Raw genomic sequence first — 144,179 nt, 5'->3', positions numbered from 1 at the left:
ATATGTTGTTGTTTGAGTTGTTTCTCTCCAAAAAGTATCTGATACAGTAGCTTCGTCTGACATTGCTCATGCCATGTTTTGGACCAACCTATTTTTCCTCTCCACTACTCCATTTTGTTGTGGTGTTCTAGCTATGGAGTATTACCTTTTCATCCCATGCTATTCACAAAATTCATCAAATTATTTGGACATGAACTCACCTCCTCTATCAGATCTAAGACACTTTATCTTCAAATCAATATCATTTTCAACAAGCGCCTTAGAATATTTAAATTTGATGGAAGCTTCAAATTGTTCTTTCATAATCATAATCGAGGTGGCTATAGTGAAATCATCAACAAATAATATAAAATACTTCTCACCTCTTGCACTTTTCTTCCTTGTAGGATCACATACATCTATGTGCACTAGCTCCAATGGTCTCCTTGTAGTTAACTCATTGGATTTGAAATGCACTCTTGCTTGTTTCACAAATTGTCATGACTTGTATATTGTGCTTTCTAGTTTGGAAAATCTTGGTAAACCTCAAATGGATCCACTCTTACTCATTTTGATTCTCAATCTTCTATGCCATAGCAAACACTCTTCTGTTTTTGTCACTCAACAATTGTGTCTAGTGTCATAAAAAACATACATATTGTTGTCACTTCTAATAGCCTTTGCCACCAACTTTCCTGAATTTGCATTTATAATCTCACATTCTTTAGATATAAAAGTCACCTCATGCCCATTATCACACATATGACTCACACTGAGGATATTGTGCTTCAAACCATAAACATAAACAATATTTTGAGCTTTGGTCTTCTTATCCATCTAATTGTTCCTTTGGCTCCGATGGGAACTGCTGCATCATTTCTATAAATGACATTGCATTTTTCATACTCTTTTAGCTGCAAGAATTTTCTCTTATGACTTATCATGTGCTTGGAACAAGAACTATCAATCAACCATTTTTCATGCTCCTAATGAGTTATCAAAGCAAGCTCACAATTTTCAAACTTTTTCTGCCATCTTTTCTCAGGTTTCTGTTGATTATATTTCTCTTGAGTATGTTGCATGAAGGAATTTGGAAGGCTAGATCTACATTGACTAGATTTATGACCAAAGTTATTGCATATGAAACACTCGATCTCATTCATTAGTGGAGAAAAATAATTATTTCCATTCATATTCAAAATATTTTTCCCTTGATAAATTCTTCATCTATAAACATTTCTTCTAGGAAACATCTTCAACCTACAATTTATGGCTCTGTGTCCAAAATTATTACGTACAAAGCAATAACCATAAAATAATGTACGATACTTGAGTTTTTGTTTCCATGATGGCGGAGTGAAATTTGAGGACCTTGCTTGGTTGACTTGTTAATTTTCTTCTTATTTGGTTTCACCTTCATTCTTTGGCACATTCTTGCTAGTTGAGACAATATTTGTTTTATTTTTTCTTTTTCATTTCGAAGCATTTGCATAGTTGTTACTTGGTTGATATGTGGAATTTTGTAGAGGAGGTTTATATACCAAATAAATTTTGTCCTTTTGTGACCTTTTCTTGTTTAGAATATCATACAAGGTGTCAGATCCATGGAAAATTTTAGGGGCTAATGTTCGCCCAGTGGGCTAATTTTCCATGATTTTTCCACAAAAAAGATTCGCCAATTTCCAATTTTATAAAAGACGATTCGCCCAAATTTTAGAATATAAAATTATTTTACCTTAAAAATCGCCAACATTGTATAGAGGCTATATATAAAATCATTATAAATTTGAATAATTTTACAAATATATCAATAAAAATTTTATAGTTTGCATATTAGGGATTAGTGAGATTCGCCAATGTTTTTAAACTTCAAGAAATTTTTCCATCCTTAAAATTTTCCTTGGTCAGATCACTTGACAGATATTAGATTTAAACATGTTTTGCTTCATGTTTGTGAAATTTTTATTTCCATTTCCACCAGATTGATGAGAACTTTTTCTCTCATTTTTGCTTCTTCCACTTCACTCTTTAAGAAGATGATGTATTCTTCATGAGTGCACACAATATGAGCTCCTTCAATATTTTGCTTCAAAGATTCATTTCCTTTCTCCCACTTGGCCAAATTATTTTATTGAATCACAATTTGTTGTAGCAAATTTTATTTGAATTTCTCAAGCTCATGGAACTGAGTCTTCAAAGAATTATCATCCAAAGAAGATTTATTCTCCTTTAACTTGTGTATTTCCTCTCTCAGCAACTTATTTTTGTTTCTTTCTTTGCTTAGCTCATCAAGTGTAGTAATGATATCACATTCATAATCAATCTCTCCATGCTCAAGATCTGATTCATTTTTAGAATCAAAATCCAAAATAACGCATTCATTATGCTCTTCTTCTTCTGATGAATATTTTTCACTTCTTTCATCTAGAATATCACTTCCTTGTTTTGATTAGAAACTCCTCTTTTTGGCTTTAGCTTTTCAAAATTTATAATTTTTGTCTTTTCTCTTCATAACCTTCTTATTTCCTTCCTTTTCAGTTCGTTTGTGTGGAAATTTTGCAGAAAAATGCACAACTTCTCCACATTTGAAGCACTTGAAAGGAAGCTTCCCCTTATACTTTCCAGGATCTCTTTCCAATATATTGGAAAAATGAGCAAATTCATCATTAGGTTTACTACTAGAATACTCTTCCTCTTCCTTTATTTTCTTTGAAAGTTTCTTGACATTTTTGGTGACAACCTTGACCTTCCTAGAGGCTTTTAAAGTAGCTTCACTAGATTCAGATTTTTCTTCTACTATTTGCATCTCATAAGATGTAATAATTCCAAGAAATTGTTCCTTAGTAAGAGTTCTTAAATAAGATATCTCCTCAATAGCAGAAACCTTTGGATTACTTCTTGCTGGTAAATGCCTCAATATTTTCTCAATAATGATTTCATCTTGAAAAATTTTCATCTATGCTCTTGATCATATTTGTTACTGGTTAAACTCTTTGAAAATATTCTGCAATAGTTTCATCTTCCTTCATTTTCAAGCTCTCAAACCTCATACTATAGTTTTGGAGATTTTCTTTCTTCACCTTCTTATCACCTTCATAGTTATTCTCAATTTTTTCCCAAACTTGTTTGGATGATTTACAATGCATGAATTTTATCAGCTCACTCTCACTAAGTTCAACAATAATGACATTTCTCTCTTTTTTATTGTTTTGAAAAATCTTCTTTCCATATGGGTGTTAAGGAAGAACATCAGGAATAGTATAACCAATCACCCCTACAGAGAAAAGATCAACACCTAAACTCATCAGTTGCCCTTCCATTCTCATCTTCCAAAAGTTGTAGTTTTCACAATAAAAAATTGGGGATTTCACATCATGGCCAACCATTGTCCCTTCTTCAATTCTCCTTTTAGCAGTCTGATTGTAGCGAAGGAGCTAGGGATGATACTAATTGTTAGACAAAACTAACACTAAGAGGGGGGAGGGAGGGTTGAATTAGTGTTACAAGAATATTATAAAATTCATGTAATTAAAAACCTATATAGAAATTCACTTCAAAAAATATAACAATATCATACACATGAAACACATAAGAAATCATCACATGGAGAAACATAGATTTTAGGCAGAAAACCCCCCACTATGGAAAGAAACCATGAAAGTGTTTGTTTCTCCTTCTTATTATCTGTTCCTTCAAAAAAATGTCATTTGCATACATCAACTAGCACCCTATAGAAATGGAGCACCCAACCCTTAACAGAAATGAGAAATGTTGCCTACAACCAACTTGGAGAACCAACTCTTACAATAGAAAATTAACATGCACTTAGCTTGAAGACCCCACGCCAAGTACAAACAATTTTGCAATATGATACAGAAATTCTGAATCAAAGATACTACTGAATAAACAAGACTTGCAACAAATAAACACAGTCATTAAGCATCAAATCCACACTCCAAATGAGAGAATAATTCTCTCAACACACACTCTCCAATATAATCTTCAATCTCTACACAAAAATCTTAAAACGAAACTGAAAGATAATTTTTAAGCGCACACTGCAATTCTGAAACTTTGAACTCACTACTATAATCAGTGGTTTGTGCACTTCCTCTACATGCACACTCACTCACTCACAATGCTAGAGAACCAACAAAATGAACTTCCTTTCTTATCATATTTGTAGAAACTAGAGACGGTTAAGTTAATTAATTTTTCAGATGATTGAACCCACACAAAGCCTTTTCACACACTTAAAAAATGATTAAGATTGGTATCTTGACCATCTCAAACCACTATTTCCACCAGCCATTTGATAATTATTGGGAAAAATACTAAGCGGGGCGGGGGGAGGTTGAATGAGTATTTTCAATTCATTAAACTTTTCAATTTCATATGTTGATTTTTTTACGCGACTTTATTGAAATGAACTCGCATGTGTACGTGATTGTTATTCATATAACTAGTGTATCTTCAATAAAACATATTTATGAGTAAATTCATCTTTTATCTATCTTGGGTCAGTGCATCAGTACTTCATTAAGAATGAAATAAATAGTAACCATGTGTAGTAAGAACAAAATAAACCATCACAAATAATCATCACACATGAACACCAGAATTTAAGGTGGAAAACCAATGTGGGAAAAAACTATCACTACTGTCATCTCTGTCTTCTTTTAATATAAAGAAAAACTTCTTACCTTCTTGTATTGGCATAGACTCATAACAGTACCCAGGCACCCACTAGTAGAAGGCTACAACCTTTGCTCATTCTCCAACACCCACTGGAAGGGAGAACCAATCCCCTCATCATGTTTATCGAAACCAACCGTAACGGAGCTGAAACCTCATGACTTGATTTACTAGCTACTAGTCGAAGGAAGATTCAAATCCATCATTTAATGCTCCCAATTTCAACACCTTCTAGGACAATGTTTCATATATTTTTATACAAGATCCATGTGCTACAACACATCACAACTTGTAGGCCATGTTTCATCAAATTTTTAGACTAGACCCACTACCAACATTTAATCCCAAAATCAATAATCAAAACTGAAACTTATCACTATAACTCAACCATTGAACCAACCATTCATTGAACCAATAGAGCCAACCAATCACTGGAAAACAATCATTGAATCAAACCAACCAACTGAAACCAAAATCAATAAGTTTAATCAACCAGAACAGTCAGATCACTGTAACCAGAATACCAATCAACATACTTCATTTTACAAAAACCAGATTCTACTACTACAAACCCTCATCAATCATATACCAAAATATATACGTTAATTTACAGTATAAAACTCACATGTGTACGCACTTTCCATGAAGCATACCCATGTACAATGTTTAAATCGTTGAATCCTAAAAGTGAACCACTGTCATTCTGAAATAAGTACTAAATCATATACATATTCACTACATCATTCTAAAACAACATGAAACCTTCACTGATATTCATTCAAGAAAAAAAATTAACTTAAAAATTCTTCAACTAATCAATCCTGAATCAAAACATCATCGTTTAAGCCCAAATCATCAAGAAGACTTCATTCATAGATATGAGAAACAAAATAAGACTAAATAAACTAATTAGATGTCCTTCTCATCAAAACCCTTCTTTCTGTATGCACTTTTCATAAATCATATCTACGTGTATACTATCTTTTTAGGAAACAAACCCGCGTTTACATGCCTTGCAAGCTATAAAGCCCATGTACATATCTGCAATTTCTGATTCAGACCTTCATTGTAACACATTACTTCAGACATACCCAGATCTCGGCATACATAGAAAAATCATGCCTCAAGACACTATCAACATAGATCAAATCATCTCATAATGAATATTGTCATCTCAAATCTATTGGATCTGATCCATCTTCAAATTCTCGGGTGCGTACTTATTTTTAGATCAAGAAAAAAAATCAATAGCCCATTATATGCATATTTTCTTCAGGTCTAACTATTCATAAGATTTTCATCACTTTCTCACCTGTACCACTATGATCTTCATCTCCTTATATAGCTTAGCCATTATACAATACCACAGGTCAAAACCATACTCAAACTAATGGTTTTCTTAGATGAGATAAAAACATATGTTACTGGGCTCAATACCACAGGGCAATACCATGGTGAGTACCCTTGGTATTATATTACCATAGTGTGAAAATTGTATGCATCTTTGTTTCTTCATACTCGCTCGTGTACATGGATTTTCTTAATAGAACTCGTGTATACTTCTTGAAATTTCAACTTTGTCATTCATTTGACTTTGAACTCCTATGCCTTTGATCAGATTCTCTATCACATGTAGACACATCCTGTTTACATCTTCATCAAGTAGGTTTTAATAAAAGGACAACTCATCAAGTAGGTTGCCATCAAGGACAACACGTCAAGTAGGTTTCCATCAAGGATAACACATAATTCATAATGACGACAATCTCCCCCTTTGGACATGATGGCAACAACTTTGGTCTCTGGTCACCACAACCTGTAAATACCTGTAAAACACATCAAGCCAGGCACAAAGCTTTTCAAACACCAAGTTACTCTCCCCCTTTGGACATGATGGCAACAACTTTGGTCTCTGGTCACCGCAACCTGTAAATACCTATAAAACACATCAAGCTAGGAACGAAGCTTTTCAAACACCAAGTTACTCTCCCCCTTTGAAATCAAGGGCAAAGTGTTGACCAATGTTGAATGAAGGCTTCTCTCTTGAGCATTGTAGATCTGAACTATTGAGTATGAACAATGAATATTGATGATGGTGCCCCTAAGCACATGCTAAAAATTTTGAAGGATGTATAATGAAATACATTACTCTATGATTCATATGGCGTGTCCTATCACCATGGACAAAAAATTACATCAATCTCCCAATCACAATAGGTTTACACATTTGACTTCATGATTACATCAACTTCCCAAGCACAATCATGTTACACATTACATCACATGCCCAAAAGGACTTAACCATGGTCCATAATAGTCCATACATGACTAAAATAATGAGTACATCATAGGTCTTTACATGACCTTTACATCAAATGGTAGATATGAAATTTATAACCAAGACATAGAATACCTCAATAAGACCATGATAGTCATCAACAACTATACAACATATATGATCTACACCATTTTCATTTGTCAGCAGCACCAAGAACAACAACTTGTATATTTCCATCATCAATTTGCAAGATAAGACAATGTAGCTTCAATATAATCAAGCTATGCCCAAGTATGAAACATGATATTTTCCATAGATATCTGCTATGAACTCGTCCTATTGACCTCATCAAGGCCAACTTAGTATTTTCCCTTAGTAGAAAAATCATTAATCCATGTTCATCAAAGAATAGGTTTTCATGCATCAACTAAGCATATGCCATAACCATATCTTCTCGAAAGCATTCGTGTTATATCATGTACATGTGTAAGAACCATAGTCATCATCCATGACAACAACATCATCAAATAATCATAGCAATAATTGCATGTTATTTCCACAACAACCCTCAACATATCAAACATGTATTATTACTAGGGATTTTCCTAACATCCCACATCTCGTAAGCATACACCATGATTTAGCAACTGATGCATCAATCAACATATGTGAGAACCAAGCATGTCATCATAATGTAAGATAGGGAGAAGTATCATCATTCCTTAACATCATCAATATGAGACTAAGTTTACCATGTCTTCATGAAACATTTAGTAACACCATTCTCTTGGCCCATTTTCTTCATGCAAGAAGAACTATTGCACCAACATGCAACTTAAGTAATCAATCATATGATCCTTATCTATAATTCCTCCATCTTAGGGATACCAGTATGTATCTAGATTCTCATCAATGAGAAAATAAATCCATGAGCTCACCATCATTTTTCAAACTTTGTTAGTAACTCATCTCCTTGATATCATAAAAAGCAACAATTCTCAAAAAATATAGCATTTGAGAGCCAAGCACTATAGTAATCATCATCCATAATTGCATCATATGAACATCATGCATGTTAGTAGCATAACATTATGCATCATCTAAATACTTCAACAACATAAGAATCATCATCATTCATAAGCATCTAAAGCAAATATAATGAAAATAATGCATTATAGAAAATGCTCCCCCTGAACCTGTGCCAATTGATCACTATTAGATATGATCACATCATCTCATCCATCAGTTAGGACATCAAAGTATCTTCATCAACCAGACATCCATCAAGGTATTAACAACTTATAAATACCAAAAGGACTTCTAAATAGCATCAATAGACTGTAATCATTAACCATCATAATAGAAAATCCAAACAATAATTCACTGAAGCATATCAAACCCTTTTCCTGAGTTTGTCCTATTGTTTTTCATCAAACCAAGATATATGTGATTGTTCAGTTTAGAAGTCACGTATACACGTGAATAGTCTTGATAGTATCCGCGTAGAGAGAGTTAAATACTGAAATTTCACACCTTCGGTTCCCCCTGAGTTTGTTCAGTCTATACCTATCTACTATTACTACACTAGAAGCACTATTAGTAGTATAAGCAACATGAAAAAAAACCATGGGAATCATCATCAAGATAAAACATGCATTACTCCCCCTAAGATTACACGTCACTGATCATGAGGACTTGATAATCGTATTCTTTTTTCATGAGATCAAGTACCTCTCACCACTTCTGCAGTCATTGTTAGAAGTAATCATTTAAGAATAATGGACTACAATAGGCACCATCTTATTTTACTCTAATTCTGAATATTTTTTATATCTATGAGAATTATGTTCTTCAAACACATATAATTTTTCTAGATTCTATATCCTCTTGCTATGACTTTTCCAGATACTTCATTCATAACCTTAAACTTGGTTGATGTAAGCACAATTATATTTCCCTTACCGTCGATTTGACCTACACTTAGAATATTCTTCTTTAGCCCTTGAACTAATATATCATGAGCTGATGCTCTAGTTTTATTAATTTTGTCTTTACCTTGTCCTTGTAGTTTTGTTGTAACATTAGTGCCAAGAATAACATTACCATGTTGCTTTTTCCTAAGAGACTCCATTTTACTTTTATCTCTAGTCATGTGATGAGAGTATCCACTATCTATGTACCATTCATCTTTATGTTCAAATGAGAAAAGAGAAACACCACAACTTATATGTGCTTCTTCTTCCTTCTTATTGTGAGAAATATTGGTGGATCTAACTTTTTCAAGTCTTCTAAAATTAATGTTCTTATATGGTTGCTTACCATGTTGTCTGCAGCGATCCATAGAATTATTCCTACATTATTTTTCTACATGCCCAAACTTGTTACAAGCATAACATATTATATGTTTCATATTCCTATTACAATGAATGGATTTGTGAAGAAATCTATTAAAAGAAAAGCAATATCCCTTAAAGTAACTAGAAGTTGATGATCTTTCTGTGAGGCAGTTATTAGTTTGAAACAATCTACTTCTAGAATTAGCTCCAACATGTCCATAATTATGACATATTAAACATTCAACATTATTGATCAAAGGAGAAAATCAATTAACAATTCTATAGTTGGGAGTAAATGATTTTCTTTGAATATTTTATTTCCTTAGTTGTTAATGAGCTTGAATTCTTATTTCTTTGTTGAGCATTTCAGATTTTACATTAGAATTAATTGCCTCAGCTTGTGAACTAGATTCTCCTTCAACAATTTCATGAAAATGAAGACCATATTTTATGGTTGGAGACCTTTGACGACTAACAATATTATCAAAAATCTTACTACTACCTTGAAACCACAAATGTTTATCTTTTTCTTATCATTTACCTTTTAGGATGCTTACCTCAATGTCATACCGCTTCTTCGTAAGTTCTTCAAACTTTCTTCCTTCCTCCATTTGCTTCTTTAATTTGAAAATCTCTTATTTTCGCCCATTTTCTTATTCTTCAAATGATTTAAGTAGTTATTCATTCCTCTTATCTTGTTTTTCAAGATCTACTTTTAGAGATATGACCTCAGATTCAATAACTTCACAATATTGGTTAGATACCATACCCGCATGATCCTCGTTATGATAAGCCTGTAACTTATTGTTAAGATGAACAATCTTTTTCCAAGCAAGATGAATTTTTGTTCTAAGATCAAAAATTTCTTCTAACCTGTCTTCTTTTGAATCAAAAACTCGATCGGTTATTTTGAACACAATGTTAGATATAGGATTACCTGATAAATATTCCTTTGGGACGTCTTCATATATTTATTCTAGCTTAGCCCACACTTGCTTTGCAGTAGTATAATTTATAACCTTATTGAATATTGAATAAGATATGCTACAAAAGATGTTACTCAAATCCTTAGTGTTCTTTTGCACCTCCCTGTCTCATGAAGGAAGATTGCTGTAACCATTGCACACTAGATATCGAGATTCACAAGATTATACTTCATATTTTCTTTCCATTGTTGATAATTATCTTTGCTTAGCATAGAAACATCTATATTTTCCATCGATCTAACCTGCCTTGATCTGTTTATTTTAGAGGCATCATTTTAAAATTTGTTTTCTCTTTAGTGTGCTTACTTCCAATTTTACCCGTAAGTGCGAGCTAAGCGGTTCCACTATCATCAACACTGTCATTGTTGCATTGTTAGGTCCCTATAATACTAGTGTATTCCCTTATTATTATTGTAATTGTAGCCCCTTATTGTTATTCTTGTGCCCATCTTGTCCCCATATTGTTATTATTGTTCCCCATAGAAGCCCGCTATTGTTTTTTTTGTGCCCTTACACTATCAATGTTATGTCAGATCTGATTATATTTTGACCCCTTAGGCTCCTATATATAGAAATGAGGTATTTTCGTTTGTATCATACAAGAATTGTTCATTGGTGTAATGTAAAGGATATTTTCCCCTCGAAGAGGCTGATTTTGAAGTATTTGATCTATCTTTTCTTCTATTTTTTGAGTTGGTTGCATAACATTTGGTATGACAGCTTTGGATTCTAGGGTTTCACTGCTTCATATAGGTCATCATCGAATTTTCACTATAAATTTTTTTCTACAACATTTCAGAAGCTGAAAGTAAAAACCATTTGCGCCGAAATCATGATGAACCTTGGGTACAAATTTAAAATATTGTCTCGCTATATGTTTGAATATATGATCCAAGGAAGTTAGGGTTTTTGTAGGCTCCACAATTATATCTCAAACAGGTGACCTGGGGAAAATCATCATAACCTTCTATATGAGCATTAGATTGAAATTTCGTCAAAAATTATAGCAAGAAGATGGATAGTAGTATTCAGTGTATCATTTCCAGGTATGAACGTTGAAACAATGATGTGTGGCACTTTGTACAAGTTCACTCTACTAAAATAGTCTATAATCCAAACATCATGGGAGATTTATAATAACTCTTTCTTGCAGAGTCAAATATTGATCATACTTGTGGTGTTTGAAAGAGAATCATAGGGCTACGTCAGGATGAAATTTCAGATCTTGGAGATCCTAAATTACAGAGATACGACATATTCAATATCGAGCTCCTGCAGAGCAAAAAAAGGTGTGTAGTTTCTTTAAATTTTTTAATAAGTTTGGTTTGAAAAAATAGTTTGAAGGAATTAAAAGGGCATAGTGAAGCATAATTATCATTAATTGATGCCCCAAATAAAGAAAATGGAAACACCTAGTGAACAAACTGAAATCTATAGCATGACTCATGAAGAAGAGGAAGAAATGCAACATGATATATCAAAATTACAAGACCAAGTGAAACAAATTTCACTCTAACAAAAAGTAACATAAGCTAATATGGATGGTTTAAAGAAAGACATGGAAGGTAAGATGAATGGTGTGGATGGTAAGATGAATGGCATTGTAGCTAAGATGGATGGTGTGGAAGCTAATATGGATGGTTTAGAAGTAAACATTGAATATTTGAAGAAAGACATGGAAGGTTTGAAAGGAGGTTTGGAAACATTGCTACAATAAATGTTTTCTAATGGAAAAAAGGTAGTAGAGGAAACTCATAATGAGATCAAAATAAATGTTAGTCATGATTTCATAGACTCTAATGTTGGATTGAAGACCCATCATGCTCCAAAGGTCAATATGAGTAAGTTTGATTTCAAGGATCTCGTAACATGAATACTACATATGGAGAAATATTTCGATCTCCATAATGTGCAAAAAAAACAAAAGGTACGTAGAGGCTTTATATTTCGAACATAATCAGTTTGTTTGGTATCAATGGATTTTATCTCATAAACAAATTGTCACTTGGGAAATTTTTATGGAAGAAATGATAGCACATTATGAGGATACAAAAGCCAACACATTTTTTAGCCAATTGATAAATATCAAACAAAAAGGTTCAATGGTGGAGCACATTGAGGACTTACAAAAATTGAATATAATGGTAAAATATATCCTAGAGGAGCACAGGATTGATTTTTTCAAAGGGACTTTAAAGGATAGCATCCAACATGAGGTTCTCCTTTGGGAACTTGATTCATTGGAGAAGGCATTCAGGTTGGCAAGAAAAATTGAAATAAAAATTATGGAAACAAGGAAGCCTACCAACCACAACTATAGAGATGGAAGTGTTGTTGCCCCCAACCTTCCACAACCTACAATATTAGCAGCATAGTAATCAGAAGAAGAAAGAGAAAAAGGGCTTTGTTACAGTTGTGATTACAAATACATTAAAGGTCATAATTTTGGTCAGAAGAATTTATTTTACATAGATTGTGAAGAGGAAGAAGTAAAGAAAGAATAAACATCAAAATAGGAGGATACACACCAAGCACAAACCCTAGAGAAAGAAGAAATTAATTCGACCATATCTTCTAATGCATTTGCCAGAATTAACACTCCTCAAACTATCAAGATAGAAGGACATATCAGGAAGAAAAATCTAATAGTATTGATTGATTTGAGAAATACCGATAATTTTATTCATTGTAAGATAGCGAAGGAATCGAATTTCTTCCTATATCCAACACCATAGTTTCAAGTGATGGTTGCAAATGGAGGGAACATAAATTGTTCTAGAAAGTTCCATAATATGAAGCTATCCATGGGATAATATGTGTTGAATAGTCCAATTCTTTCGATTCCAATGGGTGGTTTTGATGTTGCACTAGGAGTCCAATGGCTACAATATTTGTGTATGATAACTTTTAATTTTCAAGAAGTTTTCTTGAATTTTTTTTAGAAGGAAAGGAAGTTGAATTAAGGGGTGTCACAAGGAAACCGTGAAAGATAATAATCTCTAACAACATGAAAAGGCTTCTAAAGAAAGAAAAACATGGTGTAATTACACAATTATGTTTGCTACAGGATCCCACATTGAAATCATATATTTCTCGAGATCTCCAAAAAATGTTTGACAAACATTCCAAAGTATTTAAGGCTCCCAAATGCCTCCCAGTTATTCGTGATCATGATAATTCTATTAATTTTATTCCAGGAAGAGTTCCTCCAAACATTAGGCCTTAGAGATATCCTTATGCCCAAAAGCGTGAAATTGAATGTATTGTTGTAGAAATGCTAGAGGATGGTATAATTCAACCTATTAAAAATTCTTTCTTTGCTTGAGTAGTATTGGAGCACAAGAAGGATGGATAATGGTGCACGTGTCCAAATTATAGGGAGCTCAACAAGCTCACTATTAAAGATAAATTCCACATTCCTGTCATTGATGAATTATTGGATGAATTGAATGGATCAAATTACTTCACCAAGTTGGAACTTGGTTAAGGATATCATCAAATTAGAATGAAGACTAAAGACATTTTGAAAATAGAATTTAGAACTCTTGAGGGTCATTATGAATTTTTGGTCATGCCTTTTGGCCTTACCAATGAACCTTCTACATTTCAAGGTTTGATGAATTCCATTTTCAAACCCACCCTTAGAAAATTTGCGTTAGTATTTTTTGATGACATAGAAATCTACAACAAGTCTTGGAAGAATTGGGTTCAACATGTTGATAGAGTGCTCAAACTATTGGAGGAGAAACAATTATATGTCAAAAACTCCAAGTGTTTCTTTGGAGTACATGAGGTGGAATATTTGGGTCATATTATATCTCATAAAGGTGTTAACGTAGACCCTAGAAAAATTAAAGCCATTAAGGAATGGAAAATCCCCACATCCATAAAGCATCAACGAGGATTTCTCAAGTTGAAAGGGTATTATCACAATTTTGTTAATAATTATGGGAGAATAGCAAAACCTCTAGCAACATTACTAAAGAAAGATGCATTTTATTGGACTCTAGAAGCAACGAAATCCTTTAAAGATCGTAAAGAGGCAATGTGCCAAGCACCTGTCTTAGCTATGCCATACTTCACAAAAACGTTTATTGTGGACTGTGATGCCCCAGGAAATGGAATTTGCATTGTTTTAATGCAAGAAGAAAGAACCATTTCTTTTGAAAGTTGTCCAATCAAAAGAAAGTATTTAGAAAAATCTATTTATGAAAAGAAAATGTTGGAAATACTACATGCACTTAAGAAATGGTGACCTTACTTAATGGCAAGACACTTCAAGGTAAAAATGGATCATGATAGCCTTAAATGCTTTTTAGAACAAATATTATCTTTAGAGGAGCAGCAAAAATGGGTCACAAAGATGTTGGGTTATGACTTTGAAATCATCTACAAAAAAGGGAAGAACAATGTTGTTGTAGATGCACTCTCAAGAAAGGATGAGGATGTGGAAGAATTTCTTTGTGCCATTTCTATTATCCAACCATATTGGATAAACAAAGCAAGGGATGAATGAAAGAATGATGAAGAAGTGTGGGAACTCATTCAAAAGTTGCAGCAAGATCTTAGTACATCTGATACATTTAGCAGGAAAAATGATTCGTTATTGTACAAATATCACTTATACATCTGCAATAATTCCCAACTCAAACAAAAGATTCCTATGGAATTTCACACCTGTCCCTTAGGGGGGAGTTCAGGATTTTTAAAAACTTACCAAATGGTTAAGAAGGAATTTTTTTGGGATGGACTTAACTCTGATATTTAAAACATTATGGCAGAATGTTTGGTTTGCCAACAAAATAAAGTTGAGAAAATTAAGACTCCATATCTATTACGACCTTTATCCATTCCAAGTCAATGTTGGGAGAAGGTTTCAATGGTTTTTGTGATAGGTTTACCCAAGTCTGAAGGAAAGAGTGTCATCATGCTGGTAGTTGATAGACTTACTAAGTATGCACACTTATGTGCAATATCTCATCCATTTAAAGCCATTACAGTTGCTAGTGCATTTATGGAAACAATTGAAAAGTTAAGGTACATGGAAACCCAAAGATTATTGTAAGTGACAAAGATCCTATTTTCACTCACAATTTTTGGACAATAATTATTTTCTCGTCTCGTTACTTAGTTAGCTCATAGCTCATCTTGTCATCCTCAATCTGACGATAAAATTGAGATAATGAACAAACATTTTGAAGGATATATTCGTTGCTTTGTGTCTAATAAATAAGCACAATGGGTCAAACGGTTGACTACGGCTGAATGGTGGTATAACACTTCCTTCAATACTTCAGCAAAAATGACCCCATTTATGGCACTTTATGGATATCATCCACCATCCATCACATCATATTTAAGAGAAAGTTCTAAGGTTCAAGCAGTGGAATACCACATCAAGCATCAACAAAAATTTCTCCAACTCTTAAAGGATGACCTGACTTTTGTATAGAATAGAATGAAACAACATGCAGATAGACATCGTAGCAAAAGAATTTTTGTTGTAGGTGAATGGATGTTTCTACGACTACAACCATACAAATAAATGTCACTCAAGCAAGCTAAGAAGGGTAATAAACTATCACCAAAGTATTATGGTCCATAGAAGGTGTTGCAAAAGATTGTTACTACGGAATACAAATTGGAACTTTCTGCATCTTCTCGAGTGCACCCAATTTTCCATGTTTCATGCTTAAGGAAGGTTATAGGTCACAAACTCCCAGTTCAAACAATATTGCCAGAACTTGATGAGAAAGGAAAAATCATATTGTAACCTGAAGTAATCAATGAAACAAGAACTCGACAGCTACTAAATTGATAAATTTCAGAGTCTCTCATCAAGTGAAAGAACTTACCCACTGAAGATTCCACATGGGAGGATGAGACTTTTATAGAGAAACATCTAGACCGACTCAAGTGTTGAGGACAACACATTTTTGAAGCGTCCCTGTAATACTAGTGTATTCGCTTATTATTATTGTTATTATTGTTATTATCGTCCATTATTGTTATTGTTGTGCCCATGTTGTCCCCATATTGTTATTATTATGCCCCATAGAGGACCACTATTGTTATTGTTGTGCCTTACATTATTATTGTTATGTCAGCTCTAATTATATTGTGACACCTTAGACTCCAATATATAGAATGGATGTCTCGTCATTTGTATCATCCAAGAATTTTTAATTTGTGTAATTTAAAGGAGGTTTCCCCCTCCAAGAGGCTGATTTTGAATTCATTGATCTATCCTTTCTTCTATTTTGTGAACCAGTTGCATAACATGCATAGACAAGAAAATGGATCACATTTTGAACAAAAAACCATGCGTGATGATTCTTCATTTTCTTCATTCTTGATCAATAGAAAGTGGGGTGCTCCAAAACTTTAATATTTGCTGACATCTATCATTATCATTGTATCTAATATATCCCTATCAATTTTTTTGAATCTCTTCTTCGAGCAATATTATTCTTTCTCATCATCTTTACATATCTTCTTCAAGCAATCATGTTTCTTCTGAAGTACCTGCTCTAAAACCAATTGTCAGGAAAAATACTAAGGGGGGGTGAATCATTATTTTCATTTCATTAAACTTTTCAATTTCATATCCTGATTTATGTATGTGATTTTACTAAAAGGAACCCGCATGTGTATGCGACTATTATTAATACAACTAGCATATATTCAGTAAAACATATTTATCAGTTAATTCATCTTCTGTTTGTCTTGAGTCAGTGCATCAGTACTTCATATAACATGGAATAAATAGTAACCATGTGTAGTAAGAAAAAAATAAACCATCACACATGAACACCAAGATTTAAGGTGGAAACCTAATGTGGGAAAAAACCACTGTTGTTTTCGTCTCTGTCTCATTTTAATATAAATAAAAACTTCTTACAATATTGTAATGGCACAGACTCATACTAGTAAGCAGGAGAAACCTACAGAAGGCTAGAACATTCACTCGTTCTCTAGCACCCATTAGAATGGAACACCAACCCCCTAATCTTGTTTATTGACACCCATCAGAAGGGATCTCCAAACCCCTAGTCTAATTTACTAGCTACCACTGTAAGGAAGATTCAACTCCCTCATTGAAGGCTCCAACCTTCAACACCTTCTAGGACCATGTTTCATAAATTTTCATATTTGATCCACCTACTACAACACATCACAACTTGTAGGCCACATTTAATCAAATTTTTAGACTGGATTCACTACCAAAATTTAAGCCCAAAACCAATCATCAAACTAAAACTTATCACTGTAACTAAACCATTGAACCAAACAATCACTAAACTGATAGAGCCAAAAACTCATTGAAACCCAATTACTGAATCAACCGAATTGATTGAAACTCAAATAAATCAGTTTAAACAACTAGAACAATCAGATCACTGTAACGAGAATACTAATCAACATACTGTACATTACAAAAAATAGATTATGTTACTGCAAACCTTGATCAATCATATATCAAAATATATATGCTACTCTATAGTAGCAAACCCACATGCCTACGTGCTTTCCATGAAGCATACCCATATATAAAATTGAAATCAATGAATCCTAAAAGTGAACCAATGTCATTTAGAAATAAGTACTGAATTGTATACAGATTCACTACATCATTCTAAAACAACCACACAACCTTCATTGATATTCATTCACAAAAAGAAGTAACTTCAACATTCTTCAATCAATCAATCCTTAATCAAAACTTAATTGTTTAAGCTGAGACCATTAAGAAGACTTCACTGACAAATACCAGAAACACAGTAAGACTAAATAAACTAATCATACATCCTTCTCATCAAAACCCTAATTTATGTACGTGCTTTGTGTAAAGCATATCCACCTGTATGCACACTTTTCAGGAAACAAACCCGCGTGTATGCATGTTGCATGCTATAAAACTTGCGTACAACTCTACAGTTTCTGATTCAAACCTTTGCTACAACACAAAACTTTAGACGTACCCAGATCTCAAAATACACAAAAAAATCATGCGTCAAGACACTGTCAACACAGATCAAATCACCTCATAATCAATATTTTCATCTCATATCTATTGGATCTAATCCATCGTAAAATTCTCTAGTGCATACATAGTTTTACATCAAGAAAAACATCAATAGCCCATTACATGCATATTTTTTTTAGATCTAACTATTCTTAATATTTTCATCACTTGCACACCTCTACCACTTTGATCTTCATCTCCTTATATATCTTAGCCCTTATCTAATACCACAGATCAAAATCATACTCCAGCTGATGATTTTCTTAAACTAAATCAAAACATCCATTTCTGGGCTCAATACCAAAGGGCAATACCATGGTAAGTACCCTTGGTATTAGAATACCATGGCGTAGAAACTATACATGCCTTTGCTTCTTCATACTCATGTGTGTACATGAATTTTGTTAATAGAACTCGCATATACTTCTTGAAATTTCAACTTCGTCATTCCTCTGAATGTGAACATCTATGCCTTTGATCAAATTCTTTGTCACATGCAGAGACATCCTGTTTACATCTTCATCAAATAGGTTCCATAAAAGGACAACTCATCAAGCAGGTTTCCATCCAGGATAACACATTAGGTAGGTTCCCATTAAGGAAAACACATAATTCATGATGCCAACAATAATTTCAAGCTTTCCCAATTTCTATAGGCCCCACAACACTCCCGACCTTATTCTGGAAAAAATTTTCAATAAACTTTGCCAAAAATAATTTGATTCCATAGAAGCACGATAAATCCAGAGAAAATCTCATAAAACCTCCCAGTTGGATGCATAATCCTAAATAGATTTGATTGGAAGGCTAGTCTCTCACACGAGCATGTCATCCATGCGACTAGGTTGTTCTAGTCGCTTTGATGAGCCTCCTTCGATGTGACCGGGGAAGAGCATGGTTTAAAATAATGTTACAACCCTCAAACTTGCCACAGAGCTTCAGGGGAGTGAAACGACCTATAAAAAATCCTTCCAAACTCATATTGACATCAGGAACTCAGCTTCATAACTTCAACAATACATCATGTTCAACATCAACTAGACCTCTAGAACACGTGGAGCTCAGCTTGAGGTGAGGCCTTGTTACCTCATGAAACCTCTCCTAGAAACCTTTTGACACTTCTTACAATAAGTCACATCAGAATGACACCTTCAACAACTATATAATACACTCAAGACTTGACATATAGACTTATGAGTTCATGACTTCAACAGGTGACATCAATGGCAACAAAAATAGGCCAACATCATTCACTAAATCTTGGTAGTTATGTCAGCTTTTAGGAATGCCTAGAAGAGCTAGGATTATAAAGTCATCCTCTGCAATGTTAAGACCAACCCCACCAAGTTCATCATGAAATTATGTAAATAAGATTAGATACTATGGAATAGTGTCATTCTTCTGCATATTGATATTTTTAATTTTATCCTTGAGTGTCGATTTCCTATGGTCATTTCTATTCTCAAAAAATGTTGTGAGTCCTTTCCACATTGAGAAAGGAGTTTCTTTCCCATGGATATTTGAGACAATGTGGTCTCACACTCCTTCCAAGGTTATTCTCCTCACCTTGGCTACATCTTTCTACCATTGAGCTAGGTTTTGTGCATCAGATGCTTGTTGTTTTGCAATATATATCGTAACATATTCTATCAATCCATTTTCATTCAATACCACCTCCATGTGATTCTTCCATGCAATGAAATTAGATCTTCCTTCCAAGGCATAGTCTAGTATTATCCCATTAAATTTAATCTTCCTAACTCTGAAGAGATCCTGCTACAATGACTTGCAAATTTGATCCTCTTGAGAAACAACTTTGAAATTCTTGTTCTAATGTGAATAATTCTATGGTAACATGTAGATATTATGGTGTATAATTGAAAATTCTCATGAAATTTTAATCTAAATCACAAAACACAATCATACTCTACTACTTCATGGAATTCAATTCATAATTTTGAACGTCAATCACAAAAATTCAATGAGAAAAAACACACATGCGCACAATATTTTTTGAGAGGAAAGCAATCTGCTAAAAACCCCTTTGGTTTCTTGCATTAATCTGGTGATAGAGATGTATTACAATTGCTCGCTCAATCTTGTCTCAACCTACAAGTGAATAACCTATATCTATGCTCATTGAGAAGCTCTAACCCAAGCTTAATAAATTTATTCCTCTGCTTGAGCCCCTATTTCCTTGCTCAATTATAGGGAAATTAGGCCCCTATTATTTAGTAATTTCCTCCAAAATTCTTTCACAATTATAAAGGTTGATCATCTAACTGCATGCAACACTTGTACACTCAAGACTAGTCTACAATTGATGTTACATTTCCTTGGAATCTCCACCGTGACTGGGAAACTTGAATTCATTGCATGGAATAACTATTTTTGGCTAAATTATAAGTTAACTAGATCATCACTAAGTTGGACTAAAGTCTCACTGCAGAACTGACCTTCCAGTAGTTCCTCCAACAACTAGAACTAGTTTCACTGAAAACAACTTGAAATAACTCACCCTGATTGCTACAAATTAGCAATCACACATGATTAATTGAACTTCAACTACTCTAGCTCTAATTCACTAAATTAAATGAGTGAAAAGATCCATTTCACACAAGTTAACTACATCCAAGTTGTCTAGTGATGTGGAAATTCAAATTTTCTCAATTTGACCAAGGAAAAATCCAATTGACACATTCTTTCTACATTTTCAATAAGGCATTGGAGGTGGCATTCGTGGTGTTAGAGTGGAGTTCTTCGTGGTTCATATGGATAATAGATAATCACAATTATTTTTTGATGGGTAGGTTGAGTACAATCTAGACCAAACATATGCTAATGTGGATGGGAATATGCATAAGAGTTACTTATACCCCTTTTGTTGTAATGTGATAAGGATCCAAGGGTGGATAAGTGAAAGAAGTACTAGGTCCCTGTTGGGGCTAGCCATATCCCATGTGTCCTTTTAGATGTGGGGAAGGATGATGATATGTGACAAAGACAATCATAATGTTAGTGCCATGAGATACTCCTAGTGTATAAGGCTCACTAGGTAGGGTAGGAGGAGCATTAGGGATAATGGTGCATAAATAACCTCACTTGGCATACATCAAGTCATATTGCATGGCCTTCTAAATGGCCTCTTCCTCATTTCAAGGGAATGCCAAAGCAACATCCTTGAAGATGAGAGGAAGTAAGGATTTCCAAAAAATAGTCCAAAAAGAAATAATCATTGAGTTTTGGAGCTTTTCATAAGCTTTTTCACCTTTGTAATTCCTGAATGTGATCAATAATGTGAATGGTGGTTGAATGGAGACAGCTACTAAAAATTTTAATGTCAATATCATGGACATTGAGTAATTGATAATATGAGAGGAAAGTGTTATCTATACTAGAAATCACTTGGTGAGAGCCATGGCACTGGTCAATATATAATTTCATTACAACACCTATGAGTGTGAATTGAAATAGTCAAATATCAATAGGGTCTTCTCTAATGTAGTTAGATCAACACCACATATTTAAATATAGCATATGGTTACTTAGATATTCTCCAAATTCCCTTTACACTTGGAAATGTCTTAGGGAATTTCAGTAGGCACAAGAGGCCAAGTCAGATTGTGAATGAGAGGATTGTTCATTAGTTTTCTTAGTAAATTTGAGTTCAAGCTAGCCGTAAAGGGGAGAAATGGTTGAGTAACAATGTTCACAAGAGAATATCTTATATTACATCCAGGAATAGGACCCGTGTTATTACCAATATTAGTACCAACATTACCTCTTTTATTTTCTCTTGAAGTGTGACTAATGTTACTTCCATATTTTACACTAGCTATGTTAGTTGCCTAGGGTTCAAAGGATTCAAAATATAAGGAAGAACTAGACAACTCAGAGGAGGTAGAGTCTGAAGGTGGACTAGGGGAAGAAAAAATGTCTCGTTGAGTGGGTATAATACGATGCACTAAAGAAAACCAAGGGTTAATACCTCATAATATCCATGACTGACGCAATATGAGCGTAATAGTGTCAGGAAAATAATGGATATAGTATGATAGAAGTATAAGAAAGGAAATTTAAAGTAACAAACATCAAGTAGAAAATTGTATGAAGTGGCGCAATGTGTCTTCTAACTATGGGCTAATGCCTTGATCAAAATGAAGCGATATATTTATATAAAATAAGAAATGACTCTAGCTGGAAAGATGGATTACAGCTAAATAAAGCCCCAAGTTCCGTTGTTGATGGAATTCTAAACAACTAAGCCCTTGAATGGTTAGGGCTACAAGAAAGGCTAAATGAAGGTATGAGGAGGTATGGTTTCTTCCCACAACCACCACCTATATGGTTTTTTCACCTACAAATATTGACCATTAGGGTTACCTTAATCTGGTTTGGGTGAGAAAAACTTAGCTTCTAGGTGTCAATGTTGGAACTAGTTCCCCTACCAAGAGTTGGGAGCATTAAGGGAAACAACAAGTATCCTTGGTCTAAGCCTTACCCCTTTCATGGGTTTCTGTTGCACATAGATTTCGGCTAGCGGATTGGGAAGGATTTTAATATCCTTAAAATGTCACCCAATTATGTTTCTATGTATAGTGATCGAAGGGAATTATTTGGATTCCTACGCCATCGATCCTAATCTAACCAACATATTTTTTTAGGTTCCCAAGTGGTATTAACAAATATTGGTTAAGTTAACAATTAATTTTAGGGTCTTGGAATGGGGTCTTTAAGTAAAAATTATTCACTTAATGGTGTGTAGGTGTGTGAATATGAGTATGATGACACTACTTGAATTTAAAAAATGATTTGGCATTAAAGAAAAATGGAAGGAAATTACCAAATATTGTAAAACGATTTTTTTAAATGAACATAAAGTAAAATCATACTAACAACAACCTACTTCCCACTAATATAAAGGCTTCAATTCCAAAAAGAAAAGGCTCTAAAGAAGGAAAGAGGAGGCTTTCAATAGAGACAAGTGGATCAAGAATATAGTAAAATTAGATCTACTCCAATTTAGCCAACCAACTCTAGAGATGACAACAGAGAAACAATGGTTTCAAAGCTATGAAAAAATGAAAGAAAACCTACCACAAAGAGGCCTTAAAAGATATGAATGGTGAGGAAGTAAAGTATGGCCACAGAGAGGATTAAATTTGATCTCAACATTTACAACTGTACAATACAATGGTGAAACAAAGGTTTTTCCAATCAAGTACACCATACTCCCAATTAAGAATTCCAACCTTTCTTCAATGAAGATTTACTCAAAACAATGGAAGGGATTGTTTCTTTCCTAACAATGTTAGGATAATAAAAATATAACAATCTATTATAGATTCTATATATGGGGGTGCTCAAAACCTTAAAAATGGAAAAAAAACTAAGAATTTGTAAAAGCTAAGAAAGTCGAATTCTTTTTAGTTGCTGCAGAAACATGGACATGGAAACATGTTCCTCTTGAAACTTTTTGGTAATTCTTGCATTGTCTAACACTAGTATAAGAGTAGAAAGTGCGTTGGTCAACTCACTTTATCCCCAAAAGCGTGTGTTTTACTCCTAGGATTTTTGGTTTGAGAGTTTGTTTGGATTTTTCTTGTCTTTTGGATGGCTCAGACATGTGACTCGTAGGAAATGAACATGAACAAAAAAATATAAGCTTTCTCAAGGAAATAACCACTAAACGAAAACTTTCCAAAAAATAGGAAAATAAAAATACCTTATAGAAAAATCCATAAGAGATGAATGTGTTCATGTCGTGAGTATGGCTTCCATTTATTAGCTAGAATTAAACACAAGAATTAGTAGAAAACCTTTCTACACTAGTTTAAAGTTTTGTACCAACAAAATGGGGGTTTAAAACCTAAAAAGGTAATGTTGAATATGTTAATATGATATGTATAGAATAATAAAATAATAGAAATCATGTGATATTCCATAGAAACATAAACAATATTAGAAGACCATATCAGATGAAAAGGTCTTTTTATTGAGAATATGGAAATATTACATCTACAGAGAAAAAGTGGAAGAAAGAGTCAACATGTTCTCCTTCGTGAGAGGGTTATTTTCTTCCCTTTATGCGGTTGTAGATGGATTTCCCTCTCCTTGTAATGTGATAAGGGTAAAATAAAATGATAGAGCTCCAATGGAGTGTTTGGAAGGAAAAACATCAAAATGTTGACAATGAAGTGGTCATGGTAAAGAGAGTGGAGAAAGCCCTTCTATTTATAGAAAAATGCTAGGTCATACTTAATATGGTCAAATAATAAAATATTTGTTGGTCCAAATCATGATCTAAATGCCATCCTTATTTTACTATTATTTGTGAGAGGAAAAGATCAACGAAATGGTATATAACCTTTATTTTGTTAGCTAACTCAAAAAATAATCATTGCTTTTTGAGTCGAATAATAAAAATGGGAGAAATAATAACAAATATTTAATAAACTTAATAGGCTTATTAAATTATTTGTATTCCTAGATAAATGATTTAACAAGTTAGAAATGATTATTATGTGATGATTTTCCCATGGGGCTTTGGATTGACAATGAATAGGTGCACTGTTAAGGCACCCCTTGTGATAGGTCACTGGTTCAAATCCCCTGTGGGTGCTTACCTACCAAAAAAAAAAGATTATTATGCAATGATTTAATAAATTATTACTATGAGAATGTTGTGAAAATTAAGGAATAAAAAATAAATAATGACTTATTTAATTATTCCCATTGAAATGGGAAAATAAATTTAATTATTTTCACATTATTGGGTAAAATTATGAGAATAACTTAAAATTAATGAATTTATGGGTTATTCTTATGCAGATAAAATAATTAAATGGAAATACCTAAGGAAAAGTTATTTTCTACAGTCTTTCCTAAGGTGAAGACATGTTTTAATGTATAAATCTCATACTACATGACATTTTTTATCATCATAGTGAATTATAGCTAGGTGGACAATTTTTATATGATAACATTAGCAATCGGGACCTTATATTAAAAGTCAAAAGGTCATGCTAGCTATAACCTCCTACTACTTCTTTGTGTAACATTTTTTTAATATACATATGTTTAAATACAAGTTTATAATATCTCATAGATTAAACTGCATTGCTCCATTTAAGGAGTAGAATGAGGCTCCCACTCACAATATAAGTAAAAAATTTGATCTAGAAGGAAAAAGAAAACGCAATTAGGAATTGATCTTAACACCCAAAGGAATCCCAAATGAGAAGGTTGAGCTACTAAATGGGAAGAAATGATAAAGAAAAGAAATGACCAAAATACACACTCTACATACAATGTTGGAAAAATACCTCTATTTATAAATGTTCTTCACATATTTTTTATAATTGTCTCCTCATCTTTTTGGAATTGACTTATGGTTAGGTTTTTTGCCTCTAGGATTTAATTAAATAAATCTCATTGGTAAATATGAACTTTAATCTTTCTTCCCCTTACGAGGCCCACTTCAAACATTCAACAATTTGGCTAAACCAACTATTTTTTAAAAGAAATTTGCTACCAAGTCATGGATAGTCATGATTATAATTTAAACAGTAAAGGAGGATGTCAGGATTGAAGAAAATACATTTTGGACATTGATATGATGGAACAAGTGGTGAATGGGTGCTTCATGCTGGTTGCACTCCATCATGAAAAACCTACTATTTTAGAGTTGTTGATGTGTACTATAAAACTAAGATTTCGATGGGTAGAGTATTACATGAAAGGTTTGAGGTATCAATTCTAGTTGGATGAGATTCAAAGATAATTTGGGAAGGTAGATGAGAAAATAAATATACTTGTAGATCAAATAGTGATCCAAACTTAAACATAAATGCAAAAAAATACATATATTACCATAAATATATAGAGGAATGAGAAATAACACCTCATTTCATTAATATTAAATATTGAAATATGCTTATAAGCACAATGGAAATATGACTAGATCGGGCAATGGTAGCTTATATTTGAGAAGAGACGTGGCAGCTACATGCCTCTAAATTATGTTACAATGAGCCTTGAAGGCCTATTTATTATTGAGAAATAATGGAAAACCCTAAACATCCAAAAACCTAACCCTAGGAGATGAAGTGTGAAAACTATGGACCTTGTTTAGGTAAATTGGTACATCAACTTCCCGTGGTCATAACTTTGGTATACGATCTATGTTTTATGTGCAAAATACCTTTTTAGAAAGATCTATTCGAGGAATAAAACTTTCGAGTGGAAAACAAAAAATTATGCTCCATGTTTGCCTGAGTTTTTTCAAAAGAATCGTATAAGGTCTCAAAATGGCTCTCAAAGTTGAGGACTCAAAAAACTGCCAAAAAATAGTAAATGATGCTACAACTAAGGAAACTGAAATACTAAAAGAAAGAGTGGTGGGGTCCAAGTGGAATAGGTGGGTGGCCACCAACATCCACCCGGATCAAATAGCGAGCACTGAGTTCAATGAATTAAGGAATGAAGCTAGCCACCCTAAAACTCTTTAGATGTACTCTTCCATCAATTAGCCATGGTGTTGCAAGATTCATTGGCAATTTCTAGTTTATATGTTCGTGTAGTTATTATCATCTTATACTTAAGCGTTGTTCATCCCTTGTCCATCACATATGGGCTAGTAAGGAACGATGCCCGATATTGGTATGTAATAGAATTTTTCATAGATAGTGAATATTATTATCTCATAAAATTGTTAATGTTTTTCTACAAGTTTACTTTCCCCAGTGGCACGCCAACAATAGAAACAAAAAAAATATTGGATGTAATTTTTTGATCTCACCTTAATATAAGCCTACCTAGCTTACAAAAAAATTATTATTTTTTGAATATTTAATTTAATTGCATTAGTCCATTTGGGGTAAATCAATTCACAATGGTCGTGGAAATGACGTCTCACTGAATCACAAGTCATGGGTTCAAATCTTGTGATATCCCTCGATTGGGGTGAGAAGCTTTGTAGAATTTTATCTATAAATCAGCTAGCTCTCATACCATGTAGAAATTTCACCTGTAGAACAAACTGATATATGCAATGTCCTAAAGCATAATACTTGTTCAACTTCTACAAAGCATTAAGCAAAAGCATAATTGAATTCATGAGCAAAATCAAGTAGAAACATGCATAATTGATCAAGAGAAATAATCACACATAACACAAGATATATCGAGGGGAAAGCACCAGCATAAAGCCCCAACCATGTATTATCAATCAAGTGGAAATCCTCTTCACAATACAAAAGAATCAGCTCTCAAGCTATCCAGTTCTAAATGAGCTATGAAGATATGTCTCATGAACCAACCAAGCCCTATATATAAATGCTTTACCTATGGTCCAATCCCTACTTCCTTGTGCATTTTTCTTAGGAAACAATAGCAAAAGCATATGCAATTAATTCCAAACATACCAAGTCAACCTATGGTCCAACTACGCAATCTTTGAGGACACTAGTTCCTTAATCATGCAAAAAACTACTTACTATAAATAGTCAAGCATTTGATAGTACATTGTCCTACATCTTATCTCAACTGGGTCTCTGACAGAACTGACTTGCACTGGTTATCCATGAGAGAATACTCAGTTAACTGAAAATAATAGTTGTCACATGCATGCAAACAATAACAAACTATTTCTTCTTAATCTAACAACATGTTAAATTAATCTAACTGGACTTGACTAGTTTAAACTAAGTCAACTGATTCTATCATTATATAACTCATACTTATTCCCTCAATCACTGGAGGAAATTCAGGATAAATCCCTCAATCAGTGGGACAACTCATGTGCATGCTCACAAAGACTTCAAATTCGAATTTCCTTATCTAATTAACTCAACTGAATTAATTAATTAATATTTCCAACTGCTGTTAAGACCAAAACTAATTTTACTTCCTATAGATAGACTAAGGACTGCTATAAATAGGAAGTGACCCAGAAATGCTACTTTTAGAACTTTCTATTTTTAGCAGTTTCACCTCTCACCCAATGTGGCCAATGAGCTCACTGGCCAAACTGCTATTTTTAGACATGCTATTTTTAGCACGTCTATTTTTAACAGATTCTAAATTTAGCATTTCTTGTTGCACACTTTTCAACACTCCCTCTCAACAAGAAAGGGATTATCAGCAACCCCGATCCTATCTCTATGGAACTCAAACTTGCCCTTTGACAATGCCTTTGTCAAAATATCTGCATCCTGTTCCTCGGTCAAAATATACTACAACATCATGATCCTCTTGACCACACAATCCCGTAGATGATGATAGCAGATATCTATATGCTTGGACCTGTCATGAAACACTGGATTCTTAGAGAGTTTAATGCAACTCTAATTATCACAATATATCACCATCGGATCCATCATCTGACTAAACAATCCCACTAGGATCTTCCACATCCAGATGGCCTCATATGCAACCTGAATCGCTGCCATGTACTCTACCTCTACTGAGCTAAGTGCAACCGATCTTTGTTTATGGCTATACCAAGAAACCAAAGTTGACCCAATGTTGAAGATCCCTCCAGAAGTGCTCTTCCTGTCTGATGGACTACCTACCGAATTTGAATTTGTGAAGCCTTGGAGCTTCACTCCCTGTATCTACCTATACCATAATCCATACTCTCTAGTGCCTCTGAGATATCTTAGCACATGCTTTGCCGCCTTCCAAAATAACTTGGTTGGTTGAACCATAGCTTGACTCATCTGGTTCACCGCAAAGAAAAAATCTAGTCGTGTGTTCACTAGATACATGATTGAACCCACAAGATGCCAATAAACCGTAGCAACTACTACCTCACCTAAAGTAGCATCTTCCTTCTTCTAGTTACCAGCTAGAGGAGTCTCCATGGGATTGCACATATCCATGTGGAAGCGGTTTAGTATCTCATTGGCATACTTCCAAACTGGTTGCTACACTACCTCCTCAAAAGAAGAAGGCTCGGTTGCTACACACTCCCCAACCAGGGCCATGTAGCCAGTGTATCTATCAGGATATATCCTCTATCTGCGTTGAGAGGATGGCTGCCCCACATTCTCTCTCGCATCCTACATTAATCTGTCAGCTTCCCGAGAGCATTTCCGCCCCTCTTTGGAAGACTCTCCAGTAGTGGTGATCTCCGCCACTGGAATCTCTGCATGTGGCTGCTCCGCATCATCAGGAGGCTCCTCCTCCTTAGGAACTAGTAGTTCCTCATCATCACCATGCAACTTGAGCTCCCTCTCAAGTAAATCTCGCATGGCTCGCTACTCATCGAACTTCATATCCCTGCGCACTACTGTTCTCTGACTGGAAAGCAAAAACACACGATAGTTGTGAGGTGTATCTATGTATCCCACAAGTATTCCCAACTCAACTATTGGGTCTAGCTTCTTTTGAGCATCTTTGGTCACATGACAGTAAATTTGTGATCCAAAGATACAGAAGTGACTCACATCTGGCCGCTTCCCTCAAAAAGCCTCTATAGGTGTCTTCATCCCCAAAATACGATGAGGACTTCTGTTTTGAAGATACATTGATGTATTGCATGCCTCAGCCCACAGATGAAGTGGTAAGCCTTGGTCATGCAGCATTGCTCAAGCTGCTCCCACAATAGATCTGTTCTTCTTTTCGGCCACCCCATTGTGTTGTCGGTTATGAGGTGTCCTGAGTTCCTATTTAATTCCTTATGAAGCACAAAAGTCCTTAAAATACTGGTAAACATACTCTCCACCATTATCACTCTGCAAGGCCTTTATCTTCCTCCCTAATTCTTTCTCTACCAAAGCTTTTAACTCACAAAGCTTCAAGAAGGTTTGATCCTTCTTTTGCATGAAGTAGATCCAACATCTATGAGAAAAGTCATCTATAAGAATAACAAAGTACCTTTGCTTCGTGGTGGAGGCTATAGAGAAGGGCCCACATACATCTAAATGAATTCGATCCAGAACTGCTCCTGCTCTACCATCTTGATCATGGAAGGAAGCCTTCGCATACTTACCCAAAGTACAACCTTTGCATGTGCTTGTCTGCTCCAGCTTGCACTTGCGTAATCCGGTAGAAATTTGTTGCATGATCTTCAAGGCCCCATGATGCAAGTGGCCCAGTCTCCTACGCCATAACTCGCGAATATCTTAGCCATGCACCACCTCTGCCTTGGAACATAGAGCAGCACAATCTTCTACCTGTAACTTGTAGAGATTCTTAATTCGAATCCTAATCTGTTTGGTCTGTCCAGTGCCGATATGACTTAGGAAAACCTTTCCCAAACTAAATACTACATCATAGCCTTTATCCTCAACCATAGTAATAGACACAAGATTTTTTTCCAGCACTAGTACATACATAACATTAGAAAGAGTGAGGCGAGAACCATGCTCCCTCTGAAACATAACCGTACCTCTACTTGAGACACAGTACTTTCCGTAATCGCCCATCTCAATCCGTATCTAGAGATCCTTCTCCTCCAAAGTGCTAAAAAGATTCTTGTCACCTGACATGTGGAAAGAAGATCCACTGTCCAAATACCAAACACATCCCATGCTGGATGAAACCATGCATGAAATAAGCGAGAAATCCATCTCAAACAGTGAAGCTAGTGCATCACCATCAGATTCTTTGGAGGAACCTTTCTTGGACTTCTTCTTTGGGCAATTATTAGCATAATGACCCAACTCATGACAATGAAAGCATCTCACCTTCGACTTGTCAAACTTCTTCCCTCCTTGAGAAGACTTGGATTGGGATGCCTTCCCTTTCCCTTTCTTAGCTTTAGAAGCTAAAGCCAAGTTCTCTTCATCATCATATTTTGATGAAGATCCATCCATAGTGCTCCATCTGATCTCCTCATCATCAAATTTGACCATAGTTGTTCCCAATCTCGCAGTTTGTCCCTTCCATTCACTGAGTCTTGTTAGCTAAGCCAGCTCTTAGGAAGGCCAAGGAGTGCTATACTCACCATATCCTCATCAACTGTAGTGACTCCTACTCTTGCAAGCTCATCTCTGTAGGTGGTGAGCTTGTTTAAGAATGTAAAAATCGAGTCACCCTTCTCACACTCGATCTTTCGAAGCTTGTCCTTTAGTGCCAACTTCCTTTGATCACTGCTATTCTGATATAAACCTTTCAATGTTTTCCACATTGCAAACGGAAACTCCTTCCCATGGAGGCTTCAAACTATGTGATCTCGAACACCCTCCAACATAATTCTCCTAGCTCTAGCCACACACTTACCCCATTCCACCAGCTCAGTCTTGTCAGTAGGCTGAGGGACTTCTTGATCAATGAAATCCTTAAGACCATTATCTTCCAAAACTGCCTCCATGAAATCTTTCCAAGCTATAGAGTTTGAGCTGCCATCAAGGGCATACTCAAGCCTCAAACCATTGAATGACATCGATGGAATAGATGTGATAAGAACTTGAGATCTATATCAAGAACAAAAAACTTTGAATTCCTCGTGCTAGTATACTGTTATTGCTTGATCACCTATGCTTCGATACCATGTAGAATTTTCTCTACAAATTAGGTAGCTTTGATACCATATAGAAATTTCACCTGTAGAACAAACTGATATATGCAATGTCTTAAAGCATAATACTTGTTCTACTTCTACAAAACATTAAGCGGAAGCATAATCGAATTCATGAGCAACATCAAGTAGAAACATGCATAACTGGTCAAGAGAAATAATCACACATAACACAAGATATATCCAGGGGAAAGCTCCAACATAAAACCACAACCATGTATTATCAATCACTTCGAAATCCTCTTCACAATACAAAATAATCAGCTCTCAAGCCATCCAGTTCTCAATGAAATATGAAGATATGTCTCATGAACCAACCAAGCCTTGTACATAAAGGTTTTACCTATGGTCCAATCGTTATTTCCTTGCACAGCTTGATTAGGAAATAATAGCAAAATCATATGCAATTAATTCCAAACATACCAAGTAAACCTATAGTCCAACTGTGCAATCTTTGACGACACTACTTCCTCAATCATGCAAAAAACTACTTACTAGAAATAGTCAAGCATCTAATAGTACATTGTCCCACATCTGATCTCAACTAGGTCTCTGATAGAACTGAAATGAACTCGTTATCCATGAGAGAATACTCAGTTAACTTAAAATAATAGTTGTCACATGCATGCAAGCACTGAAAAACTGTTTCTTCTTAATCTAACAACTTGTTAAATTAATCTAACTGGACTTGACTAGTTTAAACTAAGTCAACTGATTCTCTCATTATAGAACTAATACTTATTCCCTCAATCAGTGGAGGAAATTAAGGATAAATTGCTCAATCAGTGGGACAACCCATGTGCATGCTCACAAAGACTTCAAATTCGAATTTCCTTAACTAATTAACGCAACTGAATTAATTAATCAATATTTCCAACCACTGTTAAGACCAAAATTAATTTTACTTCCTATAGATAGACTAGGGACTACTATAAATAGGAAGGGCCTAAAAATGCTATTCTTGAACTTTATATTTTTAGCAGTTTCACCTCTCACCCAATGTGGCCAATGACCTCACTGGCCAAACTGTTATTTTTAGACATGCTATTTTTAGCAGGTATCTTTTTAGCACATTCTAAATTTAGCATTTCTTGTTGCACACTTTTCAACAAGATCGACATAATGAATATGTAGTCCTACAAAGCTTACAAAAAATAAAACTAATTGCATTAGAATTTTATACGGATATGATATAAAGTTAAAGGATAGACAAATATAGCCTTATAAAATTCACAATTAAACATTTTTAAGGAGAAATTCAGAATAGAAATGTGATTTTTTTTTAATGATTCTAAATTATAATCTCATTTTAATAAGCCAACATATATATTGAAGCGAAAGGATAGTTTCTTTTGGATATCACAACACACATCTCTTGTAATTTTAACAATAATTAAATGAGATATGATGGGATATTATGTATCTAGTGGATACATATTATTTCAAATTCGAAATTCCTTAACTAATTAACTCATCTGAATTAATTAATTAATATTTCCAACTGTTGTTAAGACCAAAATTAATTTTACTTCCGATAGATAGACTAGGGACTACTATAAATAGGAAGGGACCCAGAAATGGTATTTTTGGAACTTTCTATTTTTAGTTGTTTAACCTCTCACCCAATATGGCCAATGACTTCACTGGCCAAATTGTTATTTTTAGACATGCTATTTTAGCAAGTCTATTTTTAGCACATTCTAAATTTAGCATTTCTTGTTGCACACTTTTCAACAAGCTCGACATGATGTATGTGTAGTGCTACCAAGCTTACAAAAAAATAAAATTAATTGCATTAGAATTTTATACGAATATGATATAAAGTTAAAGGATGGATAAATATAGGCTTACAAAATTGACAATTAAACATTTTTAAGGAGAAATTCAAAATATAAATGCTGATTTTTTTAATGATTCTAATTTATAATCTCATTTTAATAAGCCAACTTATATATTGAAGCTAAAGGATAGTTTCTTTTGGATATCACAACACACATCTCTTGTGATTTTAACGACAATTAAATGAGATATGATGGGATATTATGTATCTAGTGGATACATATTACTTTAAATTCGAATTTCCTTAACTAATTAACTCAACTGAATTAATTAATTAATATTTCCAACTGTTGTTAAGACCAAAATTAATTTTACTTCCTATAGATAGACTAAGGACTACTATGAATAGGAAGGGACCCAGAAATGCTATTTTCGGAACTTTCTATTTTTAGCAATTTCACCGCTCACCCAATGTGGCCAATGACCTCACTGGATAAACTATTATTTTTAGACATGCTATTTTTAGATGGTATATTTTTAGCACATTCTAAATTTAGCATTTCTTGTTTCACACTTTTCAACAAGCTCAAGATGATGAATATGTAGTGCTACCAAGCTAACAAAAAAATAAAATTAATTGCCTTAGAGTTTTATACGAATATGATATAAAGTTAAAGGATAGATAAATATAGGCTTATAAAATTGACAAATAAACATTTTTAAGGAGAAATTTAAAATATAAATGTTGATTTTTTTTTAATGATTCTAAATTATAATCTCATTTTATAAGCCAACTTATATATTGAAGCTAAAGGATAGTTTCTTTTGGATGTCACAACACACATCTCTTGTAATTTTAACAACAATTAAATGAGATATGATGGGATATTATGTATTTAGTGGATACATATTACTTCAAATTCAAATTTCCTTAACTAATTTACTCAATTGAATTAAGTAATTAATATTTCCAGCTTCTGTTAAGACCAAAATTAATTTTACTTCCTATCGATAGACTAGGGACTACTATAAATAGGAAGGGACACAGAAATCCTATTTTTGGAACTTTCTACTTTTAGCAGTTTCACCTCTCACGCAATGTGGCCAATGACCTCACTGGCCAAACTGTTATTTTTAGACATGCTATTTTTAACAGTTTTATTGTTAGCACATTCTAAATTTAGCATTTCGTGTTGCATACTTTACAACAAGCTCGACATGATGAATATGTAGTCCTACCAAGCTTACAAAAAAAATAAAATTAATTGCATTAGAATTTTATACGAATATGATATAAAGTTAAACGATATATAAATATAGGCTTATAAAATTGACAATTAAAAATTTTTAAGGAGAAATTCAGAATATAAATGTAGATTTTTTTTTTTTTAATGATTCTAAATTACAATCTCATTTTAATAAGCCAACTTATATATTGAAGCTATAGGATAGTTTCTTTTGGATATCACAACACATATCTCTTGTAATTTTAACAATAATTAAATGAGATATGATGGGATATTATGTATCTAGTGGATACATATTACTTCAAATTCGAATTTTCTTAACTAATTAACTCAACTGAATTAATTAATTAATATTTCCAACTGCTGTTAAGACCAAAATTAATTTTACTTCCTATCAATAGACTAGGGACTTCTATAAAAAGGAAGGGACCCCAAAATGCGATTTTGGAACTTTATTTTTAGCAGTTTCGCCTCTCACCCAATGTGGCCAATGACCTCACTGGCCAAATTGTTATTTTTGGACATGCTATTTTTAGCTTACAAAAAAATAAAATTAATTGCATTAGAATTTTATACGAATATGATATAAAGTTAAAGGATAGATAAATATAGGCTTATAAAATTGACAATTAAACATTCTTAAGGAGAAATTCAGAATATAAATGTTGACTTTTTTTTTAATGATTCTAAATTACAATCTCATTTTAATAAGCCAACTTATATATTGAAGCTAAATGATAGTTTCTTTTGGATATCACAACACACATCTATTGTAATTTTAACAACAATTAAATGAGATATGATGGTATATTATGTATCTAGTGGATACATATTACTTCAAATTCGAATTTCCTTAACTAATTAACTCAACTGAATTAATTAATTATATTTCCAACTACTGTTAAGACCAAAATTAATTTTACTTCCTATAGATAGACTAGGGACTACTATAAATAGGAAGGGACCCAAAAATGCTATTTTTGGAACTTTCTATTTTTAGCAGTTTCACCTCTCACCCAATGTGGCCAATGACCTCACTCGCCAAACTGTTCTTTTTAGACATGTTATTTTTAATAGGTCTATTTTTATCACATTCTAAATTTAGCATTTCTTGTTGCACACTTTTCAACAAGCTCAACATGATGAATATGTATTCCTACCAAGCTTACAAAAAAATAGAATTAATTGCATTAGAATTTTATACGGATATGATATCAAGTTAAGGGATAGATAAATATAGGCTTATAAAATTGACAATAAACATTTTTAAGGAGAAATTCGGAATATAAATGTTGATTTTTTTTTAATGATTCTAAATTATAATCTCATTTTAATAAGCCAACTTATATATTGAAGCTAAAGGATAGTTTCTTTTGGATATCACAACACACATCTCTTCTAATTTTAACAATAATTAAATGAGATATGATGGGATATTATGTATCTAGTGGATACATATTTCTAGTTGAAAAATATTTTTGGTTTTGAAATAAGAGCTAAAATTGCTTTTTCTATTGGCTAAGAGTTTGTCTTCCTCACATGTATGGAAACGAACTAAGATTTTGGTAAGATTGGAGTGGAAATTGGCTATGTTTTGCCTAGACATAATGATGCTTATATGTGGTTAGGTCTTAAGATAGTGCCAACAAAGGCTGGGTTGGTAATCCAAAGTGTTGTCAACTTTTTCCTACTTATGAAAGAAAAAAATATTAACAATGTAAAATTGACAACATCATTATTAAGAGAAATCTGAAATATAAAATCAACCAATTTATCCAAGAAGAAATAAAATATTATAGTTTTTTTCAGCTTTGAAAGGGAAGAAACTCTCAACCGGAAAAAAATTGAACTAAGCACTAGCTAAATTTTTTATAAAATGTATTAAATCCCAATGAGTTTGGTAAAAAAGTTTAAATTAAGGATTAGTGAGCTGAAGTAGATGATATGCCTACCTATGTTACTAAAATAAAGGTTGTTTAACCATTTAGATCTAAGAAATCTACCTTTTCTTTTTTGGTTTTTTTGGGCATATTTTCCAATCATTTTATCTTGAAATTGGACAAGGATTTGTTATACATAAATTTGAATTGTAAAATTCACACAATTTGAGAATCCATTTATACTTAAAAAAAACTTAAATAATAAAAATTGCTATTTAACTCTAGATTACATGACCAAATTTAAAAAAAAAACGAAAACTTAAAATAAATAGACAAATAAACTTAAATAATAATTATATTGGTTTATGAGATAAGTTTTAGAAAAAAGTAGAGTTAAATATTAATTTTAAAGAAATAATGTTACACAGAAATTTTGAAATGATAATATCATTTTTAAAAATAAATAATTTTATATAAAATAAAATACTATTTTTAATTATAGTTTAGGATTTACTAAAATCTCAATAAATATTTGTTCTATATATTTTTAATAAACCCATAGAAAACATAATAATATATATTAAAAATTTAATTATACATCTACAAAATTTTAAAATAATTAAAAAAATAATATTTTTAAAAATAAATTTACATAATAAAATTATAATCAACAACACTATTTCACCACTCTGAGGAGCCATTTTTTGCTACGAAATCTGGTGTAGGTCCATCTTTGATTTTACAAGTTAAACTTTGTGAAGATATTGAATTTCTAACACACTTTTCAACATTATATCAAAATGTCTTTCTCTGCATTTAAATTGGAATCCACATGCTAAGTTGGTTATTTTACAAATATCAACAAAATAACCTTATGTGTTTTGGATTCATAGGATATGTTATTTTGATATTATAATATGAGTAACAATATAAACTAATAAAAGTAGTTGACACCATTTTGTAATCATTAAAATATTAGTGTATAATTTATAAAATTGAGAATTTGTAAGATAAAGATAAAAGTGGAAGTAAAGTAAAATAAAAAATATATTTATAAATACCGACATTAAAAATGAAGATTAGAAATTTAAAAAAATTTTTATGGATAATTTATATTAGTTAGTTCCAAATTAACTAAATCTTAATAATGTGATTAATCTGAAAACATTAATAATGTGATTAATCTCAAAATATTTATACAATTTGAAACTATTTAATTATTATATATATTAAAAAAAACATTTTCACACTAACCAATCTATATTATTCAATTTATTTTATTTTTTTAAAATCTAACATTCTAAGAGACTTATTCCTGAATAAGCCACAACTATTAGGGTAGTTAGTCTTTGACATTATTTTGTATTATCCTAAGACTGCCATTAGAACTATCGATAACTTCCTAAATAAACCACATACAGTGATATGGAGTTTAACGGTAAGTTTCGTTGGGTGAAACACACGAGATGAGGGTCCAAATCTCACTGAGTATATATATGACCTGTTGTGACTTGGCTAGAAGAGTAGGTGACCCCATAGTGGACGTCTTGGCTCTTGTTGGGGCATAAGTTTCCTGCTATTGTGCGGTTGACAGACAATTGCACGTATCCTAGGTTTATAGTGGCAGCCAGTTAGACTTGATCCTAGGTCTGTTTAGGATAACTCTCACCAATTACCTATTATCCTAGATTTTAAAAAAGACAAAAGATTGGTTATGTGATTTTGCTGAAGATTTTCTAAACAAGAAATTCTAAATAAACTACAACTATCAAGGTAATCTTTGACATTAATTACTGTCATTAAAACTACTGTTAACTTCGTAAATAAACCACACTTATGAAGGTAGTTAGTCTTTGACATTATTTTGTATTATCCTAAGACTGTCGTAACAAGGGACCATGTGATTTTATATTATCCTTAGACGGCCATTAAAACTATCGGTGACAAGGAACCATTATGATCTGTATTTGCAGACTGCTTCTTAATTCCCTGCACCTGCACACCATAAAAGTCTATTTGAGAATTCCCTGCACCTGCACCCTGCAAGTAGGAAGCATAATTGTCCCTCCATGAATATATAATTTACAAAAGACATAATTGTCCCTTTATGAATATATAATTAAAAAAAACGTATCCGTGAAGATTTCAGCATTAGTTTTTTAATCGAAGGGTCATCTAAGTCGATGCGTTGAAATTTTGCATTGGAAGAGAAAATACGTTGACATAAAAACTTTGCAGGTTATCCCTCGGCCCTTCTCGAGATCGACCTGCAGTCTCATCCTCTCTCAAAATAATGCTATTGCAGTGCTTACAAGATGAGTACCTTCATTAGAATAACATCGATTTTTTGTGTGCGTTTTCCTCGTAACCAATGATATTCATAAAAAGTATTATGGATAGTAATGTTATTGCGGTGCTTTTCTTTATTAAAAGGTCATTGAATTGCTTTTTTATTTATCCCTCATAACCAATGGGATAGACAGACATTTAATCATAGAACTTGGACATTTGATGGTAATAATTAAAAATATCATATTTGAAAGCAGTTGCATAACTCTCCCACCGGGCCAAATCATGACTGCCAAATCATGACTTTCTGATTTTAGTTGAGTAAAATATATTTTATTGCGTCTACTACTTTGATGCATATTCGATTTATAATCTAATGTGATCATTTATTTCACTGGGAATAAATTTCAAGACTATACTGCTCAAATTTGATTGGCTTAGACTTTTCTAGTGCTTCTTTTACTTGTTGCCCGCTTATATTTTCACGATGATTCTTATTTTTCTTAGACATCCATCATGGTTGTGGCTAATGTGGGGACAATTTGGTTCATCTTTGACATACTTGTTTTTAGAAGAAATATTTTAATAGATATTGGGCTATCTCAGTTTTTGGATTTGTAAGACATCTAATTTGCTATTGACTTGTGAGGTAGTTTAAGTTTTTTATTTTCATAGACATCATGGTTGTGGCTAAGGTGGAGATATTTTGGTTCATCTTTGACATGCTTGTCTTTACATGAAATATTTTAATAGATATTGGGCTATGTGAGCCTTTGGATTTTTAAGACATCTAATTTTCATTTTTTTAGACTATTTTTTTATCTGGGTAATTTTCAGATTGTGTTGACAGTGCTAGACTCATCAACATTCAAGGGGTCTCCCCGATATGTGGTCCCAATTAAAACTCAGGTCATTTGGGATAGGAGCCTCATTTCGAATATTTGGGATAGGAACCTGCTAATGGTGTTGGACCCACCAACATGGAAAGGGATCTCCCCGGTAAGAAGTCCCAGTTAGACCTCAGACCATTTGGTGTAAGAGTCCTAGCACTGGGCCGTACGATAATGCCTTGATCGTGATTTTCCACAAAGGCAAGTAAGATAACTCTGTTGGTAGCAAGGGTGCGAAAGCTGTAGCGAGCCAAGGAAGGTGCATGAAAGGTTCTAACACACGGGGGTTGAGATATGTGTGCCCCTTGGAAACCTATAGTAGTACTCGGCTTGGAAGGGAACACACAAGTGAAGATGCATCACAAGATGGAAAGAAAGTTAATGAGCAATCCAAAGTGATCACTAAATCAACAACACATTTTAGAAAGATTCATGCACACTTATATAGAATAGTCCATACATGCATGCGTAAGCAAACAATACATATATCATTTAGAGTAAACCAGATAGCATAGAATACGATACAAAATATGCATGAAATGTGTTGGATCTGTTATATTAAGAAGTGTAAGTTCCAGTCATACAATACATTCATTTCCAACCACTAGTTCCAATAGTGGAATGTTATAGCCACAACTGCCTACTCCTCTAAAGAGATGTACTAGCTCTGCAGAGTGGAGAAGCCAAAGCTCATTACAATATTGTCCAAGATTTCTCTAAGATACTCCTATCAAAGCTTGGCTGACCAAAAGCCTTTACAATGAGTTATGAGGTTCTATTTATAGCAAAGACTGGGGTGACCCTTGACATTCCCCTTTGTGACAGTATATCTACCCTCATGACTCGTCATCTACTCTATGACTGTTACATCCAACTATTGACACTTGAACTTCCACTTGACACGACATTACATTACAATGCACATGTGCTCATTTTAGACAAAATGGCTTGAGAAAACCATGCAAGACATCATTGACACTCAGTTTGTTGTGGTGAGACCAACTCTTTGACATTCTTGTGATGGCGAAGGTGGTGAGCTGATGCCAAGCTTGGTCATATGTGATGGTGTGCATGCACCCCATGGTAACATCTTGCTGAAGCGAACTCTTGCCTCCATTGCATCTGGTTGCATTGGTATGGCTCCTTCATCCAACTCGTCTGCTATCATGCGCATGGTATTCTTGGTTCAACTGAACCAGCAACACACTAATGCATAATGTCTGTGTTGATCTTCCAGTGTGTGCTCATGGTCATGCGCATAAGCTATCAATTACATGCTTAGCTCCAGTCAGACTTGCTTCTTGTCTTTGCCTTGGTGAGTGTGCTGAATGGGTTGGATCGCATGTGTGCGCATAATGACATGCATGCTGCTAAATCCCTTGCATGTGATCAACAACACTACTCGCTATGTCTGCTATGTGCCAGCTGTTGGGATGGATCTATAACTTTTATGGGCACAGTTTCATCTGTGAGTGCATGTTGCACCCCCTGTTGTTCATGTTCCTACTACAACTCATTCACTTTTCTATGCAACTCATGTTCTTCCTTGAGTTGTTGCTTTAGGACTTGAAACTCCTTCTTTGTTCCATTCTCTGTCTTCACGCGATGGTGTCGTCACCTCATAACCTGAGTCTCCAAAGTTGCTTTCATCATCAGTGGATCTACTTGACGTTGCAAAATTTTTGCGCCTCCGTGTTGTTAACAACAATCCTCTTGCATTTGTTGCATCTGGTATGCTGCCTTCAACTATTGTTCTTGATGCTGCTCGTTGCGATGTTGTTGTCGTGATGATGTCCTTGCCTATGAAAAAATTGATGTCTTCGTGAGTAGGAAACCTCATAGACACTTGATCGACTGCATCCCCAAGTGTGCTATGAATGGTGTCTTTGATTCTGCTCTCCTGGAACCATTGTATTTATGTTTCTGAGAGGCAGTTGAACACTTGTGATACCTGGAGACATGGAAACACTCATGGAAAGAAACCTATCAGTTAAAAACCAAAATGAACTTGAGTACTTACTCGCAACATACCTGTGTGACTGATCATGAAGGTTGTGCAATTTCCACTGGGAGGTTAGGAGACTCAATGCGAGGACTGCACAAGGCACAGTCTAGGCTATCAGTAGGCTGACTAGCCGCTGGAACTACGGAATTCACAGTCCATCCTGACTGCTGACTACTAGAATTATGCAATGCGCAATTTCAGCTCACAATGATTGTAGGCTCAGTGACTGCATTGCGTAATTTTTTGGGCCAATAATCACTGTCCCTTAGGATTTTGCAAAGTAGGCTTGGGGAACAGTTGCTAGGTATAAATGCACATTTCTGGAGAGGAAGGAAAATCCTTCCCTCTCAGGATTGTGCAATGCCATTTCGTGAGGCAAACTCTGGGCCAAGGCTGCCCAGACCCACCGATGGGCAACTAAAAGCAAAACTTAATGCAAATGCATGGCGATGATGAGTGTAAGCATAAGTGAATAATCATGCACGCAAATGGTGAATGACAGATTCAGAAAATAGAACAACATGCATGTGGGTGAGGTGAGTTGCTGAATCAGTGATCGTTCATGAAAAACAGTTTCATGCATGCGACAATAGTGAGATGTTCACGTAAACTGAAACAGTGCTAGTACAAGGTAGTATGTATCAAAAAGATAGCAAGAGCTCACTGAAATCAAGTAGATGGCCTTCAAACAAGGAGAAACACAAAAAGAGCCAGAAATGCAACATAAGACATGGAAAGTAGGTTTACCCCAAAACAAATAAGCTGAATGTGTCGATGCCTCGTAGATGCAATGTGGGATGTCAGAGCTGTAAGGTTGATGTGAGGAATGATATCTGTAGCATTCGGTTGATGATATTTGACAAAATCAAAGTTGTGACGTGCATGCCACAAATCTAGGGAAAGCGACACTTGGTGGGAGGTTTCTCAAATGATCCTTGCAAGTAACCTCCAACTGCCAAAAATAGATCCCTGAAACAAGGGATGCTTTGGCATGCTTCCTTGGGAGAAGTGGCCCATGCATGCAAGTCTGTTTTGCTCAGTCATAGAGGCAACCAATCAACTCAACTACACATGCAAGAGGCTGCTCAACTACTGGGAGAAAATGGACATTTCTGGATGGGAGGTGGGCTGGCTGCCCATAGGGTTTGCACAATTTTTGGGAAGATCAACTGACTACAGCCTAGATCTACGCAAATTCTGGGTTGAGCAGCCCATCTCGGAAGGATTGCGTAATTTTCTGGGTGAAGCTTGCTCAACAGAATTGTGCAATTCTAGGGCCCAGCAAACTACTAGTCACAATTGCACAATTTCTGGAGGGAAGGTTGGTTTCCCTCCATATTTGAGAAAATTCTTGAAGGAGTTGTTTAGCTTGCTACTGAACTAATTCCAGATGGACAACCTATGAGGGGAATGCATCAAGGTTTGATCGGCAGGCTGTCTTTCTACAAGGAAATCACTGGAGCTTGTGTACTTGATGAAGCAAGATATGATGTTGTGAAAGGTTGGTAGGGAGGCTTGGAAACGAAGCTAAGGAAAAATTTTGCAGGGTGGTTGTAGCCGCTACAACAGAGCCCCATCCGTAATATGGCTCAGTTGTTGGTTTCTCGCTCTAACTATTAGCAAGAGAGATGAATACAAATGTGCCTTTGAAAAGAAGGTGAGTGTACCTAGTGATTGTTTCAATGTAGGTGTGTCAAGGTTCTTCTGGTGTGGAGTGAAATAGAAGGTGAGCCTCTAAGAGAGAGGTAATAGTACCACCCTAGGAGAGATACACATGGACAGAAAGGGTTTTCCTAACATTTAGTGGAATAATCCATAAAGATGTGATGGTCATTGCAACCAATACAACACATTCTCAATATCATGGCACTAAAATAATCGAAATAGCTTAACTAAATTAGTACATGTGAAAATCAAATATGAATATAAACATTCACAAACAATCTTACAATCATTCATAATTCATGCATGAAGAACGTGGTGGCCATCAAACTTCATATATTAAGCAAAAGTCCCAAAACACATGTATACATCGAACACCACTAGATCGAATAGAGGAGCGTTGCGCCACCACTTGCTCCTCAAAAGAACTAGCTTGTCTCTCTAATGCCTTGTGGGAAGATCCAAGGTGAAAAGTAGATGATGTATATATAACCAATGGGGTGATTTTCCACCTCCCTTGTGACTCTTTGACTACCCTCATGACTATTTGACTTCTTATGAATTTTCAACTTTACATGACTCTTCATATTATGTACATGTCCTTTGGACTTCCACTTTACAATACATTTTCGAGTAGTAAATTACATAATCCATAAGAATGATGTGCCATATGACAACTCATAACATGACATGACATGACACTACTAACATGGAATTCTTGATCACATGGCATTGTTAAGCCACTTTTGATGCTCCTTCCTGTACATCTTTTTGAGAATGTTCTTCTATCCAATTCCATGTGGTTTAGAGGTAAGGAGTCTTCAGTGATGTCAATTCTTGAGCAGTGGTCACAAATTCTCATGATTTATCAACTCACATAATTATCTACAAAGATGTCTACTAGCATTTTTTCCTTCGTCGTCTCCTTCTTTATCATCTTGTCATGATATGATAGAGTACCTACATCTGCAATTTAATTGTGACTAGATGACATCATTCCGATAAACCCCTAGTCTAATATGATGCATGTTGATCCACTGACTTAGCCAGAGCGAGGGGGTAGGTTGAGGGAGAGGCTTAGTGACTATACAATTGTGTAGCTCAGGTAGTTAGGGGTGAAGCTTGAGCCTTGAAACTGTGCCAATGTGTAGTTCAGGCCGGACTAAGGAAGAAAATTGCGTAGATGGGGAGCTTAGAGAGCCAACTTGAAGGGTTGAGCATTCTTTTAGGCTACTACGTAGTTCTGGAAGGCAGAGAGGACATGGTGATTTCACAATTGTGTAGTTCATGAACTCAAGAGCCGGGCTTGAGCTGAGAGACTATGCAATGCACAGTTGGGGTGAGGTTGGAGGGATGAATTGTAAAAATTTGGAGGCCAAGGTCTCGACTTGAGCACTGAAACTGTGTAGTGCATAGTCCTGAGAGGGTGGAATTACGCATTGTGTATTGTCGAGAGGCAAGGTTACAGCTTGGTACTGTGCTATGCATAGTTTAGGAGGGTCTAATGAGGCTAAGTTTCTTAGTCAATGTTTTTTAGAATTTCACTAAATGTGGGATCGATGAAGCTGATGTGAACAATGATGAGACTTGACTGTGATCACAAACTTAGAACACTTCATGACATGACAACATTGATCATCTAGGACACATGAACAACATACTTCCCTCAATGCGACAACTTTGTGACAACCTACGGCAAGTGCGACACTAAATATACACTTTGTGAAGACTGTGCTGACACTTGTGTGACAATGCTTAAAACTTTGGGAATGAGTGTGATAGATGTTTACATGGTAATATCAACTCATTTTGACAATCATAATCCCTTGAAACCACCAAAACAAGATTATATACATCGTGTGACACTTACCATGCAAAAAGAAAACATTTTTCCTTTCTCGCAAGATGGACAAAAACACGTAGAGAAAACACATGGAATGGATTTCAATGTTCATACAAGACCTTTAGGCTCCAAAATTTAGTGCAGGAAATTTTTTTGGAGGGTGTTATAGAAGCAACAACACTTTGCGACACATTGGTAGAATTCGAGCTTCTCTGACTTGGTTTACTCTTATGTGAAAGGTCTTAGTTCTTTAGGGAGTATTGATTCCTTCTCGGTTGAACACAATCATAAGATTTTGTAATATTGCAATTATTTTTTTCTCTGGTGCTGCGTCGCTACCAGTAGGCCTAGACACTACCCCGGTGGATTCACTAAAGGAACACAAGCATTGCTCCACTACCAACGTGCCTCGAAAGCACCCCAATAAAGTTTCTTTCTTCACCTCTCTATGTAGGAAGCCTTTCTATTCGTAGCCTTTATTGATATATTTAAAGAGGAATGTGCATAGGAACTTATTCATTTTATGGGTGGAAGAGAGATCCCGACGTATTGAGAACAAGAGAGGTTGTTCCTTCAGAGAAGATAATATAGACCTCTCATTTAGGTTTTCCCCTTTTACTCCTCTAATAATTGGATAAGTGTGAAAACACTGAAACATAAATAACCGAGTGTGGGCATAAGGTTCTCTAAATAGACACAAGTATCATGGTTTGACCAAAAATCTCCTTACTGACGAATCATATTTTCCATTGGAACTTCATCTACTAAAATATGTAACCAAAACAAGGAAGGAGGACCGAAGGTTCATACAAAACACTTATTTACATAACAAAACACAAAACCAAACTAATAAACAAGGAAAGAAACTGTGTACATAGGTGAGGGCACAACCCTAGATCATCATTGAAAATAATGTTTCAAGTCTTGGCCATTAAGAAGAAGAGAGTCAATCTGCCCATCTAGTGATTAAAGATGATATGTGTGTTGGCCAAGATTTTTATGTATGGTGAAAGTTCCAATTCACAGGGATTGGAACTTAGTGTGTTTTCCTTTGTCCTCATGAGCTTTTTCCCACTTCATGACCAGGCCACCGACACCAAATTCATTTTCCCTATAAAATTATTGTCGAACCACCTCTTGATATGACTTTGGTGAAGAGAAAAAATTATTTTTCCTTTTGCCTTTCCTCCTATAGCTTGTGAACGGTGTTTATCCTACATTGAACTAGTAAGACTGGCTCGCCCTGAGATTCTTGTGAGAGATGGAGGGAATGAAATTAGATGTTCGAGGGTAGGATGGATTCTTTTCCATACATTGAGAAGTAAGGAGACATATTCAAAGAAGGTTTGGGCATGACTCGATCAGCACATAGGGCATTCACCAAAGTGGAGAGCTAGTTCCTCTATTAAGATAAAATAATATCCTTGATAATGCGGAAGAGTTTTTTATTTGTAGACCCAACAAGACCATTTCCCTACAGATAGTAACTAGCTTAATGTTTCAATACAATTCCATTTTCCAATGAAAAATTGTATAATCTTAATCATGAAAAATATTTTTCATCGTCAAAAACAAGTGAAGTCGGGGTGTCAAATCTGGAAATGATATTCTGCTTAAGGAAGCTGATGAATTCATGATAATTGACCCATTTGAGAGGAACTTATTTTTACCATTGCATGAAGTAGTATGTAGCAGCGAGAATATAGCAGTGCTTCTTTGATGAATGTGGAAAAATATCACCAATAACATCTAGGCCCCATTATTGAAATGGTTCTTCCATTACAATATCCTACAACAGGGTATCTAACTTCTTTCCTCTTTGAACATACTTTTGACAGACTAGACACTTGCAGGCATAGGCGTGAGCATCTTTGAACAACGTGGGCCAATAGAAACTGACCTGCATAAATTTATACATTATTGTGTCACCCATAAATTGTTCCCCAACTGGTCCATGGTGGAGATCACGCAGTACTCTCTATGATTCATTCGCTTCCAAGCACTTGAGAAGTTTTCCATTATGTTGCTTTCTGAAAATCACCCCATGCACCAACTAGTAAGATAATGTTATCAGTCTGAGTGCCCTCTTCTGCTATGCAGATAAGTGAGATGGTCAGGTGTCATGCTCAATATGTTGGCACATATCATCATACCAAAGGTTCATGATAATATTGGGGGGAAGCTACCTCAACATTATACATTTCTATTTCATACTCCCATTCGGATGGATTTTCTTCTTCTTTTGCATCTACCACTTCTGCTACTAACCCAAATTGACCATGTCCCTTAATCGTGTGAAATTGTTTGAACTCTAAATCATACTCTTATAGAAAATTCATCAAGTTTTCTCTTCTCTCACCCAACTCTTGTTGAGCAAGTAATGATCTCACTTTTGGGTGCGAAATAAAGATGATACAGTGATTCTTCAAGAGATAGTGTTGGAAGTGATTCACCTCCTTGTAATTTGCATACAATTGTTTATCAATGGTGAGATAGTTAAGTTCAAGTCCTTGTAGGCTATCACTCATGAATGAGATCAACTTCTCATTGTTCTGATCATCCTTTTGTGTGAGCACAGTGGCTATAGTAGTGTTAAAAGCGAAAGTGTAGAGAAATGAATATTTATTAAAATATTGGTTCTGTAAGGCTAGTTCTTCTACAATAACTTACTTGATACAGGTAAATACGTCCCTTTCCCTTTTATCCCACTTGTATAATGCATCCTTCTTTACCATCTCCTGCATAGGTTTGATGATCTTGGCTTAATCAGAGATGAACTTGCGGAGAAAATTAATCTTCCCCAAGAAGGATTGTATAACTTTCTTGTTCACAGGGAAGGGAATCTATGTAATAGCTATGACCAATTCCATGTCTAATTTAATCCCATGTTTCATGATAATGTGCCCCAAGATATTTCCCTTGGACACTAAAACAATAATCTTATTGGGATTAAGGGATATCATGCATTTCTGACATCGCTCGAAAATTTTATTCAAATGGCGTAAGTGGTAGGATCTCTTCTTAGAAAACACCGTGACATCTTCCATATACACCACTACACTCTTTCCGATCAGTCTATGAAATTTTATTTCCATTGCATGTTGAAACGTTGCACCTACGTTGACTAGCCCAAATGGAATTCTTATAAATGTGAACATGCCCCACTTTATGCGGAATGCAGATTTCATTCTATCGACCTCTAAGACTGAAACTTGGTTGTAGCCCAAATAGCTATCGAGTGAGGATAACATCTCTGACCCCTATACTGTGCAGTATATGTTCCATAGACGACATAGGGTAATTATCTTTGTCCAAGGCATGATTCAAGTTTCAAAAAATAAACGCACAGGAAGATTTCCCCAAAATTCTTTCTCACTGGGACCATATTTGATACCCAGTTGGAATGTCTCACTTTATAAATGATCTGAGCATCCAACAACTTCCTTAACTCCTTTTCAATCAAGGGATCAAGTGTTGTATGTACCTTTCACAACTTCTATTTTAAAGGCTTGGTGCCTTCTTTCATATGGATAATGTGCTGGATTATTTGCTTTGACATAAGTTTTGAGCTTGTCATATGTCCACGTGAAAACATAGTGGTACTACTTGAATAAATGCATAAAGGCTTGTCACTCCTAGGATGTACAACAAGTACTGCAATTGAAAAACTTTGGATTCTTCTTCTCTTCCAATATTTATTTTCTCGTGCAATAATGTTGAATCGTGGGTTTTCTTGTTGACTTACCCTCTAAAGTGATTTTTCAAGTCATACAACTTTTCCTATGATACCATGCCATTTGGCATGGGGATAGCACTTTTTTCATGAAATACATCTTGCAACACTCTTTCGTGCCCATCTTCATTGATAGCTTCATCATTAAATATATTAGTGTTCACAATAAAGTGCAGTATCTGTTGGTCATCATTGAAAACATGTAAGTTAGTGATATTGTCATGTACAGATGGTTTATAAAAAAATTCTATAGAAAAACCATCCCTAAGTGGTGATAACCTAGAAACAACATTTTCTAATGCATCCGCAGTTGCATTACATATTCTTGGAACATATATAATAGTGAAAGCTTAAAAATGAAAAATAAAATGTCATACCTCTTGTTCATAATATTTTAGATGTGGTAGCACATAATTAATATCATTGTGTTCCTGTCGTATGACAATTTCAAAAGGACATATAGCTTTGAGGATCCCAATGTTGAGATCAATAGCCTTTTGTAAGCCCAAGATTAGTGCTTCGTATTCTATGTTATTATTCGTGCACTCAAATTCCAAGTGCCTTGAGATCAAATATTTTCTCTATCATGGATCTACTAAAACCCAACTTATTGCAGAGCCCTCCTGCATCTTTGAACCATCAAAATACAAAATCCAAACATCATATGTACAAGGACTATGCACTACACTAGTACCAGTGCTACTACTACTTACTGTAAAAAATGTCATTTTCGCCAATTGAACTAGCAAAGAGTTCCAACTCTATGTTAAGCAGGACTGCCAAAGGCTAAGAAAGATAACACCCGATATCGGTTTATCAAAACAAATTTACAAAGATAAGATCTGTGCCACTGGTTCATTTTTTCCCTCGAAAGGTGTGACAGTGTTCTTTATGTAAGGCTATGAGTTTACCTGGATTTGGTTATTTTTTCCCTTATACAAAAACCATAAATGTGACCATATCGTAGAAAGATAACCTTCTATTTTTTTGGACCATTCTCTCCTCAAAAAAACACCGTACACTTCCGGAATGTCCACAATTACTATATTTATACACTGGTGAACTCGTTGACCAGATGATAAGTGAATAAGCAAATTTACAAGTTCACTTGTAGCATGGAAAAGGATTTATCCCATCTGAATAGTCTATGCATCTGCCTTATCCCATTTTTAATTAATTTTATTAGCTATGGATAGGGGCATTACATTTACAAATGCACCAGAATCAACAAGGAAATTTTGTACATTATAATTCAAAATTTCAAACGTTAACAAAAATGGAGGGAAGAGTGTATTTACATCCAATGTTAAAGTATTGAGCATAGATTCCAAGGGACCAGAGGATTTACCAGATTCCTTCTACGAAGAAGCTTTGTTACCTGAGGTGGCATGTTCAAGAGCATAGAAAAGCAGTTACCGTTGTCTCGTGGTCCTTTTAAGCTCAAAGATTGAAATGTTTTTTCTTCATGTCTTCGACAATGTTATAGTCAATTGCAGTAGACATTGCCGAAGTGTTTGGAGGAGTTGCTTGATCTTGCACATCCGAAATGATGGCCTTATTTTTGTTGTTCCTGCAAGTAATTTTTGTTGTAGCCGCATTTCCAGACTTGTTGATGAGCCTCGGTATTGCAACAAGAATGCTACAATGCCCAAGGCTACCGACTTTAATTATCAACCCGAGGTTCATACAAACTTAAGAGGTGTCGGCACTATATGTGTGGCATACAATGTGTCCTTCCTTTGCTGTCATGATGCAATGGAGTGCATGTACGGAAGCCAAATCCTAAACTAATTGTAGAGAATGAAATGTTCGAAATGGAACCTTAACCTATTGCAAGAAAGAAAGTATGAGGAAAGAGAATGAAATCAAATGCTAAAAAACACCATTTCCTAACTAATTTCCAAGAAATGATGCTTTGCAATAATGCTAAATTATCATGAACCAAATGCTACTATCTAAGCATGGAAGTAAGAAGCATCAAACATCGCTAATGTGCAAGTAAAGAGACTGAACTAAATCTGTTTTTGTTTTTTTTTTGTCTTTTTATGCAAAATAAAGTATGCAAAATAATTGCTTTTGTGGATGTGGCAGGTGAATCAAGGATAATTTTAGGGGCGAATGTTCGCCCTTTGGCGAAATTAAGGGGTTTTAAATTTTTAGTGGGTGAATATTTTGTATCATAGTGCATTTTTACAAATCACCTCAAATAGCCCACCTTATTTTAAGGGAGAGGGTAAGAAAGGTAAATTTAGCCCATGAAATTAGGACTTACAACCTTCCATTCGCCCATTTTCAAGAATAGGTTTTATTTAAGTGAATCCTATGGGCCAAACACCATATTTATAAAAGAGGTATGGTAAATTAATAAAAATATAAATAAATGAGAGGTATGGTAAATAAATAAAACATTTTTTATATTTACTCCATAAGTCACCTTATATACATGTAAGGGTGTAAACAAATAAAAATATAAGTAAAGTATTTCAAGAATAGGTTTTATTTAAGTGAATCCTATGGGCCAAATACCATATTTATAAAAGAGGTATGGTAAATTAATAAAAATATAAATAAATGAGAGTTATGGTAAATAAATAAAACATTTTTTATATTTACTCCATAAGTCACCTTATATACATGTAAGGGTGTAAACAAATAAAAATATAAGTAAAGTGGAGATATGGTAAATAAATAAAACGTCTTTTTATACTTACTCAAAAGGTATGGTAAATAAATATAAATATAAATAAACTAGACATATCGTAAATAAATAAAACCTCTTTTTATATTTAGTCCATAACCCCCGTTCTATTTATGAAGGCTCAAGAAAGAGGTTTTATTTAAGTGAATCCTATGGGCCAAATACCATATTTGTAAAAGAGGCATGGTAAATAAATAAAAGTATAAATAAACGAGAGGTATGGTAAACAAATAAAACATTTTTTATATTTACTCCATAAGTCACCTTATATTTACGAACACTCAAAAAATGGGTTATATTTAGGTGAAACCTATGGCCAAAATACTATGGGACAAATAGCATGGACTAGATTGTTATTAATACCATGCAAAAAACCATTATTAACCCTAATATTAGAATTAATAAAAATAAAAATGGCACATGGTATTGACGCATGGTATTCACCAAAATGGCACATGGTATTGACCCATGGTATTCACCTGGAATGTAGCCTATTTAAATAGGGGAATTAAAGCAGCATGTAGCCTATGTTAAGATTCACTAGGACTTTACAAAGTTTTATTATTTAGTGAAAGTCTCGCCAAGATCTTACAAGATTTTATAATTGAGAATATTTAAGATTTTATAATTGAGTAAAATATTTGCCATGTCTGGTGAGAGATTGACCAAAAAATTATATATACATATTATATTATTGATAAAATCGCCTTCCATTTTTCCTATATACCATGGAGATTCGCCCATTTATTATATTTATAAATTTAGGGGGGATTCTTAAAATTTTCCCTGAGGTGAATTAAGGATTATTTTTCTGAGGCTTCTGTGATTAGTACTTTGTGTGTAGTCTTCTTTTGTAGTTCTCACATCCATGATTGTTTGAATTGACGTTTCGAGCCATCCACCGTGGCTCATCATCAGAATGGATAAGGATGTTTGAGGATGGATGGAAGGGTTATGAGATGGTTGGGTGGTGTGGAGGAACCCTAGGAGGCTTTTGGTGACTTCCTAGAGGTTTTCCATCAATTCGGCCTCAAAACAGACCATTTTAGGAAAACCTACAAGATGTACTAGAAACCTACAGGATGATCTTATAGGAATTACAGGAAACCTACATGATACAACTAAGGGGAAAATGTGAGGTGTTGGAGCTTAATGGAGGTTTAGGGAAGGTGTTTGATGGGTGGAATGGAGTGGTAAAATTCCTAGGATCACTCAGAACTCAAAACCAAAGTGGGAAGATGGATGGATTCACTCAAAAAGCTTGGAGAAATTTCCTTGTGAAATGATGAAATTGGTGAGGGTTTAATGACCAAGAAAATCAAACCCAAATTGGATAGGAAAAATTTTGTTATTAACTAGGATGTCTCAGGTCTGTATTCCAAGTGGAATCACTCAAAAATACCTATGTTAACCCATGCAAAAAAAGAATAAAATCATTACTAGTCGATAATCTAGAAATTTGAGAACTAGTGAGCTAGTAAATATAAGAAATGCGTAACCAAATCAAGTGCAAATGTAATGGGGTAACTTTTCTTGTGTACTAGAATTCTTTTGTGATCAAATTCGGGTGGAATAAATCCGATTGAAGCTCATTAACATGCTCTAAAAAATAGCAGAAATTTACTGTTGTTTTCTAAAAAGGAGGTCCAACAATTTAGATTTGGGAATGAGAAGACTAATCCAAGCAACTCAATAATTATTATGAACTTCCAAAGATTTTCCAAAGATGAAAAAAAAATTTGATCCTACAAAAGAACTTACATCAACCATTTAACTCAATCCTACAACAAGGAATTATTAATCCTAAATGTAGAAATATAAAGGAATAAAAACTAGAGATGCATGTGAATAAGCAATGAAAAGAAGGAAAGAAGATGATACAAAGAGTCCCTGAGGTTCCTGAGATGGCCAAGCTCAAAGAAACTCAAAAACCTATGGAGGAGAACAAGATTTAGAAGTTGAACATGACACCAATCTTCATTATTTTCATCAATAGAATTACATCCCTACAAGAAAATACAATGGAGCTGCAAGAATACAAGCTTCCTCCACAATAACACTGATGAAAATCCCCCCCTAGAGTAAATTTGAGACCTATGGAGGAGAAAAAGATTTAGAAGTTGAACATGACGCCAATCTTCATTATTTTCATCAATAGAATTACATCCCTACAAGAAAATACCATGGAGCTGCAAGAATACAAGCTCCCTCCACAATAACACTGATGAAAATCTCCCCTTAGAGGTAAATTCGACTTGGTACTTATATAAAATGATTAGGAATTGTTCCCTATGAATGAAGGAATCTTTCCCCACCAAAATCCCTTGATTTGTGGATCTAGTCCCCAATGCTAGGAATTTGCATTAAATGGTCGGGAACAGATTCCTAGATTTTCTCAATCATTCCCCAGAGGCAAATTCGACTTGGTACTTGTACAAAATGATTATGAATCATTCCCCACAGATGGAGGAAGATTTCCCCACTGAAATCCCTTGATTAGTGGATCTGCTCCCTTGATTGGTGGATGTACTCCCTTGATTAGTGGAACACATTCCTAGATTTTCTCAATCATTGGAGTTCCACAATTTGTGCCATAATTCCATAATATATTGTTGACTCATTATTTATTATTGATCATCTAGTAGTAGGGAACAAGTCCATAAATTATCTCCTCCTCCAACTCTTCATAATCTACCCAATATTCTCATAATATTCCACAAAAAATAAATAATATTAGGCACAAATATTCAATTATTCATAAACTTTCCTAATGAATATATTAAAGTTAAAAATAAATTATCTAATGCAAAAAGAGAGGTTTAATGTGTTGAAGGATGGTCATAGGCCTTAATTTATTTTTAAATTAGAGGCATGGGCTTTAATTTATGTCTAATTTAGGGGCCAATCATACCCCCCTGCTGAAAGTGTTGCTCATCTTCTCAGCAACTTAGTGACCTCATTGTGCCTTATCCATGGCCATAGTGGCCTCCCTCTTGTGCATTAAGAATCTTGGTTGTAAGCTCTGCAAGGGCAAGCCCAAAAACATATTTTCAAAGAAAAATCCTTGTTTCTTGAGACCATTAGTTTGGCTTCTTCCCCTTATCCAAGATGGTTCTTGATTATTATTTTTGTTTAGTTTGGCAAGGTCTTCCACACCCTTATTGGCATTGAAAGTAATTTATTTTCCTTAGGACTTCCTCCTATAGGATTTATGGGCCATTGTAATTCCTACAGGATCATCTTGTAGAAAATACAGTCCCTTTTTAAACTGAAGTAAAGGAGTGGAAAGAATGATAGAAATGGTGGAGGAATGAATGGTAATGAGTGGTAAAATAAAAATGTGAATGACAGGGGTCTCTTTTTTATCCTCCTTTTCTCTTTGACCATCCTTCTTGCTAACCCACAAATGGAAATTTTATGAAAATGGAGAGGATGCTCTCTTTGCTTTTGTTTAAATTTGTTTTTTATTTTTTCAAGAATGAAATAGGATGGATGAATGATGAATAGATAGTGAATATGAAGTGGATGGAGGGCTTGGAGTGCTGTCTTGACCTTAGGCTTTGCAAAAGTTTCTTCTTTTAACTGCTATCCTCATTCCTTGAAATCATCACCCTTCATAATTTGACTTCTCAACATTGCATGAGTGAAGGAGTGAGCTAGAATCAACTAGTTGAAGGCGGCTGAGACTAATTACCCATCCTTAGCTTATAAAACATCATCTCTCATGCATTGACAACAAAATTTCTATCTATAATATGCTCAAGAGAAGAGGTCAAGAATATTGCATACCTATACCTACCTAATGGTTGTTCGAGAGACATGCATGCTGCTGCTGAGTTGATGTTGATGTGAAGGTGTTGGATGGTGATGCTAATGATCCTGATGCTACTTCTAAGCTCTGGAGGAGCTTGTTTGACCTTTGTATCTCCTTTAAAATTGCTCACTGCCAATCCTATAGGTGTTTTTCTCTATCCTGTCCATAAAAAAAATTTGGTTGATGGATGGACGGATCTTGAGCGAAATCAAAAATGGCTGAAGGTGATGGAGGCTGATTTCTTGGAAACCATACACTAGAATTTGTTGAAATTTCTTGGGAATGTTACCATCATCCATATGCATCTCCCCATGAAATAACTTTTTAAATGGATGCACGGATATTGAGAAAATGCAAAAATGGCTGAAGGTGATGGATGTTGGTTTCTTGGAAACCGTGCACTGGAATTTGCTGAAATTTCTTGAGCATGTTACCATCATCCATATTCATCTCCCCCTAAAAAAGCTTGGCAAATGGATGCACAATTTTCAAGTTATTACAAAAACAAATTTCTACTCTATGTATTTTTGTATCATGTAGTAAAATAAAGCATCGTGTAGTTTTTAGGACAACAAGAAAATTAAATGGTAGAAGCTTGAGAATGATGGATGGATGGTGGAAATAGATGACGGTGATGGATTGGCATGGCCTTGGCCTTGTTGGAGCATTTGAGTGGAGTAGGAGAAAGTCAAAATTTGACTTCTTTTGACTAGGGTTGACCAATTTTATTTTTGGTACCAACTTGTTCTTGTTGTTTATGGATGTTGGAGAGTACATGCATGCATGGAGCAAGGTTTTTTTTCTTTTTCTTTTTCTCTTTTTTTTTTACGCCTACTAACCACCTGAATGAGGTTTTCAACTAGTAGGTCTTCCTAGGCACCTCAAAGGAGGTTTTCACCTAGGATCTTCTTTTTTTCTTTTTTCTTTTTCTTTTTTCCAACCCATTGAACACCTCATAGAGGTTTTCAATCAACGAGCCAATCTCAGGCGCCTGCAAGGAGATTTTCACCGAATATTTTTATTTTTTCTCTTATTTTTCATTTTTATTTTATTTTCTACCCTACCCTACTTGAAAACAAAATCACTTTCAAGTATAAGAATACTTCTAATGGTGCCATGTGCACATCAAGATGACAGAAAAACTGATGTGTAGTCTTGAGATGTATTCTTTGACATGTATCCGAATTTGAGAGATCAAATGATTTGACTTTGATGATATCAAGCACAATTGAGAAGAGGCTATGGTTGTAACTTAATGATTGTTTGGAACCATATTTCAATATAATTGTGATGTCCCTGGACGACTTGCTGATTTGGATCATCTTGGATGTTTTCTTCTTCCATGACCTTCAAATCTTCATCTTTGTGCTCATTGTTCTCTTGAATTAATGAAGGATTTGATGCTAACCATGAGGAGTTCTCTCGATCACTGATTTTGATGTCTGCTCTTCATGAATAGCAACCCATGGTTCTATGTCTTCTTATTTTTATCTTCTTCTCTTGGATGTGGTCCTTCAATGATATCAAGATGATCTCTTTTTGCAATACTCTTCCTGAGAAATGGTGAATACCATTGATCTCGAGAGGAGATGTTTGGAAGTGTTGTACCTCAGCAATGTAAGTGGGCTGAGCTACTTCGATGTGTGGGTTTGGGAATAGTGGTACAAGTAGCTGAGGGAGAGTGGATATTTGAGATGGATGTGGTCCAAGTTGTGGTTGTGGTGGAGATGAATGGTAGGGATAACATGGAGTTGGGTATGGAGGATATTATAGAAAATATTGAGGATGCTGTGGATGGCTCCCATAATTTCCTTGCCAACCTTGTTGCAAAGATTGGTTTTGGGATTGAGATGGCCAATGATGTCAAGGAAAAGGTGTGTTCCAATTACTTTGAGGTGGATGTGCTTAAACTTTAAATTGTGAATTAGGCTCTTGTATCATATCAGGCTTAATAAGCTACCATGGTTTTCTTGGAGATACACAACATTGTTGCATTGGTAATTGACTTGCTCCATTGCCCTCTTGGTAAACTTCCTTCAACCATGGTAATGACGGACAATGTTTAACATCCTGTGATTCTGCAACAAAAATATCAACATTTTCTTTTCCTTCGTCTTTAATTCTTAACACTTCTACTTGTTTTGTTAGATTGCTAAGAATTTTTGTTTTAAAATCATCAAACAAATTTCCAAGTTTAGCTTGACTTACCAATATTGATGTTGATTTACCTACTCTTGCTTTTCGTCTTGATATTTGTTTGCATGTTTCACAAATTTCCTCAACTGATAATTCATATACATCACCTCTACTCATGATATTAAGGAGATCAATCCACTCATGCCTAATTGCTCTAAGTAAGAAGGTTTTTAGTGTGTCGGATGCTAAATGATGTAGTTTTTCCCTCTTAACATTGTACATGAACCTCTCTATTATATCCTCAAGGCTCTCATCTTCTTTTTGATTCATTCTAAATATTTCTTCTTTAAGATCATGATCTTTATATTTTTCTAGAAATATCTTTTGCATATCATTCCATGATCTTATTGAATTAATCCCTAGACTAATGAACCATTTAAGAGCTCTATCCTTCAATGTTGCTAGAAACAATCTCAATTTTTGAGTTTCAAATAAGTAACCATAAGATCTACAAACAATCTCAAATTCAAAGAGAAAGGTTTCCGGGTCCTGACCTTAGACCATGAAATTTTGGAAGAAAAGATGGAGGGATGTTCTTTATTTGCACACTACCATTGGTATCTTGAATTGGAAATCCGAGAGGATTTTCCTCAATGTCATCATCTCCATCCATTTCTTCTTCATTCTTTGTCATGTTCTTCTTCTACCTGAAAAATTGAATGTTGATGTGGCTCTTACTGCACCATGTGATCAAATGGGGGGGGCGGGTGAGTTGGTGTTGGAGATTTTTTTGTTTTTTTTTGTTTTTATGATTGAATGAAAACTATAATGAAATGCAATTTTTTACGTTTGAAATTAAAAATGCGTAATGCAAATATTTTTTGTTTTTGAAAAAAGTAAAAAGAAATGAAAAAACTAGGGAAGAAAACAATGCATACTTTTACACCACCCCAGAAACAACATCAAAAAGTGATGAGCATTGGTATTGCAATAAGAATGCTACAACTCCCAAGGCTACCGACTTTAATTATCAACCTAGGGTTCGTATAAACTTAAGAGGTTTCGGCACTATATATGCGGCATACATTTTGTCCTTCCTTTGCTATCATGATGTATTGGAGTGCATGTACTGAATCCAAATCCTAAACTAATTGTAGAGAATGAAATGTTCGAAATGGAACCTTAACCTATTGCAAGAAAGAAAGTACGAGGAAAGAGAATGAAATCAAATGCTAAAACATACAATTTCCTAATTAATTTCCAAGAAACAATGCTTTGCAATAATGCTAAATTATCATAAACTGGATGCTACTATCTAAGCATGGAAGTAAGAAGCATCAAACATCACTAGTGTGCAAGTAAAGAGACTGAACTAAATCTATTTTCGTTTTTCTTTCTCATTTTATGCAAAATCAAGTATGCAAACTAATTTCTTTTGTGGATGTGGTTAGTGAATCAAGGATGTTTTAGGATGGATATAAGGGTTAAGAGATGGTTGGGGGGTGTGGAGGAACCCTAGGAGGCTTTTGGTGACTTCCTAGATTTTTTCCATCAATTTGGCCTCAAAACAGGCCATTTCAGGAAAACCTACAGGATGTACTATAAACCTACAGGATAATCCTATAGGAATTACAGGAAACATACATGATACAAACGAGAGAAAAAAGTGAGGTGTTGGAGGTGATTGGAGGCTTAGGGAAGGTGTGTGATGGGTGGAATGGAGTGGGAAAATTCCTAGGATCACTCAGAACTCAAAACCGAAGTCGGGAGATGGATGGATTTGCTCAAAAAGCTTGGAGAAATTTCCTTGTTAAATGATGAAATTGGTGAAGGTTTAATGACCAAGCAAATCAAATCCAAATTGGATGGGAATTTTTTATTTATTAAATAAGATTTCTTAGGTCCCTATTCCAAGTGGAATCACTCAAAAATACCTATATTAACCCATGAAAAAAAAAGAATAAAAACATTACTAATCGAAAATCTAGAAATTTGAGAACTAGTGAGCTAGTAAATATAATAAATGTCTAACCAAATCAAGTGAAAATGCAATGGTGTAATTTTTTTTGTAAACTAGAGTGTTTTTTTTATCTAATGCAAGTGGAATCAATTTGATTGAAGCTCGTTAGCATGCTCTAAAAAATAGCAGAATTTTACTGTTCTTTGTTAAAAAGGAGGTCCAACAATCTAGATTTGGGAATGAGAAGACTAATCCAAGAAACTCAATAATTATTATGAACTTTCAAAGCTTTCCCAAGGATGAAATAATTCTTTTTATCCTGCAAAAGAACTTACATCAACCATTTAACTCAATCCTACAACAAGAAATTATTAATCCTAAATGCAGAAATAGAAAGGAATAAAAACTAGAAATGCATATGAATAAGCCATAAAAAGAAGTAAAGAAAATGATACAAAAAGGCTCTAAGGTTCCTTGGATGGCCAAGTCGAAGGAAAATCAGAGACATATGGAGGAGAACAAGATTTACAAGCTGAACATGACATCAATCTTCATTATTTTCATGAATAGAATTACATCCCTACAAGAAAATACAATGGAGTTGCAAGAATACAAGCTTTGTCCACAATAACACTAATGAAAAGCTCCTCCGAGAGGAAAATTCGACTTGGTACTTATAAAAAATGATTAGGAATCATTCCCCATGAATGGAGGAAGCTTTCCCCACCAATATCGCTTGATTAGTGGATCTAGTCCCCAATACTAGGAATTTGCATTAAATGGTAGGGAACACATTCCTAGATTTTCTCAATCATTAGAGTTCCACAATTTGTGCCATAATTCCATAATATCTTGTTGAATTATTATATATTATTGATCCTCCAGTATTAGGGAACAAGTCCCTAAATTATTTTCTCCTCCACCTCTTCATAATCTACCCAATATTCTCATAATATTCCACAAAAAATAAATAATATTGGGCACAAATATTCAATTATTCATAAACCTTCCTAATGAATATATTAAAGTTGAAAATAAATTATCTAATGCAAAAAGAGAGGTTTAATGTGCTAAAGGATGGTCATAGGCCTTAATCTGTGTTTTAAATTAGAGGCATGGGCCTTAATTTATGTCTAATTTAGAGGCCCATCACTTGCTCTAAGTGTTCTGGGTTAACTTGACAGGTGGTGTGATCTTCCTGTTGACATTGTTGGACTCGCCAGCATGTAAGGGGATCTACCTGGTAAGAAGTCCCAGTTTGACCTCATACCGTTTGGTGTAGGAGTGCCAGCAGTGGGTCATACAGTAATGCCTTGACCGCAGTTTCACACGGAGGCAGGTAAGATGTCCCCATTGGTAGCAAGGGTGTGACAGCTACAGTAAGTCAAGGAAGGTGTATGAATGGTTCTAACACATGGAGAGTGATGTGAGTGTGCCCCTTGGAAACCTATGATAGCATAGATTTAAGAAGGGAACACACGAGTAAAGATGCACCACAACATGGAAGGAAAGTTAGCTAGCAATCCAAAGTGATGGTTAAACCAATAGCACGTTTTAGAAAGATTCATACATACTTATACAAAATAGTCGATACATGCACGCATAAGCAAACAAATACATATATCATTTAGAGTAAACTAGATAACATAGAATACAATACAACATATGCATGAAACATGTTGGCTATGCTATATTAAGAATTGTAAGTTCCACTCATACAATACATCCATGTCCAACCACTAGTTTCGATAGTGGAACATTACAGTCACAACCGCTTGCTCCTCCAAAGAGATATACTAGCTCTGCGCAGTGGAGAAACCAAGGCTCATTATGATACTATCCTAGCTCTCTCTAAGATAGTCCTATTGGAAGCTTGGCTAACCAAAAACCTTTACAATGAGTTATGATATTCTATTTATAGCAAAGGGTGGGACGACCCTTGACATTCCCCTTTGTGACAGTTCATCTAACCTAATGACTCTTCATCTGCTCTATGACTATTACATCCAACTATCGACACTTGAACTTGCACATGACAAAACGTTACATTACAATGCACATGTGCCCATGTGAGACAAAATGGCTTCAGCAAGCCATGCAAGACATCACTAACCCTTGGTTTATTGTGGTGAGACCAACTCTTTGACATGCTCATGATGGTGAAGGTGGTGAGCTGATGCCAAGCTTGTTCGTCCATGATGGTGTGCATGCACTGCATGGTGAAATCTTCGAGTTTAGGCTTATGTGATCCATATAAAGTTAGAGAAAGATTTCGGCGAAAATCACATGGAATCTCATTTGTCGACGCGTTTCGAACCAACTAGTGTGGTTCATCGTCAGGACAAGATGAAGAAACAGATCTAGCTCCTCATGCTAAATAGTCTGAGCAGAGCCTCCAACAGTTAGCATATCTAACGGCTAGTTTGACTTAAGGACAAGGGTCAAAATTATTATAATATTTTAATTTGTAAAAATAAATAAATTAAGGTAAATGGTACGAGACCTAATAAATAAAAACTATAAGTTAATTAATAATTAGTTACAAAAGAGGCCTAAAAATATAAATAATTATAATTTAAAAGTATTAAGGATAAAAGTTAATAATTAAAAATTATAATTTAATTAGTAATTAAAAGGAAAATTAGTTAATTAAATGACCTAATGGATGAATAAAAATTATATGAGACCAAATTAAAAAATAAATAAAAAAATTATAAGTTATAAGTTAATTAAAATAGAAGAAGGTAATTAATAATTTAAAAGGAAAATAAGTAAATTAAAGGATATATAAAATAATTTTATATAAAAGTGTAATTAAGGTAAATGGTACGAGACCTAATAAATCAAAACTATAAGTTAAATAATAAAAATGACCTTGAAAGGCCTAAAAAGTATAAATAATTTTATTTAAAAGTAATTAAGAATAAAAGGTACTAAAGAAAATCAAAGTTAATAATTAAAAATTATAATTATTAAAAGGAAAATTAGTTAATCAAATGACCTAATGGATGAATAAAAATTATAATCGGCATGAGACCTAATAAATAAAATTTTATAAGTTAATTAATAATTTAACAAGGAAATTGGTTAAAGGAAGAAAATATAATCTCATCTAAAAGTATTATTAAAATTGTAAGTTAATTAAAAAATTATAAGTTAGTTAATAATTTAAAAGGAAAATTAGTAAAATTAAATGCTATTGTAATAAAGGATGGAGTAATATATAAATTAATTTTATATAAAGTATTATTACAATGAATGTTAAATAATAAAATGTAATTAGAAAAGGATCAAAAGACCTTATAATAAAGGAAAAGTTAAATGTATAGAGTAATGTATAAATTAATTTTATTTAAAAATATTAGAAAAACAAAGGATGATAAGCAGTAAAGAATTAGAAAGGAAAATTAGTTTAAATAAATTAGTCAATAAAAATAATAGGAATTTAAAAAAATAAAATAATAATAATAAATAGATAAATAAGTGAAAAATAAAGATAAAAGACACCAAAAACCAAAGAGGATGAAAAAACGACTAGGAAGAGAGGGATGGGACCCAACACCTACTGACTTTCCAACCATCATCTCAATTGAGATTGCTTGGTATCTTTTCGATCTCAAGCGCTTTCGTGAATTTTCGATGATGGAAATGCGAAACCTTAGCAATAACACTGGCTTCTTCAATACAAACATGATGATTGGTTTTCTCAGCATGTTCAGCCAAAGTGGAAGACTTAGATCTCCTATGCTTCAGATCTGCTACGTGCTCGCTAATCCTCTGATTAATGGAACGACCAGTCTCCCTAATATAGGGGGTCCCACAGGAACAAGGGATCATATAAACACCCTTCATATCTTTAGGGTCGATGGGATCCTTCGCCGATCTGAGGGACGAATGAATGGTGTTCAGGGGCCTGAAGGACATAGGGATACTATGTCTCCTGAGAATCCTACCAATTCTATCAGTGGTCCCTTGAACATATGGAAGATGGACACCAGGAACACGATCTTTTGGTTCTCTTTTCACCAGAAAATTCCCAGAAGCTTTAAGGAAAGCCCTATGACCCATGTATCTACTCTATCCATTCTCCACAAAGACATCCAGCAGATGGGATTTTTCCTTCTCAAAGCTCTTCTTGTCCGAGATCCTTAGGGCCCGAGTAGCAAGGGTACTAAGAACACCCATCTTTTGAGCCGGGAAGTGGTGGGAACTGGCATGTAGATACTGCTCCGTATGAGTTTTATTTCAAAACACTTGATGGGCGAGGGAACCATCATCATTCCTAGAAATAAGAATATCAAGGAAAGGAAGGCATCCCTCAACTTCCTGCTCCTTAGTGAACTTAATTGTTGAGGACTGCCTGTTAAGATAATCAAAGAAGAGATCAAGCTCATCCTGGCCATGAGACCAGATGACATTGGTGTCATCCACATACCTTTTCCATAGTTTAGGGAGGAGCCGAGAAGAGTTCAGAGCCTTGGACTCAAAATCTTCCATAAACAGATTAGCAACAACAGGGGAAAGGGAGGATCCCATTGCAACCCCACATGTTTTCTCAAAGACCTCCCCTTCAAAACTAAAGAAGGTGGAAGTAAGACCGATCTCAACCAACCTAGCCGTGTTAGGATCTGTTAGGCGGTTGATCACATCCATGGCCTCATTAATAGGGATGCAAGTGAAAAGGGAGGCAACATCAAAACTGACAAGAATGTCCCCAGGATCAAGCTTAATGTCCTTGAGCTCCTCGATAAAGGAAGCAGAGTCTTTTACAAAGGACTCTGTTTGACCAACAAGGGGCTTAAGCTTTAAAGCCAGTAACATCGCAAGAAGATAGGTAGGACCCCCAATGGTGTTGACGATGGGTCTTAAGGGGGCTCCTTCCTTATGAATCTTTGGGAGGCCATAGATTCTAGGAGTAATAGGGTTGCTTTCAATGAGCTTATGGTGCAAGGAACTCAACGAGCCAATGGATTTAATGGCCAAAGCCACATTTCTAGCAACCTTCTTCAAGGGATTTTTGGAAAGCTTTTTGTAGCTACCACTGTTATGAATATGATCCAACATCTTGCTACGGTAATCAACCATGTTAAGAATCACGGCAACACCACCCTTGTCATCTTTAAGAACAATGATATCCTTGTTCTGGTTTAAGGATCTAAGAGCTAAAGATTCTTCTCTGCTGAGGTTACTCTTAGGCGGCTTAGCCTTTCTCAAGGCCACTGCACAATCCTGCCTGATAGTATCCTTGATCCTATCAGGTAAACCTCAGATCCCAAACTCAATATCATAGATAATATCCTCCACAGGGATTTTTCTAGGGGTTAAGGCAAAATTTAAGCCTTTGCCCAATACTTTAAAAATAGCAGGGGGGGAAATGAAACTAGCGAGATTAATAACCTTGTTGTAGAAGGAGAAGAAGGGGTAATACCAACAAACCAATTTTTCTTTTTATATTTCAAGCTAGAGAATCTTTTGTTGATATCATTAATACTATCATTATTGTTATTATTAATATTAAAATTATTATTATTATTATTCTTAATGTAATAACTATTATTATGATTAACATAATTACTAATGTCACAATTATTATTAAAATTATTGTGATGTTTTGTATTACTACCATAATTCTTAATTAGGTTATTATTAATATTGAAACTATTATTATGACTATCGAAACTCATAATGTCATTGTGATGCTTTGTATTAATTAGGTTATTAGCAACATAAGAATCAACATTAGGGCGATCACAACAATTTAAACCTGAGCACTTACCGCTAATGAAAAACCGGTCCATCGAGCCAGCGTTATTTATGGGTCCAGCGTTAACTCCAACATCGAACGAGGGGTGGGGAGCGGTGATTGAACCCCCGCTGGCCTCCCCAACTCTGCCAACAGAACTGTTATTAGAGAACCCGGCTGAGCTATCAGAGGACGACGAGCTAACATAAAGCGACTTCGGAAACAATGGCTCCACGCTATCCACACCCGACTGGTCTGCCAGATCATCAACCGGTCCCTCAAGCAGCGCAGATGAATCAGAGCTCCTGGTGGGAGGACGAGGATCTACAGAAGCCGAATGGGAACCTTCGGTACCCGGGGAGGCGGAGAAAACATCAGTCAAACCCAAAGCAGGAACCGAAACGCAGAGATCCTGAATAACACCACCGTTGCTGTCCACAGAAATGCGATCAGGATTTCTGGCACCCGGATGGGAGCATTCTCCCACCACGCAGCTTTCAGGACCCACGTTCTACTGAGAGCCATACACCAATTTATCCTATATGGTGAAATCTTGCTGAAGCGAACTCATCCCTCCATTGCATCTGGGTGCATTGATATGGATCCTCCATCCAACTCATCAGATAGCATGTGCATTGTCTTCTTGGGTGCAGCTGAACTGGCAACAAACTAATGCATATGTTATATAGGAAAATGACCTCCTCATCAACTCAGAGGAAAAAGACATGATGACTGAAGGACAAAATAAGTTCACAGGCCCAGTAGTCAAGCTAACACTATCTAGACACTATCAACCTACTTTATAAAGTTTCTTAGCAAGCCTAAGGGTGTGTTAGTGCCTAGGGTTACTGTACTTGCTACCCCGATAACAACGTTATTGAACCTACATCAGTTTCTATCGGTCAAAGGGGTGAATTGGCTGAGAAAATATCCCTAGATTCTCTCTTATGTCAGCTCATAAAAGTAGGGAAACATCAGAATTGGACCTGTTTGGGCGAGTTACTAATTCCTAATGGAGAACTCAAACAGGAAACAACACTAAAATATGGAAACATCACTCCTTTTGCCTAATGGAACTCATGAAGGACTTGGCAACCCTAACCCTACATGTTATATATGCAAGGCTTGGGCCATTGTGAAAGAGGTCGAACCATTTGAAAGGATTGCCTATTTAACTATCGAGCAGAGTCTCAGACTAAGGCATCATAAGAGGTTAAGAAGGGAGAGAGAGAGGAGATGGAGGTGTAAGGGAAGGCTAATGCAACTGATGGTTGTAATCACTCTTTATACATCAATATAGAACTGCAGTTGCATTTTCCTCTCTATGACGTTGGTAATATAACTTATTTTTATGCTGATCTAATATCTTCTAGCATGAGCGGCCTAGTTATATGGAACTAGATATCTTTTATATGTTTGTGCATTTTTTTATCAATGTTTTATGCTGTGATATTATGCTTGTCTTTGCTATATGCAACTTTTGATTTGGAGCCAGCTTAGGGGTCTTTCGCCTAGCTGCATTGCGCTCTCCAATAACACAACAGTAAGACTCGAGGTAATAATTCCTTCTCTCTTTGATATTCGTTTGTTAAAAATAGATATGCATGTATCTTTGTGATAACTGTAGCTAATCTGACTGTCTATCGAGGATCCCGAGAAGGTCCTCGAGGGTTTTCTACATCACCAAACACCTATGCATTAATCCCTATAGACGAATTGGTGACTCCACTGGGGACTACACTTAGTTCCTGGTTTTTTCCTAGAAGGTTGCTAGATCTCTCTTTCTTCCTGGCCTTCCTATACTTCTTCATTCCCTTTCCGACCACTCAGTACCATACAACACCCTTCTTTTAGTGCTCATCCCTAGATCTGATCCCCACAACCTATTTTTTTTAGTGTTTTTCCTCACAAATGTAGGTTACTAGTGAAAAAAATGATTTATAAAGAATTGTGCCCTCACAAAGAGAGCATTAGTGCTGAAACTAACTCTCTGTAGCCTCTAGTACAGAGCGTTAGTTAGCCATTTCTTGATAAACAACTTACCTGGAAATTTTCTTATAGACTGATCAGGGATCTGCAGCTGCACTTGTTCAACTAATATGTGTCCTGAATTTTTTTTTTAAAGAAAATAGCTTTACTTATTAAAGTTTTTGTTTTCATTAAAAGAAAAATACATTTTTTTTTACTGTTTTCTGCTTAGCTGGTTAGGTTTTGCATTATTTGGTTTCAATAGTTGTTAGTGAGTATTGAATTTCTGTGGGTTATGCTAGTGTTGTACTGAATAAGATGCATGGAATAAAAATTGATATATGAATGACTCTCCCTTTGTAGAAGCAGCTTATTCATCGAAAGTGAAAATTTACAAGCATTGTTTTTGCATGATTTGAGTCAAAGTCCCATATAAGTTCATACGTCAACACCCCTACCGAAGACTCTAATGATGTACATTTAAAATATACCTAATAAAATCAATTAGCAACTCTTTTTAGAGTAAACACACTTTAGTTTAGGCTAGGATCTTGGGATAGGCAGTGTGAGTTAACTGCCCAAGATCATACACCGAAACTAGTGTCATTAAAGAGAGAAATCCTTCTACACTCATACTATCTGGGACGACTCCAGTAAAAGCAAAGCTAAATATGAGACAACATCAGACTGTAAGTTAAGATAGTTTTCCTTTGCTTACATCTCCTTTGGGTTTTTGTGTATCAGGGATCCCTTCGTGGATATCGGAGCTGAGTCGGGGAAGCAGGTATCTTGCCCACACAGTGTACTGTCTGCGACTATGTCCCCCCAAGTAGTGTTTGTGATCTGAGGTATCCTTAGTGGCCATACTTTTAGGGACTACCACAAGGTGACTGGGGTGAGCTGCCCTAGTACCTAACACAAATGAACCTACTCTGTATTCGGTTTTTGGGAGGGTTGTCATATTCACGAGAGTACTTGACCCCTTAATCTGAGGTTCGGGTGAAGCTCAAGAGTAACCGTAACTATACATTTGGCCAGCTCTATCTGTTATTCATTATGATATTGGGTTTCATCTCTAGTAATCAGTGTTTATCAGACAGGGTCATTTCCATCTACTTGTTGATTGATTTACTTAGTGTATTTTTTAATTTTTAGGTTCCACAGTGTTATCACCAAGACTTTAATAAAAATCACTTTAAAAATCACTGAAAAAAATTATCGGCCACCGTGGCTACATCTGGCCCTCATCGTCAATCTAGACGATTGTTAGGACTTCCCCCACTCACTGTGGAGGATCTGTCGAGCTCCAGTGAACCGGATTCCCTGTCTTTTGGAAATTAGCCTTTGAGATATCACACATACTTAGTTTGGACATCCCATGATTAAAGCTTACCAGAGGATTTCTTTACTAAAGGATTTCTTCCTCCATACAATCCTCTGCTCACGAATCCGTTGGGCCCACTCTTTGTTCTCGTTGCATTTGTACCTCCATTGTCTTCAGTTGAAACACTTCCACCCATCCCATCAACAACTAACAAGTTGTGGGATTTTTTGGACACTTTTGGTCCCCCACCGCTTCCCCAGTCAGTAGTTAGCACCAAAAATTTGATGGTGAACCCCACTATCCCACTTTTCCTAGGTTCAAACCCTATCATGACACCCTCCACGAGTCAAACGCAGTACATTCTGGGTTCTTCCCCCTTTGTGTTAACCCCTGGACCTTTGACAAGTGCTACATATAGCGCTCCTTATAATGCTCAATATAGCATGGTTAGCATGGTTCCCTTCAACCAACAATATGGTTGGCATCCATTGTATAGTTCTAACCCCTAGATTCAAGTTTCTGGAGGCATCATTCCCAATATGCATATACCGACCAGGAACGTAACAATTCCCCCTTTGTTTTCATGTATGCATGGTCAGTCATTGATTGACATGAACCCTCCTTATGTTAATCAAGGACATATGGTTATTTATGTGGTGAGTGGGAACCCTCAACAAGTTCCCAATCAATCCATGGGGGCACCCTACTCACAACTTAAAATGAGTAATGGGGGCACTGCTTATCCCAGGGGCACTTCTATCCCTTAGCCTAACAATCCCTATGGAAACCCGCAACACAATGACATACCCCGAGGCACTTACTATACCACGCAACCTGTGTCTAATATTGGAAACAAAACAATGGGATGACTGTAAGGATCCTCAAGTCATATGTCATCACCTTGGTCCAATTCAGGGGCATTAAACAATTTTCCTTTCTTGGAAACACTTGATATCCCTGACTTGTACAAACTTACAAATGACCCCATCTATCATAACTTACTTTAGCCACCAATCCCGCATAAAATACCGATAGACATCTCGAAGTTCGAAGGGAAACAAGGGGAGAATTCGGGTACACACATCACCACCTATCATCTATGGTGTGTTTCTAACTCCATGGTGGATGATAGTATCCGGCTATGTCTCTTTCCCTACAACCTCACTGGCAATGTAGTCAAGTGGTACATTGATTTACCACATGCATCAGTCAATACCTTTGGCGCTTTTACGATGGAATTCTTAAAGCACTTCCAGCTACGCAAGCGCTATCAAACTAGGACGAAACTCCTCACTTCATTATGTTAGGATACCGCCACCCACATCTCTGATCATATACATGAATGGAGATGTAGGTGGAGGTTAGTTAAATCTCCCCTCCCAGACTATCTATTAGCGGATTGGTTTTGCAAGTCTATACTCCCCCAAATCGCTAAAGATGTTGCCTTAGGTGGTGCAGTCACAGTAGACCAATCCATTCATCATGCCTATCACTTAGGTCGGATATATTCATAGTTAGACACACTGTATGACATAATTCCTAATGCCCCTCGCAACTGCAATGCTCCTGCTACCCAGCAACCTGGAGCGCACGGCGATGGGATTATCGATGCAACCTCTGGGGCTACTATAAAAGAACTCAACAGTCACATTGCCCAGATGTTAGTTCACCCCTCTACCAAATCGACTTCTCTTCCTACCACCATGATAAACTCCATGCAGACTACAAAAAATCTTGGTGGTAAGAATAAGAAAAATAATAAAAAGACTGTTCCTTTTGAAGAGCAGTCAACAAAGAAGCAAAACCCAAAGCAGAAGGCTGCTACACCATCTGATGATGGAAAGGATAAACTTGTCAGATTCCCTTGCAAAATCTGTACTGAATACCAGATGACCTATCACTGTCTGTGTCTTTAGGAATGCATAGATTTCATTGCTAAAAAGGACACTAGTAGGACCCCTATTGTCCTGAATAATACTTTCCCTTCTCAGCAGCAGCAACACCTTATTGCAAACAAACCCCAACCCCTACAAGGGAGAAATTGTGTTTCGTGACATACTTTAGCTAGTGAAGGACCATCTACTGTTTACACCTTTGAAATGGTAGATCTACAAACTAGACCCAAATCTTATGGAGCTAAAGTCGGTCATGTAGGGGAACCCTCCTCATGTCAAAACCCACTGCTGCCTAACGACATTCATATCAAAAGGTGGGTTTCTGATCTTGTGATTCACCCTACTAAAGGGGCACTTCGTTGCACAATGCACAACACATCTGCACGTGCCACCCAAAACTATAATATTGCAGAAGATTTGGCACAAGCGCATCAACTATGTCGGCGCTCGAAGTATTACAAACCTGTCTAACACAAAGGAAAGCTCTGCTTTTAGCTATTGGTGGTATTGACCCTCAGGATTCCATGCTTGCAATTTTCGACAGGGAAAAATGTAAACCTCCCCTTTCACACCATCTTGCATTTCAGGTGCAAATATTTTCGAAAGGAAAATGAATACATAGAACTGTCATTGATGAAGGTGCTTCAACCTATGTAATGTCAGCTTCATATTAGCTCGCTTTCGGCTCTCTAACCCTATCCCTACCGTCAAATTACCTTAAATCTTTCGACGACCACACTTTCATCCCAAAAGGTTACCTAGCTAGCTACCCCATCACCTTAAATGGGAAAATGGTAAGGGTGGACATTGAAGTCACAGATAGAAAGCACAACTATAATCTATTCTTGGGTCGTAGTTGGACTTACGCCATGAATGCCATTATTTCTACGGTATTTCCCATCATCCTATTTCCATTGGATGGAAAGATAGTCACAGTGGACCAACTATCCTTTTGCACCCCTTATTATTCCCATTACCCAGCGACTCTATACCCTTAGTGGGTCATGTACCTGACTCTTACATCAGTATTGGTACCGGTCTATTGAAGGGCTCTTCCCTGATGAGTTTTTTCCCTCTTCTGCTACCAACAGTTCCATAGCCATTCAATATGGTTTCATCCATTCCTCATGAACCGACCGTTCCTTGGATCCTACAGGCCCCTTCAGACACTGACACTTACAAAGAACAAATGCGGCTATCACCAACTGAATTGGTCTACTAGGCAACTCAATCTGCATCCGAGTCTCTGGTCACTTTGGTCACGGCCAATGGTACCACCTCTCCTCCCATAACTACTCCTTCTTTTGATCTCCTCAATCAATTCCTACCTACAGACGAAGCTATTAGAGAGATCATGAGTGTAGAAGAGCGACCTTGGGAGGACTTACACTATTGTGTTTCGATATCTGATTGCGACATGATGCCTCCTCAAATCCTGTCATCTAATGCACCTAAAGTCATTTCCCCACCTTATATGACTATCCAAACTTTGGACTCGAAAGGAAACATGGACAATATTTCAAAGACATTTCTCATCCATATTTATGTCACGACAAGCATTGTAGAAAACATCCAGGTTGGAGCAGATTGCAATCCTGAGGAAATTCCAAGCTTCACCTTCCTTTCTAAGGAATTCCGTGATGTATTCCCTTGGCCTTACAAGGAAATGCATGGCATAGACCCTTCTATTGTCAAGCATGAGATCAAGAAGTATCAAGCATTCTTTTTATGGTATTTTTCTTGCTTATCAATCCGAAAAATCCTTGAGTCCACTTCTTCGTGCTCGTTAAACTACCACGAAGAGGATTGAGCATTCTTTTTATGGTATTTTTCTTGTTAGTTAATCCAAAAAAACCTTCAGTCTCCTTCTTCCGGATCGTTAAACTACCACAAAGAAGAGTGAGCAGTTTTTTATGGTATTTTTCTTACTTGTTAATCTGAAAAACCTTGAGTTTCCTTATTTGGGCTTGTTAAACTAGTACAAAGAAGCTATGAGCGTGTTCTTTTATGGGATCTTTTCTTGCTATTTTAACTGAAAAATCCCCGAGTTTTTCATTGTCGGGCTCATTAAACACTTACGACGATGGTCCAAGCAACTCTTTTTCCCTCTTCTTCTAGCTCACTAAACTGAAAAAGATCGATTGAGCATTCTTTTTTTGGACTATTTTCTCTCTCATAAAACTAGAAAAACCCCAAGTTCCTTGTTCAGTCTCATTAAAAACTTATGAAGAAGCTTTGAGAATTCTTTTTAGGAGCTTTTCTCACTCGTTAAATCAAGAAAACCCTGAGTTTTCGTCATTGGGCTCATTAAACATTTACAAGGACGATATGAGCACTTTCTTTCTTGGGACTATTTCTTACTCTTAAATTGAAAAATCCCCGAGTTTTCCCCTTCTTCAGGATCGTTAAATCTATGAAGAAGGAATGAGTATTTATTTTACCTCTTTTCCCTTGCTCACTAAACTAAAAAAGATACCTTGAGTTTTATTCATTTGACTCGTTAAAATTCAATGAAGGTATTGTGTTTGTCGTCACATGACTCATTAAAATTTCATGACACATATCAAGTTTACTTTGTCTCCTCATACTTGTAACAAAATGATGTAAACATCTATTGAGCATAGGTTTCTCTTTATCCAGACTCAGTAGATTAACTCACGGAAAAGGAACCATTGCAAGTATACTATTAAGGTTTTGTCACACTCAGTTAAAAACTATGACAAAGGGACCACCACCCTGGAGTCGTTCTTTACGATCTTTTCATTCTCTCTAAATATGAAAATACCATCGAGTTATCTCATCTAGACTCATTAAATTACACAGATGAAGGATAGAGTCACTCTTTTTACGATCCTTTTCATACTCTTAAAACATGAAAAGAACGACGAGTTTCCCTGTTTGGACTCATTAAACTAGTTAGATAGGGCATAGATTTGCTCTTTTTCTAGTCCTTTTCAGACTCTTAAAACATGAAAAGATCGATGAGTTTACCTGTTTGGACTCACTAAACTAATTAGAGGGGGAAAGTGGACAATACAACTGTGTTATGTTCTATATTTTAAAAGAGGTTTTTGGCAGCAGTTGCTCCCTTAAACATGGCACTCCCTCAGATAAACCTTCCTTGTGATGACACCTCAATATGGATCTTACCATCCTATGAGTTTAGCCTGTATACCCCAATGTTCTTGCATCTTTGTATCCTAACACTCTTTGTTGTTCATCAGTCTAGTGCTACATGGTTAAAACATTTTTCGTGCCTTCTATTGTTAAACAGAAAACCTTTATCTTCTTTTTCCTCCATCAAACATATCCTACCATCATGCCCTCTCTTGCTTTGACCCAAAGCGCAAAAGATTCATCAAAAAACAATCATTCTTGTCCCATTTCATGTCGACTGATGTAGTACACCTTATTGCCTACCTTTCGATAGGTCTCTTCCTATCAAATTCAACACTCTATCTAGGAAGAAGACCCGGAAACACTTTAGTGCCTTGGTATTTGTAGACATCAGTGGCAGTTCACCTTGTGTTTGATCAAAAGTTTTCATTATTCGCTCCTGGTTAAATGATTCTATGAGTTTTTGATGAAAAAAACATTTTTCACACTCAGTAGATTATATTGTGCATCTTGGAGACCATCACCATTATTGGTGGCCATCCTCACGTCTATTAATTGTCTCCATTATTGACTGGTAATTAGACGATTTTGTGCATGTTCAACATCAATGCCTATATTCACATGTATCGATCTATGCTATTCGGTGAAGCAGAAATCAAGACCTTGGGCAGAGGGTTGCATCACTCATGCTTGTTTCCTCTCCCAAGTTGCGTTTATTGTTTTTTGGAGACAGCTCATCAGAATGATCCTATTATGACACCAGTTCTGCATTGTGCTTATCGACGATCAACATTGTCATATCTCTTTTATGAGAAAATCACTCTAACATTGCTACTAAGCTTGGGAATGCCTGACACGGGACATGATTTTAGTTGTTTTATATATATGTGTTGTATCGGGTTTCCCGTACTGTTCAAAGCTCCAATCCTATCTCTCTTTTTTCCAAAGAAAAGGACAGTTAAATATAAAGTATTTCAGCCATCGTCACAACCTCTGATCTCACACTTTAGTGGGCATCTATTATATAGGAAAATGACCTCCTCATCAACTCAGAGGACAAAGACATGATGATTGAAGGACTGACCAAGTTCACAGGCCTAGTTGTCAAGCTAACGTTGTCTAGACACTATCAACTTGCTTTATAAAGCTTCTCAGCAAGCGTAAGGGTGTGTTAGTGCCTAGGGTTACTCTACTTGCTACCTTGTGAAGAACGTTAGTGAACCTACATCAGTTTCTATGGGTCAAAGGAGTGAATTGACTGAGAAAATATCCCTATATACTCTCCTATCTCAGCTCACAAAAGCAAGGAGACATCAAAACTCGACTTGTTTGAGGGAATTACTGATTCCTAATGGAGTATTCAAATGGGAAATAACACTAAAGCATGGAAACATCATTGCTTTTTCGTAATGGAACTCATGAAGGACTTGGAAACCCTAACCCTACATGCTATATATGGAAGGCTTGGACCATTGTGAAAGAGGTCAAACCATTTGAAAGGATTGATTATTTGATTGTTGAGCAGAGCCTCAGAACAAGGCATTAGAAAAGGTTAGGAAGGGAGAGAGAGTGAGGAGCTGGAGGGGTAAGGGAAGGCTGATGCAACTGATGGTTGTAATCACTCTTTCTACATTAATATGGAACTGCAGTTGTGTTGTCCACTCTGTGACGTTGGTAGTATAACTTGTTTATATGTTGATGTAATATCTTCTAGCATGAGTGACTTAGTTATATGCAACAAGATATCTTTTATATGTTCATGTATTTTTTTATCAAGGTTTTATGTTGTGATATTATGCTTGTCTTTTCTATGTGCAGGTTTTGATTAGGAGCTGGCTCAGGGGTCTTCCGCCTAGCTGCAGTGCACTCTCTAGCAACACCACACTAAGACCCGAGGTAATAATTCCTTCTTTCTTTGATATTTGTTTGTTAAACATAGATATGCATGTATCTTTGTGACATATGCAGCTAATCTGACTGTCTGCCGAGGATCCGGAGAAGATCCTTGAGGGTTTTATACATCACCAAACACCCGTGCATTAATCCCTATAGCAGCATAGTGTCCATGTTGATCTTCCAATGCATGTTGGTGGTCACACACATCAACTATCAACTACATGTTCAGCTCCAGTCGTTATTTCTTCTTGTCTTTGCCTTGGTGAGTGTGCTAAATGGGTTAGATTGCGTGCATGTGCATAATGACATGCATGCTACTGAATTCTCTTGCATGAAATCAACAATGCTACTCACCATGTCTACTTTGTTCTAGCTGCCAAGATGGATCTATCACTTGTACGGGCATAGTTTCATCCATCTATGCATGTTGCACACCCTGTTGTACTTATTCCTGCTACAACTCATTCTCTCGTTTATGCATCTCTTGTTCTTCCTTGAGTTGCTTCTTCTTCACCTAAAACTCCTCTATATTTTTCTCTTCTCTTGCATGATTATTTTTCCACGTCGTCACCTCATAGCCTCAATCTCTAAAGTTTCTTTCATCACAAGTGGATATGCTCGATCTTGCAACTCTGTTTTGCCTCTGCGTTGTCAAAAACCTTCCTCTTGCATTCGCCGCATCCGGGTGTGCTACCTTCTGCTGCTATTGATGGTGTTACTCATTGTGATGTTGTTCATTATTATGCTGCTACAACATTATATTGATGTGCTTGTCTATGAATAACTTGATGTATTCATAGGTAGGCAAGCTCATAGACACTTGCTTGGCTACAACCCACATTTTTCTTTCAACGATGTCCTTTGACTCTGATCTCCTAAAGGCCATTTTGCTTGTACTATTGAGAGGCATATGAACACTTGTGATACTTGGAGACATGGCAACACTCATGGCAAGAAATTTGTCAGTTGAAAGCTAAATCGAACTTGAGAATGGACTTGCAAGATACCTGTGTGACTGATCATGAAGGTTGCACAATTTTTGTTGGGAGGTCAGGAGAATGATTGTCAAAACTACATAAGGAAAATTATGGGTTATCAGGAAGCTAACTGAATGCTGGAAATACACAATCCATAGTCTAGCATGTCCTGCTGAGGATTGAAACTATGCAATGCACAATTTCAGTCCAAAGTGACATGCAACAAGTATACTACATAGAACAATTTTTGGGGCCAGCGGGACACTGCCTCCAAGAATTGTGTAATGCAATCCTAGAGGTTAGTGCATGGTTAGACTTGTGCAATTTCTGTATCGAAGGCAGAGCTTTCACTTCTAGAAATGTGCAGTGCTAGTCGGGCAAGGCATGGTCCAAGCCAAGGCAACCCAGTCTGGCCAAAGGGAGACTAAAAACATGAGAAGTCTGAATGCATGGTTAGATGAGTGCAAATGAGAGTGAATGATGTCGAGTTTATGCATTCTCTTGACTATGACATGAAATAAAACATGAGAAATGTAGACCACTTACATTGTGCATGTGTGATTGTTGTATAAGATTCCTCGAATGCATGAGTGATGGGATTGTGTAGTTTGAGTGGAGGAAGCAAAATCTGGGTGTCTGGTTGATCTTCAATGCAAAGCAGAGAGTGATGAGGAGCCTTGAGTGTTTCAACAATTTCTTGACGAGAAGTGAAACAAACCTTAGGGCACCGAGGGCCTGACATAACCATCAACTTGGGCTGAAGTGCCTCGATAGCCTATAGGGTTTTGACTTCATTGATAGATATATCATCGTAGACTAGTGTCTTAGACAAATTAACAATGGTTGAATCTTTTAGCACCTAAATCTGCCTTAGGCTGAAGGAAGGAAAAATTCAAGGTAACGACAAACCACGCTCAGTCTGGTAGCTAGCCCTACCAGAATAGGAGAGGACTCTCTCCAGGTCATGCTCAGTGAAGAATAAACAAATAGGGTCTGAGAATGACTTAAAATAGATACTGGTTTTAGGCTAGGTAAATAAATATGAAAGAGGTATTTTGATGAGTGACTGAGTTTTCTGGGATGTATGGGACCAAGGAACAGGTTGAGTAGAGAATTTAACTCAAAGACATAGATTATTTCATGAGGCAAGACAGGCCGAAAGGCTAGCAATTAAATTTGAAATAACATGAAATGGAGATTCTGTTTAAGAGGGTGAAAAGGGCTTAAATACATGAATCCTTTTCAATAGAAGAAAACATAAAATGTGAAAACTTTCCCAAGGCAGAGTAGTAAACTGAATTCTACCTTTTCTTACTTAGAATATTTCACTGGAAATGAATATGAATGAACTATGAAACATAATGAAATACGTATGAAACATAAAGAAAATACATTTTCTAAACTCACGCCACAGGAATCTCAAGAACTAGAGCTACAATTTTTCATTAATTCTCTGTCAAAATGTACAGTGAGTAACTGAGTTTCTCTCCCACCACTTACCAGAAATTCCAACCAACCCTTTCCAAATGGTTTTTCATACAATAAATAGACTTTGCTATGGGAGAGTCGATCGACCCAGGAAACGAAAAGCCAACCATCAGAGTTACATTTAGTTTCTATAATGACCAATTAAAACAAAGTAGACATGAGTACAGATCTTCTGGGTGACTGCTCACCTTCCTTTTGCCACTTGGATAGAAGCAAACCTTTCATGAAAATGTTTTTCAAACTTTGCCTTTGATGCTGGGAAAAATATATTGTAAATGAATGGGCCCACTTGGAGAAAATTGCAAATCAAATTCTTGCAGAGCGGAGGTGGTTTCGAGGCACTTCCTGGAGTCCAAATTGAGCCCAAGTGTGCTTGTTGGAAAGCCCTACCTATCTACTTTCCAACCCAGGTGGAATTCCTAAATTTGGTGCCCGTTTTCCCCTCCAAAACCTCAATCTCCCAAGACTGCTTCCTGTGTGTCAAAATAAGGGCAGAGAGGTCATTTTTTGAGTGTTTTTGACCTCTTGAGGACTCAAAACTTGCCCAAACTTCTTGGCCATGCACCAGCAGTCATGATTTCTCATGAAAAATCCAAAACTATAAACCTTTTAGCATTTGGAGCCTCCTATTGTAAGCGCGTGCCACGTGGCACGGCGCACAGGGAGCAAAACCCTGTTTTTTGCACAAAAATTTCCAAAAATACCAAAAATGCTCCAAATTTATTGAAATTTGGGTTGGAGCTTCCTTATCAAGTGTTATGCTGGGCTAAAGAGGCCTTGGCCAATATATGAATATGATTGAGCTCCCTTTGCCTCTTTTGCTTCTTTATTGCCTTCTTCAATTTCGACTTCAAATTCCTGATTCGGGTCTTGCACACCTTGTTTCGTGCCATGTAGTGGAATGCCATGTGTCTCAGCAAAGCATGGTCCTTGTCAGCCTTGTCCAACAACCTCTCTAAATGCATGTTAACTCTCTTGAGATGAGCCTCCCGATCCTCATTAATCTCTTGCTCCAATGATGTGAGCCCAACTCTCCTCCTCTGTGCAGCTTGGCGGTTCTCGCGGATGTTCTATAGCTCCATGGTTGCCTGCTGATCTTCAAGCTATTTGTTCCTGTACTCCAAGTATTTCATGGTCCATGTTTAGTCAATTTAATGTCTTAAAATGCTCTACATAAATTATCAATTTGGGTATCGTAAACTGATGAAGTGTGGTGAACTATATGTGCTTAGTTAACCTTTCTCTTACTTCGTTGTTTTATAGTTTATGTTGTTTTTGGGGTTTTGTTTTAACATGCAATAATCAAATAATGAGAAAATGACTATGAGACCAAGTATCCTTGCTGCAGCAAAAGGACAAGATGATTCTATCATGTCATTAGTTCATTAGAAGGCTAAGTGCATCACTAATCTACAATCAACTTGAAAGCATGCAGTAATTCAAACTGTACATTAAACTGCAAAGAAAGAGCTTGAAAGAAATAACTTGAAATGAAACTGAAAGCAAAGCATAAAAAACCACGTTCTAATGGCATTAGTCTCTACCCATATTGCTGCAAATAAAAGAAACAAGAAAATCACTTCAAGGACTGATGATAATGGTTATCTCTTCCTAACTCCCTGCTTCTACCACATAGTACTGCGTAAAACACGATTAGGAAGTAGCTGAAAACAAATCCAAGAATTGATAAAAACTCTAAATGACAAATTATAACACTACTAAGCCTTTTCCATCATACTGCTTCCTACATATGTGATTATGTGTAACAAGTGGAAAAAGTATTAGTGCCACAAGCCAAGACTACTTAAAAACAACCTGCAATTAATTAGTGTTCTATTCTCTTGAAAGATAAACCATTCATGATAAAGAGAGCATAAATTAGTTAGCATCCAACTTGTAAAACTAAGCTAAAAACTAATCTAGAAAACAGAGTAAAAAGGGCAGCATTACGAATAAGACAACTGCAACTACCATTAGATATTAAAGCAAATACAACAAAGACACACAATCCCGGGAGAAAATAACTTGCATAAATTAAAATTGCATGAATGAAAATCTAATCTACCTTACATTCTACAAAGCAATATTTACAAAATGAAATCTACTCTACTTACATCCTAATATGCTCCATGACATCTACTTCACATCTCCTTCCATATTGAGAACATCAAAGCTTTATTCAATTTCTTCAAAAGTACAAAGTACAAAAGCTTTCAAAAGCCATGGGACTAACAAGCTAAAAGGACTAAGAAAAGACTAAAGGAAAAGACTAGCAAATGAAGGAGAGAGATCTCCTATTTATGCAAAAAGATGAGAGCCATCTCATTAATGATAATCCATGAATCTCTCCCTCTACCTCTAGAGTCCTAATCAAAATAGGAACTGATAAGACACATGTCTTTTGAGAGTTACAATACAATTAGGATATGTGACACATATCCTCATGATCCCATGATTCTTTTCAACCAAATTCGAATTTGGCCTTAGAGTGCCACATAAGGGTCTTCTAGAAGTCTCCTTTCAACCTACACATGTCAACAAACTCAACCCATTTGTTAGGTATAAGCATATGCACATTATTTTCTAATGTTTAACCACAAATTCACTTAAAAGGCTTAGAAATAATAAATATTGGAAAAACATAAAGGTAGCCCAATGATAATGAAAGTGGGATGAATGTGGTGACATAGTAGTGAAATGGAGGTGAAATGGAGGTGATATAATGGACATAATAGTGAAAGTATAATGCAAATGAATGACATTTTCAAGACTCAACATACCCCCCAACTGAAGCTATTGCATGTCCTCATGCAATATATATTACATTAACTCTTTTGATCCTTGAGCTTTGGCTTAACTTTGCATGATATCATTTGATAACTTCATATTTCTGCAAAGTGTTTCACTTGAATTGCAACATGGTTGGTTCTTGTGTTACAACCATTTTTTTTTTATTGTTGCCTTCTATTTTGATCTTTGAACTTTGCATAATGATATTTTGATTATTGTTGCAAAGTATATCTTTATTGGATTGCATGATGGTTGGTTCTTGTGTGACAACCATGATTTTGTTTGTATCCAATTTATCCTTTAAGCACTTTTTCAAAAGCCATTGTATGCTCATAATAACAATGTAATAATTAATATATGTTGGAAGTATGTGAGCTCTTGAATATGATATGGACATGGAAATATATGAATATGAATGTATTCCCCCCCCCAACTGATGGTATTGGCAATTTTATGCAATGAGGAAGAGAAATGTTTTTCCAACAATTATCATTCTAGCTTTTTATGGAATTCTATGGTTAAAAGTTAGAAAATGCCGTACCTTCACTTACCCTTTGGAATGGATGAGTTGTATGTGTGGTGGCTGAAAACTTCTGATCATATTCTTCTTCAAGTGGCTGAACAAGAGGAGTCATGGATAGAGAGATAAGATGGCTTTTTATTGCTTCTACTAAAACTTGCTGAATCTGCTCCAAAATGCTGAAAATAATAGTCTTCATGTCTTCAAAACTCATTGGCACAATTCCTACTATGTGAAAAGATGTTCTGATGTCGAACATAGTAGGAAATTGTTGGCTTAGTGGCCATTAATGGATGCCACTAGTCAACACAAGCACTCTCACCATTGATGTCAATGAGAGTCAAGATGCCCAAACACATCTTGCTAGGTACGAATGAATTTGCTGATGTCGAGTCACCTAGAAGATCTAACGAACAAGGGACATTAATGTATTCCCATTGTTTGTCAGCATGAGGACTTGCCATTAAGGCATGCAAGCCTCAAGGTGTTTTTACAAAGAAATTAGACTCAAAGGACTATGGACTCAATAATTTGCATTGAAGCAGGGCTTATTTGCGGAATGAAAATGACAAGGAATGGAAAATGAAAATGGAAAATGGCAATGGAGAACAGAAATGACAATTGCAATAAGCATGTGAATAAGCCTCTTGCTTTTATTTGTGGGTTATGAATGGACAAAAAGAGATGGAAAGTGTATGTGACTGAAAATGGAAGATATGGAAGAAAGTGAGATGAATGGTTTATTATGAAGTATGGATGTGATGAATGGATGTGATGGAGACAATAGTATCTGAAAGTTTTTCAAGTGTTTGGATCTGATTTTGCATCAACATATTTCCTCTTTGTTGCTGATCATCCTCTTATGAAACAAATTGGTCTCTTAGAGAGACATCATTCCCTTGTAGTCATTTGTCCTTCCTCTTGGAACCTGCAAAAAAACTAATACTTCTTCTGCAATGGAATGTAAGATTATCAAAGGAGAGAGGTGGTCAATCTCTCTAGTTATGATATTTACACACAAAACTAAGAATTTGTATTAATGAAACGAGTTCTCAAAGGAAAAATCAAAAGAATTTATACCTGCTTTGGAATTAGTGCCTCAAGTTGATGTTGCTTCTTTTCAGCAATTTATTTCATTATTTTCCATTTCAAACTCTAATGATATATTTCTCATTGTATAGATCTTGTTGAGATCTTTCCAATAGTACTTAAATCATCAAAATCTGATTTTGTATGAGAAAGATAGGCTGATTTGAACAATGAGGTTTTTCTGGCTGCGGAATTGAGGAACAGCTCTGTAGCTAAAAATCTTGAATAAAAAGTTAGCCATTCATATTTCATTATCAGTCCAAAATTAATCAATACCTTCAGAAAAGTGAGAAAATAACTTGTTCATTTCATTGATTCAAAATTATTATTTTTTCTTGACATGCAGCGACTTAGTGTGGCGACTTTGTGATAACACACAATTTGACTTCCCTTTGACCGGGGTCTTTTTCATCAAATTTGACCGAATGAATAGGACACCATTCATGTACTGACATTTCCCTAGCTACCCATGTGACCTATTTTGCCTGATGACACCTACAACCTAGAGTTTAACAAAACAGCTGTGGAATCACCAGATGGTTGCGGAATCGTTGAATGGCTGCAGAATTGCCAGACAGCTGCGGAAAGTGCAGAGTGTGAAATGGAGTGGCTGTGTGCGTGGAAGAGAAGAGAAAAAAATGAGGAGGAGTGAATGAAATGCATGGAAAACTTCAGAATCTTCTTCTTTACTGGGAGGTTGATTTAGGTCCAGAAACCGTCTTCTTCGAGTCCCCATCTGTGTATAGATATTTGCGAAACTTTAAATTTGGCAAGAAAGAATTGTGAATGCTTTTTGATGAACCTCACCCTCAAGAGTGTCATCCAAGTCCTAGAAATTCTACCAAAGCCATAACATGGAGAAATGTTTATGATATTGAAACACTTGTCATAACAGTTGCTGGTAGAAAAGCGAGTTCCTTTAATCACTCCAAGACGGTCACTTATGATTAGTACTGTGTTGTGCTCTGAAGTGCTTCCCCTGCCTATGACTGGAGTCACGCGCTCAAATCTCGCAGAAATGATGAAGAACAAGAAGAAAAGCGTGCACTTCGCAGCAACGAAATATAAGGGAAGAATGTGAAGATGAATTGTAGTTTGCAGCGGGAGTTATGCGGCTGTGAAGAGCCGTATGTAATTGGCTTACGTAACAGAGCCGTCTTCACTTGGATCACTGCTGGTTTTAATAAATTGCAACGGATGGCATATGGGCAGATGACGTGGTGGCAAAGAGTCCAGCACATAATTGATTCCTAATTAGATTTCTCTTCTTCAGGCACACGGAATTAAATCAGCATTCAAACAACCAGTTAATTAACTCAATTTCTTCACGCGGCGGCAAAAAAGAGGCTCCAAAGAACCGAAGATTTCTCCCAGACCACCACGAATTTTCTCAAACGGTTTCTGGGTTATCTAATTAACCCACCTGGCAAAAAAACCCATGTTTTAGTTTTTTGAAATTCGCTATCATTTGGGCAAATCGAGCGTTTAAAGTTTGACATTTTTCTGCTGTTTACGTTTTCTGAGTTATCAATTTTACTGTTCTGAATTCATTTGTTCTTGTTTGATCTATTGTTTTGCAGGTGTGTACAGGTTCAACACCACGAATAAGAACTGCAAATTTCTTTTTAGAATTCTCTTTCATTCGTAATGAATCGACACTCTATTTCTTACAGAGGACTCCTTTATTTCCTTTTCCATGCCCCAATTTCCACGCTCATTATCAGAGTTAGCTACAGCAGCCAGAAAGTCCACAATATGAGCCAGGAGATCCTTGTCATTAGCGCTGATTTCAATTTCTGTATATGACATGGCATCAGATGTCTGACCCAGTTCACATCTAGCCAGGTGAAATGAACCACCGGCGGCCCCAATAATATCCAATGCCTCATTGATGAGAAATTGATCAAATAGGTGTCCATTAAGAGAGACCGATGTTTTGTATTTCTTTCCCCTATTAGCATTATCTGAATGATTGGCAGCCTTTCTCAGACTAGCCTTCCCTCATTCGTTTAATATAACCATATAGGGGGAGTTATTTTATAAGAGTCTCACCAATGATTGGGAGGATCACTTGGCCGTGAAGCATTTCTCTGTGTTGTATTCTCAAGTGTATGACAGAGATACGATAACATGGATGAAGCACGGGGCAATGGTATCATCAATAAAGACCACAACGAAAACTAGGAATGGAGACAGCCATAGATTGCTTTTCTCTTTTTTTTTCTTCTCTGAAATTGTAAAATTTTATAAAAAGGATTAATGATTTTCAATTTCAGGCAGCAAATACTTCAAGAAAAACATGTTAAAAAAAAGACTTTGACTGAGGTCCTAGGCTGGTTTTTCATCGATCTAAGCTGGGTGACTAGGATAGGATCCATGTCGGGACAATTCTGGAGATGCCCATGTGGTCGGTTTTTTCATTAGATGCCTGTAACCTGCTAAACCTTGAAACAGTTGTGGAATTGTCAGTTAGCTGCGGAATTGTCAGCTAGCTGCGGAATCAGGGCAGTTTCTGCAGCTAAGTTGCAAAACCTTATTTGAACAAGATACAGTGTTTTGAAGACCACTACAAAGCAAAAACACACAATTTTGGACAATTTGAACCTATCAAAGCAGTTGAGTTTCATTTATTTTTATTTTTATTTTTTATTTTTTTATTTATTGAATCAATTGAAATGTTTGAAGTTTATTTTGTCTCCTATTTTTTCTTTTAACAATTCTTTTTTTGATCCTCCAGATCACACAGAGTGCAGGAGGAGAGCATACTCAAGAATTATTATTTTGTCTTTTTTTACTTAACAATCCTTTTTCTGATCCTCCAGATCACACAAAGTGCAAGAGGAGAGCATACTCAAGAATTGTTAATTTTATTTTTTTTTCAGATGTAAGAAATAAGGTCTCCTAATTACACTTCCTCGGCAACGGTGCCAAAATGTTTAGTCAATTTAATGTCTTAAATTGCTCTACATAAATTATCAATCCGGGTATCGTAAACTGATGAAGTGTGGTGCACTATATGTGCTTAGTTAACCTTTCTCTTACTTCGTTGTTTTATAGTTTATGTTGTTTTTGGGGTTTTGTTTTAACATGCAATAATCAAATAATGAGAAAATGACTATGAGACCAAGTATCCTTGCTGCAGCAAAAGGACAAGATGATTCTATCATGTCATTAGTTCATTAGAAGGCTAAGTGCATCACTAATCTACAATCAACTTGAAAGCATGCAGTAATTCAAACTGTACATTAAACTGCAAAGAAAGAGCTTGAAAGAAATAACTTGAAATGAAACTGAAAGCAAAGCATAAAAAACCACGTTCTAATGGCATTAGTCTCTACCCATATTGCTGCAAATAAAAGAAACAAGAAAATCACTTCAAGGACTGATGATAATGGTTATCTCTTCCTAACTCCCTGCTTCTACCACATAGTACTGCGTAAAACACGATTAGGAAGTAGCTGAAAACAAATCCAAGAATTGATAAAAACTCTAAATGACAAATTATAACACTACTAAGCCTTTTCCATCATACTGCTTCCTACATATGTGATTATGTGTAACAAGTGGAAAAAGTATTAGTGCCACAAGCCAAGACTACTTAAAAACAAGCTGCAATTAATTAGTGTTCTGTTCTCTTGAAAGATAAACCATTCATGATAAAGAGAGCATAAATTAGTTAGCATCCAACTTGTAAAACTAAGCTAAAAAATAATCTAGAAAATAGAGTAAAAAGGGCAGCATTACGAATAAGACAATTGCAACTACCATTAGATATTAAAGCAAATACAACAAAGACACACAATCCCGGGAGAAAATAACTTGCATAAATTAAAATTGCATGAATGAAAATCTAATCTACCTTACATTCTACAAAGCAATATTTACAAAATGAAATCTACTCTACTTACATCCTAATATGCTCCATGACATCTACTTCACATCTCCTTCCATATTGAGAACATCAAAGCTTTATTCAATTTCTTCAAAAGTACAAAGTACAAAAGCTTTCAAAAGCCATGGGACTAACAAGCTAAAAGGACTAAGAAAAGACTAAAGGAAAAGACTAGCAAATGAAGGAGAGAGATCTCCTATTTATGCAAAAAGATGAGAGCCATCTCATTAATGATAATCCATGAATCTCTCCCTCTACCTCTAGAGTCCTAATCAAAATAGGAACTGATAAGACACATGTCTTTTGAGAGTTACAATACAATTAGGAGATGTGACACATATCCTCATGATCCCATGATTCTTTTCAACCAAATTCGAATTTGGCCTTAGAGTGCCACATAAGGGTCTTCTAGAAGTCTTCTTTCAACCTACACATGTCAACAAACTCAACCCATTTGTTAGATATAAGCATATGCACATTAGTTTCTAATGTTTAACCACAAATTCACTTAAAAGGCTTAGAAATAATAAATATTGGAAAAACATAAAGGTAGCCCAATGATAATGAAAGTGGGATGAATGTGGTGACATAGTAGTGAAATGGAGGTGAAATGGAGGTGATATAATGGACATAATAGTGAAAGTATAATGCAAATGAATGATATTTTCAAGACTCAACAGTCCACTTAGCCCTCTCCAATTCAAGGGATAAGGCTTCAATCTCAGTTTGCTGCTCCTCGATGATCTCTCTAAGCTGTGCACTTTGCGGACCCGTATCAGTATCATCATCATGAAGGAGAATGAAGTCGGTCTCTCGTTTGCGTGATGGCTCACCTGAAGACCCCTCATCCTGCATTGGATTTTTTCCTTTGTCCTATACCTGTGATGCTGATGGAGGAATTGAGGTCCCTTCCACCCCGGGTAGAGATAACACTCGCTTTGCCACTGCAAACAAGTGTCTAGTGCCTCTCTGATATGTGATGAAAACCGGCACACTAGCAATCTCATGGCTCTCATAATGATGAGAAGGTTAACCTTCATGCTTAACCTCTGCTACTCCCCGTGAAGCTCTAAAGAAGTCACGAGAGATGAAATCCTCCCAAGTGATTCCCTGTAATCCAAGCTGATGAACCACCAAAATCTTAATCAGAGCAAAATGATAAACACTGTTAAGTTGATGTTTAGGGGTTTTATGCTGTATAAAGGTGGTCATCCTCTATATGTTCTGGAAAATGAAATACAGAATGTTCATCATCCGTACCCTGGTGAAATTCATGAGCACCCTGATGTGATAAGCATAAAGACGAGAGAATCGTCCCTCATGTTAGGATATTCTGACACATAGGATATAGTTAAGTTCAACTTGGTCTAGTGTAGAGTTAGGTAAAGTGTGTTTCTTTACCGTTGTACATTTTGTAACTTACAATCCGACGGTCACGATATGTAGTGATCCGACGGTTCACTCTCTCCTCGGTATTACCGACACTTGATCCGTGGCTTGACACCCGATTGGTCCATGAGTTCTATTTAAAGCGCATGGAGGGTCATTGTTCGGGTAATCCGTGCATGAGAGAAGCTTATGTAAATTTTCATTCTTTGATTAATAAATTGCCTGTAGTAGCCACGTTGGCGCAGGCCGTGGACTGTTTCCCTCTTTGAGGGTTTTAACCACGTCAAAAATACTGGTGTATTGATCTGTGATCTGGTTGTGAGTGGTGTCCTTTTGGTATTCTTTCTGAGGAACTTACCCTGTAAATTCCTACATGGTATCAGAGCTATTTGAGGGCTACGTCCGTTGGTGATCCAAATCTGAAGCCGGTAGAACTGCATCCGACTGTCGTTTCCTAGATCTGCTGTTTCTGACTGCTTTCGGGCCGAGAGGACTACTCTGTTGCATTCGGAGCATCTGTTCCAGTGAGGAACCCCTTTCGTTTCACGCGAAAAGGTTTCCGGTAGCCCTAGCTACGTCATTTTTCAGATCGGGAGGTATACAGTGTTTATTTGCAGTTTACTGTTATTTTCTCTCTGCTTATTTCGGTTTCGGTTTGTTTAGCCTTTGTTTCAACTGGATCTATACCTTTCATTTCTGTATGCTCTTTGCCCTGCGACTCTGTGCGATCTGGGCAAATCAGAAACAGAAAGGAATGATTTTTCTCATGCGTATGCTCTTTTCCCTGCACCTTAGTGTGATCTCGGAAAATCAGAAACATTGAGAAAAATATTTAGTTTTTCGACTAAAGCTAACTTTGAGCCGCAAGGTTCATTTTTTATATATATCTAGTTTTTTGGCTAAAGCTAACTTCGAGCCGCAAGGTTCGTTTTTCTTTGCATATTCGTGTTGGGTTTTGTGTTTTGTGTTTTGTAGGGAAAAAGAGCTTTCTGAAGGCAAGCACGCAAACCAAGCCCCCCCCTCTCTCTCTCTCTCTCTCTCTCTCTCAAATTTTTTGTATAGATCAATTGGCTCAAAGCTATTTTAAGAGAGTAGAGGTCTTGGGTTCAAATCTCCATTTTGTGGGGGTGGATTTTTTTCATTCCCGCACATTTGCGCACTTTGCCGGCAACTTCAACAAATTTTTTTTTCAAAAAGCCATAACTTCTTCATCCGGAAGCCTTTTTCAAAGCCTTTTTTTTTTAAAACAGCCTAATTTTTCGAGATCTATCCATTGGAACACTTACTTTCAGCATCTTCAGCTTCAGGTTTTTTTAAAATGGAAAGTCCATGCCAAGTCATTCTTGACAGCACTAACTACTTCCAATGGATAGCCTACATGGAAGATTTACTTAGAAGTAAAGGTCTCTACAGAATAGCCACAGACCAAGAGAAGAAACCAAAAGATGAAGACAAGGCTGCAAAATGGGAAAATAGACAAGATCAAGCACGTGGTTTGATAGGGATGTCTATTTCTCCTGATCTTAGATTCCATATTGCAGAACTTGAGACTCCTCATGAAGCATTGGAAAAAATCACTAAAGTTTTTGGGATTAAAAATGAAATTAGAGCCCATCAACTTGAAAATGAGTTGCTTACATTGGATCCTAATAATTTTTCTTGCATTGAAGATTTCTTGTCCAAATTCAAGACCCTTAGATATCTTTTGGAAGGTGTTAAGGTTAAGAAAGAAGATAGTAACCTTATTTATTCCATCCTTACTAAGTTGGGACCAGCCTACTCTGTATTTGTTTCCACCTTCCATTCTACAAGGGAAGCTTTCATTTGTCAAGGAAAAGACTACAAGGCCCCTTCCTTTGACTCTTTTTGTGATTCTTTAATAAGAGAACAAGAAAAACTCTTACACCTTGGTCTTCTTAATCTTGGAAACTCTTCCACGAAAGCGTTAGCCGCCCAGCAGCAACCAAATTCAAAGAATCCTAAGAAGTCATATCCTCAAAAGAATGGTCCTAAACCAACTCAGCCTCAAAATGAAAGATCATTTCAGCAAAATGATAAGACCAATAAAAACAAATGGAAGAAGACTGAAAGACATTGTAACTTTTGTAATCGAGATGGCCACTTAGAATCTAAATGCTTTAAGAAGATGGAAGCCTTGGAAGCCGCAATGAAGAAACATAACATCCATGCGGAGCATAATTCAACTTCAACTTCCGGAATGGCACTTTCTGCATGTCGTTGTCAATCATCTCAATCTGGTTATGCATTAAATGTATCTTCTTCCTCTCCTTCTCATGAGTGGCTCATTGATTCGGGAGCCTCTTATCACATGGCCAAAAACCAAGCCATGTTTTCTTCTTTAAATGATTGTAAGACCAAAAGTATATATGTTGGTGATGATAGATCTCTTAATGTTGTAGGGACTGGAACTGTTCATCTAGACAATGGTCAGTTTAATGATGTATTATGTGTTCCAACCTTATCCTGCAACCTTCTATCTGTATATCAATAACTCATTCAGGTGAAGGTAAAATTGTTGAATTTTCACCTCATGATGTTGTAATCAAGGATCTAAAAGATCCTAAACAGATTCTAGCTACTGGTCTTGCTGATGATTCCACAAGGTTGTATAAGTTTCACAACTTTGGGTCATCAAATCTTCCCTCAGTATTTGTTGCTCATAATGATGAAGCGAGCAAACTTTGGCATGAGCGATTTGGTCACTTAAACTATCGCTCCCTTCAGCATCTATGTAAAGAAAATATGGTGATAGGTCTTCCTATGGTATCTTGCAGAGATGGTGTTTGTTCCGGATGTGTACTCGGAAAACATCATCGGGATAGTTTTGAAAAACATGCCTCTTGGCACGCCTCAGCCCCTTTACAGCTTGTGCACGGTGATTTATGTGTTCCACTTCCTGTAGCTTCATTCTCTGGCTGCAAGTATTTCTTAACTTTCATTGATGATTTCTCCAGACGCACTTGGGTATACTTCTTAAAACTCAAGAGCGAAGTATTTAACACATTTTTGGCCTTCAAAGCCTTTGTTGAAAAACAATCTGGACATCAAATTCTTAAGCTAAGAACTGATAATGGTGGAGAATATGTTAAAAACACATTCATCAACTTTTGCACCGAAAATGGAATTCAAATGCAACATACTGTTCCATACACTCCACAACAAAATGGTGTAGCTGAAAGGAAAAATCGCACCTTAAAGGAAATGGCTAATTGTATGCTGCAATCTAAAGGACTTAGTCTTAGTTTTTGGGCCGAAGCAATTAATTGTGCAAATTATATAATCAATCGCACTCCTACTAAGGTTCTAGAGAATATCACTCCAGAAGAAGCTTGGAGTTCCATTAAACCAGATGTAAGTCACTTTCTTGTTTTTGGAAGTGAAGCATGGGCCCATATTCCAGATGAAAAGCATAAAGCTTTAGAACCTAAGAGTGAGAAATGTACTTTTGTTGGATATTCTGAAGATGTAAAAGGTTATAGACTTATTCCATTTAAGTCCAAAAATGTTATCATTAGAAGAGATGTAAAATTTGATGAAAATAAATCGGCCTGCGAGCCTAGTCCGGCGGATGTGCCACCTCTTCCTATCTCTTCTACTTTTGAAAACATTTCTTCTTTAGATGATGAAAGTGAGTATGATAATCCTCCCCCACCTTCTCAGGATCCTCAACTTCCAAGATGGGTCCGTGCTACTCGGGATGCAGCAGGTGATCTTGCCGGTGATCCTACAGATCAGCGACGTACACGTTCTCAGTTTGAAAGAGCCTCTTCTTTACTGGCTCAAGCTCCAGTAAATCATGATCCTGACACTTTTGCAGAAGCTTTAGGCCATCCACATTGGGAAGAAGCTATGAATGAAGAATATCATTGTTGGCAAATGATACATGGGATCTTGTTCCTCTCCCAAAGGGACGCAAAATTGTTAGATGTAAATGGGTTTACAGAACCAAGTATGGACCAGATGGGAAAGTTGATAAACATAAAGCTCGTCTTGTTGCTAAGGGCTTTTCACAGGTTGAAGGCATTGAATATACTGAAACCTTCTCCCCTGTTGCCAAAATGAACTCTATCCGCCTTGTTCTTTCCCTTGTTGCCTCTTTAAAATGGGAATTCCATCAGATGGATGTTAAATCTGCCTTCTTGCATGGGGACTTGCAGGAAGAAATCTATATGGAACAACCCATTGGCTTCATACAAACAGACTCCAGCCTTGTTTGTCGACTTAAGAAATCCCTTTATGGTCTCAAGCAAGCTCCTCGGGCTTGGTATGCAAAAATGGATAGCTTTCTTTTAGAATCTAGCTTTTCTAGGTGTTATTCTGACAATACTGTCTACACCAAGAAAGTGGGCAACTCTCTTATCATCCTTGTTCTTTATGTTGATGATCTTATTCTTACTATTAGTGATCCAAACCTTATAAACCATGTGAAGTCCAGCCTTAAAAATAAATTTGAAATGACAGACTTAGGACACTTACACTATTTTCTCGGTCTTCAAGTCTTGCAACCCAAGGAGGGTATTTTCCTTTCCCAGTTGTTGTAGGGAAAAGTATCCGGTTCGGATGACCCTATCCCACTCTAAGGGTGATAGTACCTCAGCAACAACTGTAAAGGAAACTACTGAAGGTTTACTTCTTTATGAAAGCAAAAGAGAATGAAAGAATGCACTAACCGTTGCCTTGCGCTTAATGTCGAATCCAAACTCTTCTCTATGGCTGCTTGCTCCCAGCTCCTTGCTCTATTGCTGGCCCAGCTACAATGAGATCCTGCAAAATAGCAAAGAAGGAAACTACAAGCAACATGCAATCATAACTGATTCAGGGATTAGTGTAAATCAAATATACAATTATCACAATATATCATTGAAACAAGAGCATATAGAAGAACCTCAATAGCTTTTATTAATGAAGAAGTAAAGGTTCTGAGAGTGTTACAACCATTGAAGGCTCCAATCCAGCAACACCTCCCAGTAGAAAGAATTTCTCCTCTTCACCTCCTTCAAGCAATCACCCAATAGCTCTATAGTGAAACCAAAGCATATAATTACTTTGCACAAAATTCCAGCCTCCTGAGCTCATAGGAGAGAGCTCAATATATAGATGAATTGAGAAAGGATGAGTCAGCTTGCAACTGATGTGTAGCTGCCTTGTGTCCTCTCTCTCTTAAGTTGATCTTCAGTTCTTGAGTCCACTTGGTGAACTTTGCTTCCACTTGGAGAAACAGAGCCTCTGACTCATCACAAGGTGAAATCCCTAATCCAAGTGTCATTTTTGGAAGATTCCAGAGCAATGACTCAGTGTGCCACTTGTCCCATCTCGCTCAGCGCAGGTGGCCTTTGTTCCACTTGCTTTGCAACACAGGTACACCATGGAGGAGTTGAGTTTCAGCGCAGAAGCCTAGTGGAGCACCTGCTTTGATTTCAGGATTGCTTGTTTTTGAGTGTTTTCAGGTGGAGAACTGATCTGAGAGCTGTTGGTTTGCTGACCTTGTTCCTCTAGGGGTAGGAACATCATGTTTAGGGACTTTGGATCCCTTGGATTATTGACAATTCATGCCTATTGCTGTAAGGCACAAAATTGTCTATAACAGATGCCCCCTAAAGTATGAGGTCGTTTATCGGGTGAAATGCTTTATTAGGAGGATCCGAAGTTCATTCAATCTGCTGAGAAGTGTCCTGTAATAAGATACAATACAATACATTATTCTTTCATACTTTTTCATGATCTAGCTGAGGCGGGCATTCCCATGCTCAGCTTTATAAATACATTTTGGTACATAGAACAGACGATCGTCTGATGATAGACTGATAATTCTCTGCTGAAATTATCATCCTTTGAGAAGGATGATCATCTGCTGCAATGATGTACATATCAAATGTCTTTATATCCTGAATATATATCGCAGCCCGGATGGATGAAACTAGATCCGGGGTCTTCAATCTCTTCCGATCTTCACTCGATGTACAAGTCGATCCATGTGAGAATTTCTTGAAGTCGAACATGGGAAGACATCGCTTGATTACCGGTCAATGATGTAAACCGTTAACAAGCGCGAGAGGAATCACCGATAAGGATGATGACCCTCAAGGTACGGCAGTACAATTCACATGGTGGGAATAAAGGACTTGGCGTTGACCACCATGCAAAATCTTCTGGTCGAAGGTCATTGATGTATACCTGTCGCCGGAAGTGAGAAACTTGCCATTGAGGCATGCAAGCTTCAAAGTACTGAAGGGGGTGTTCCTAGATCAACTCCTTGGATAGTGAGCTGATGTCGACAAGGAGCGATCCGTCAAAGGAGGGCCTTAATGAATCCCACATCAGTGACACGGAACGGAGCTAGTGATTGTGATGAGGTGAAAACAAACTGTGATGTATGATTCAGGGTGGCGGTCATGAAATGGATGAAGGACAATGTATGGCAGTGGATGGGACACGGTTGACTCTTTGCAGAACAACATCTCTTGAACATATAACGACACTGATGTGATGGATTGGTAGCATTACCCCAAATGTGGATGGTGTGGCGAGGACCATGGTTATGAGACCGGTGAATGAAACAACCCAACCCGATGTGATACGGAGGACAAAGTGTCATGTTCAAGAGCAACTTGCTACCATTAAAGCTGTGAGGTTCTCCCAATTTTTCCCCAGTCATTGCTGACCAGTACCTCTTTATTTTTTATCAAGCTTGAGGAGGATAACATATGCTTGTTCTATAACCTGCCCTTCGGGCAAGCCCATCGCTATGTTTTAACGAGCCTAGCGATAGGGAAACTCGTTCTCGTCTAAAGACAAGTTTGTCGCTATTTAATGAATTTAACGAGTCTAACGACAAGGATAACTCGGTCCTTTTCATTTTTAGAGAGTCTGAAAAGGTACATAAAGTCAACTCCAAAATTCCTTTTTCGTCATCTAATCCCTTAAGTCCGAAAAAGTATAAAACAATACAGAAGGGATGAATTTTCGATTTCTTTAACGAACCGAACAAAACAAGCGCTCGATCTTTTTGTGCAATAATCCCTCAGGTCCAAAAAGATTAAAATCTAGAGGAGGGATAGCTTTCCGGTCGCTTTAACGAGCTGGAAGGCCAAAACTCGGCAAACTTTTCATATTTTACGAGTCAATGAAAAGAGCTCAAAGAAGACTCGTCTTTTGAGGAACGAGTGATGAACAGGGCAGCAGCAGATTCCAGGTACAGGTTGGAATATTCCAATCACGGCAGTGTCACAAGGATGGCTTAGTGAAATCACTCTTCGCAGCTGTTCCTCAAAATCGGTAAACAAACATATGGAGATGAACGATTGGCCAAATGAACGGATGGAGGTGATGGCATATAAACACGACCAAGGGCTTTTAATATGGTTGTCAAAGGTTACATTTCTCAAGGTTATTTACCGGTTCATTTTTTCTGGATGAGCTTGAACTGTAGGGAAAGACTGCTCACAATTTATGTTTATTTTTTAACGAGCATGAACTCTGTACAAAAACTGCTCGATGATGCCCCCAGCATAATAATGCAGATGAGGCCTATGCCCCCTAAACTTTAAGGGGCAGTTCATTTTTTAACGAGCTTGAATGCGTTCAAACCTTGCTCAATTATACCAGTCTTAATACAAGGAACGCCTCAGGTGAGGTATTCTTATTTAAGGAGCTATACCTCACTAGCTACTCCAATTTGGCAAGTTTTAACTTTTGCCTCACATCCTTTCTTTATGCAAGCTGGAAACGGCTAATCCTACGAGTTTAACGGGTTAGACCTACAGGTTTAAAGGGAGGACCTAAAAATTTAAAAAATAAATAGTCGTCTCGTGCTTGCACTCCAAAAGGTTCGCATGCCCCCAGGTATAAAGTATAATTTCTAGGATCTTCCTCTTACTTATTATCCGAAAAATGGTTTTGTTCGCTGCGGCAAACTAAACTTTCTTTTCGGCGGTGTCTATCATTAGGTTGCTAAGGATGGTGACTACTTGTTGAAGCAATTTCATCTCTTTCTTTGGAGACTGCCCCTACTTATCCTTCAAAACATATGTTTTAATGGGTGAGGCTTGACTTCAAAGATGGTGGCTACTTGCCGTCACAAATGGATCTCCTCCCTTAGGAGAGCCTACTTTTTTAGACAAAGGGAGCGAACTTTGTATCACTCACATAACTTTGACAAAAGAACTTTATTCTAGAACAACCCTCTTTTGACGGGGTACGGACTAGTCCATTCTTCTGCGGAAACTAACTTTATACCCAAGGTTTCCTCTGCCCAAGGCAGGCCAGGGTGCATGCCCCCTGGGTCCCAGTTCTTTCTTTCCGAATCACTCGCATTCATCGGGAAGTAGAACCGGGGGTGGAGGCATTCCTTGAGTGAATAGACCGTTAAGGGATGGTATTTGACTATTTGCGATGCGAGATCCTGGAAATGAAAGTTGGTCTACGAGCTTGACCATTCTTCCTTCGTGCGGAAAACACATAACTCTGAAGAGTGAGGGCACTATCGCCTCCATGAAATATATATAGTCTCGTCCAAGGAGTAAGTTATAAACCAAGGGTCCCTGGACGACCATGATGTTCATATGAACTGTCTTCCCTTTCAATGTAACTGGAACATTGGGGAGAATCCCTAACGGGTGACCGGTTCCTTTATCAAAACCTGATAGGTTTCTCATCTCAGGTAAAAGCACCGGGGAACCCAGTGCTTTCCAAGCAATAGAGGAAAGGATACTCACAGATGCCCCTTCATCAATGATAGTTCCAGCCATCACCATTCTGTAGATTTGGACGATGATTCTTAATGGGATACTGGCTGGTAACCGGGGTCTGCCTAGTTGATTCCAATCAAAGGATACAACCAGGTTGCTTGGTGGTGGGACCGAATATACGGCCGGATACGACCCTGACGATGTTCCTTCCTGCGATAAAGGAATGGGCGCATTGCCCTGATGCTCATCAGAGTCTGTGTTGATGAAAAGAATATGGACGGTGTCATCCTTATCCTCTTCAGTGAGGGTGTCATTTGAAGATGAATCTTCAACGACGGTGTCATTTGAGGATGAAACCTCTGAAGGAAGAACCGGGTCAACTGCCGTTTCGACCTTTAGACTTTCGTCTGGTCTGGGTTCAGCAGGTTCATTCTCAATGACTGACACTTCAGCTGACCACTTGAGCGGGCCAGCTGGATTTTCAACTATCGAGGGATTAGGCACGAGTTTTTGGTATCCAGGAGGAAGTCGTAACGGTGATACCGGACGATCTTCCAAAACTCTCTTCGCCTCATCTAAGAATGGACATCGGTGGATGGCGTGATCGCCTTCACACAACATACAGGGTGATCTTGGTCTCCCTTTTCGTCCTTCACTCTCGCTAGTTGACGGACTGCAATCAACATGACTACCAGAGGTTGATGCTACCGGATTGTGCAACCTGGGGGACCAATCCCTTAGTATCCGGGGAATACAAGGACAATCACGATGGAAGTGGGTCCCTTTGCAAATGACACATGGCGATTTAGGCCCGGTCGGTGCAGTGTGTGGATTTTTGTCAGATGTCTTTTGCTTGCCCCCAGTCGCCTTCGCCATAGGCCCCTTCTGCTTCTTTTCTTTCTTCTTCTTTTCCTTCTTCTCCATGGGAGGCTGACTTTTGCCGGCTCTACCTTGTGAAGATGAAGGATCAGAGGAAGAATTGTAAGAAGTGGAAGGCTGGTGGGTAGCTCTAGACTGGTCTGACTGTTGATTCGACTGCTCAGGATTACTGGCGATCTGAACTACATTAGTTGAAAAGAGCCATACAGGTAGGCCAATTGTCAATCCTGAAAGTGACAATGTGGCCATATGAGGCGCACCAACATCTCCCCAAGAGGAGAAGGGATTGGGATTTCCGCCAAGGTGACTTCCTTGGTTGGTGGGCTCCATACTTTTCAACTGAAAGATCAACGTGGGAATAATAGGTGATTATGTTCCGCTTAAAATAAATTTTATTAACGACGCTTTAGACACAACTTTGCTTTTTCATGTTTTAAGAGTCGAGAAAAAGCTAAAGATGACTCTAGTCTCCTTCGATGTTTTAACGAGCCCGAAGTGACAAATGCTCGGTTGGACCTTTTCAGTTATAGAGTTTGAAAAGGGCCAAAAGAAACTGCTCTGGAGATCTAGGAAGAGGGTGTGCCAAACCTTTCGCGAAACCACAGAATACGTTTTACGGTACGGGTGGTCGATCTTCGTGAATGCTGTGTTCACTGCATCGCGATCAGTAGGGCGGCCGACACGGCTTCCTATGGATAAAGGCTTTGTTCCTATAGGGGTCTCCCAATATATACGCGACGGTACGTGGGAGCACAAGTCCGTATTAGTGCCACCGACTCTCAGGAGGAATCACCCACCTTCGTAGAGATCGACAGTCACTATGTTTAACGACGCTGGAACATGTCTCTACCTAGACCTCTATATGTTTGCGTTATGTTACAAAGCGTTGTTATGTAAATTGAATTTATTTTAATGTTGATCTTGTTTAGCAGTTTGCCTTTAAGGATCACCACGAGATGTATGTAACAAATTCCTGAATGCAGTCTAAGATGAGAAGCAAACTTTTCAATCTTTCAACTTTGAAAATCTTAACTACTGAGGAGAAGAAAGGCAAATCTTTTCACACAGATCATAGAGCACACACTAATGCAATATTTCCTAAATTGTCATGCAAACAGTCAAATGCAAAATGCACAATGCATGTATTTTCTTTTCCCTTTCTTAATGTTGATAGGTTACAAAAAGAAAGTTGTTATATAACTTTGATTTCGATTTAAAGCGAAAACAAACAAGTTTGTCCAAAATCAAAAGACACCTTAAGATTTACTTGTTTAATCACTGGAAATACAGGAAATCAAACCATAATGACGAAAGTAAAAAGACTAATCAGCTATGGACAGCAAACAAGCTAACTCTTTAGACCAGCAAAATGCCTAACACAGGTTCAGATCTAAGAGGCCAAAGCAAGACTAGTTTACTCTTCGTTATGGGAAATTGTAAATGAAGTAAGAAATACAAAAGAACAAGTACAATTTCGTTATATAACAGAGGCGGAATGATGGCAAGTAAGGTTGGTTTCAGAACTGGTACAAGACTGGTAACTGGCTGCAAAACCTATAATGAAAACAGGCAAGAAAAAGGGAGGAAACCCCAACTGCACTAGGCAAAATTGGGCCAACGCAGGTGCTGCTCAGCCAGTCTGGCTCTCAGCGCAGGTAGCCCCTTCGGGACCTGCATTGCAAAGCAGGTAGCCTGTGTACTACCTGCTTTGGAAAACGAAAGTTGCGTTTTCACAGTTTCCGGGTCACAATTTTCTCAAAAATGCACAGTTTTTGCTCAAATCAGAAGCAATCAGTCAAGCACACACAAAGGGATGATTAGGAGGATGAAAAGCTATCACTAAGAGCTTACAAGGATCCTTGTAGATCAGCTCTTCAAATCATGAACATGCTCAGAAATGAGCTAGAGTAGCTGCCCTCTACTTCGCTTTTTGATATAGTCAAAAGCTTTTCGATTTGGTACTCTTTTGTTCAGGAAATGAATAGCAAAATACTACAAACACAATCAAACAGATACGATCCCCAGCGGAGTCGCCAGTTTGTTGTAGGGAAAAGTATCTGATTCGGATGACCCTATCCCACTCTAAGGGTGATAGTACCTCAGCAACAACTGTAAAGGAAACTACTGAAGGTTTACTTCTTTATGAAAGCAAAAGAGAATGAAAGAATGCACTAACCGTTGCCTTGCGCTTAATGTCGAATCCAAACTCTTCTCTATGGCTGCTTGCTCCCAGCTCCTTGCTCTATTGCTAGCCCAGCTACAATGAGATCCTGCAAAATAGCAAAGAAGGAAACTACAAGCAACATGCAATCATAACTGATTCAGGGATTAGTGTAAATCAAATATACAATTATCACAATATATCATTGAAACAAGAGCATATAGAAGAACCTCAATAGCTTTTATTAATGAAGAAGTAAAGGTTCTGAGAGTGTTACAACCATTGAAGGCTCCAATCCAGCAACACCTCCCAGCAGAAAGAATTTCTCCTCTTCACCTCCTTCAAGCAATCACCCAATAGCTCTATAGTGAAACCAACAGCATATAATTACTTTGCACAAAATTCCAGCCTCCTGAGCTCATAGGAGAGAGCTCAATATATAGATGAATTGAGAAAGGATGAGTCAGCTTGCAACTGATGTGTAGCTGCCTTGTGTCCTCTCTCTCTTCAGTTGATCTTCAGTTCTTGAGTCCACTTGGTGAACTTTGCTTCCACTTGGAGAAACAGAGCCTCTGACTCATCACAAGGCGAAATCCCTGATCCAAGTGTCATTTTTGGAAGATTCCAGAGCAATGACTCAGTGTGCCACTTGTCCCATCTCGCTCAGCGTAGGTGGCCTTTGTTCCACTTGCTTTGCAACGCAGGTACACCATGGAGGAGTTGAGTTTCAGCGCAGAAGCCTAGTGGAGCACCTGCTTTGATTTCAGGATTGCTTGTTTTTGAGTGTTTTCAGGTGGAGAACTGATCTGAGAGCTGTTGGTTTGCTGACCTTGTTCCTCTAGGGGTAGGAACATCATGTTTAGGGACTTTGGATCCCTTGGATTATTGACAATTCATGCCTGTTGCTGTAAGGCACAAAATTGTCTATAACACCAGTCCAAGTATGCTTGTGATATTCTTCATCATTTTCGCATGGAAGACTGTAAGCCAGCCCCTTCTCCCTTTTAGTTTGGAGTCAAACTTTCAGTCTCTTGTACTTCTCCTGAAGTTGATGCTACCTTATACCGTCAACTTGTAGGAAAACTCTTGTATTTAACCCATACTCGTCCTGACCTTTCCTTTACTGTTGGCCTTGTTGCTCGTTTTATGCAAAACCCCCGTGAAAGTCATTGGAAAGCAGCTAAAAGAATACTTCGTTATGTTCGAGGTACAATACAGTTTGGGATTCATTACAGTGCCAAAGCAGCTCCTCTATTAGTTGGTTTCACTGATTCTGATTGGGCTGGTGACCCTGATGATCGGAAGTCTACTGCCAGTTATGTCTTCACTCTTGGTTCAGGACCTATTACATGGGGTTGTAAGAAACAAGCTTCCATTTCTCTTTCGTCAGCAGAAGCAGAGTATCATGGTGCCGTGGAAGCTAGTAAGGAAGCGTTGTGGCTTTGTCAGATCCTATCAGAGTTTGGCTTTGAGCAGCAGCATCCAACCACACTTTGGTGTGATAATCAAAGTGCCATTCAGCTATGCAAAGATGGACCAGTCCAGCATCAGCGCAACAAACACATTGAACTACGCATGCACTTCATCAGAAAGCTCATTCATGACCATGTTCTTGAAGTGCAATATTGTCCAACAGATGATCAGGTTGCAGACATCTTCACCAAGGCTCTCACAGAGGCGAAGTTCACTAAACTTCGATATATGCTTGGAGTTCAGGAAGTTGTCACTAAGGGGGGATAGGCTCTAGTGCCTCCTTCCTTCTCCTATTGTGTCATATTTGTAAATCCTTCAATCCTATCCCAAGTTGTTCTTAAGGGGGGATGTTAGGATATTCTGACACATAGGATATAGTTAAGTTCAACTTGGTCTAGTGTAGAGTTAGGTAAAGTGTGTTTCTTTACCGTTGTACATTTTGTAACTTACAATCTGACGGCCACGATATGTAGTGATCCAACGGTTCACTTATTACCGACACTTGATCCATGGCTTGACACCCGATTGGTCCATGAGTTCTATTTAAAGCGCATGGAGGGTCATTGTTCGGGTAATCCATGCATGAGAGAAGCTTATGTAAATTTTCATTCTTTGATTAATAAATTCCCTGTAGTAGCCACATTTGCACAGGCCGTGGACTGTTTCCCTCTTTGAGGGTTTTAACCACGTCAAAAATACTGGTGTATTGATCTGTGATCTCGTTGTGAGCAGTGTCCTTTTGGTATTCTTTCTGAGGAACTTACCCTGTAAATTCCTACACCTCACAGCTGAAATATTTCATGATCAATATCATTAGTGGAGCATATTCATCTTTCAGATATCGGAATGGAAAGACTCTTTTGAGCTACCTCAAGAAAGTGGTTTTAATATATGGCTCATAATGATGCCGATCAATCTTCTGCTTCTTGTTCCATGGTTCTCCAATGTTCGGTATGTCGGTCGCTAATGAGACAGATTCTGGTGTAAGTGTGAAGGTGACCGCCACTAAAGTAGCCTGATCTCCATGTAAGTGCAGCATGAATAGATGAGCCAGCTCATGATGAAATTGAACACTAGCCACCTTTTGACAAAACTCAAAGCATGACTGACGCTGGAAACACGACATAGTAAGAGGGCAGGCCTGCAATTCTATAAGGGTGGTCGGTTCTTCTCTAACATGTCTGCCACTTTTGTGAGGCCTCCGAGGAGCCTGTTCTTCCGAGGATGAGTCGCTTTGGGTTTCCATTTCATAGTTCGATGCATGCTCAGATGCCATGACTGTTGTTTTTCCACTGCCTTAGAGAAAAAGATGCTGGTGATAAAACTGTGTTTGGACTGATTTTGTGATGTGTTGAAATCTGCCACCAAGGGGAAAAATGCAACAAGGGACTGTTAGGAAGGGGAATAATATGAAGGGATTAGGGACTATGAGGAGGAATTTTATTTAGGGACATGTAGGGGGGTTTTAGGAAATTTTATATAGGGTAGGGTTTGGGGTTTTATATTTGACAAATGAGCAGAGGGGATAGGGAATAGGAGTTTAGTAACGTTTTAGGATAGGGAAAAATGAGAAAAATGGAATACGGAAGAAGGGAATGATGGAAAGAAGGGAAAAATGAAATGGAGGAGGAACCTTGGCACCAACACAATGAATTTGCAACCCTAACAACAATTGTTTTGATGACTTTAAGTGGTAGGGTTTAAGAGTTTTTATTGAAACCATAAGCAGCCATAAACCATCATCATACTAACATAAAAATGGATGAAACACTGAGAGATTGACCCCACCTGGAAAATTCATGGGATAAAACAACAATTTGTTGCAATTCTGAGCATAATCAGGCTTTTATGCGTATCCGCCACGCAGCATACCTAGTGTGCCGCGTCGTTTGAGTGCACCGTGCCTGTGTTATCTAACATTGTGTGGTCACGCCCAGTGCGCCGCGCCACTCCACCTGTGCACCGCGCCTGTCAAGACACCTCCAACTTCATCCAAAACGTGTGCTGGCTCACCCAAACACCATTGAAATGCTTCTCTTTAACCTTGGCATGTGAAAATGACTTTGATTCTTATGAGAAAATCTATATAAAGGCATGGAGTCATGGGTTTGATTTTTGTTTCTTCAAAACCAACTTTGCAATGTTTCATTTTGGCACTCTTTCCACAACTTAATACAACTCTGTATTTCACCTTCTCTTTTTGGATTTTTGACTAAAATGATGAAAATTTTAGCAATTTTTTGCAGGATCAGCTGTCATGGCATTTGACAAAGGATGACCAGAACCAGCGCTTCAAGTGCTTCATGTTGGAGAACTTTACATATTTATCATAAACATTAATTTGACGATTTCCTCTTCAAAAAAGAGTTTTGAAGAGGAATCACCCTTGAGCATCATGGATGATGAAAATCTGGAGATGAAACTTGTTGAACCTCCCTCTGTCCTGCTGGCATGTTTGAGTACTCTGAAAACACGACTTATGAAACCATAGACCTATGACTAATATAATTTTTTTCTCATTAAAATACCAAATATTGACTGTCATTTAAGGAACTTTGATGAACAGGGCTGAGCCAGCAAGTACAAAGCATGAGGGGTAATGACTGGCAAGACCCTTCCATCCAATTTATGGCATGCCCGTAGAGGAATTCAACTAAGTGACTGGAGCGAGACACCTAAAAATGAAATGCAAAAAGAGTTTTGATCTCGGATGGAGGACTGATAAGACCAACTCTAACAGAATCAATATCGTAATCAAATGAAGAAGTAGAGAGACCACGACAACCAAGATTAGAAAATTTAGGATGTTTGTTGGCATCGTCATGAATTGATGAATCAGGCAAAGGGGTAGATGAGAAGCAAATATGTTCACCCTCTGCGTTTTTACAAATGACAGATGACAAATTGGATGGATTTTCAAAGGAATATGTGTCATCTCCGCACTATGATGACAGACTCACATTGGACATGTCCTGTGAATTATCGAAAGTAGAAACATCTGGAAATGGGTTTTCACAGGGGAAATCAAAAGTGGCAGAATCACAAGGGATGTCAAGATAAAGTAGATGAGGTGCGGCTGGAAGGGAGCCATCCTTCACTGTAGGTTCTTCTTTAGCTTCCTGCACACACTCGTCATGAATGATGGTGCAAGTTGACTGCATAACACCAACTCCGTCGAAAACTTGATCCTCATTCGCAAGAGGTGAGGAGTCCAGAATGGGAAAACACAAGACAGTACAATCTGGAGGATCAATAGAACGCAGGGATAAAGGTCTAGGGAATGAATTCACATGACTACCAACAAGCTTGCAAGCCAAATATGTGCATATATCAAGAGAAGGTGGGGTGTGTGGATGTGAGAGTTCAACAAATGTGTGTGCATGATCTCCCACATCACTCTGTGGTCGTGGAGTTGTTTGAGGAGCTAAAGGTGGATAGTCACTTGTGACAACAATTGTGCCTGCCTATGACTTCGTAGCTCCATCACCGAAGTGCGTTGCGCGGGGTTCAGATATGAGAAGAAGATACTCAAATATTCCATAAAGAAATTTCCAATCAATTTCATCTTTGGGAAATCGATATGAAAGATTAGAAAAGTGTCTGTAAAACTGATCAATGGATTCATCTAGTGCTTTTCGTAATTTCAGAATTTCTTGATCAAGTGATTTATGGTTAAAGTGATTGAAAGCATGGTCTATCTCTGTGACCAGATGAGCAAGAGAATGAATAGATTTTTCGAGTAGCGTGGCACAAAAGTCGATGGGGTGACTTCGAAGCATGTATACGAAAAACACGTAGGTCATATACTCTTCAAAGATTCCATGTCTTTCACATGATCCTACAATGCTGACCACATGCCTAACCAAGGCTACATGGCCTCCACCATCAAATGTTTTATGTGACAAGTTATCTGAGAGCTTTTCCGAGATAATGAAGTCGTTTCCATAAGAAATACACTCCAAAAGAGAAACTCTATAGTTAGTCATGATAGATATGTAGAGATTGAAAATAGATGTGAGGACTCACCTTATCATTTGGCCCTCCTTCTAGCACCAAAATGTTAACAGTACTGGACCCGCCAACATGTACGGGGATTTCCCTGGTAAGAAGTCCCAACTAGACCTCAGACTATTTGGTGTAGGAGTCCTAGAAGTGGGTTGTATGGTAATCCCTTGACTGCAGTTTCGAACAGAGGCATGTAAGAATATATTCCCATTGGTAGTAAGGGTATGAGAGCTGTACTAAGTCAAGGAAGGTGTACGAGCAGTTCTAACACATAGAGAGTGATGTGAGTGCGACCCTTGGAAACCTGTAAGAGCACGGAGTTAAGAATGGAACACATGAGTAAATATGCACCACAACATGGAAGGAAATTTAGCTAGCAATCCAAAGTAATGGTTAAACCAACAACACGTTTTAGAAACATTCATACATGCTTATACAGAATAGTCCATACATGCACGCGTAAGAAAACAAATACATATATCATTTAGAGTAAAACATATGGCATGGAATATAATACAACATATGCATGAAACATGTTGGCTCTGTTATATTAAGAATTGTAAGTTCCATTCATACTATTGTCCCTTAGGAAACCAATTTCCCGGCTGTGTAGAAATTGTGACTAAGACATTAATAATTTATTATGCTTGTCACTTATATTTCTGTTCAATTCCTTATTTGAAGAGTCTGAAGGACTTGACCTTAAATTCTCAATATTTAGATGACTTAGAAAGTTTCAGAATGCCATGTGATGCTAAATATGAATGCGATGAGAAGAATATGTAAGGAAATTACAGACAATATGTTGTGTTTAACAAGAACTATTCTTTGTAATTTAGAGGAAACATATGAAAGGAGGTTTTAAATATGGGAGTGCCTTTATGGATTTTAACTTCACTTACATCAACAAATAAAGACCTGTTGCTTCATTACCATATTTAAAGAGATGAATAAACAGAAATGATGCAAAATTAAGAAATAACAAAATCGCACCCAACATGTATGGAAACTCTTGATTATTTTATTAATCATCTATCTATCAAGTATAAAATAGCGTTGTCTCCAGGTTCTTCAAAATTTGAACCTCTTCTCACTAAGTTTTCCTCTTTTTATATATTATGAGACAGTTGGTAATCACCGAAACTATCAAACTACTTAACTATTTTCCTAATTGTTTGAAGTAAAAATTATTATAGAATATTACATAGAGGGTAAAAGACACCTCATTCTAAAGAACATAAAATAATAGGAAATAACGAAAATTAGAAGATGATGGCCACTCACTGTTTGAATCTGTATCTTGAGCCTTAATGGAGTAGTGGATGATGTGGCGGGGCATGGTGAGTGATGTGGGGTGGAAGGCTTTGGGAGCACCGTGGGGGGTAAAGAATGTATGGGAGCCTCAATGAGGTTGAAGCACCGCAGTGATTTTTGGCCACACATTTCGGTCAACCATGATAACATCACGATCAACTACGGAGGTCGAGCTTTAATTAGCCTTCATGCTCATTACTTCCCCACAGTGCACCTTAAAGTAATTATCAAGCTACCGATTGATCGTGCCTGTTGAACCTACATGACATTTAGACGATGGGTCGGGCCCACAGAACTTAAAAGATTTAACACTCTCAGTCATAAACCTGTCGCATCTGCCTTTTCAACGCACTTTTGACTCCCATATGGACCAGATAGGAAATAAAAATTGTATTTAATGATTATTGGGTTCGATTTTAAAGACAGAACCCGATGACTTGTCGACCCAATATCTGGACCCAATAGGAAATTAAAATTGTATTTTATGATTTATCACATCCGATTTTAAAGACATAACATGATGACTTGCTAACCCGATATCTAGACCCGATAGGAAATAAAAAATATATTTAATAGGCCATCGTGTCTGGTCTCCGAAATAAACCCCATTCTAGTTAACTACATGATTTTTCGTTGGATCTGTGACCTGTTGATTGGACGACCCAGATCTTTTTGTGGGTTTATCACTTTCAAAGCCATTAAAAATATAAAATCAACCATTTCTTTCATATTTTTTGTTTTTTCTTTCATTTTGTAATAAAACTGAAAATAAAACTTAAATAATAATGGACAATGGATGCTACAACATCTAGCTCCACCTGATGATAGTTCTCTTGCCACAGAAGCACTAAGAACCACATATCAGTGCCTTCACCTCGAGCACGGAGTCATATATTTCTTAATAAATTTAAATTCTATGGCATTTGTACACTGATTTCACTCTGGTATCTACAATGATAAGATTCTTATGCTTCAGAACTGGAAGTAATGCTTGATGTACTGCCCATTGACAGGTATCTATAGAGTTTCACCATCAAGATTCTCAAGAAGGAAAGTGTTATTGGACCTTTCTTCAACAATTCTAAAAGGGCCATACCCGAGAGGGTCAAACTTCCCATGCTTACCCTTATATTCTCTTCTGGTATCCCATCTTAATACTAGGTTTGCAACTTTAAAGTCAATCTCCTTGGCCTTTCTGTCAAAAATACTTTTCATCTTTGATTGATACATAATCAAGTTGTCTCTTACCTTGTCCCTATTTTCAGTTAGCTCCACTACTTTATACATTCTTCTTATCAAAGCATTGGGTTCTTCTTTCACCTCCTGAATCATTGCAATCACAGGCTTCACAACTTGACTTGGAAACAAAGCCTGAGTTCCATATACTAATTCAAAAGGTGATTTTCCTGTAGACCTTCTTGTAGTCACTCTAGCAGCCCATAGAGCAAACTTAGAATCCTAGTATTTATGGTTCTCTGCAATAGTTTCCTTAAGGATCTTCATCAAAGTTTTTTTAGTGGATTCAGCTAATCCATTTCCCTGCAGATGATAAGCTGTTGAATGGGACAAAATAATGTTATACTTTTGAAAAAAGCAATAAACTTACTTGAATTAAAGACTTGAGCATTGTATGCTATGATTTTGATGGGGCATCCAAATCTTCTAAAAATATTCTTGTCTAAGAACTTCATCATCATTTGATCATTTTACCTCTTAGTAGGTATAGCTTCTACCCACTTGGTGAAGTAATCAGTAGGTGTGAGAACCCACTTGTGCTATCCACTTGAAGGTGGGTTAATCTCTCCAACAAAGTCCAATCCCCATTGTTTGAATGGTTCCTATATGAAGACAGGGATCAAAGGCAAGAGAGCTAACCTCTTCTTCTCAGCAAAAGGATGACAAATTTGACAGCTTCTGAAAAAGTTATATGTATCACCAAATAAAGTAGGCCAATAAAATCTTGTCTGAAGGAATTCATGTGCAGTAACTTTCCAACTATAATGTCCTCCACATAACCCCTCATGATAATCCTTGATTGCCTCTATAAACTCATCTTTTGTTAAACATGTAGCAACAAATTTCCTACAGGATCCTTCTAGTATAATCTTCCTTCCACAATCACATATGGTTGTGCTTTGATCTTTAATGCTCTATAATTTGTTCTATCTAAGGATTGGGGACAGGAGAGAAAACACAAATAATGGATTATATGCATGTACCATTCTGAACATAAAAATTTATACCCGATCTTCACACCTAGATTTGGCTTTTCTTCATTTTCTTCAGTTCTCCCTTCATCCACAACTGTCAGCAAGTTGATTCCCAATGTCTGAAAGTTCGAATCTGTCAACATTTTTTCCAATCCTTGCCCTTTCACCAACTTTGTGGGTTTTATGTCCAAGTCATACTTTTGGATCTTGGCTATCCATTTTCCTCTTTTTCCTTCTATATCTCCTTGTACTAATACATCTTTTACTACAGCATTTGGCACATAAGCAATGATTTGTGACTGCAGCACATAAGTTCTAAAGGATTTTAGGGATTTTACCAAAGCATACACTTGATTTTCAAGAATATTATACTTTAGATCAACATCCCTAAGAATCTTTCTAAAGAATGCAATAGATTTATTCTTTTCTTCATCATTCTTCTACAGCAAGACAACAACTATTGAATTCAATGATGCAAATTAAAAAACTTGGAAAGGCTTTTGATAATTAGGGATGACTAGGATTGGAGCTGCCTGCAGTGCTTTAATCCTGGAAAATGATTCTCTAGCTTCCCTGGTCTAATGCACTACATTCTCCTTCTTGAACATATTAGTAATTTCTTTTACAATTTCTGCATAATTAGACAAAAATCTCCTTAAGAAGTTTATTTTTCCAAAAAACTTTTGAATATCCTTTTTACTCCTAGGCAGTGGTATTTTTTGCACCGCTTGTACTCTTGATGGATCTATCTTCATTCCATCTCTAGAAACAATGTGCCCCAATAGTTTGCCCTCTTCTAGAGAAAATATTGATTTCTTGGGATTTAGGGAAAGCCCAAATCTCCGACATTTTTCAAAAGTCCCTTTTAGATGGTCCAAATTTTCTTCATCAGACTTTGAGAAAATAGTAATATCATCCAAATATATTACTACAAACTTATCTCCCACAAAAGAAATGTCCATAGCCATCTGAAATGTAGCACTTGTGTTCATCAATCCAAAAGGCATTCTGGCATACATAAAGGTCCCCTAGGGAGTTGTGAATGATGTCTTCTTCTGATACTCTCTATCCATAGCCACCTAGTTATACCTAAAGAATCCATCCAGCATTGACATTCTAAAAGATCCTATTGCCTTCTGTAGCAAATGATCCATTTTAGGCAATGAATAATTATCTTTCAAGGAAGCCCTATTGAGATTTCTAAAGTCCACACATAACCTTATCTCTCCATTTTTCTTTCTTATAGGCACTAAATTAGCCACCCAATTGGATTACCTAAGTGGAACTATAATTTTGGCATCAAGCAACTTTTTGACCACTTTTTCAATTAATGGTAGAAGCAGAGGATTTATCTGTCTAAGCTTCTGTTTAAAGGGTTTAATTCCCTCATTCAAGGGGATCTTGTGCTAAATAATATTTACATGGTATGTTTTGAGACCCTCATAGGACCATGCAAATACATCAACATAGTCCTTGAAAAGTTTAATATATCTCTCTTGATAATTAGGTGAAACTCCACTGAATAATTTGACTAGCCTGGGCTCCTCCTGAGTTCCAATATTATAATCTTGAATGTGTTCATCCTGTGAAATTTTTCCTGAGTCAACAACCACATCATTGGGGTTAAAAATCCTTTCAAGAGGGACAAGTCCCTTTGTTAGAATATTATCTTTCAATTGAATAACTTTTGGATTAGCTATTGAATCTTTTAAACCACTAACTTCTACAACTTCTGTTGTTTCATCTTCATCCTTATCAATTTATGTGCCCTGAAACTCTTCAACGATAGTCAAAAATTCTTTAATCTGTTGATCATCTTCAAAAACTTGCCAATATTTAACATTATCAGGAACAAAAGTTCTATACCTCATTTCTACCTCATATCTTAGTTTTGGATTAATAGGACACTTGAAAGTACTAGCAGCCACAGCCAATGAATCTGCTAATCTGTTTCCATCCCTTGGAATAAATTGAATGTTAAAAGCTTCGAAATAGTTCTCAAACAAATCCCATACTTTATTTCCTTATGCCCTAAGCCTAGGGTGTTTTGTCTGACAGTGATCTTTTATTTGTTTTATAATCAATTCAGAATCTCCAAAAGCATAAATTGACTTAATTCCCATTTGTTTAGCTATTTGGAGAGCAATAATCAAGGACTCATATTCTGCCACATTATTTGTTGCTTCGAACTCCAATTTAAAAGGAAAAGGGAACATATTACCTCCAGGTGCAATTAGAAGGAAACCAACACCTGTTCCTTCCTTAGAATAGGCTCCATCAAAGAAACATTTCCACACTCCTTCAGTTTGCAACTTTGTAATTACATTGGCTAAAGCAAGATTCTTCTAATTATCTTCATCCAACCCTACATTATCACGCAGCATGAAGCAAGAAAAGTCATCTTTCGCCTGGCTATATATAGGTGATTACTTGCTACATTATTTGTGATTGTTTTTACAAATTTAATTTCTCTGTACAATCTCCTCTCTCCTCCACCAAAAGTCAGTATAACAACATATGTAAAATCTAGTTTTAGAACACCAACCAATTTATCCCCCATGACCTAGATAGTAGCATTCCAAACCTAGTAGGGATATCTGCTACTACTACATCCATGACCAGATCCTTAATGACACTACCAAATCCTTAATGACCCCCAGACGCTTGACTTTGTTTGAATCAAAAGAGTATAGGTCCCTATAGGGTTTGGTAACTTGTAGATTTAGTTGCTTCATCACTGACAATGGCATAAGGTTGTGTGAAGCTCCTGAATCAAACATATAATTATGCAGGAGAAAATCATGGATCAATAAGGAAATATAAAAAGGAGGTGTTGAAGGATCTACGTCCTCTACATGTGGACCAAAAACCACTACTTGTTTATCATCCTGCAGATTTACAGTGTCATTTATATTCACATTTTCTTTTAAATTAATAAACTTAGCAATCTCCCTTTGATAAACTGGTGTTTTTTTAATTCTATAAGGGGAACTTGAATTGTAGCTTTTTCCAACTCTTTAGTAAGAATAAACAAATTACCTTGTTTAACATTCTTTTCATTTCCACCTTCACCTTTCTTCATGATTGAAATTACTTGGGGAATTGAAACAAGTTTCTCCCAAGGAATTTTTCCACTTTGGTCTTGAGAAGACTCACCTTGAAGTATTTGTGTCTTTCCATTTGCATTATGTTGTTGCTTTGCTTTATTTACATGTTTTGCAGGCTAAGATTCTTGTGGAGTTGCCTTTGGTGAGGAAGCTGGAACTTGTTTCTCACTTTCATTTTCTTGACTTCTTGATCTTTTCCTTGACCTTAAATAATATTTCTTATGTAATTCTACTTTCATAAAATCAGAGAATTGTTTCTACTATTCATCAATTTTATTTTCATCATAAATGGCATCTGTTTCAGCATATTCATACTCTTCTCCTTCAACATCAAGTTCATCCTCATCTACTGCATATAACGTAGAAATTTGATCTTCATGGTCTCTAGGGTGCTCTAGTACTTCACTAGGATCTTCCTGTATATACAATGGTGCTTGAACCTTATCTTGTTCTTTTCTCTCCTTTTGCAATATTTGAAAGGTTTTCTTCTGTATTGGGGATTAAAGTTCTTATTATATTGTGTTTGCCTATGAGAATTATTATTTTCCAACACTAACTTAATCAATTTATCTAACAAAGATTTAATTACATTACTCATATCCTCTAGTGTTTGACTTTGAGAGGATTCTATCTTTTCCTTTCCCTTCTCTTACATGGGCAGTGTCTCTAGTGCTTTGCTTACGGCCACCAGATTTGATTCTATCTCTAATGCATATATTTGGATCCGATCAAGGGTTGGGGATCTTCTTTCCATTAACGTGAATCCAAAATTTGACTCAAAAGCCCTTGCAAAAGTTATTTTTTCACCAGCAGGAGGGGGCTTAATATCCACTGGAAGACTATTGTACAATTTATTAAATCTTCTAACACATTCAACTACAGTTTCATCAGATTTCTTCTTTATAGCATTAAAATCTGTGAGTGAATACCCATGGTCTCTTTTTTCTCCCCATCTCTGGGTAAATATGCGTTCCATCTCTTCCTAAGAAGGAATAAAGTTATTGGGAAGCCCTTTAAACCATTTCCTTGCTTCTCCATCCAAGTATTGAACAAAAAGTCTTAGAACAACATGATGTTCAACATTTAGGTTTTCTTCAAAATTACAAAATACTGATACATGATTCTATGTTGTTTGTTCATCTTCCCCTATAAAATGAGGAAGAATATTGAGGTATTCTTGTGGCATTTGATTCAAAGGTTGCGGCAGTTGAAGAGGTGCATACCTATTCATCAAGAATGTAGGATCTACCATGTTTTCTCCCAAATTTACTGAACCTTGATTACCGACAGATGTGGAACCTAACTGAGGGGTAAATGGAGTGTACAGAGGTGGTATTTCAGTTATAGGTTCAGGTTCAAAAATTATAGTAGATAATTGAAAAGTAACAGAATCTAAAGACTACTCTTCACATTTCGGTTCTTGAAATGAAAATGATGTAAAGAGTGACTCTTGATTAGATGAATGTTTGGGTGAGTTGTTGCCTGATGCATACAGTGTAGGAATCAGTGTAAGTGGGGTTTTAGGCCTTCCAACCTTCTTAGAAACTAGCCTTTCAGGATCTGAAAGGGATTGAACTTCACGTTGTCAGGTGTCTGATCTTGTATGGGGTCTTCCTGGAGCCAGAGTTATTTATTTTATCCAAAATAGCCAAAAATTTCCTCCTCACTAAACAACCAGAGGAAACTATTGACAACCCAAGGAAAAGTGTTGATGTATTCTCTCCCTAGTAGCGATGCCAATTAATGTTGTCCCTTAGGAAACCAATTTCCTGGCTGTGTAGAAATTGTGCCTAAGACATTAATAATTTATTATGCTTGTCACTTATATCTCTGTTCAATTCCTTATTTGAAGAGTCTGAAGGACTTGACCTTAAATTCTCAATATTTAGATGACTTAGAAAGTTTCAAAATGCCATGCGATGCTGAATATGAATATGATGAGAAGAATATGTAAGGAAACTATAGACAATATGTTGTGTTTAACACAAACTATTCTCTGTAATTTAGAGGAAACATATGAAAGGAAGTTCTAAATATGGGATCGCCTTTAAGGATTTTAACTTCATTTACATCAGCAAATAAAGGCCTGCTGCTTCATTATTATATTTAAAGAGATGAATAAACAAAAATGATGCACAATTGAGAAATAACAAAATCGTACCCAACATGTATGGAAACTCTTGATTCTTTTATTAATCGTCTATCTATCAAGTAAAAAATATGGTTCTCTCTAGGTTCTTCAAAAATCGAACCTCTTCTATCTAAATTTTCATCTTTTTATACATTATGAGACATTTGGTAATCACCAAAATTGTCAAACTACTTAACTATTTTCCTAACTGTCTGAAGTAGAAATGATTACAGAATATTACACAGAGGGTAAAAGACACCTCATTCTAAAGAACATAAAATAATAGGAAATAACGGAAATTAGAAGATGATGGTCATTCGTTGTTCGAATCTATATCTTGAGCCTTAATGGAGTAGTGGATGAAGTGGAGGGGTATGGTGAGTGATGTGGGGTGGAAAGCTTTGGGAGCACCGCGAGCGGTAAAGAATATATGGGAGCCTCAACGAGGTCGAAACCCCGTGGTGATTTCTGGCCACACATTTTTGTCAACCATGCTAACATCACGGTCAACTGCGGAGGTTGTGTTTTGATTAACCTTCATTCTCATTGCTTCCCCACAACGCACCTTAAAGTACTTATCAATTTATCGCTTGATTGTGCCTCCTGAACCTTCATGACATTTAGATGATGGATCGGGTGTTGGAAATAATACTGGGGTGGGGGTGAATCAGTATTAGCAAGTCAATGATTTTTCATTTCCATAATTAGATTTATATACGCTACTTCAGTTAAGGGAACTCGCATGTACACGCAACCGAGTTTAAGGAAACTAGCGTATATCCAGTAAACTTATGATTTAGTGAATTCATCATATGTTGATCTTTAATCAGTGCATCAGTACTTCATTAACCATATAAACAGTAACCAGGTGAAGTAAAAACAGAAAATACCATCACACATAAGAAACACACATGAACACCAATATTTAAGGTGGAAACCCAAAGCGGGACAAAAACTACCTGCTGCTGTCTTCTTTTAATATAAGAAAAACTTGTTTACATTCTTGTATTGGTGCAGAATCATACCAGTACACAAGCACCCATGTAGAAGGCTACAACCTTCTCTCATTCTCCAGCTTCTACTGGAAGGGAGCTACAACCCCCTATCTCTTGTACTACCGATATGTTTACTAGTGCGTAGGTGCCAACCTACAGAAGGCTATGACCTTTTCTCTTCCTCCAAGGACCACGTTTCATAAATTTTCAGATTGGATCCATCAACAACATCATAACTAACATTCAATCATCAAATATATCTACATCACCCAATCACCTTTTGAACCAACCACAATTGAATCAATCAATCACTTTGATAACCCATCAGTTTGAGCATTCAGAATACTGTCACCAGAATATAGTAACCAGAACCCAAGCTAGAACACCAAACTCTACAAAAACAAATAGAAGCAACTAAAACATATTTTATAAGGTATGCGCTACTTCCATGTGTTGAACCTATGTGTATACGTGATTTTCTCAAAGCCAACTAGCGTATACATCTGCAAATATAAATTCATAGTTCTACAGCTATTCCAGACTTTAATTATACCCAGATCATATCATTTACAGAATAATATATGCGTCAGTATTTAGATCTCGAATATACATGAGAAAAAACACATAATGATAGTTCATTTTATGCCTTAAGATCCTGATTGATCATTAGATATAATCCCTTATCATCTGCTAAGGTTAATCCTTGCTTCAGATCCAACAATGCACCATAACCCAATAACTTGAATACTAGATCTCACACTTCATCAGATATTCGATACCTGCACACACTGGCCTAATGATCTTCTCCTCCTTTTATAGTTTGTAGGCATTTCTCAATACCTTGGACCAAAACCACTTAGGACCAATATCTTGGAACAAATACCTAGGGTCAATACCTTGGACCAGATACCTTGGACCAATACCATGGATCAAAATACCATGGACCAAATACCTCGGACCAGAAACATAGTTTTCTAAGGTATACACGTTTTTCCTTCTATGAAAGTGCGTGTGTACATATACGTGACTTGTATACCGTGAACCTACATGTATACATAGCTTGGTCAATGGTGAACCTACATATACATCTCTTTCTTCATTCTGTGAAGACTGATCTATAATTCTTTGATGTTTACTTGCTATACCATGATCTTTCATCTGAGTAAGTTTCCATCAAGGACAATACATGTATCATAATGCCAGCATCAGGCCCACAGAACTTAAAAGAGTTAACACTCTAGTTCATAAACCTATTGCGTCCACCTTTTCAATGCACCTTTGAATCCCATACAGACCCTATAGGAAATAAAAACTATATTTAATGATTTATCGAGTCCAATTTTAATGACAGAACCCGATGACTTGACGAACTGATATCCGGACCTGATAGGAAATAAAAACTGTATTTGATGATTTATCGGATCTGATTTTAAAGAAAGAACCCAATGACTTTCTGACCCGATATCTGGACCCGATAGGAAATAAAAACTGTATTTAATACACCATTGCGTTCGATCTCTGAAATAAACCCCATTCTAGTTAACTATGTGATTTTTTGTTGGATCTGTGACCTATTGATCAGATGACCCAGATCTTTTTGCGGGTTTATCACTTTCAAATCCATTGATAATATAATATCAACCATTTATTTCATATTTTTTTATTTTTCTTTCATTTTGTAATAAAACTGAAAATAAAACTTAAATAACAACGGAAAATGGATGCTACAACACGTACAATACATCCATGTCCAACCACTAGTTCTGATAGCAGAACGTTACAGTGACAACTGCCTGCTCCTCCAAAAATATATACTAGCTCTATGTAGTGGAGAAGCCAACAATCGTTACAATATTGTCCAGCTATCTCTAAGATGGTCCTATTAGAAGCTTGGCTGACTAAAATCCTTTACGATGAGTTATGAGGTTATATTTATAGCAAAGGGTGGGATGACCCTTGACATTCCCCTTTGCGACAGTTCATCTACCCTCATGACTCTTCATCTACTCTATGACTGTTACATCCAACTATCAACACTTTAACTTGCACTTGACAAGACATTACATTACAATGCACATCTGCCCATGTGAGACAAAATGGCTTGAGGACGCTATGCAAGGCATCATTGACACTCGGTCTTTTGTGGTGAGACCAACTCTTTGACATGCTGATGATGGTGAAGGTGGTGAGATGATACCAAGCTTGGTCATTCGTGATGGTGTGCATGTGTTCCATGCCGAAAACTTGCTGAAGTGAGATCTTGCCTCCATTGCATCTAGGTGCATTAGTATGGCTCCTCCATCCAACTAATCTGCTAGCATGTGCATGGTCTTCTAGGGTGCGGCCAAACTGGCAACACAATGATTCATAGTGTCGTTGTTGACCCTCCATTGTGTGCTAGTGTTCATGCACATCAACTATCAACTGCATGTTCAGCTCCAGTCGGACATTCTTCTTGTCTTTTCCTCAGTGAGTGTGCCAAATGGGTTAGATCACATTCATGCACACAATGAAATGCATGCTTCTCAATTCCCTTGCATGCGATCAAGAACACCACTCACCATTTCTGCTCTGTGCCAGCTACTGAGATGGAACTATAACATGTAGGGGCACAATTTCATCTGTCTATGCATGTTGCACCCCCTGCTATACTTGTTCCTACTGCAACTCATTCTCTCATTTGTGCAACTCTTGTTATTCCTTGAGTTGCTACTTCATCACCTGCAACTCCTTCTCTATTCTTTTCTCTTCTCTTGCGCGATCAACTTTTCATGCTATCACCTAATAGCCTCGATCTCCAAAGTTTCTCTCATCAAAAGTGAATCTGCTCGAGCTTGCAACTTTGTTCCACCTCTATGTTGTCAACAACCTTCCTCTTGCATTCACCGCATGTGGGTGTGATTCCTACTACTATTGCTGATGGAACTACTCACTATGATGTTGATCATTATGATGTTGCTACCATATTATCTTGATGTCCTTGTCTATAAACAACTTGATGTCTTCATAGATAGGCAAGCTCATAGACACTTGCTTGGCTACAACCCACGTTGTGCTCTCAACAATGTACTTTGAATTTGATCTCCTGAAGGCCATTGTACTTATGTTGCTAAGAGGCAGATCAACACCTATGATACCTAGAGACATGGAAACACTGATGGAAAGATATCTATCAATAAAAACCCAAAACGAACTTGAGAACTGAATAGCAACATACATGTGTGACTGATCATGAAGGTTGTGCAATTTCTATCAAGAGGTCGGGAGACTGATTGCCAAAGCTACGCAAGGCATAGTCTGGGATGTCAGGAGCTTGACTGACTACTAGAACTACATAATGCACAGTCCATCCTGGCTTGTGGAGGACTGGAACTGTGCAATGCATAATTTTAGTCAGTAGTGACATGCAACCAACAAAATGCATTGTGTGGTTTCTGGGGCTAGTAGGACACTGCCTCCAAGAATTGTGCAATGAAATATTGGATGTCAGTGCCTAGCTAGACTTGCAAAATTTCTGGAGGGAAGGCAGAGCCTTTGCTTCTAGAAATGCTCAGTGCTAGCCAGGCAAGGCACGATCTGGGCCAAGGCAGCGCAGTCTGGACGATGGGCGACTGAAAACATGAGAATTTTGAATGCATGGTGAGATGCGTGAAAATGAGAGTGAGTGATCATTCATGCAAACAACAACTGCATGATTCACAAAATGGAAAAGCATGTATGTGTGTGAAGTGATTCGCTGCAATGACGACCATCTGTGCAAAAAAGTATCATGCATGCAACAATAGTGAGATGCAAACAAAAAGTGAAATGGTCCTAGTACAAGCTAGTATGAATGGAAACGCCAGCAAATGCTCACCAAAATCAAGAATACAACACAGACACAAAGCGAAACACAAAAAGCGATAGAAACACGACGCAAGTCATAAGCAATAGGCTTACCCCAAGGCAGCTGACCTGAATGTGCTAACAACTCCTAGATGCAATGTAGGATGCCAGAGCTATAAGTTCGATGTGAGGAATGAGCTCTGTAGTGTCTAGCTAACGATTTTTGATAAGATTGAGGTTGTGACGTGCATTCCACAAGTCTAGGAAAAACGACACTTGGTGGGAGGTTTTTGTGATGATCCTTACATGTAACCTCCAATTGCTAAAAATTACATCCTTGAATCAAGGGATGCCTTTGCATGCTGCCTTGAGAGGAGTAATACTATATCATTTTCCTTGAAAGTGCACCTTGATATGGTGATCATACCATGCTTTCTCTCGTTGTTTCTGTACTTGCTAATGGAATCAAGCCAAGAATCAGTCCTCCTCCAGTTCCTCTAGTTGCATGAGCCATTCCTCCAACTCAACTGCACATGCAATAGTCTGCTCAACTCGGAGGAAAAAATGAGCATTTTTGGGAGGGCTCTGGGCTCATTGCTATTATACACGAAATGACCTCCTCATTAGCTCAAAGGGCAAAGGCATCATGACTGAAGCAATGACCAAGTTCAAAAGCCTTGTTTCCAAGCTAACACTGCCTATACACTAGAAACTTGCTTTATAAAGCTTCTCAGCAAGCCTAAGGGTGCGTTAGTTACCTAAGTAACTCTACTTGTTACCTCAAGAACATCGTTAGTAAACCCTAATGAGTTTCTAAGGGTCAAAGGAGCAGATTGACTAAGAAAAATCCCTATATTCTCTCCTAAATCAACTCAGAAAAGAAAGGAAACAATAAAGTTCAACCTATTTGGGGGATTAATAATTTTGATGGAGTATGCAAATGGGAAAGAGATCAAAATAATGGCAATTACATCATTGCTTTTACCTAAAGAAACTCATGGAGAAACTTGGCAACCCTAACGTTACATGTTACATAAGTAGAGCTAGGGATATTGTGAAAGGGGTCAAATCATTTGAAAGGATATCTTACTTGATTTTCAAGTAGAGTCTTAGAATTAAGCATAAGAAGTTGTTAAGAAGGGGGGGAGAGAGAGAGGCATAAGGTTAGTCTGATGCAACCGATGGTTGTAATCACTCTTTCGACATTAATATAGAACTGTAGTTGTATTGCCCACTACGTGATGTTGGTACTATAATTCATGTATATGTTTATTCAATGTCTTTTCTCATGAGTGGCTTAGTTATGTGCAACTAGATGTCTTTTGTATGTTTATGCATTTATTATCAAGGTTTTATGTTTTGATTATGCTTGTCTTTTCTCTGTGTAGGACATGACCTGGAGCCAGCTCAGTGGAGTTCCGCCTAGTTGCATTGCGCTCTCTAGCAACTCCACATGGAGGCTCGAGGTAAAGAATCCTTCTTGCTTTGTAGTTAGTTGTTGAATATGGACATGCATGTATCTTTTTGATAGCCGCAAATAACCTTATAGTATACCAAGGGTCTTGGGAAGACCCTTGAGGGTTCCTTTATCTTCCATACACCATGAAATAATCCATATAGCAGAATTGGTGACTCCACTAGGGACTATGCTTAGTTCCCAGTTTTTCCCAGAAAGTTCCTAGATCTCCCTTTCTTCCAGGGCTTCCTGTACTTCTTCATTCCCTTTTTTACCACTCAAGACCAATACATCACCCTTCTTTCATTGTTCATCCTTAGGTCCGATCCCCACAACCCATTTTTGAAGTGGTTTTCCTCACTAACGCAGGTTACCAGTGCAAATAGAGCTTTATAAAGCATTTTGGCTTCACAACCAAAGCTTTAGTTCCACTAGTAACTCTCTGTGGCCTCTAGAACAAAGTGTTAATCACCATTTTTTTTATAAAAAATTGTTTCTGTGACCTCAAAGGGTTGGGAAAATTGCTTCTAGACTGATAAGGGATCTGTAGCTGTGCTTGTTTGACAAATCTGTGTCTTGAACACAATTTTTTTTTAAGAAAATAACTTTCCTTCCTAAAGTTTTTACTTTCATAAAAGAAAAAATCAAATTTTTTATTTTTTTCTGCTTAGTTTGTTAGATCTGCATTATTTGGTTTCAGTAGTTGTTAGTGAGCATTGAAAATCTATGTTGGTTATGCTAGCATTTTACTTGGTAGGATGCATGGTATAAATATTGATGTATGAATGACTCTCCCTTTGTAGAAGCAACTTATTCATCGAAATTGAAAATTTACAAGCATTGTTTTTGCATGATTTGAGTTAGAGTCCCATAAAATCTCATACGTCAACACCCCTACCGAAGACTCTAACAAAGTACACTTAAAATATACCTAATAAAATCAATCAAAAACTCTTTCTAGAGTAAACACACATTAGTTTAGGCTAGGATATTGGGTTAGGCAGTATGAGTAAACTGCCCAAGATCATACACCAAAACTAGTGTCATTAAAGAGAGAAATCCTTTTGCACTCATACTACCGGGACCACTCCAGTAAATGTGGAGCTAAATAGGAGACAGCATCGAATTGTAAGTGAAGGTATCCGCCTTTGCTTGCACCTCCTTTGGCTGTTCTGTGTATTGGGGATCCCTTAGAGGATATCAGAGCTGAGTCGGGGACTCAAGTATCCTTCCCACATAGTGTACTATCTGTGACTATGTGCGCCTGGTAGTGTCTGTGATCTAAGGTATCCTTAGTGGCCATACTTTACGGACTAACACAAGGTAACTGGGGCAAGCTTCCTTGGTACCTAACATAGATGGACCTACTCTGTCTTCAGTTTTTGGGAGGGTGCCCGTCTTCACGATAGTACTTGGCCCCTCAATCTAAGGTTCAAGCAAAGCTCTAGAGTAATCGTAACTGTACATTTGGCCAGCTCTCTTTGTTATTCATTGTGATACTAGGTTTCATCTCTAGTGATCGATGCTTCTCAGGCAAGGTCATTTCCCTCTACTTGTTGATTGATTTACTTAGTGTATTTATTATTTTTTTAGGTGCCAGATTGTTATCACTAAGACTTTAATAAAAATCACCGTAAAATTTACTAATAAAAATTATCGGCCATTATGCCTATATTTGTCCTTCATCATCAATCTATATGGTTTTTAGGTCTTCCTCCACTCACTATGGACGATCCTCCGAGCTCCAATGAACTGGATTTCCTGTCTTCGGGAAATAAATCTCAGAGTTCTCACACAGAATTAGCTTGGACATCCAACGATTCAAGCTAACTGTAGGATTTCTTTATTGAAGGATTTCTTCCTCCATACAATCCTCTGATCACGAATCCGTTGGGCCCACTCGTGGATCCCATTGCATTTGTACCTCCTTTGTCCTCAGTTGGAATGCTTCCACCCATCTCGTCGATGACTAATGGGTCGAGGGACTTTTTGGACACTTTTGGTCCACCACCACTTCCCCATTCGACATTCAATACCACACTTCTGATGGCAAACCCTGCTATCCCATTTGTCCCAGGTTCAACCCCTATCATGACACCCTCCACGAGTGGAACCCAATCTATTTTGGGTTCTACTCCTTTAGTGTCAAACCATGTACCTTCGACAAGTGCTACATATAGGGCTCCTTATAACGCTCAATATAGCAAAGTTATCATGGGTCCCTTCAAAAAACAATATGGTTGGCATCCATTGTATAGTTGTAACCCCCAGATTCAAGTATCTGCGGGCACTCCAAATATGCATATACCAATCAGGAGCGTAACAATTCCTCCTTTGTTTTCAGGAATGCATGGTCAGTCACTGATTGACATGAACACTCCTTATTCTAGTCAAGGACTTATGGTTAGTTCTATGGTGAGCGAGAACCCTCATGGAGGTCCCAATCAATCCATGGGCACACCCTACTCATAACCTAAAATGGTTCAAGGGGGCATTGCTTATCCTGGGGGCACTTCTATCCCCCAGCCTAACAATCCCTATGGAAATCCACAATATAATACCATACCCCAAGGTACCTACTATACCGTGCAACCTAAGTATAATAATGGGAACAACATGATGGGAGGACCGCAAGGATCCTCAAGTCATATGTCATTGGCTTGGTACAATTCGGGGCATCAAACAATCTTCCTTTCTTGGAAACACTTGATATCCCTGACTTGTACAAACTTACAAATGACCCCATCTATCATAACTCAATCTGAGCGCCAATCTTGCATAAAATATTGAAAGACATCCCTAAGTTCGAAGGGAAACAAGGGGAGAATCTAGGTACACACATCACCACCTATCATCTATGGTGTGTTTCTAACCCCATAGTGGATGATAGTATTCAGTTACATATTTTTCCCTACACTTTTACTGGAAACACAGCCAAGTGGTACATAGAGTTACGAGATGTGTCAGTCAATACCTTTTTCACTCTAGCGATGGAATTCTTAAATCACTTCCAGCTACCCATCCGCTATGAAACTGGGACACAACTCCTCACTTCATTACATCAGGACACTGCCACCCACATCTCAGATCATATACATGAATGGAGACATAGGCGGAGGTTAGTCAAGGCTCCCCTCCCAAACTATCTGTTAGTGGATTGGTTATGCAAGTCTCTACTTCCTCAAATCACTAAATATGTCACCTTAGGGGGTGCGGTCACAAAAGACAAATCCATTCGTCATGCCCAGCACTTGGATCTGATATATTCACAGTATGGCACTTTATACAATGTAATTGCTAATGCCCCTTGCAACTCCAATGCTCCCGCTACTCAGCAACCTAGAGCACATGTCGATGGGATTATTGGCGCAACCTATGGGGCTGGTGTATAACAACTCAACGCCCACATTACCCAAATGTCAATGGATCCCTCTACCAAATTGACTGCTCTTCCTACCACCACAATCAACTTTGTGCAGTCTACACAAAAACCCGGTGGTAAGAACAAGAAGAATAAGAAAAAGACCACTCCTTCGGAAGAGTAGTCAACAAAGGAGTCTAACCCTAAGTAGGCAGTTGCGCCCTTTGACAATGGAAAGGATAAACCTACCAGATTCCCTTGAAAAATCTGTGCCGAACTCCACATGACCTATCGCTTCCCACGTCTTCAGGAGTGCAAAGATTTAATTGTTAAAAAGGATATTGGTAGGACCCCTGACGTCCTGAATAATCCTTTCCCCGCTCAGGAACAACAACACCTTACTACAAACCAACCCCAACCCCCGCAAGGGGGCAATGGTGGTTTGCAACATCCTTCAACTGGTAAAGGACCCTCTACCATTTACACCTTTGAAATGGTAGATCTACAAATTAGAGCCAAATATTATGGAGCTCTTGTCGCTCATGGATAGGAACCCTCCTCATGTCAAAACCCACTGCCACATAACGATCTTCATATCGAACGGCTGGTTACTGACCTTGTGATTCACACCCCTAAAGGGGCACTTTGACACATAATGCACAATACATCTACACGTGCCATCCAAAACTACAGCATTGTAGAAGACTTGGCGCAAGCGTCGTCGACTATGTCAGCTCTTGAAGTATTACAAATTTGTCCAACACAAAGGAAAGCTCTACCAGTATCGACTCTTAGGATTCCATGCTTGCAATTTTCGACATGGAAAAGTGTAAACTTCCCCTTTATCAGCAGCTTGCATTTCAAGTGCAAATATTTTCAAAAGGTAAACGTATACATAGAACTGTCATTGACGAAGGTGCTTCTAGCTACGTAATGTCGGCTTCATGTTGGCTCTCTTTGGGTTCTCCAACCTTATCCCACTGTCGAATTCCCTTAAAGATTTTGACGACCACACTTTCATCCTAAAAGGTTACCTAACTAGCTACCCCATCACCTTGTATGGGAAAATGATAATCGTGGACATCGAAGTCGTAGATAGAAAACGCGACTATAATCTCTTATTGGGTCACAATTGGAATCATGCCATGACTGCCATTGTGTCTACTATCTTTCACATCATCCTATTTCAATTGGATGGATGGGTAGTCACAGTTGACTAGCTGTCCTTTTTCACCCCTGATCATTCCTCGTTACCAAGTGGCTTTTTACGCTTAGTGGGTGGTGTACCTAACTCTTACGTCAGTATTGGTACCGGTTCTACTGAAGGGCTCTTCCCTGAAGGGTTGTTTCCCTTTTCTATCGTGAGAAATTCGAAAAATGCTCAATATAGTTTCATCCATTCCTCACGAACTGACCGATCTTTGGATCCTACAGGCCCCTTCATACATTGACACTTACGAAGAAAAAATTCTATTGTCACCATCTGAATTGGCCTACGAGACCATTCAATCTACATCCGAGTCTCCGGTCACTTTGGTGACGGACAATGGTACCTCTGCCCCTCCCATAACTGCTTCTTCTTTCAATCCACTCAATTAGGTCCTACCTAAGGATGAAGCTATTAGAGAGATCATGAGTTTAGAAGAGTGACCTTGGGAGGACTCTCACTGTCGTGTTTTGATATCTGATTCAGGCATGATTCCTCTTCAAATCCTATCCCTTGACGCACCTGAAATCATCTCCTCACCATATACGACTATCCAAAATTTGGACTCAGAAGGAATCATGGGAAATATTTCAAAGACATTGCTCATCAATATTTCTATCATGACAGGCATCATGGAAAACATCCAGGTTGGAGCAGATTGCAATCCCGAGGAAATTGCAAGCTTCACCTACCTTTCTAAGGAATTCTGCAATGTATACGCTTGGTCTTACGAGGAAATGCCCAACATAGCTCCATCTATTGTTGAGCATGAGATCACGATATATGAAAATGCTAAACCTGTCTGCCAAAGTCTTTGACCAATCCACACCCACAAAACCACAACAATCAAAATTGAGGTGGAAAAGTTGCTACGTGCTAGTTTCGTTTATCCCATTCCCTTAACAAAATGTGTTTCCAATCTGGTTCCTATTGATAAGAAACAAGGAACCATCTGCATATGTGTCGACTATCGATATTTGAATGCCGCGTGTCCAAAGGATAATTATCTGACACTGTTCATCAACCAAATCATCGATGACTGTGTTGGTTGTGAATTATTTTCACTCATGGATGGATTCTCAGGTCACAACTAGATTGCTATAAAACCCAAATACCATCATGTTGGGTAGCAGAGGTCCCGCGTAAGAGTTTTGGGGCTGAGAGCCTATAAGTTAAGATAAAAATGTTGTAAAACTCCGAAATATTTGGAGCACGAAATGTAAAAGGTCGAGTAAAAGGGTTGTTCACCCAAGAAATAATATAGAATATTAGGGAGTAAGTTAGCCTACCCATGGTTCGCGGACCATGGGAATGTATAAATAGAGCTGGGATCTAAGGTTAGAAGGCAATTTTTTTGGAAGAGAATGATTTGTAGTGCTATGGGTCTGTGAAGGTTATATGCGCGTATGTACCAAGTCGAGGGTATTGGGTAGTAGATAGAGGCTCTGCAGTTGTGTGCGTAGAGGCCTAGTAGAGTCCGCAGTTGTGTGCGCGGACCCCTGCAGCTGAGTGTGTAAGATAGATCTGGTTGTATTGACAGAAGAAGTTGAATAAAGATAAGTTGATTCCAAATTACTATGTCAAAACTGAACTATTGTGGATCTGATTGATTTATGGTTAATATTTCTATTGAATCTATATGCGTATGCTTATGTTATGGGTTAATGCAAATCTGTATCTCGTTTGAATGCATGCACTGGTTATCTTGATTAAATGTTTGCTTAAAGACTGCCATAAGTAGATCTTATCTACAATAACTCATTGAGTAATTAGTACCAAGGAATATCCCTTGTCCAGAGCTGTGCGGAAGGAGAGTAGCGCGAGGCTAAAGAACGATGCGCGAAACCTCTAGATCACATCTAGACATCCCAAGGGTGTGGAAACCTAGTTCCAGTGCCCTCCCCTACTACCTCTAGTGAGACCTCAGTCTGTGCTCTGCGGGATGTTGCCAAAAGGGCCAGTAGCTGCAGGATTTTTTGGCTAAATAACTCTTCCAAACTCGAGTCAGGCCCCAATAAGCCAACAAATCCCACAGCTATAGGCCCTTTCGGAAACAACCCACGGAGCATGGACTGAGGTCTCACTGTTATTTCAGGACATCTCTACAAAATGTGCAATGATGAAATCTTACGGAGATATGTGCCTGAATTTGAGCGCGGACAAATCTTGGCTGAAGCACATGGTGAGGTGGTTGGAGGACATTTTGTAGGTCGCACTACAACACAGAAGATTCTTCGCACAGGACTATGGTGTTCAACTCTACATTAGGACTCGAAAGAGTACTGTCGGGCCTACGACGACTGTCAATAGATCGGGAAACCATCGCGGGGGGATGAAATGCCACTCAAACCACAGATGATGCTATAACTTCGTAGGAACTATCGCACCTCAAGGGAAGACGGGCACATGCTATATCATCACCGCGATAGAATATTTGACTAGATGGATAGAGGCATAGCTGGTTAAGGACTGCAGAGCTGCGAATTTTTGTTCGAGAATGTGTTGAAAAGCTTTAGATGTCCCAAAATTCTCATGAGCGACCAGGGTACGCATTTTCTGAATGAAATGATCAGCACACTCATTGAGGAATTCCAGATATATCGTCAACAAAGTAGTCCATACCACCCGCAACTGAATGGAACCATGGAAGCATTCAACAAAATTTTGGAGACTGCGTTGAACAAGGTCTGTAATGCGCAGTGAAACAATTGGGACTTGTGCATCCCTGCTGTGCTATGGCCATGCCAAATGATGTGCAAGAAGTTGACGGGCCAGACACCTTTCCGGTTAGTCTATGGCAAGGAGGCCATCATGCCTATGAAATACATTGTCCCTAGTCTGCGAATAGCAGCAATAATAGGCATGGCTGACAGCGGGGCTTTGGAGGAACGACTTGTGCAAATAGAGGAACTGGAGGAGGACCGATTTTTGGCTGGATTCCATCAGAAAGTATAGAAGCAATGAGAGAAAGCATGGCATGATCACCATATCAAGGTGCGCACTTTTAAGGAAAATGATCTAGTATTACTATATGATAACAAGTTTGAGAAATTCCCTAGCAAACTCCGAATGCATTGGTTGGGACTCTATGTCGTCAGTGACGTTACTGATGGGGATGCAGTTCATCTTGCCAAGCTCAATGCAAACCCCTTCTTGGGAAGAGTGAATGGTAGTCCCCTGAAGCTCTACAGGGGTGGGCTGACTGCCTGACTAACTGCCCAAAGGACAGTCTCACCACACCAACCAGTTGAAAGAGAGCACAGGATGGTAAAGTAGTCTGGGGAAAAGAGGCGTGACTACTAGGATGCGCGTCGATTTGGCCTATCACAAGGGTCTCAGTTGCGTGGAAAGGGTTGTACTGATGCGTTGATAAGAAAAGAGATGACCGTTGTTGTCACTTTTGATGACAAGATGTTTGCATCATGGAAAAAAGGAGTGGTTGACAGATGATTAATAGAATGGGTACGAGCCAGTTATGGCACGATCTGCCACAGGTTTAACGTGAGGGTGCCAGAATAGTTGGGAGCCAGCAAATTTGAAATTCGAAACGCTTATAAATCACAGGTTGACATCCACCGAGCGAGCTACACTTCTGATCACCACAAGCTATTGTGCCTCCCTACCGCTATGGAACTCTTCATTATCTATGCATAAGGATTAAGCTCGATGGTGGTAATATGGCTGATGGAGATGTAGTGCTCTCTGAACAACATGGTGTTGACAGCTGCGGGCACTACGCAAAGTTCAATATCGACGGTAAGGGATGTAACAGAAAGTGGTAGACACGAAACAAAACTGGTCTGGATGCTGCAGCCTTGCCCATGGGCGGGCCGGTGAACCAGAACAGAAAAGAGGAAGGATGGGAAGATGGAGACCACTGGTAGAAGTATAGTTAATAAGTTGTCTCTGATGTACCTTTAGGATTGGGATCTCGTGGACAACAGCCAAGGTCTTGCAAAATCACAACACAAGCTGCAACAGACAGTGCGAAGAGAAGATACGAAGGTAGAAAGTGTCTACAGTGGTACAAGGAGGTCCCGTATGCAGCTCCCCTGCTAGAGATAAAATCCTATGAGGCGATGTTCTATGTTAACTGAGCAAAGCAGAATGAGCATTTTCGGTTGTGAGACTTGGTAGAAACAATGAAGCAGGAGCTGGACGAAGCATTGCAGGAGATAACGAAGGAGTAGTAGGACGAAGAGTGTCACTCAAAGGGAGGTGAACCACGAAGCCAAGGTAGCGCATCTCGCCGCACCAGCGAGTGACTCAGGACGAGTCATGATGATTGTGTTGGGGGATTTTTGGGTAGTAGAGGTCCCACGTAATAGTTTTGGGGATGAGAGCCTATAAGTTAGGATAAAAAAATTGTAAAACTCCCAAATATTCGAAGCGCGAAATGTAAAAGGTTGAGTCAGAGTGTTGTCTATCCAAGAAATAATATAGAATAATATGGAGTAAGTTGGCCTACCCATGGTCCATGGACCATGGGAATGTATAAATAGAGTGGGGCTCTAAGGGTATAAGGAAATTTTTATGGAAGAGAATGATTTGTAGTGCTACGGGCCTGTAAAGGTTATATGCGTGTCTGTGAGTCCTTTTCGAGGGAATTGCGTAATAGATAGAGGCTCTGTAGCTATGTGACTAGAGGCCTGGTAGAGTCCACAACTGTGTGCACGGAACCCTGTAGCTGAGTGCGCGGGATAGATCTGGTTGTATTGACGGAAGAAGTTGAATAAAGATAATTTGATTCCAAATTACTATGTCAAAACTAAACTATTGTGGATCTGATTGATTTATGGTTAATATTTCTATTGAATCTATATGCGTACACTTATGTTCTGGGTTAATGAAACTCCGTATCTCGTTTGAATGCGTGCACTAGTTATCTTGATTAAATGTTTGCTTAAAGACTACCATAAGTAGATCTGATCTATAATAACTCATTAAGTAATTAGTACCAAGGAATAGCCTTGGTCTGGAGCTGTGCGGAAGTAGAGTAGCGCGAGGCTACAGAACGGTGTGTGAAACCTCTTGATCACATCTAGACATCCCAAGGGTGCAGAAACCTGGTTCCAGCACCTTCGCCTGCTACCTCGGGTGACAACTCAGTCTGCGTTCTGCTAGCTATTGCCAAAAGGGTTGGTAGCTGTGGGATTTTTTTTGCTAAATAACTCTTTCGAACTCGAGTCAGGCCCCAATAAGCCAACACATCACAAAACTGCCCTTGTTTGCCCATGGGGAATCTTTGCCTATCGAAAGCTCCCATTCGGCTTAAAGAATGCTGGAGAAACATTTCAAAAGGCCATGTACTATGAATTTCATGATATTAGGCATATCGTTCAAGCTTACTTGGATGACCTTCCATCCCATTCCAAGCAGTAAGCACAACACCTAAATCATTTAAGAGTTATCCTTCTGAGGTGCCAGTTTTATAACATATGTCTAAATCCACATAAATGTGTTTTCCTTGTCGAGTCTGGATGATTATTTGGATTCATTGTCTCCAAGTACAGGATTAGGGTTGATCCCAATAAGCTAAAGGCAATTACTCAATTTCCCGAACCACTATCTGTTTTGCAGCGCAAATGTTTGCAAGGGAAGGAAAACTTTTTACGATGGTTCATTATAAACTATGGTGATTTGACGAAAGGCTTTATGTGCCTAATTAATAAGGGAGTGTCATATTTGTGGGATGATCAAGCTCAATGATCATTTGATGCCTTGAAAAATACATTTATATCATCCCACTCCTTAGCGCACCCAATTATGGGCACAACATGCTTCTATACCTGGCAGCCTCTCCATCCTCACTAGGAATGGTCTTGGTTCAAACTCATGATGACTGGAGTGAACATGTGATATATTATCTGTCAAAGACCTGGTTGGGCCAAAACTCAGATATTCACCTGTGGAAAAGCTATCCTTGGCAGTTGTCTTTACTGTCAACCACTTCCAACATTACATATTGCTACGATAGACTACTGTCATCGCCTTGGAGAATCCCATGAGACACATTTTTTCTCGTCAAGTAATTGGAGGAAAGTTTTCCAAAGGGATAGTGATCCTCCAACAATTTGATTTGGTTTTCATAAATACCAAGGTGAAAATTTCCTTAGTCTTTGTGGAACTTTTGTCAGATCATGCCATTGTCGATCCTAACGAGATAGCCCATGATCCTCTTCCGGATGAAGCTGTCTATCTTATAGACACAACTAAACCTTGTTATGGTGACATTCGTGTCTACCTCCAAGCGTAGCAGTTCTACCTCGAGCTATCGTTAGGTGACCGTTGTCGCATCTGCCACCAAGCACGACACTATTTAGTGCTTAACGACATGATATATTGCCATGGTGCATATTTAGTTCCTCGACATTGCCTCACTCATGAAGAGGAAAAACACGTTTTAAATGACTTCCATGCTAGGGCATGTGGTTATCATCTTTCTGGCATATCTACTACACAAAAAATTTTGTGTGCAAGCTACTACTAGCCAACCTTGTTCAAAGATTGTATCAAGGTTATTCGGCAATGCCATCCTTGTCAAGTGTTTACAAAGAAAATGCGTGCTCCTTCGGCTCTACTACACACAGTTATCTCCATCAGCCCCTTTACCAAATGGGGGATAGACTTCATAACTTGCAACCTCATTTCCTCTTCTAGACACAACTATATTATTGTAGATGTGGACTATTTAACGAAATGGGTCGAAGCCCTTCCAACCTTCTGGGCCGATGGGGAAACCACAATGCTATTCTTGTTTAATCAGGTCATCTGTCACTTCGGTGTACCCTGAACGATCGTTACATACCATGGGTCTCATTTTCAGAATCACATGATGTCTGACTTAACATCGCTGCTAGGTTTTTGCTAGGATCAATCATCCTCCTACTACCCCCAAGCTAATGGTCAAGTAGAGGTTGTCAATGGCGTCCTAAAAACCATGATCCATAGGTTAGTAGGGAATCATAGAACCCAATGGCATCAAATGTTATATCCTGTGCTACGGGCATACCAAACTTCAGTTAAGACCGCTACAGGCTTCACACCTTTTCAACTGGTTTACAACCTGGAAGCAATTTTACTAATTGAGTGTCAGATTCCTTCCTTACAAATCACCGTTGAACTCTTGCTTGACATTATTACCGAGCAAGAGCGCCTGCTATACCTAAATCAACTGGATGAAACCCGTCAAGATGCCAAATTATTACTCAAGGCCCACAAGCATCGGGTAGAAGCACAGTACGAGAAAAAGGTCAAGCGTCGTTCTTACCAAGAGGGAGATCTAGTTTTACTCTACAATACAAAACATGCCCTCTTGGGGGCAAGAATGCTTCAACCCTTATAGCCCAATCCATTTATCATCAAAAAAGCCCTCTCAAAAGGGGCATATGAACTTCAGGACTGGGAAGGACTCCCACTCGCTGAGCCTTGAAATGGGCTCTATCTAAAAGAGTATTATGCCTAGTACTGCACAAGGCACGTGCTTTGTAATTTTATGTATTTATAAGTTTTGCTTCTTTTTTGATGTGATTGGATTTTTTCATATTTATTGAAGTATTTGTCTCATACATCTTTCATGTAATGTAGATGCCTTCATTACCCTTAGCATACGTAGGATACATAGATGGCGCCAGTCATCACACACAGTACATTACATCAGCTGCTTGGGTCATTTACACACCTGAGTCAAAACTGTTTTGTTTCGGGGGAGTCTTTCTTCGTACTGCCACCAATCCAACCTTGTTATGCCATTATTTAAGGGTACGAATCTTGGAATGTCAATTTGAAGTTATCACATATGAACACATTCCTAGAGAATTTAATACAGTTGTTGATTCATTGGCAAAGTATGTGTTAGATTGGCATCTGTCTCATTCAGTATAGATACATGTATGAAAAGTAAATATTTACATAGTTAAAAATTTACAAAAACACGTAAAAAACATTTACATCATAAAATATCAAAATATTTGTAGATATATATATATATATATATATATATATATATATAGATATAGATATCTATCGAATCTAGTCTTTTACATTAAAATATTCCAAAACTTGGGTGTTTTAAGTACAAAATGGATACTAAGCCTAGCTATAAACACCCGTTGGCTATGCCAAAGCACCTGCTAATAGAGCCTACTGCTTATGAAATGTTAACACTACTCTAGCTATCCTCCGAAGTGGAACCAGAAACTGCTCAGGCTCATCGACTATGTGCCATTGCATGTGAGTAGGGATATCCCTCATAGGAAGGGGTGGCACACCCATGCTCAAGCCCTCCAAGTTCCTTGGAACATAGTAAAGACTACCGGCATCACCCCCCACATCAGGTAGTTGACCTCCCCACCTCACGTGGCGAGGTTTGCCTGCAGGTCGTACTGACGCCACATCTTTGTCAAGAAAAAAGCTTCATGGCGGTACTTGTTCACCCATAAAATCAACAAAAACATCACATAAATATTTAAAAGCTTAAAAATAATTTAAGTACTCAAATAAAACTTCTTACCCCCAGTTCATACAAGGCAGCAAAATCATGTCCATGCCCTCATAGGCATAGTCATCGGTCATCACTATCTAACCACTGAGCCTATTAAATAAGTCCTCTTCGAAGAAATTCCATATGGATCCTCCTCCTGTGTGAGGATTAAGTGATGACCATTGCCTCTGCCTACGCTCGCTCGGATCTGATGGACTCAGCCTCATCCGCGGTCTCATAACTAGAACCCTCTCAAGTATGAAGGACACTATGAGAGTACCATACCCAAAACTCTATTGGGTCTAGGTCTTGCATGCAGTCAGCTTTGCCTTCAACTAACGAAGCATAGCCTTACACCATTCAAACATCTGTGGCTGGACAAAATCAAATGCCAGCAACAGTTGGGCCTTTGTTGTGACATGGGGACTTTTGGACCCCTCGAACCGCATAATAATCTATAAAATTTCCTGCATACACTCTGATCTAATCCTCTCTATCGGGACACTGTTACTGACAAGACCACTCTCAGGGATATAGTAGGTTCAAACCAGATCTATAGTAGATTGAGGATCAGGCCTCCCACCAGTCAAGTTTTCCTGTGCTCCTCTGCACGAAAATCCAGTCAAGAAAATATATCATCCAAGTCAATAGAAAGCTCATGATCTTTGATTCTGAATACCTACTCATGTTTGTCCCGACGCTGAATAATCCAGTGCAAAAAATCCTCCTGATATTTCATCAAGTCCAACTATGCATACTTCATCAAAACCCAACGGTGCAACGCAAGTATGCATGCTGGATCATTTTGCATCATCAATTCCTATCTGTCATGGGCCTATTCTCTCCATAGGCTAGTCATAATGGCTTGTAACCTACACAAAACAAACCAAAAATCAGTCAAAATGGGGCAAAAAAGCTTATGAAATTACTGCCTAGTGTTTTGAAATGTACCCTAATGCTTTTACACTCCCCCTAGTAGTACACAGAGAGGATTAACGCCCTCCACCATGTCGTAAAGGGCGTTTAACACTGCTTGCAGGCCTGCTAGAAGGTGTTAGGCACAATAACTGAATTAGGCCTCCCCAGATTTGAAAAAAGCTACCCAAATAATGATAAAAAAGGTTAAGTAAAGCAAGATTAAGGTTTTGGAATCTACCTGGGACTGATGGCACATCGAATGGTTGCCCAGATCTCCAGCAATCATCCATGGAAAATCTGCTCCTCTTTGACTCCAAAACGCTCTCACAGCTCTAAAATAGTGAAAATGGTGAATGTGAAAGCCCAAGTACTCTCTTATATTTATTTTTGAGAAATGACTTATCTTAATTGAAGTCATTAAAGAGAAAGTAGTCCATTACTCATGATTTTTATCATGCATGGCCCCATATTGATAGAAATTGTTTCCTTTTTTGATGAAAGTATTTTTAGGATTGAATGGCAACAATCACCGCATGCAATTCTCAATGAGCAGTTTCTTTTATGGGATATTTTCTCACTCTCAAATCGAAAAATTCCCAAGTTTTTCATCATTTTGCTAATTAAAAACTTACAATGATGGTCTGAGCAACTCTTTCCTGCTCTTTTTCTAGCTCATTAAATTGAAAAAGATCATTTGAGCATTATTTTTAGGTTTTTTTTTCTCACTCATAAAACTGAAAGAAATCCCGAGTTTTTTTTCAGGCTCGTTAAAAACTTATGAAAATGATCCGAGCATTATTTTAGGTACTTTTCTCATTCGTTAAACTGAAAAGTTCTGATTTTTCATCACAGGATCGTTAAAAATCTATGGAAACAATATGAGCACTTTCTTTTTTGGGACCATTTCTCGCTCTTAAATCGAAAAATCCCTGAGTTCTTCCCTTCTGCAGGCTCATTAAATCTATGAAGAAGGAATGAGAAGTTCTTTTACCTCTTTTTCCTTGCTCATTAAACCGAAAAAGATACTTTGAGTTTTCTTCATTTGACTCATTAAAATTCGATGAAGGTATTGAGTTTGTCGTCGCGTGGCTCATTAAAAATTCATGACAAATATCGAGTTTAGTTTGTCTCCTCATACTCGTAACATAATGAGGTCAACATCTATTGAGCATAGGTTACTCTTTATCTGGACTCAGTAGATTAATTCATAGAAAAGTAACCGATCAAGGTATATTATTAAACCTTTGTCCCACCCGGTTAACAATTATGACAAAGGGACCACCATGGACTCATTCTTTATGATCTTTTCAGACTCTCTAAATATGAAAACACCACCGAGTTATCTCATTTGGACTCATTAAATTACACAGATGTGATTAGAGTCACTCCTTTTATGATCCTTTTCAGACTCTTAAAACATGAAAAGATCGACGAGTTTGCCTGTCTTCACTCATTAAACTAATCAGATAGGGCAAAGATTTGCTCTTTTTGTAGTCCTTTTCCGACTCTTAAAATATGAAAATATCGATGAGTTTACCCGTCTAGACTCACTAAACTAACCAGATGGGGAAAGTGGACAATACAACTATGTTCAGTATTTGAAAGCATGTTTTGGCAGCAGTCATTCCCTTGAACATGGCGCTCCCTCAAATAAAACTTCCTTGTGACAGCCTATCAATATGAACCTTACCATCCTATGAGTTTAACTTACATACTCTGATGTTCCTACATCACTCTATCCTAACACTTTTGGTGTTCATGAGTCTAGTGCTGCCCAGTTAAAACTATTGTCATGCCTTTTATTGTTCAAGGGAAAAACCTTTACCTTATGTTTCCTCCATCAAACCATCAAGCATATTCTTTCATCGTGCCCTCTGTCATTTTGATCCAATGCTCAAATATTCCTGAAAAGACAAATCATTCTTGTCTTGTTTCGTGTCGATTGATGTGGTACACATTATTGCCTACCTCTCAATAGGTCTCTTCCAATCAACTTCAACACTCTATCTAGGAAGATGATCCAGAAACACTTCAGTACCTCGGTACTTGCAGACATGTTGAGGGCTCCGAAATCGGGTCAACAACAAGGGGGATACACACCTGATCAGGAACCTGGTTGGCAGCTCCTTGCCCGTTTGGTCTAGCGGGTCCGACTGGGGATAATGGGACCAGCTTCCCAATCTAAAGGATGTGTGTGTGTGTGTGTGTAGATTTTGACGATGCTAATATAAAGGTAATTTTAAGCTAATTTAATTCTAGACTCTAAACTGACTCTATGCTACTGTAATCTAACAAAACCAACACATCTAATCTATACTAACCCGGGGTAAAATTCTTTCATTATGCGATCTAAAAAGATTTCATACAACAACTGGTAATAAATATCATTCAGTTATCATAAGAATATAAATCAATTAAGATAAACCATTCTGCATAAGAAGTTAGGCAAAACAGTTGTGAACAACATATCGCATAATCAGTTATTCATATGTCAAGTACAAACAAATGACTCCACCGTACAAAAGTGCCAAATGGTAACCCACACATTCATACATTAAGATATAAACAACTCAGCTGTATACCACTCTAAGAATATGAGCAGAAATTAATCAAGAGATAAAAGTACCATTTATGACTGATTTTACTCACAAACTTCAAGCAATAATGATTTATCTCTACTTACTTCTAACATCTACTAAGAGTACAGAAGTGCAACATCAATAGCAGACATTAAAATGCAAACATAAATAAATCTCGATCCATCCATTCATCAAAAACCCCCTCTGAGGGTGCAAAAGTGCATGTTCTGAGGACAAGTTTTTTGACAAATTTTCGGACCCTTCTCCGAATGCCATGAGAAGGGTTAAATACTACTAACTAACTAATCTTAATTACACAAATTTAGGAAACGACTTCAAATGACCGCCCTTTTACTAAAACAAATTTATTTCTAAAAATTGAATCTAATTTCAAACCGTTTCTGTATCTGCTCCTTAGTGCTGTAAGCAATGCAAGGTTCGCCTGGAAAGAGTCGGTTGGTTGTCTTTTTTCTTTGCTCGAGCGATAAAAGAAGAAATAACAAAAGCTGGCACCTCTTTCTGACAAACTAGAAGATATTTTTGAAAATCTTCCTCTGGCTGGGTGTATTTGTTGTGTGTATACTTAGTATAACCCAGATTTCTTTCAAACTGATTGTGTTGTTGCTATTTTGGTTTCCGGCCGTGCGAATGAATCAATGAGTTAGGGATTTCATTCCCTGGACAATCTTCCGTTCTTTTTTCCAGGCTTTTCTGGAGCGTCCTCCCTCTTCAGCGTTTTTCTTTTTGCTTTATCCAATCTGAGCTTCATGATCTTTTGCAAACATGCTGCTTTTGTGCGCCTTTGACTCTGAGTCTTGGATCAGTGTCTGTTGAGTGATACTCTGGAATCCGCGGCCCTGCTGCATGTGGCATCCATTTGCGAAGGCATCTCCACTTTGTTCTTCTAGTATTGGCGCTTTCCCCTTTTCCTTAGATGTTTCCTGCATATAGATTTATATTAGTTGTTGCCTTATAGTTCACGCAAAGGAAAAGAGAAATGGCGAAAATATTGACATGAAAGCTTTAAGTTCTAATGAATGCATAATCATGACACTCATAATGACTTGACTCTTCGAAAAACGCAACACGATCATCTTTGGATACTCAGGCGTGCAATCATTAATTTCCCTTAAGGTGCGTGCTCCATTTTGGGTTTACAGATCATGCCGAAGAAACTTTGCGATGAGTGGTTTTCTGCGATTCGCATCGCAACAATTGATATCTCATTCATCGCAAATCGAAAATCACAAAATCGCAGGTCGTAAGATCGCAGATCGCAGATCACAATATTGCAATTTTCATTTGATCACTGTGCGCTACTTATGCGACGTTGCGATATGGGACGTCGCATATCGGCCATCGACGATTCCTTAGATTTTCTTTTAAAGGCGCTTTCAAAAATATGCGATGCGATGAATGTCGCATCGCTTCTTTGCAGCTTAATTTATGCGCATAGGAAAACGCTTCACTCTCCCTTTGCGATGCGATATAGCTTTTATGGAGTTAAATACAAAAATTTTAATAAAAATATTTTTGGGATTTTTTGTTAAGGGTCCCCCTTTGCTTGATGTTATTGCTAATACCAAACAAAGAGGGGGGTTGTTGGTGACCACAACAATGGTGATTCACTGTGAAGAACCAGTTATCTCTGCTTTTCTATTGACATTTCCACTTCCGAAACAGAAAAATTTTCATATGTCTAAATTTTGTTATGGACAGATAGAGTAGATTACCCCTTATCCTGTCAATGATATTTTGTCTCAACCTTTCTTTTATTCCAATTGTCTGCTTCCTTTGGCTTAGTTCTTGCATTCATACTAGACATTACTTGGTCCTTTTTAAAGATAAAATAAGGTCTTCTCTGTGTACTGGCTTTAAAATATGCTCATTTGTCGCAGGTAGAGCCTCTGCTGCCCGCAAGCGTCCATAGCCTCGACACGGTTACCATGTTATCCAGCAATGATCCTTTTTCCTGCTTGAGGTTATTTACAACATTTCAGAGAAAAATCCTTTTTGACACTTTTTCCTTTTTTACTCTCTAAAGAACAATGTCTTGGTTTGGTGGCCAAATTATGACACAGACATTCACTTGATTTACACTTTTGTTGAACAAGCTGTCTTGTGATGAGACCCCTTGTCTTTTGATTGCAACAATCTTGAGTCGTTGCCCTGTTTTGATAGACAGTATTGGCAAAGTCAGCAAGTTATAATATCTGTGATCATGATAAGCCGGCTCGTGATGAGACCTCTTATTCTTTGAGATATAGTGTTTTCTCGGATTGTTTCTCTGAATGCTGCGGTTTTCTTTAGTAGGGAGGAAGTCATTGTTTTTCCTTAAGAAAGCTCTGGACGACAATAATAGAGTTTGAAAACAACAACTTTACAGAGAATATTTATTTTATTATTGATGATACCTTTCATTGTGCTGGCATAAAACAATTTTTTACCAAAGGTTGCTTTCATCAAATTTTTTTGAGAGGTTGAAACTAATATCATATTCAGGTTAAAGTTAACTCTCTTTGTCAATAATAAAAATCAGATTTTTCAAAAAGTTTTGCTATTTGTACAAGTGAAATCGAAATCTGATAGAGAGTTGGTGTGCTCTTTCATGAATCCTTTTCAATGATCATTTACAACCGGTTTTATTTATAAGAAAGGAAAAAAAAACTAAAATAAAAGAAACTAAAACTATCCTACAAAAAATAGAAGAATGATCTTCTATGGAAAATACTTTTTAAGAATCTGTCCATTCACAGGAAAAGAATCTCTTCTACCTGCCAAATCCTGCAACACAAACGTCGATGGGCCTATGACTTCTACAATCTGAAAAGGACCAAGCCACAGCTTCTGAAATTTCGTATGTTTGCCCTTTTCTTCATGAGCCTTATCCCATTTCAAAACTAAATCTCCCATCTGAAAGTTCTTTCTAGTTATGATGCTTGAGTCAAAAGAGGATTTTATTAGCACTTGGTGATGAGCATGGGTTTTCTTAGATTGTTCTCGGCATTCTTCTAGTTTGATTATCTCCATTTGTCTCAGTTGTAAAGAGGAAGTGGATACTTCATCGATGTGTTGCACTAAAGACAAAGAGGGAATGACTAAGTGAGTTGGAAGAACCACTTCTTTCCCATAAACTAAATTAAAGGGAGAAGTGACGATTGAAGCTTTCTTCGTGATTCTATCTGCCCATAAAGCATTTACCAGCGATTTGTGCCAATTCTTTTGGTTTTGGTCGACTCTTCTTTTAATAATCCTAATTAGGTTTTTGTTTGTTGATTCAGCCAACCCATTACCTTGTGGATAATAATTGGCAAAATATTTCAGTTTGAACCCTCTTTTTAGTGCAAACTCAGTCATTGCATTTCCAGAAAAGTATGATGCATTATCAAACATTAAGGCCATTGGCAATCCAAACCTAGTGATGATAAATTGATCTATGAATTCAATAATGTTTTCAGAATTAACTGTCTTCAGAGGAACTGCTTCTACCCATTTAGTAAAATAATCTGTTGTCGTGAGGATATACCTATGCTGCTTAGAAGAGTGAGGAACGATCTCACCTATTATGTCCAAGCCCCATTGGCTAAATGGTTGCTTGATGTTAACCGGCTGTAGTGGCATGGACAATTTCTTTTGTTTCCCCACAGCGGTCTGGCAGATTTGGCATTTCCTTACGTAATTGTATGAGTCTCTGAACAGCGTGGGCCAATAATATCTTGCATGTAAGATCTTATGCGCAGTAGCTTCTCCAGCATAGTGTCCACCTGCTGGTCCATCGTGGAGTTCCTGCAAAACCTTTTTGGCTTCAGTTTTCTCAAGACACCTAAGAAGTACAGAATCGTAATTCCTTTTAAACAGAACATAATTTATGAGCTGGTATTGTCTAGCTTTCAACCTCAGAGCTCTTTTCTTGGTGTGATCCAGGTGTGATGGAGCATACCCGTTCTTAAGATAATAAATGGTGTCTGCATATGATGATTTTGCGTCATTTAGGCTTACCTCATACGTGTGTACCTCTTCAGATGAGTTCTCAGGAATTTGCGACGCTCCATCTAACATCTTGTAGAAGCCTTGACCTCTTACGATGTTTGCTGGTTTAATCTCAAGATCGTATTCTTGTAAAGCGTTAATCCAATTTTCTCTCTTTTTTCCCACGTCCTTCTGTACCAAAAGGTTTCTTACCACCGGAAATGGTACTACGACTTTGGTATGGGCTTTAAGTAAGAAAGGTCTGAAATATTTGATCGCTTTGAAAACAGCATATGCCTGTTTCTCCACGTCTGAATAATTGAGTTCAGCACCTTGTAAGTTCGAGCTAAAGAATGCGATTGGAGCTTCTGCCTTCTCTTGATTTACTTGAGTTAAAATCGCGGCATAAGATTTCTCTGAGGCAAAAGTGTATAAGATGAAAGATTCTGAAAAGTTTGGGGTAGCTAAAGATGGAGCGTTGATGATAGCTTGTTTGATTAAGTTGAATGCTTCGTGCTCATCTTGACCCCATTTAAAATTTGAATTATTTTTTATCATATTTTGTAAAGGAGAAATAATACGTGAAAAATATGGGACAATCCTTTTTACAAAATTGATCTGTCCAAGGAAAGATTGCATGGCCTTTTTGTTATGGGGTATGGATATTTCGGAAATTTCTTTGATTCTGTCAGGTTCAATATGAATACCAGATTTCGACACTATGAATCCAAACAATTTCCCTTCACTTAATGTGAAAAAATATTTCTTTGGGTTAAGTGAAATTCCATACCTTAAGCATCTTTGAAAGATTTGTTTCAAATCTTTGAGATGGTCGCTTCGCTTCTTGGAGTACACTGTTATATCATCCAGTTAAATCACTACCGATTTATTGACTAAACCTTTAAACGCGATGTCCATGGCTCTCTGAAAGGTAGCGCCGGCATTGATCAGACCAAATGGCATCTTCCGATATGCGTATGTGCCCCATTTGGTTCGGAATGTGGTTTTCAACTGATCATCGGGATGTACCAGCACTTGATTGTATCCTAAAAATCCATCCAGGAAAGACATTAGTTCTGAGCCCGCTACTGCCTGTAGTATTTGCTCCATAGGTGGGAGGGGAAAGTTATCTTTCTGACAGGCTTTGTTGAGGTTCCGGAAATCAATACAGATTCTAATATCTCCGTTTTTCTTTCTAACGGGTACCATATTGGATACCCATTTGGAGTGTCTGACGGGGAAAATTATTCTGGCTCTCAACAATTTATTTAGCTCAGTCTTTATCTGATTTTCTAAGTTGGGGTGGATTTTTCTGAGCTTCTGTTGGATAGGTTTTTCATTATCAATCATAGGGATAGTGTGTTGAATGATAGAAGTGTTGTATGTTTTCAGCTCATCGTAATTCCATGCAAAAACGTTTTTGTATTGTCTCAGAAGACGGATATATGCTGATTTTTCTTCAGGGGCTAGGCCGTGGCCCAGATTAACATTTTGCGGCTTCTGATCGATTCCTAGGTTCACTAATTCATAGTTCAGAGTTGAACTGTAGAGTTTAGAATTGGCAGACCTTTTAAACCGACTTTTCAAATCATATAAATCTTCTAACTTAATCACCGATTTAGGTATAGCATTATCAATGCTATTTTGCTGAATTTGGTGATCGTGATGGTCTTCGTCAATTATTTGATTTGAGTAGGATCCTTCAGAAGTGAGGAAATTTACAATGTCTGGATCGTCGTTGAATACTCTCCAGTTGGTGATGTTGTCAAGGATGGATGGTTTAAATATTAATTCTATTGAAAACCTATCAGGACTAAAATCTTCGGAGGGAATAAGTCTAGAGGCTACGTTAGCTAACAGGTCTGCGCTAGCATTTTGGAGTCTCGGGATTGACGAAATATTGAACGCTATGAAATGTGAAGTCAAATCTTGTACTAGAGATTGATAGTGCTTTAAATGACTTGATAGGCAATGTATGGTGTTACGTACCTATTTGACGACAATTTCGGAATCTCCAAAGACTTGAAGATACTTAACATTCAACCCGATTGCTTTGTATAGGCCTTGCACCAAGGCTTCGTACTCCATTGTATTGTTTGTGCAATCGAACTCAAGTCTGCTTGTAAGCATGATCTTGTTCCCATCTGGGTTAATCAAAATGCATCCTGCTCCTGCTCCCTCATTAGATTTAGAGCCATCAAAATATAATTTCCAAAATAAAGATGTATTTACAGACTTACCTAAAAAATTAAAACACTTTGAATCATTAGTTTGGGAAAAAATTTCAACTTGGGACACAACTAAATTTTCTAAGTAAGGTGAGGTGTGAGCATTGAAATTGCCGAGGAAAGAATCTACCGAGTAATTGCCTATGATACTGTTGTTGTATGCTATTGCTTCTTTCTCTCCTTCCAATTCTGTAACTATATACTTTTGGTGCAACTCTCGTTCAACCTTTATTTGATTGGGTTTACCGTTGTAGGGTAACCACATGTGCGACCAGTCAGTTGAGAAATATCTGTGGAGTTTTTCGGACCAATCCCTCCTAAGAATTAAGCCATAAAATTCAGGGATATCAGCTACTAGAATGTCGATAACCTGACATACTTTCGGGTTAGACGACAATCTTATGGTCACCTGGTTAAGTTCACCAATCACTTCGACTTGAGATCGATCAAGTTGAACTATGCGCACTGCGGATTTCTGAGGCTGAACATTCAATTTGGCACATATTGATAATTGTGCACGTTTTTATTGAAAATTTCATAAGTGAGAAGAAAAGGAAGAGTATGGGATCTTGACCTTCCTCCAATCAAGGCAATGTCATTCGGATCAATCTTATTGATCATGTTGGTTGGAGATCTTCCCATGTTGTGGGAAGCTACAGCTGTAGGTAAAGATGTAGTAGGCACGACATGTAATTCTTTCATCATTATTTTCTGTTGATGTTTGAATTTGCTCAATTCGTAAAGAGTGATATTAGCCCTAGTCCTTTTCATGTCATCGATAATGTTATACTCCATTTCATCTGACACTATGAGTGTTCTTGATGGAGGTGTTTGATCTGATTGGACTGGGCTAAATTGGGTCTCTCTAGCAGTCGTTTTCTTTGATGCGACCTTATCTTTTGTTGCAGGGCTTGCACCCTTCTGTTTAGGGGTAGTTTGGGGAGGATCAAGTTGATTTTTGCTTCATGTGATAATCGGAAATGCTTCTTGATCCTCTTCTTGTGGGAGGATGAAATCCCACATTCCTTGTATTTCCACAACTTCTTCATCATCGGTCTGCCCTTCAGTGGTATTCTCTTCTTCTTCTTCTTCTTCAGATTCGACGTTTGAGACAACATTGGGTGGTTTCACCTCCATGGGAGGGTTTCTTTTAAAAGATCTGTAGGGATTTTTTGAAGAAGTTTCTGCTACTTGTTTTCTTATATCAATCATCTCGTTGGACATGGCCTTTAACACCTTTTGTAATCCTTCCATATCGAAAGGATCTTTCGTTTGCTTCTTCTTGGTATCTTCTTTGAAAGAGATTTTCTTAGATTTGCGTT

The sequence above is a fragment of the Pinus tabuliformis genome, chromosome X (genome assembly GCF_031772625.1).
Source record: "Pinus tabuliformis cultivar Carrire ecotype Pingquan chromosome X, CPIR1, whole genome shotgun sequence".
In the NCBI taxonomy this organism is placed as follows: Eukaryota; Viridiplantae; Streptophyta; class Pinopsida; order Pinales; family Pinaceae; genus Pinus; species Pinus tabuliformis.
This window is presented reverse-complemented; position numbering follows the sequence as displayed.